The sequence below is a fragment of the Dendrobates tinctorius genome, unplaced genomic scaffold (genome assembly GCF_039654945.1).
Source record: "Dendrobates tinctorius isolate UK_male_01 unplaced genomic scaffold, ASM3965494v1 ptg000008l, whole genome shotgun sequence".
Taxonomy (NCBI): Eukaryota; Metazoa; Chordata; class Amphibia; order Anura; family Dendrobatidae; genus Dendrobates; species Dendrobates tinctorius.
The window spans coordinates 67,151,829-67,296,007 of NW_027361676.1; the positions used below are offsets into that span (position 1 = coordinate 67,151,829).

Consider the following 144,179-nt stretch of genomic DNA (forward strand, 5'->3'; position numbering starts at 1 on the left):
TGCCTGGGAGTTGGCTGTGTCCCTGACCTGGGGGCTGTGGCACTGAAGCGGGCACCTGTCTTTGCCAGAAACGTGAGTAAAAGAATTGGAACTGCACTCAGCTGTGTCATTGCCTTCTTCCTGCACCAACCTACTCAGCACTGCTACATATCTGTGCCTAACACTACACCATCTACTTCAACACTTACTACTATGGCCCTGGGACTACAGCTCTACCTGTGGAGAGCTATTCCATCTTTGCTGCCTTATAACATCTGTCCCAGAGGATCTGCACCACAGCGCCGGCTTAACACCTTCATTGCCGAGCACAACAGGTGGCGTCACGAATTATCTACCTATAAACTTTATTCAGCTTCATTCCACCTATTTTACATGGACACCCGAGTAATCCCCACACCTGCCCTGGGGGTGATCCATATACCTACACTGGCCATTCTACTCTCTCGTCATCCTTGGGAGCACATATTTTTTCCATAGAATGTAAATGTCTATCTGTCTCTTATCTACCGGAAGATTACGTTTTCTGGTGGACTGAAAAGGTTCAGCCCATGATCATAGGTAAAGACATGTTAAAAATATGCGAACACACAAGTTTGATGAGTGCTAGGGCCATTTGTAAATAAGGAGATGAAATCAAGCCTAAATAAGTCGCACTCATCCAAAACACGGCATGACTTTTGGCGTATAAATTGACTTTTGCTTTTTAACATGACTTTAACTGGTTAACTCTTTGTTGCCTACGATTGTAAATATAGTTTGAAGGGTGTTAAGGAAATCTGTAAAAGAAGTACAAATGCATTTAGGATACTAATCAACCACATCTACTCATGAGTGACCCATGACCTAAACACTCTTGTTAGACTCCATATCTTAGTAACTGCTGCACCAATTTATGGGACCCGGGATTGTCAATTGTCCAGAAACTCCTGGACAGTCAGTAAAAAAAAATTGGTTAGTTTTTTTGCCCTGTCTGTAAAAAGAAAAATGATGGTGTCTATGATATTTTTGAGGCTGAAGAAACGTATACAGATTATTTTGACTAATTATCATTATTTTACAGGTAACAGTGAATATAGCTGATGTCTTCATATCAGAATTATTGGCTGTAGACAAACATCCCAAGATTTACCATGGTTTTCCAATGTGTCCATAAAAAATATTGTCTGTCCTTGATTTTTTAATAACCTGCCCATAAAATATAAATACTTAAGTTGCCAACCTTGGTGGGACTTGGTGGATCCACTTTCCAGTCGATTCGTACTTATTGTCAATGATAATAAGAATATAGAGGACCAAAATTAATGAGAAAAGCCTACAGATTTGTAGACAGCATGTCATCTTTAGAAGTACAGATGTCCTATTAAGCCCTATGTAAAAAAAAAAAAATGACCACCATGAAATTACAATTTCGTCTATGGAACCCGAAAAGTGCAATAGGAATGTTGTGGCATTTCTCACAGAACTCCTTATTTTTCCAGGAGATTGGGGTACACTGTCTGTGATGTTCCGCATAATGTGAGTTTGGTTAAAGAGAGGCTTGTGTTGGAATATCTTTATGACCGCAGTAATATATATGCTAATTGTGAGGTTGTAAGAGATTAATCTGTTTATACAAGGCCTCCTCGAAGAAACCGTCAGTCAGAACTCGATTGCACAATGTGTTAATAAGCCTTATAAATGCCTTAACCATGACTGTGCTGGAACAAGAGATTTTAGAGCTGATGCTAAACTGTGTTGTCAGCGTGTGATTAATGTGAAGAATCCACACGCCAATTATAGTATGTGAGTGGTATGTGTCATGCAATATTCTGCATAATGTGAAGTGACTGATCTAAGTGTTGGGGTCAGAAAGGACCTGCTTACCGAAAACAAAGAAAGTTATGCTGCACTTATTCCTCACATGCTTTACAAGTGTTGGCAAACATACTCCTATTAAATTCACATTGCAAAATCGAGGACAGACCTAAAAGCCGGCAAAGCATGAAGACTGCGAAACAAGACAGCTGTTTTAAAGGTATTTTATTCATTTATACTTTGATTGAATGCGAACATAAGTTCTGCCACAATATCTTAGGATTGAAATGACATGCAGTAGTTGTACATGGTATTATGAAATATTAATTTATAAGGGTGAGCGACAACTGATTACAATTCTGCTTTAATGTAATAATTATGATGGACTGTAATAAATAACATTAAGACGATAACTCACATAGAAGAGGACAATTAGGCCTTAAAATAGTTAAGTGTGAAATTAAAATAATATACTTTGTATCTGACAAAACAACATTTAGATCATGACATAACCATATAGAGGAAGCTGCACGTTTTAACTTGCAATAGTATTTACGACAGCCCCCGTTGGCGATAGAAGACATTCTATCAAATATGCAGTTCTAGATTCCAAATCTCCTTGATAGATAAAGAGGGTCTTCTCAGTTAATCGATGTTCAGATGATCAGATCGGGACATCTGCTTTGCATGGATGCAGGTCGATATAATGTTCCGGGAATATTTTTATCCAGACAATTAACACTTTGTTGGTGATTTGTAGAAAGTGTGGAGCAAAACAAGAGTGACCCTCCAAGTATGAGGAAAAAAGAGCCAAACCAGCACATGAACATAGCCTCTCCAAACTCCCATCTGGGAACAATTTCTGGGATTGTCTCATCCCAAAATTCTTGGACTATATCATAAGCTATCCAAGAAACTGGAACTAGGGCAATAATTCCTGAGATCACAAGCAATGTCCCACCAACAAATGCTAGCTTCTTTTTGGTGTCGCTTTCTCCAGTCTTCAGACATTCCAAACATAGTGTAGAAACTATAAGACCAATGATCCCCAAACCATCAGAGAGGAACATTAAAATCCTCGCCATCTGAAGTGAGAATGGCAATGCCAAAAAGGAATCGAAATCTTTGCACTCCATACCACCTTCATCCTGCACCACACATGTCTGCCACAGTCCACTGTTCCAGATCTCCATCTCATTCAGATCAAGATTCAAATTTTTCCAGAGAGGTACAAATGTGCTGACACAGGTGAGGACACATCCCAGCAATGCAAAAAACATTGCACCATATTGCAATTTTAACTTGCGGGGGACGGCCATTAAATCCAGATTTTACGAGAATGAACAGGATGATGGAAAAAGCTTGTAGATAATGGGTGTTCCAGATCTTAATAGCGTGCTGGTATTGGAGTTACTGACGTTAAATATAAGCTGTTATATGTCATTTAATTCCATTGAAATTTCTGAATGAAGTTCTCAGTTACAGTTACTGGATTTCAGCCAATAAAGCACTAGCGCCTTACAGACAGAGTCCAGAGTGATCTCATCATTGATGAACAATGATTTGAAGGAGGGGTTTACGCCTCATGTTTGCTGTTATTTTTAACTGAATTAAAGTGAACAGCTTTGAGATATGAGTGATGAATTTCATAACTATTTTTAGATGTATTTTTCAAAGGCTTGAGCTCACTTATATCCTCTTACTAAACACAATAATACTTTGTATACTGAATAGAATAATATGCCCTACAGCAAATGGGAAACTTGATCTGTTGTATTTCAGTAAAATAGATATCCTCTAATTATGGTCTTTTCTTATGGAAACTTTGCTGAATATTAGTGTCCAGTCCATCATTGAGCTTGGACTCTGCTGCTTGGAAAGCGTGTATCTACAAGGAAAATAAATATTTGCATTCTTAGAGCCGGTGAGTATTTAATTTCATTATACATTCCTGTAAAGTATGTATATTTTGATCACACATTTTTTGGACACCTGTATTAATTTTTTATTTAGCATACTTATTATATAGGGCCATTAATTCCACAATATTTTCCAGACATCATCATCACTGTCCCCATTGGGACAATCTAAATTTAAAATCCCTATCATTATGTTTTTGGAGTGTGGGAGGAAACTGGATTACCCAGAGAAAAACCACACAAACTCAGGGAGAACATATAAACTCTAGCAGATGTTGTCCTTGGTGGGATTTGAACCCAGGATCCCAGCACTACTGCAGCAACAGTGCTAACCACTGAGCCACCACGCCATAAAACACTAAACTCAATTAATGCTGAACTTAACTGAAGGAAATTGCAATTTATATTTAATAAAAATGTAGCAAATGAGCAAATTCAAAGTCTAGCACATCACTTTTTTTCTCAAAATATGGAAGTAAAATGTTTATACTATGTTCACAAATTTAGAAGAAAATTAGAACTACCCTTAATTCTTTACAATCCTTGATAAGATATCTAGATGTAATTTTGCAAGAAAACTATTTTTTTACTTTTCATAACCAGACCTTCCCCCTAGAATCATAGAATCATAGAATCGTAGCGTTGGAAGGGACCTCCTGGGCCATCTGGTCTCCAACCCCCTGCTCAAAGCAGCATTCGCTAAATCATCCCAGTCAGATGTCTGTCCAGCCTCCGTTTGAAGACTTCCATTGAAGGAGAAATCACCACTTCTCGCGGCAGCCTGTTCCACTCATTGATCACTCTGTCAAAAAGTTTTTTCTAATATCTAATCTGCGTCTCCTCCCATTCAGTTTCATCCCATTGCTTCTAGTCTTTCCTTGTGCAAATGAGAATAAAGATTATCCTTCTACAATGTGACAGCCCTTTAGATATTTGTAGACAGCTATTAAGTCTCCTCTCAGTCTTCTTTTTTGCAAACTAAACATTCCCAAATCCTGCAACCTTTCCTCATAAGACAGGGTTTGCAGACCGGTCACCATTCTGGTCGCTCTTTTCTGAACTTGCTCCAGTTTGTTGATGTCTTTTTTAAAATGTGGTGCCCAAAACTGGACACAATATTCCAGATGAGGTCTGACTAAAGAGGAGTAGAGGGAAATAATGACTTCACGTGATCTAGACTGTATGCTTCTGTTAATACATCCTAGAATTGCATTTGCCTTTTTTGCTGCTGCATCACACTGTTGACTCATATTCAGTCTGTGATCTATTAGTATACTCAAGTCTTTTTCACATGCGCTGTTGCTTAGCCCTATTCCTCCCATTCTGTATATGCTTTTTTCATTTTTATTGCCCAGATGTAGTACTTTGCATTTTTCCCTGTTAAAAACCATTCTGTTAGTTGCTGCCCACTGCTCCAGTTTATTTATATCTTTTTGAATCCTCTCTCTCTCTCTCTCTTCTCTAGTATTAGCTATCCCTCCTAGCTTTGTGTCATCAGCAAATTTAATCAGTTTACCCTCAATTCCTTCATCTAAATCGTTGATAAAGATGTTGAACAATACAGGGCTCAGGACAGAGCCCTTTGGTACCCCACTTGAGACATTCTTCCAACTGGATGTACAGCCATTTACGACCACTCTTTGGGTCCGATCACTAAGCCAGTTATGAATCCACCTAACAGTTGCCTTGTCCATTCCATACTTAGTCATTTTTTCAATAAGGAGTGTAGGAGATACTTTGTCAAATGCTTTGCTGAAGTCAAGATATACTAAATCTACAGCATTTCCTTGATCCACCCAATCAGTGATTCCGTCATAGAAGGAAATTAAGTTAGTCTGACATGACTTATTAGTTACAAACCCATGCTGACTCTGTTTAATCACTTCATTCTTATCCAGGTACTGCCTACATGTTGTTTAATAATTTGTTCAAAGATCTTTCCTGGTATAGAAGTCAGACTCACCGGCCTATAGTTGCCTGGGTCCACCTTCTTCCCCTTTTTGAAGAAAGGAACAACATTTGCTCTTCTCCAGTCTTCTGGGACTTCTGTTCTCCAAGAATTTTCAAAGATTATGGAGAGGGGTTCAAAAATTTATTCTGCTATCTCCTTCAGTACTCTGGGGTGTAATTCATCTGGACCTGGAGACTTGAATTAATTTAAGTTAGCTAAGTGTTTCCTCATTATCTTTCTATTTATAGATATCCTGGATTCTTCTGTTCCCTTAATAGGACAGTGAAGAACAGTTGATGTTACATTTCCTTTCTGATAGAAAACAGATGCAAAATAGGAATTTAAAAGTTCGGCCTTCTCAACATCCTGTCTTACCACTTCATCATTTTCATCCTGTAAAAATCCTATAGCATCTTTGACTTTTCTTTTACTTTTGACATATTCCCAAAATCCTGTATTATTGCTTTTGACATCTCTTGTAAGCCTCAATTCATTGTCAGCTTTAGATAATCTGATTTGTGCCCTGCAGGTTCTGCAGACAGCATTATATTCTTCTTTAGATATGCCTCCCTCTTTCCATTTTATAAACATTTTTTTCTTCCTTTTTAGCATGTGCTTAAGTTCTGTGTTTGGTGTCAGCAGTCCCATATTCTGAGAAACATCATTGTAAGAGGTTCATTACTCCAGTTCTCTCACGATTTTACTTCCTGGTAGTAGAAGAACGTTACTACCTTTGACAGGGTAAATAATATCATAGCAGTGAAACTACCTTTCCTCTGTGCAACTGTTTACTGGTATCTTTGAAGATCCCAACTATCCTTGTCATTGTTCATAGGACAAGGAAGAGGATAATAGGAGTAGGTAAACTATTCTCACTGGTTAAGGTACTGATTGTGTAAATTGCACTCTCCTAATAGGGTAAAAACATCCAGTGTTATAAACCAGAATAATATATTCTCAGACTTTCACACAGTTCCTGAGCATTTTGAAATTTCGACCCTCACAGAATTAATTTATGAATTTTCAATCCATAGGTGCTTCACAGAACTTTATAACATTGGGACATGAAAACAAAAAAAAAATATATATATTTTTTTACAGTTAAATGTTGTTTTTGTCCCAAATTTGTCCTGAGGAAAAATAAACTTTTTGTTATGCAATTTCTGCCAAATACAGTTAATTCTCCATATGTGGTTGAAAGCTAATATTTGGTCATATGGAAAGGCTTGGTAATAAAGAGCGCTATTTGATTTTTGGAGCACAAATTTGGCTGAAATAGATTGTGGACTCCATGATGCTTTTTCAGAGACCTTGAGGTGCCAAGAAAGCAGAAATCAACCACAAGAGACCCCCTTCTGAAAACAATACCCCTCAAGGAATTTATCTAGGGTTGTGGTGTATATTTTGAGACCATGGGGCTTTATAGAAGTTAATAACATTGGCATGTGAAAACAAAAAATTACTTTTTTCCGCTAAACCGTTACTTTCGCCTCAATTTTTTTTATTCTTTCCATCCTCACATGGGGTAATAGTAGAATATAGCTTTTTGTTATCTAATTTCTTTTCAAATAATTTTTATTCAAGTTTAACCATTTATAAGGGAAGGGAAGGGGAATGGGAAAGGAATCAAAAGATAGAGATCTCCATTTTACAAATAGTAAAATCATACAATTACAAACAAGAATTATTTCCATCATATAACAGACTTCAAACACAAAATGGAAGACATAACAATTCCCTCATGACTTCAAAATAGGACACAACAATTCATCCATGACATCAAGGAAGGAGATAACAATTCCTTCATGACTTTAAAATAGGACATAACAAATCATTTATATTTGGTAATCCACACCTCCGACTTCAAATGATAGTGATTCAATGAACCTGCGTTGACAGCTATTTTTTCCTCCATTATACTATGGGTGCGTAGTGTGTTAACTATATCCAAGAAAATAGGAGCATCCGGCTTCTTCCACCACTGCGCTATAAAATTCTTTACCGAAAGGAATATGTGCGTCATCATGAATCTGATTGTCGGACTAATACCCTCTAGGTCTAGGGATAAAAGCACCATATGGGGGGTGGCATTGATAAAGGTTTTGAACAGTGAGTTGACATGCATCTTTACCTGTAACCAGAGTGTATGTAACTTAGGGCAGCTCCAATAAATATGAAATAAATTTCCATTGCAATGGCAGCCTCTCCAACACAATGGAGAAGTATCCACACTCATATGAGATAGTCTCATAGGTGTGTAGTACCACCGGAGCGCTACCTTCATATGAGTCTCGTGTAGTCCCATAGAAATTGTATATCTGTTGGAAATCCTAAAGGCATATTTCCACTGCTCCTCAGAAATGGGTGATCAAAGATCTAACTCCCATTTTTTCATTTAACTGGTCATTGAAAACACTGTATTTCTATTGAAACAATGATAAATATGCCTAAGAGTCCATCTACTTTCAAGAGCAGGATTGCCCACTGAGAGAATCACGTCTAAATTTAACTTTCTACTGCTTATTAACTTTTGAAGGTTATCTCTAATCAGCAAATAAGACATGAATTCACCTGAGGGCAAATGAAAGCTGTCCTTAAGAGAAGATTAAAGGTACTGTCACACTTAGCGATGTACCAGCGATCCCGACCAGCGATATGACGCGGTCTGGATCGCTGGTACATCGCTAAGTGGTCGCTAGTGAGCTGCCACACAGGCAGATCTCACTAGCGACATTGCTGGGGACGGGGGTCGCTACTTACCTGTCACACCAGGCGATCCTGCGTCCTCCCGCCCGGCTCCACGAGTCGCTCGTCATCACAGCAGGAAGCGCCGCAGGAAGCTGACGACGAGAAACAGTCCAGCCTGTTTTCGCGCGATCAGTGATAACCAGCGGGGGAGCGGGTCGTAGGTAAGTATCACACACAGAAATATCGCTAGCAATATCGCTATAACGTCACAAGTTATAGCGATATTGCTAGCGACATCTCATAGTGTGACATGCCCTTTAGACTTGATACATATGCAATCATAGAGATCTCCAATTTTCTTTATATTATGATTGGGCCAGGCATTTGGTATTGGGCAATCATATATGACTGTGATCGTTTTGAGAGGCAGGTTGTTAAGAATAGAAACTCTATTATCATTTTTCTTAAGTTTGGCAAACTTCCTCCACGCTTCAAAAATAGCATCATAAATAGGATGTCTATGCTTTTTCAGAGAAGAGACAAGAATATATTTAAAAAAATATCTCGTAATGAACTATAGTTAATTTGCGCCACTTCCAGATCCATCCATGCTGGATGATCCTTTTGGGTAAACCATTGGTGACTATGTTTAACTAGATACGCTTGTTGGTATGCCCAAATGTTTGGGACAGCCAAGCCCCCATGGATTTTTTGACGAAAAAGAGTGTTCCTGACTATTCGTGATCTCTTGTTCTCCCAAATGAATAGGTTAATCAGGTTTTGTATCTTATCTATCAGCTTTAAAGGGAATTTTAATGGAATGGCTCGGAAAATATACAATATTTTTGGCAAAATAATAGATTTAACTGTCAGTATCCTGCCCAGAAGTGTAAGCTCCAAAGAGTTAAAATGTGAGAAATCTTTGGAGATGTTAGCCTTGAGAGTTTTAATATTTACTGGCACTATAGAGCAAGTTGGAAGTAATGGAAATTCCTAAATAGGGTAAGCTTTTTTCTTCTAATTTGAAATTGGTTCTTTGCAGGGCCCATTCTACAGTGGGGAAAAAAAGTATTTAGTCAGTCAGCAATAGTGCAAGTTCCACCACTTAAAAAGATGAGAGGCGTCTGTAATTTACATCATAGGTAGACCTCAACTATGGGAGACAAACTGAGAAAAAAAACCCCCAGAAAATCACATTGTCTGTTTTTTTTTCATTTTATTTGCATATTATGGTGGAAAATAAGTATTTGGTCAGAAAAAAAATTTCATCTCAATACTTTGTGATATATCCTTTGTTGGCAATGACAGAGGTCAAACGTTTTCTGTAAGTCTTCACAAGGTTGCCACACACTGTTGTTGGTATGTTGGCCCATTCCTCCATGCAGATCTCCTCTAGAGCAGTGATGTTTTTGGCTTTTCGCTTGGCAACACGGACTTTCAACTCCCTCCAAAGGTTTTCTATAGGGTTGAGATCTGGAGACTGGCTAGGCCACTCCAGGACCTTGAAATGCTTCTTACGAAGCCACTCCTTCGTTGCCCTGGCGGTGTGCTTTGGATCATTGTCATGTTGAAAGACCCAGCCACGTTTCATCTTCAATGCCCTTGCTGATGGAAGGAGGTATGCACTCAAAATGTCACGATACATGGCCCCATTCATTCTTTCATGTACCCGGATCAGTCGTCCTGGCCCCTTTGCAGAGAAACAGCCCCAAAGCATGATGTTTCCACCACCATGCTTTACAGTAGGTATGGTGTTTGATGGATGCAACTCAGTATTCTTTTTCCTCCAAACACGACAAGTTGTGTTTCTACCAAACAGTTCCAGTTTGGCTTCATCAGACCATAGGACATTCTCCCAAAACTCCTCTGGATCATCCAAATGCTCTCTAGCAAACTTCAGACGGGCCCGGACATGTACAGGCTTAAGCAGTGGGACACGTCTGGCACTGCAGGATCTGAGTCCATGGTGGCGTAGTGTGTTACTTATGGTAGGCCTTGTTATATTGGTCCCAGCTCTCTGCAGTTCATTCACTAGGTCCCCCGCGTGGTTCTGGGATTTTTGCTCACCGTTCTTGTGATCATTCTGACCCCACGGGGTGGGATTTTGCGTGGAGCACCAGATCGAGGGAGATTATCAGTGGTCTTGTATGTCTTCCATTTTCTAATTATTGCTCCCACAGTTGATTTCTTCCCTCCAAGCTGGATGGCTATTGCAGATTCAGTCTTCCCAGCCTGGTGCAGGGCTACAATTTTGTTTCTGGTGTCCTTTGACAGCTCTTTGGTCTTCACCATAGTGGAGTTTGGAGTCAGACTGTTTGAGGGTGTGCACAGGTGTCTTTTTATACTGATAACAAGTTTAAACAGGTGCCATTACTACAGGTAATGAGTGAAGGAAAGAGGAGACTCTTAAAGAAGAAGTTACAGGTCTGTGAGAGCCAGAAATCTTGATTGCTTGTTTCTGACCAAATACTTATTTTCCACCATAATATGCAAATAAAATGAAAAAAAAACAGACAATGTGATTTTCTGGATTTTTTTTTCTCAGTTTGTCTCCCATAGTTGAGGTCTACCTATGATGTAAATTACAGACGCCTCTCATCTTTTTAAGTGGTGGAACTTGCACTATTGCTGACTGACTAAATACTTTTTTTCCCCACTGTACATCCTCCCGGGCCATGTTAAACGCCATAATTTTGGATTTGAGAGAATTAATCTTAACCCTTTTCTGCCATATGACATACTATCCCCTCCATGTGCCCTGGGGCGTGGTGAGCGCCACTGATCGCGGCCGGGTGTCAGCTGATTATCACAGCTGACACCCGGCACTATGTGTCGGGGGCGGTCACGGACTGCCCTTGACATGTTAACCCCTGGCACACTGCGATCAAACACGATCGCAGTGTACCGGGGGTTTAGGAAGGCATCAGGAGGGAGGGGGCTCCCTCCGTGCTTCCTTGAGACCCCCCACAGCAGTGCAATGAGCAGCGCTGCTGTGGGGGTCTCCTTCCCTGCAGGTCCCTGAATCCAAAATGGCACCGGGGACCTTCGGGGACCTGCAATGAGCCGGCTTCTTCAGTGCCTGCAAAGTGCAGGCATGAGGAAGCCTTCTGCAGAGCCTGTGACAGATCGCTGATCTGTCACAGTGATGTGACAGATCAACGACCTGTCACATGACAGTTATGTCCCCCCTGGGACATTGTAATAAAGTTAAAAAAAAAAAAGTGTAAAAATAATTTATAAAAAATCGCTAAATAAATTATAAAAAAAAATATATTCCCTAATAAATTCAATTTTTGGAAAAAAACCAAAAAAAAAACCAAAGTACACATATTTGGTATCGCCGCGTCCGTAACAACCTGCCCTATAAAACTGTCCCATTAGTTAACTCCTTTAGCGAACCCCTTAAAAAATAAAAATAAAAAACAAACCAATAAATAAAGCTTTATCATACCGCCGAACAAAAAGTGCAATGACGCGCAATCAAAAAGATGGATATAAATAACCATGGTACCGCTGAAAACGTCATCTTGTCCCACAAAAAATGAGCCACAATACAGCATCATCAGTGAAAAAATAAACAAGTTATAGCTCACAGAATAAAGCGATGCAAAAATAATTATTTTTTTATATAAAATTATTTTCATTGCATAAAAGCGCCAAAACATAAAAAAAGACATAAATGAGGTATCGCTGTAACCATACTGACCCAAAGAATAAAACCGCCTTATCAATTTTACCGCACGCGGAACTGTGCAAACGCACCCCCCCAAAAGAAATTCTTGAAATGCTGGTTTTTGTTCATTCTGCGTCCCAAAAATCGGAATAAAAAGCGATCAAAAATTGCCACGTGCCCGAAAATGGTACCAATAAAAACGTCAACTCGTCCCGCAAAAAACAAGACCTCACATGACTCAGTTGGTCAAAATATGGAAAAATTATAGCTCTCAAAATGTGGTGATAGCAAAAGCTATATTTACAATAAAAAGCGTCTTTTAGCGTGTGACACCTGCCAAATATAAAAGCCCGCTATAAATAGTAAATCAAACCCCCTTTATCACCCCCTTAGTTAGGGAAAAATAATAAAATTTAAAAAAAATGTATTTATTTCCATTTTCCCATTTGGGTTAGGGCTAGTGTTAGGGCTAGTGTTAGGGCTGAGATTAGGGTTAGGGGTGTGTTGGGGTTAGGGCTGGAGTTAGAATTGGGGGGTTTCCACTGTTTGGGCACATCAGGTGCTCTCCAAACGCAACATGGCGTCTGATCTCAATTCCAGCCAATTCTGCGTTGAAAAAGTCAAATGGTGCTCCTTCCCTTCCAAGCTCTGCCATGCGCCCAAACAGTGTTTTACCCCCACATATGGGGTATCAGCCTACTCAGGACAAATTGCAAAACAACTTTTGGGGTCCAACTTTTCCTGATACCCTTAGGAAAATAAAAAATTGGGGGCAAAAATATCATTTTTGTGGAAAAAAATATGATTTTTTTATTTTCACGCCTGGGCGTTATAAAACTTCTGTGAAGCACTTGGGGGTTCAAAGTACTCGTCACCACACAACTAGATAAGTTCCGTGCGGGGTCTAGTTTCCAAAAAGGGGTCACTTGTCGGGGTTTTCACTGTTTAGGTACATCAGGGGCTCTCCAAAGGCAACAAGACACCCGCAGACCATTCCATCAAAGTCTGCATTCCAAAACGTCACTACTTCCCTTCCGAGCCCCGACGTGCGCCCATATAGTAGTTTTCTCCCACATATGGGGTATCAGCATACTCAGGACAAATTGGACAACAACTTTTGGGTTCCAATTTCTCCTGTTACCCTTAGGAAAATAAAAAAATTGGGGACTAAAAGATCATGTTTGTGGAAAAAATATGATTTTTTTTTTTTTCACGCCTGGGCGTTATAAACTTCTGTGAAGCCCTTGGGGGTTCAAAGTGCTCACCACACATCCAGATAAGTTCCTTGGGGGGTCTAGTTTCCAAAATGGTGTCATTTGTGGGGGGTTTCCACTGTTTAGGTACATCAGGGGCTTTCCAAATGCGGCATGGCGTCCAATCCCAATTCCAGCCAAAAAGTCAAATGGCGCTGCTTCCCTTCCGAGCTCTGCCTTGTGCCCAAATAGTGGTTTACCCCCACATTTGGGGTATCAGCGTACTCATGCCATGATGACCTGTCCTGTGTGACGTGACCCGCAGGCCGGTAACTAAAACAACAAGACACGGGGAAAGGGGAAACAGTTACAATGGTGGGCACTGCGATAGGGAGCGGGGACGTGGAGACCTGCTGCACTCCCCTGCGTCAGTATCCCTAACACTCCAGGCGCCGATCAGGAACCTGTCGCCCTAGCACACCCTACACCTATCCCTTGCTAGGGAGCTGGGTGGTGCAGGCACTGGCCCCACCACTGTACTAATACACACTAAGTAAAAACACAAACAGGGAAACACCACTTAGCTTTACTCTGTTGCTCTTGCTCCCGGCAACAGAGTCCACCACCAACATGCAGCTTTACTCCTGAATAGCCGCCACCAAGCTCTGTCAGAGCTACAAGGAAATCCCTTCTGACTCCTTCCACACCAGGGCTAAGACAGTGCTGCAAGGAACGCTCTCCAGCTCCTTCCTCCATCAAGGATGGTTGAAATGAACACTATCACCAACACTGATTGCAACACCTGTGACTCTTTTAAAGCAGAGCCAGAGCAATCACATCTGCATTAATCATGTGCACTTAACTAAAGAAACCAAAGTGCAATGATGCTCACCTCCACCGGGGGCAAACTTAGAACAAAAGACACCACTGTGTAATAATCCCAACGGCCACTGGGGGGCAAAAAACAAACTTAAGCACAGCTTAAGAAAAAAAAGGTTACCTGTGCTTTTTATCAGTCATGATCCAGCATGGATCATGACAGTACCCTCCCCTTATTGAGGGGCCTCTGGACCCTCAAGACCGCTCCTCATCAGGGAACCACCTACAGCGGGGACGCCCAGACCCAGAGTTCACCCCAGCAACTACCTGCACGTCAGATTGATGACAAACGAGCCCGCTGGTGTTGGCAACTTATGTTTTGGAGTCACTACACATCTCCGAAGCGCTGACCTGGGGAACGAGTTGTGTATGTGTATGTTTGGTATGAGCTGGTAACACTCCACAACACACTTCCACTGGATGTTTTTTGGTGGCCACCCATACATGCTCGTTCACACACAGGTCCGGACCTGAACGTTTATTGCCACTCGTTCGTTTGTCACCATTTGATGAACTCCTTCTGGGATTGACAACAGAGGCGTCCCCCTGTGTCACCACACTCACACCCCCGCACTTCACCAAGGGGTACACCACCCTCCAACCCCTTCCACCACGAGGTCTGCGCCTCCCAGGGTTGGCCAATGGCGAGGGTTGAGACTTGCCCCTACTCTCCTGCAGCACATCTGCTGCTCTCACCGAAGAGGAAGGGGTCAGTTGCAGAGAGACGGCAGAGACAGTAGTCCCTAGACAGCAGCCCTCATACGACTGCCCCCAGCTGACCACTTCCCTCGCCCGCCAATCTATTACCGGGTTGTGTCTTTTCAGCCAAGGGAGGCCTAAACGATAGGTACTGGCATTCCCTCCAAGACGTAGCATGACAAGGACTCCTCATGATGTCCTATACGCAGATGGATATTCTCTACGACTTGGGTCAGGCTCCCCTGGCTCAGTGGAACAGTTTATGGCCTGGACGCATACAGGTAGGGCTAGCGCCCTACACCTCAGACCATGAGTCTGGACAAAGCGAGCATCCACCAGACTGACTCCTGCTCCGCTGTCCACAAGCACCGGTATCACCTCGGGTATCCCGCCAGCCAAGAACTCTGCTGACATGGTACCTTGGGAGGGCAAAATGGAGGAAAGGTATACTCCCTGGTCGCCTCCCTCCAAGCGACCAGGGGAATGCGGCTTCTCGGATGGCACAGATAATTTGGCATGCAATGGGCAAGCCTTCAGGACATGACCAGTCTGCCCACAGTACAAACATGCCGACACCGCTCCCCGAACCGTAGGCAGCTCTGAACACAAACTAGCTCCTCCTACTTGCATAGGTTCATCTGGAGACTTGGCATGAACTGGGCAGGCTCTCATAAAATGGCCAGGCTTCCCACAGGAAAAGCATACCCCCCACCACGATGAGCCGCAGACACCCCCTTTTTTGTATCAACAACACCGGGCTGTCTGGGTTCCTCCGTCCACACCGATGGGTCCTTCTCCCTAGCGAGGACATCAGGGGGCACTTTTTGTATATGTCTTTCCCTAAGGCGTCTATCCACCCCGATGGCAAGGGACATGGCGGCCTCCAGCGACCTGGGGGCGACGTACTGCACCAGAGTATCCTGCAAATTTGGAGACAAACCCTGCACAAATTGACTCCTAAGTGCAGGGTCATTCCACTGAGTGTTAGTGGCCGACCTCCTAAACTCTGAGCAGTACTCCTCAGCAACCCGGGCTCCCTGTTTACACTTACGAAGTTGGGATGCGCCAGGGCGAATCCATCAGGATCCCCATACACAAACTCCAAAGCCGCAAAAAACTCATCCACGGACACCAATGATGGAGAATCATCCGGTAGGGAGAAGGCCCAGGATTGGGGATCCCCTTTAAGAAGGGGCATAATGATTCCCACCCGTTGCTCTTCATTCCCTGATGAACGAGGGCGCAGCCTGAAATACAATTTGCAGGCTTACTGAAACACCAAGAATTGATCTCTCCCTCCAGAAAATCTGTCAGGGAAGGGTATCTTGGGTTCTGGCTGAGCCTGTTCCTGAACCAAGCCCCCAGAGCCCATCAACAGCCGCAGTGGCTGCACCAACCCACAGCGCAGTCCCCTAATCTCATTAGTAAGGATCTGCAGCATTTGGGCAAAGGGCTGACTGGGTCCATGGCTCACCAGAAAAAAAAAAGTTGTAGGGTGGTGATAATGTCACGATGACCCGTCTTGTGTGACGTGACCCGCAGGCCGGTAACTGAAACAAGACGCGGCACGTGAACCTGTCTTGTGTGACACAGCCCGCAGGCTGGTAACTAAAACAACAAGACACAGGAAAAGGGTAAACAGTTACAACAGTGAGCCCTGCGATAGGGAGCGGGGATATGGAGACCTCCTGCACTCCCCTGCGTCAGTGTCCCTAACGCTCCTAACGTTCCATATGCCGGCTCCGCACCGGGCACCGATCAGGAACCTGTCACCCTAGCACACCCTACACCTATCCCTTGCTAGGGAACTGGGTGGCGCAGGCACTGGCCCCACCGCTGTACTATGCACACTAAGGAAAAACACAAACAGGAATACACCACTTAGCTTTACTCTGTTGCTCTTGCTCCCGGCAACAGAGTCCACCACCAGCATGCAGCTTTCCTCCTGAATAGCTGCCACCAAGCTCTGTCAGAGCTACAAGGAAATCCCTTCTGACTCCTTCCACACCAGGGCTAAGACAGTGCTGCAAGGAACGCTCTCCAGCTCCTTCCTCCACCAAGGATGGTTGAAATGAACACTATCACCAATACTGATTGCAAAACCTGAGAATCTTTTATAACAGAGCCTGAACAATCACACCTGCGTTATAATCATGTGCACTTAACTAAAGAAACCAAAGTGCAATGATTCTCACCACCACCGGGGGCAAACTTGGAGCAAAAGACACCACTGTGCAATAATCCTAATGGCCACCGGGGGCAAAAAAACAAACTTAAGCACAGCTTAAGAAAAAAAAGGATACCTGTGCTTTTTATCAGTCATGATACAGCATGGATCATGACAGTCTCACCGACAATATATATTTGGGGGCTGTGTATTCCTTTGGGGTCTGCTCCGGGGCAGCTTAGATTTCACCTTTCTTGCTTTAGGCTGAGTTAGTTCTCCGGCTGTGCCGAGGCATCTAGGGCATCGTAGGTATGCTCCACGGCTACTGCTAGTTGTGTGGATAGGATCAGGGGTCTGCAATCCGCTTAGTTACCAATCACTCTGGTTTTCTGGGGCTTAGCTTGGTCCTGCTATCCTCCTCGGTGACCCATTCAAAACAGAATCACCAGCTTTACTGTAGACTCTAGGGTTCTCTAAAGAAGGAAAGAATTAAAAAAAAAAAAAGTGTCAGAATTTTTTTTTTGTATATTTATTCCTCTTTTTTTTTTCTGGGGCCGTAGGAGGATATTTTTTGTCTAAATGGAGACTAAGCTATTGTCTGATCATGTTGAGCAGCTCACTGCTGAAGTGCAGGGAATTTCTGCCTATCTCACTCAATCATCTGCTGTTGAACCAAAAATCCCTACTCCTGATGTGTTTTCTGGGGATCGGTCTTAAATTTTGAGTTTTAAGAATAATTGTAAACTATTTTTTGCTTTGAAACCTCACTCATCAGGGAGCTCTGTGCAGCAGGTTAAAATTGTCATCTCCCTGCTGCGTGGCAATCCCCAGGATTGGGCCTTTTCTTTAACACCCGGAGATCCTATTCTGGCTAATGTGGATGCGTTTTTTCAAGCCCTGGAGTTGTTGTATGATGAACCTAATGCTATTGATCAAGCTGAGAAAACCTTATTGGCATTGAACCAGGGTCAGGATTCTGCAGAGTTATATTGTCAAAAATTCTGAAAGAGGGCGGTCCTTACTAAATGGAATGATGTGCCCTAGCAGCTCTCTTTCGGAAGGGTTTGGCAGAAACCGTAAAAGATGTTATGGTGGTATTTCCTGTCCCCTCTGGTCTTGACAACTCTATGTCATTTGCAATTCAAATTGATCGGCATTTACGTGAACGTAAAATTACACGAGAGGCATTGCCGCCTTTCGAACGAACTTCTGAACCCATGCAATGCGTTAAGGTTTTGTCTAGGGCGCAACGTCAGGAGTTTAGAAGGCGTAATAAGTTGTATTTTTTCTGTGGGGACGCCTCTCATACTATTTCCGTCTGCCCTAAATGAGAAAAGAGTTTTGCTCACGCATTTGCGGTGGGCAGTGTACAGCCTAAGTTCCTTTTGGCGATTACCTTGATCTGCTCCTTGTCTACATTTTCCGCTAAGGCTTTTGTTGATTCAGGAGCAGCTTTGAATCTGATGGATTTTGACTTTGCCAAACGTTGTAGTTTTCCCATGATACCCCTGCGGACTCCTATCCCTTTGAGGGGTATTGATGCTACTCCTTTGGCGGAGAATAAACCCCAGTTTTGGACCCAGGTGATAATGCGGGTCGCCCCAGACCACCAAGAGAATTGTAAATTTTTGGTGTTGCACAATTTACATGATATTATTGTTCTAGGTTTTCCTTGGTTGCAAACTCAGAATCCTGTTTTGGACTGGAAATCTGTGTCTGTGGTGAGTTGGGGTTGTCAACTTGTTCTGAGTGACACTCCTGTTTTCTCCACCTATCCCCAGTCTCATGATATTCCTGACTATGTGGCTGATTTTTCTGATGTATTTAGTGACCGTAAGTCTGCGTCTTTGCCTTCTCATAGGAGTTATGACTGTGTAATTGAGTTGATGCCCAGGTGTAAATTTCCTAAGGGTCGACTTTTCAACTTATCGATACCCCAACATGATGCTATGCGATCTTATATCAAGGAGTCGTCGGAGAAGGGTCATATTAGACCATCCTCTTCACCTTTAGGTGCTGGTTTTTTTTGTGGCCAAGAAAGATGGCTCATTAAGGCCATGTATTGACTATCGTTCCCTTAACAAAATCATTGTTAAATATCAGTACCCGTTACCCCTGATTTCTGATTTATTTTGCAGAGTTAAAAGTGCCTGTTGGTTTACCAAGCTTGACCTCAGGGGGAGTATAATCTTATTCGCATCAAGCACGGGGATGAATGGAAGATGGCGTTTAATACCCCGGAGAGACATTTTGAGTACCTGGTGATGCCTTTTGGGCTCAATAATGCCCCTTCTGTCTTCCAATGTGAACGATATTTTCTGGGACATTGTGGATAAGTTTTTGATCATTTATCTGGATGATATTTTGATCTTTTCCAGTGATTGGGATTCTCATGTGGAACATGTCAGGGCTGTGTTCTGGATTTTGAGGGAAAATTCTCTGTATGTTAAGGGATTGAAGTGTCTCTATGGTGTAATTAAACAACATGTGTGTCAGTACCTGGATAAGATCGAAGTGATTAAACAGAGTCAGCATGGGTTTGTAACTAATAAGTCATGTCAGACTAACTTAATTTCCTTCTATGACGGAATCACTGATTGGGTGGATCAAGGAAATGCTGTAGATATAGTATATCTTGACTTCAGCAAAGCATTTGACAAAGTCTCCCATACAATCCTTATTGAAAAAATGACTAAGTATGGAATGGACAAGGCAACTGTTAGGTGGATTCATAACTGGCTTAGTGATCGGACCCAAAGAGTGGTCGTAAATGGCTGCACATCCAGTTGGAAGAATGTCTCAAGTGGGGTACCACAGGGCTCTGTCCTGGGCCCTGTATTGTTCAACATCTTTATCAACGATTTAGATGAAGGAATTGAGGGTAAACTGATTAAATTTGCTGATGACACAAAGCTAAGAGGGATAGCTAATACTAGAAAAGAGAGAGAGAGGATTCAAAAAGATCTAAATAAACTGGAGAAGTGGGCAGCAACTAACAGAATGGTTTTTAACAGAGAAAAATGCAAAGTACTACATCTGGGCAATAAAAATGAAAAAAGCATATACAGAATGGGAGGAATAGGGCTAAGCAACAGCACATGTGAAAAAGACTTGGGTATACTAATAGATCACAGACTGAATATGAGTCAACAGTGTGATGCAGTAGCAAAAAAGGCAAATGCAATTCTAGGATGTATTAACAGAAGCATACAGTCTAGATCACGTGAAGTCATTATTTCCCTCTACTCCTCTTTGGTCAGACCTCATCTGGAATATTGTGTCCAGTTTTGGGCACCACATTTTAAAAAAGACATCAACAAACTGGAGCAAGTTCAGAAAAGAGCGGCCAGAATGGTGACCGGTCTGCAAACCCTGTCTTATGAGGAAAGGTTGCAGGATTTGGGAATGTTTAGTTTGCAAAAGAGAAGACTGAGAGGAGACTTAATAGCTGTCTACAAATATCTAAAGGGCTGTCACATTGTAGAAGGATCAACTTTATTGTCACTTGCACAAGGAAAGACTGGAAGCAATGGGATGAAACTGAATGGGAGGAGACACAGATTAGATATTAGAAAAAACTTTTTGACAGTTAGAGTGATCAATGAGTGGAACAAGCTGCCATGAGAAGTGGTGAGTTCTCCTTCAATGGAAGTCTTCAAACAGAGGCTGGACAGACATCTGACTGAGATGATTTAGCGAATCCTGCTTTGAGCAGGGGGTTGGACCAGATGGCCCAGGAGGTCCCTTCCAACTCTACGATTCTATGATTCTATGTACAGAGGATTTCATTTTTGGGATTTATTTTGTCCCCATCTACTATTGAAATGGACCCAGCCAAGGTACAGGCCATTTATGATTGGGTTCAGCCCACTTTTTTGAAGGCTCTCCAGAAGTTTTTGGGTTTTGCTAATTTCTATCGTAAATTTATAAGTAACTTTTCGGGTATTGTTAAACCAGTGACTGATTTGACCAAAAAGGGCACTGATGTGGTGAATTGGTCTCCAGAGGCAGCCTTGGCATTTCAGGAGCTTAAGCGGAGATTCACTTCTGCTCCGGTTCTACGGCAACCTGATGTCTCACTCCCATTTCAGGTGGAGGTAGATGCTTCTGAGATTGGCGCAGGAGCCGTTTTGTACCAAAGAGATCAGGTGACTTCTAAGATGAATCCCTGTGCCTTCTTTTCTCGAAAATTTTCCGCATCTGAACGTAACTATGATGTGGGCAATCGGGAATTTTTGGCCATGAAATGGGCATTCGAAGAGTGGAGACATTGGTTGGAGGGAGCTAGACATCAAGTTGTGGTCCTCACCGACCACAAGAATTTGATTTATCTTGAATCAGCTAAACGCTTGAATCCTAGACAGGCGAGGTGGGCCTTGTTTTTCATGCGTTTTAATTTTGTGGTCTCTTTTCTCCGGGCACTAAGAATGTTAAGGCGGACGCCCTTTCTAGGAGTTTCTTTGTGGATTCTCTTGATGTGACCGAGCCTACTATCATTCTAAATGAGGGTGTAGTTCTTTCCGCCATCTCACCCGATTTGAGACATGCCCTGGAGGAATTTCAGGAGGACAAACTTGAATGTTGCCCTATGGGAAAATTGTATGTCCCTGACCAGTGGAGGAGAAGAGTAATGTCTGAAATTCATTGCTCCATGTTGGCTGGTCATCCAGGTATTTTTGGTACCAGAGATTTGGTGAGTCGGTCTTTTTGGTGGCCTGCCTTATCTTGTGATGTCAGGAATTTTGTGCAGTCCTGTGGGACTTTTTCTCGGTCCAAGCCCTGTTCTCGTTCTAGTGGTTTGTTGAAGCCCCTGCCGGTGCCCAGGAAGCCATGGACCCATATCTCAATGGCTTTTATTTCTGATCTTCCTGTCTCAGAGAATCACTGTTATCTGGGTGATCTGTGCTAGATTTTCTAAGATGGTCCATCTTGTACCACTCCCAAAGTTGCCATCTTCTTCTGAGTTGGTGCCCTTGTTTTTACAACAGGTGGTTCGTTTGCACGGGATTTCTGAGAACATTGTGTTGGACAGAGGAGTCCAGTTTGTTTCCAGATTTTGGAGAGTTTTTTGCTCCAAACTGGGAATTCAGTTATCTTTTTCCTCTGCATTTCATCCTCAGACCAATGGGTAGACTGAGAGAACAAACCAAACTTTGGAATCCTATTTGAGATGTTTCATATCTGCTGATCAGGTTGACTGGGTCTCATTTTTGCCCTTGGCCGAATTCGCGCTTTACAATAGGGCTAGTTCTACCACTTTGATGTCGCCTTTTTTCTGTAACTTTGGGTTTCATCCTTGATTTTCTTCAGGGAAGGTGGAATCTTCAGCCTGCCCAAGTGTGGATTCTGTGGTAGAGAGAATGCAGCAGATTTGGGACCAAGTAGTGGATAAGTTGTCCCACTCTCAGGAAAAGGCTCAACGGTTTTCCAACCGGCATAGGACCATTGGTCCCCGGTTTAAAGTGGGTGATATGGTTTGGTTGTCTTTAAAAAATATTCCTATGAAGGTTGCGTCTCCAAAATTCAAGGCAAGATTCATTGGACCTTATAAGATTTTTGAAATCCTTAACCCCGTTTCTTTCCGTTTGTCTCTTCCATTTGCATTTAAGATTCATAACATTTTTCATAAATCTTTGTTGAAGAAGTTTGTGGAGCCAGTAGTTCCCATGGTGGCACCTCCTGACCCTGTACTGGTTAAGGGTAATTTGGAGTATGAGGTAGAGAAGATATTGGATTCTCGTCTGGCTAAACAGAGAGTTCAGTACTTGGTCAAGTGGAAGGGTTATGGCCAGGAGGATAATTATTGGGTCTCTGCTTCTGACATTCATGCCGATTGATTGGTTCGTGCTTTTCATTGGGCCCATCCTGACCGGCCTGGTCGTGTGGATGAGGGTTCGGTGACCCCTCCTCAAGGGGGTTGTCCTGTTGTGAATTCTCTTTCTGGGCTCCCTCTGTTGGTTACTGAAGGTAGTGGAGCTGGTCAGATTGACAGAGTTGTTGCGAGTTCTTTTTCTGGGCTCCCTCTGGTGGTTACTGGAGGTAGCGGAGCTGGTCAGATTGACAGAGGCTTGCCACCTGATAATGAAGATGACGATTGGAGATCTGGGGTTTCTGACTGGTGTATTTAAGACAGCTGACTTCCGTCAATCCCTGCTGGTGATTTTCTTCCTGTGCCTTCTGAGGTCTGATGTCTGATGTCTCCTGCTCTGTTCCTGCCTGGTTCAGCTAAGTGGTTCATTTGCTAATCTTTTTGCCTTTGATCTGGTTTTGTCTAGCTCTGCTTTGTGTGGGTCAGCTTGCTCCTGCTGGGGCAGTGCTGGATCACCACCCATATGTTACTGCTTGTGTCAGTTTGTTCTGTCCCGTTATATTGGTCTCATTTTGCTTTGCTTTCAGTATATACCAGAGTGCTGATATAGTGGGGGCGAAGTCGTGTGACTTCAGTGTTTTTTGTGCATCAGACATGTTGGATTTTTCAGGGTTTTTGCGTGATTGCAGACAGTGTCTTTCCTTTCCTTTCCTGTCCTGTCTAGTCAGTTTGGACCCCATCATTTGCTCAGTCTATTTTTCTGCCTGCGTTTGTGTTTTCATCTTATCTCACCGACAATATATGTTTGGGGGCTGTCTATTCCTTTGGAGTCTGCTCCGGAGCAGCTTAGATTTCACCTTTCTTGCTTTAGGCTGAGTTAGTTCTCCGGCTGTGCCGAGGCATCTAGGACATTGTATGTACGCTCCACGGCTACTGCTAGTTGTGTGGATAGGATCAGGGGTCTGCAATCCGCTTAGTTACCAACCTCTCTGGTTTTCTGTGGCTTAGCTTGGTCCTGCTATCTTCCTCGGTGACCCATTCATAACAGGGTCCCAGTGGTAAGATCCACAATAAACAAAGTCATCCCCTATCCCCACATAATGCTCCATACAGTATTATGTGCCCCATATATTACTACATACAGTATAATGGGCACCATATATTACTTCATATAGTATAATGGGCCCCAAATATTATTTCATACATAATAATGGGTCCCTTATATTACTTCATACAGTATAATGGGCCCCATATATTACTTCATACAGTATAATGGGCCCCGTATATTACTTTATACAGTATAATGGGCACCATATACACCATATATTACTTCATACAGCATAATGGGCACCATATATTACTTCATACAGCATAATGGGCACCTTATATTACTTCATACATCATAATGGGCACCATATATTACTTCATACAGCATAATGGGCACCTTATATTACTTCATACATCATAATGGGCACCATATATTACTTCATTCAGTATAATGGGCCCCAAATAATTCTTCTCCCCAAACCCCTTTGCTCTGGTCTCAGTTGATTCTGATCCTCCGCACTGCTTGGCAAAGGGACATCATTAACTTTACGTATATAATTGTCCACTTGGACTGATAGTAATAGTGATTTGTTTGTACCCTGTTGTCTGGGGCTGGCCCACTTTATGGGGGTGCTCAGGGCATATGATTATACACCAGTAAAAAGTATGAGAGGCTCAATGTCACCAGTGCCACTTAGTTTCCTACCCCTCTTATTCTACTGGCACTGTGGGCACACTGACTGGTACTGAGGAAAAGAAAGAACAGAGAGAAAAAAGAAAAGAGAAAGAAAGAGGAGAAAGAAAGAACAGAGAAAGAAAGAAACAGAGAGAGAAAGAAAGAACAGAGAGAGAGAAAAAAAAGTCAGATTAGAGAGATAAAGAAACAGAGAGTGAAAGAAAGATTCTATAAAGATACTATAGCAGCCCGGCTCCCACTGTAGTGCCCACTTGAGCCTCCCGATGCAGGACATATATAGAAAAAACTTTTTGACAGAGTGATCAATGAGAGGAACAGGCTGCTACGAGAAGTGGTGAGTTCTCCTTCAATGGAAGTCTTCAAACAGAGGCTGGACAGACATCTGTCTGGGATGATTTAACGAATCCTGCTTTGAACAGGGGGTTGGACCAGATGGCCCAGGAGGTCCATTCCAACTCTACGATTCTATGATTCTATCATGATCCGCTCACATGGCCGGCATCCCCGAGTCCAAGGCGATCCTACTGTCTGCGCTGTTGAAGGAGGACACAATGAAGGATCTGAAGCATTCCCTGAAGTGCCTCCATGGTTCTGTCACAATCTCCTCCCGAAATTACCTAATTTCTGGTCAGCTTCTAGCATGTCACTTCCGGTGGAACATCACGTGCAAATTTTAAAGTGCTCCTCAGAGCTCCGCTGTGTACTCCTGTGTCCGCGGGAAAAGTAAGCTCCCAGCCGGGACAGAATCTCTCTCAAAATCGGGACTATCCCGCTGGGAGGTAGGAATGCTCCCTACCATATACCTTGTACACATATCGCTCAGCACGCATCATACACACACGGTTCCGTTTTTTATGCCTCGTACACACACGACTCTGCTCTGTACATCTCGCACACACACGGCTCCACTCAGTACACACACGGCTCCACTCTGTAAACCTCATACACATGCGGCTCTGCTCCGTACACCTTGTACACATGTGGCTCCACTTCATAAACCTTGCACATATGCGGCTTTGCTCCATACACCTCGTACACACGTGGTTCCGCTCCATAAACCTCGCACACATGTGGCTCCACTCCATACACATGCGGCTCCGCTCCGTACACACACGGCTCCGTACACCTCATACACATGCGGCTCCGCTCTGTACACCTCGCACACACGCGGCTCTGCTCTGTACACACACTGCTCCGCTCCGTACACAAACACAGCTCCACTCCGTACACATCTCTGCTCCGTACACCTCGTACACGTGCCGCTCCGTTCCGTACACCTCGTACACGTGCAGCTCCACTCCGTGCACCTCGTACATGCGCAGCTCCGTGCCGTTCACCTCGTACACACACACGGCTCCGCGGCTCCGCTCCGTACACCTCGTACACACGCGGCTCTACTCCGTACACCTCGCACACTCGCGGCTCTGCTCCGTACACCTCGTACACACACATGGCTCCGCTCCATACACCTCTGCTCCGTACACCCTGTAAACCCCCCCTGACCCCACACATAAACTTCCCTCATCCAGTACAATGAGAACCAGCACAGACAGCAGAGTCCTGCATAAACCAAGGGCCTGTGCGCACAGGACCTTTGATGAGGTCACAGGAGGGGAGGAGTCAGGGGTCGCATGATCAGGGGGCCCTGACTCCTTCCCTCGTCTGACCTCATCAATTACAAGCCTCTTGCATGACCGCAGCACCAGCATGCAGAGGCTAAATTGTAGGTGCTGCGGGTAGAGGAGCGCATAATGCCGCCCCCTGCTGCCTGCCGCTTGAGCAGCTGGCTCAACTTGCCTCATTATAGCTGCGCTCCTGCTCCTGGTAATATTAAAGTTCCTTCCTTTACTTCTAAATACAATGTTTTGATCACATTTTATTGCACGTAGGAAGTACAGCGATCCTGAACTTTGAAATAATTTTTATTTTTTAAATTGCTTCATTTTTGTTGGCAGGGGATTATCCAGGATACTCTCCAAGCGTGTGACAACAGAGCTTCTTTATTCAGGAACAAACAGGAACAATATATTATAAGCTTAATAGATCTGGAATAAATCATTTGTGTGTATCTGTGCAGCATCTACAACAGGCTGCTTCTCTCATACACAAACAGAGGGAAAACAGGAAATACAGTCACATGCTCTCCCTGTGTGAGCCTCTGGGAGTTTTTTTTTGTTCTAACTGTATGAACATACAAATCTAGCAACTGAACACTCATAGACAGGAATGGCGTTGTTTCACCAAACATATTCCAACACCCCCACTCAACAACTACTTATCCTGTTAGTCCCATTGCAGTTCTGAAGTCCACAAACTTGGCTCTTGATTATGACTTTGTCATAATGTCTGTCATCTGTTGAACTATAGCTACGGACATTAAAGTTTTGAATGTGGTTTGATTAGGCTGATCGCTGGTGAGCTGTCACATAGACAGCCCCTCCAGCGATCAGGACCAGCGAGCAAGCTGGTTTCTAATGTAAACATCGGGTATCCGCGCAGCTCCTGGATACCCACTGTTTACCTTGGAAACCAGTGTGTATGCTGGTTTCCAAGGTAAACAGCGGGTATCCAAGAGCCACGGCTTCTGGATACCCGATGTTTACATTAGAAACCAACGTCCAGCGTTGCTGATAGCTGGTCTCTCACTGCCACACGCAGTGATGTGTGCTGGCCAGCAGGAGACCAGTGATCAAAAAATGGCCCAGGCAGGGCCGGTCGCTGATCCCTGTCACACACACAGCGATCTCACTGGCGAGATCGCTGTGGCATCACTAAATCAGCAATCTTGCTAGCGAGATCGCTGTGTCTGACAGGGCCTTTAAACCAGTGAACTTTGCCTTCTGAGTCATATTTGCTTTTGAACACCCACTTACATCCGATAGTTCTTTTTCCTTGTGGTAGTTCAGTAAGCTCCCATGTATGGAGTTGGTGAAGGGACTCCATCTCCTCATTAGCGGTATTTATCCACTTCTGCTTCTCGTGAACAGGCAGTTTTTGCATCTCATCAATAAATGTGAGAAAATATCTCTTCTTGCTAGGAGTTTGAACACTCATTGGACCACATACCCACATACATCTGTATGTATCAGATCCAGAGGCTGTGCAGATCTAGTGGTGCTTATTTTAGGAAAGGATTTTCTGGACATTTTTGGAGCGCCCGATAGGGTCGTGGGGTACTCTAAACCGGGCTGGTCAGTTATTCGGGGGACGTCACGGCAGCAGTGACCTGGTCCATGGCCCTGGGCATCCAATGAAATGCAAGGGGGACAAAGTTTATAAGGAATTAAGTTGTGACTCCACCCATGGTGTTCGTCAATAGATGGCCAACGCTGCGATTCAGGTCCACTGGGGAGGTTGGTGATGCAGCAGAGATGTTACAGCTCTCCATGGGTAGAGCGAGGCCCCAGGGCAGTTATAGGGTTACTTTGATGATGGTGACTGTTGTAGTACAGGGCATGTGATGCAGTAAATAAATCTGAGGACACAGCAGGGTGCAGTCTTCACACTACTCATAGTTTCCAGATTACAATCACCAGCCGGGTGCTGTGTCCTCTGGGTCGGTGGTCCAGCCAGCTTTCTGTTAATTTGGGTGCACTTTTGCAGGACTCCCTTCTGGTGTACCATCGTAGGTTGTTCTTCTGCACTGGCTCTCGCCCTCCTGCCCTGCACCTCACACACAAGCCAGCAGCCTCGGGTTCTATCAGGCGACGTCCTCTTGATTTTCGTGACCCTATGTGGCTGCCTTTTTAGCGATTGTGCAAGGATTTGGTTGTCACACATACACATACTACAGCCTCCAGTTCGCTAGCGGAGTCCCAAAATTTCTCCACTGCGACCTAGTCCCTCCACCTGATTACAGTCGACGTGGATTCGAGTGTCACGGGTGGATTCTTCACTTCCGTGCCCTTAGGACCCCTTCTCTCTCTTCTCTTCTTCTGGGACGAGCTCCACACTTCTCCAGGCCCCAGCACCAACTGACAACTCTCTAACTGTCTCCTGTTTCCAAGAGAACTCTACTGCTGCATGTCCTACCCTTATCTACTTCCTCAACCCGCACCTTCTACCTAATTCCCCCTGGCCTGGAGTGATGTGGTGTTGGGTGCTAGTGTGTGGGTACCGGGTAGTGCCTCCATCTTACCCGAGAGCGGGGTACCACACCTCTGGCTGGGGTGCAGTACCTCTGTGGTGACTGGACTCTCAGGGGTGCCACATACCCCCCTTAAAACAGAGCACATCTGCGGGCTGTAACAGAGTAAAACAGATGTTAAAACATGCAAAAAATTTTCTGAAATGCTTTTCAACAAGTATAACAGTTAAACAGGTAACTCTTTCTTCCCTTTATGGGAGGTATTCTTTTCTTGAACGTTGCATATAAATACTAGAAATATAAAATATAGCTTTAATATAAATAGAAACTATACTAGAAATATAAAATATAGCTTTACTATAAATAAAAACTTTCTCTTTTAAGTTCATCAGGTTTCAGTGAGATCCTGAACTGGGGTGTTCTCACCGTCCTAAGTGCAATATGGGGTAACTGTCTTAAACCCCCAATATTGGCCCTGGGCGTGGCTACAGGGCATAGCTGGTCAACTCGTTGGACCACTTTTCGGCTATGACAGATGGTTTTTTCTCTTGGGCAATTGTAAGGTGTAGGGTGTCCCACTTGCACTCACAATGTGGGCTATAAAACCAACAAGGAGCACATTAAGTGCTTAAACGGAATCTGTCACCTACTTTTGGTGGGCTATTTAAATGAGGTCTGTCCGGTCCGGTGGGCGGTGTTTCCGATCTTTGCCACCTCCCCATCCTTGGCCGCCGTCCGCAGTTTTTTCATGAATAGGAGTAGGAGTAGCCTTACTGCGCATGCGCCGGTTAACTAGGCCCCGGAACACTGCAAAATACTTCCGGGTGGCGTGGATTCGGGTGTCACGGGTGGATTCTTCACTTCCCGTGCCCCTAGGTCCCCTTCTCTCTCTTCTCTTCTTCTGGGATGAGCTCCTCACTTTTCCAGTCCCCAGCACCAACTGACAACTCTCTAACTGTCACCTATTTCCATGATGACTCTACTCCTGGGTGTCCTACTTTTATCTACTTCCTCCACCCGCACCCTCTACCTAGTTTCCCCCCTGGCCTGGAGTGGTGTGGTGTTGGGTGCTAGTGTATGGGTAACGGGTAGTGCCTCCTCCATACCCGAGAGTGGGGTACCACACCTCTGGCTGGGGTGCAGTACCTCTGTGGTGACTGCACCCTCAGGCGTGCCACATTTTCCCTTTAAGACAGCTAGTGCACTTCATCATTTGACTACACTGGTTGATTTCAATATCATTTGCAAGATGAGCTAGCTTACTTACTGCTTCTTGGTCTCTGTGCCCAAGATATCTGTGCCATACATGGATGCAGTTCTTATGCAGATCTTGTCTAGCACTGTACACTCTTTCTTTGCATTTTAGCTGATAAAGTATATCTTGGATTTTTCCTTCTGCAAGAGTGTGACCCTTCTTTGAGATGATGCAGCTGTTATCTTTAAAAGTAATTACATTCCCCTTTTGCATGAGCTTCTTTACTGACAGAAGATTGCTTTCAAGGCTGGGAACATAGAGAACATCCTTTATTGGGATCTTTCTACTTTGTGCTGAGGAAACTGGACAGTGGAGTTAGCTGTCTCCTACTCCTTCTGAAATCATATAGTGACCATTAGCTATGATGACATTTTCTGACTTGCTTACATTAAAGTCAGTGAAGAAATCTTTGTTATTTGTCATATGACTGCTTGCACCAAAATCTATGCTGCATTTTTCTCTTCAATTCATCCACAAGTTTGCCTTTAACATACTCTAATGTCAACTCATCCAGCATAGAGATGGGCAGACACCTGGATGTTCGGGTCCAGCAGGTTCAGCCGAACAGTTACAAAAAGTTTGGGTTTGGGTACCAGAGCAGTACCCAGACCTGATCCCAAACAAAATGAATGGGGGGCCTGAACATCCAGTGTTTGCCACTCTGTCATGTGCGTGACAATGTGGCAAACACCGCCTCTGATTGGTGGTGAAATCATCTCCACAAGTCAGAGAGCCATGGCCCCAATGCTGTCAAAAGACAGTGTGAGCGCTCAGCTGTGATCAAAGGTATAAAGATTACCTCCAGTCACTGGCGTCAGCTGATGGGACTACACCTTCCATCATTCGACACCTGCTGCCACTAATAACAGTGATAGCAGGAGCGGCAGATTGGAGTATTCATCAGCCGGCACCTGCATGGGTTCCCCTGTATTTTTTATAACCAGCCAGGCAAAACTCACAGCTGGGGGCTGCAACCCTCTGCTGTCAGCTTCAGCAAGGTTGGTTATCAAGAATAGAGGGGTCCCCATGCTGTTTTTTTTAGTTTAAATAATTTTAAAAACATTGTGGAGTCCCCTCCATTTTTCACAACTAGCCTTGCTAAAGCAGACAGCTGGGGGTTAATATTCTCAGTCCGGTAAGAGGCCATGGATATTGACCTCCACTGCCTAAAAATAGCAGCCTGCAGCTGCTCAGAAAAGACACATCTATTGTGCCAATTCTGGCGCTTTGCCCGGTTCTTCCCACTTGCCCTACAGTGGTGGCAAGTGGGGTTTATATTTGTGGAGTTGATGTCACCTTTGTATTATTAGGTGCCATCAAGCCCACGGCTTAGTGATGGAGAAGCATCTATAAGACGCCTATCCATTACTAATCCTATAGTTGTATGGTAAATAAAGACACAGCAAGAATAAAGTCCTTTATCTAATATATAAAGCTCAAAGTGTGTATGTATGTATGTGTGTGTGCATGTGTGTATGTCCGGGAAAGGCATCCGCACCGTCGCAGCTACAGCCACAAAATTTGGCACAGTCACACGTCTGGACCCCGAGAGCGTCCTAAGCTGTGTTGTGAGGCGAAATTTTAACCCTGTGCGTTCCAATTCACCAAACAATTTTGCCCCAGTATACTGCATACTGGGGAAACAGTGTGTGCGTATCAAGCCCCGCCCCTCATAATGATGTCACAATGGTTGCCATGGCGACGCTGATGTCATCTTAGGTTGCAAGCCCCGCTGCTCATTATGATGTCTTAATGGTTGACTATGGGATGGAGGATGTGTGATGGGTATATGGGCACTGGACTATGGGATGGAGGATATGTATGACGGGTATATGGGCACGGGACTATGGGATGGACGATATGTATGACGGGTATATGGGCACGGGACTATGGGATGGAGGATGTGTGATGGGTGTATGGGCACTGGACTATGGGATGGAGGATATGTATGACGGGTATATGGGCACGGGACTATGGGATGGCGGATATGTATGATGGGTATATGGGCACTCTACTATGGGATGGCGAATATGTGTGATGGGTATATGGGCACTCGACTATGGGATGGCGAATATGTATGATGGGTATATGGGCACGGGCCTATGGGATGGAGGATGTGTAATGGGTATATGGGCACGCGACTATGGGATGGCGGATATGTATATGGGCACGGGACTATGGGATGGAGGATGTGTGATGGGTATATGGGCACTGGACTATGGGATGGAGGATATGTTTGATGGGTATATGGGCACAGGACTATGGGATGGCGGATATGTATGATGGGTATATGGGCACGGGACTATGGGATGGAGGATATGTATGATGGGTATATGGGCATGGGACTATGAGATGTAGGGTGTGTGATGGGTATATGGGCACTTGACTATGGGATGGCGGATATGTATGATGGGTATATGGGCACGGGACTATGGGATGGAGGATATGTATGATGGGTATATGGGCATGGGACTATGGGATGGAGGATATGTATGATGGGTATATGGGCACACCCTATGGGATGGAGGATGTGTGATGGGTATATGGGCTCGGGACTATGGTATGGCGGATATGTATATGGGCACGGGACTATGGGATGGAGGATGTGTGATGGGTATATGGGCACTGGACTATGGGATGGAGGATATGTATGACGGGTATATGGGCACGGGACTATGGGATGGCGGATATGTATGATGGGTATATGGGCACGGGACTATGGGATGGAGGATATGTATGATGGGTATATGGGCATGGGACTATGGGATGGAGGATATGTATGATGGGTATAAGGGCACGGGTATATGGGCACGGGACTATGGGATGGAGGATAATTATAATTTGCTATAACTAACCACAGTTAGTTACTATGCCCGGGCAGCGTCGGGCTCTTCAGCTAGTTAGAAATAAAACAAAACACACTTTTACTTTTTTATTTAAAAATAACAAACACAAACACCGTTATAGTCACCAAACACCTATTCCACCGAAGACCTTGTTCTCCCGTAATAAAACTAAAAAAAAAAAAAAAAAAAAAAAATAATATCCCTCACCTGTGCATCGTTCTGTCCCACGTCGTAATCCATGTCCGGGGGAAAAAGTTTTTTCATCCTTTACGATGCCAACATTCAACTGTCCAGGCTGAGAACCACTGGTGACTGAACTGTGACACATGCAGCTGCGAAGCCAAACAGCTGATCACCCAGAGCGATCCAGGAAGCCGGGTTCCCTCTGCAGCTTATTCGGTAAGCGCTATAGCTTGCCGAATAAGCCCTGACCCGATCAAATTCGCTCATCTCTTGTCTCAAGCAGCCTTATGCATCTAAGGGCTGACATATTGCCCATGTTTCTATGCAAACTAGCTTTAATTCAATGGGATTGGATGGAGGCATCTGTGAACAGCAATTTTCAAGTCTTGCCGCAGATTTTCAATGGGGTTTAGGTCTGCATTTTGACTGCCCATTCAAACACATGAATATGCTTTGTTCTAAACCATTCTATTGGAGCTCTGGCGGTATGTTTAGGGTTGTTATCCTGCTGGAAGGTGAACCTATGCCATCTTTCCATCAACTCTGACCAGCTTCCCTGTCCCTGCTGAAGAAACGCCACAGTATGATGCTGCCACTACCATATTTGATGGTGGCGATGGTGTTTTCAGGGTAAATTGCAGTCAGTTCTTCGCTACACATAATGTTTTGCGTTTAGCTTAAAAAGGTCTGCATTGGTCTCATCTGACCAAAGCACCTTCTTCCACATGCTAGCTGTGTCCCCCTACAAGGATTTTTGCAAATTGCAAATGGAACCTCATATGGCTTGTTATCAAAAATGGCTTTCTTCTTGAAACTCTTCCATAGTGGCCAGATTTGTGGAGTATATGACTTGGACAGATTCTCGCACCTGGGCTGTGGATCTAAGAAGCTCCTCCAGACGGACCGTGGACCATTTTTCTGCTTCTTTAGTTATTTCCTTACTTGGAATATGAGTTTAAGTGGACATCCATGTCTTGGTAGGTTTGCAGTGGTGCCATACTCATTCCATTTTTGGATGACAGATTGAACATCTCAACAAAAAACTATTCAGAACATGAGCTATGTTTAATAATTAACCCCTTTACCCCCAAGGGTGGTTTGCACGTTCATGATGGGCCAATTTTTACAATTTTGACCACTGTCCCTTTATGAGGTAATAACTCTGGAACGCTTCCGTGGATCCTGGTGATTCTGACACTGCTTTCTCGTGACATATTGTACTTCATGTTAGTGGTAAAAATTCATTCATATAACTTGCATTTATTTGTGAAAAAACGGAAATTTGGCGAAAATTTTGAACATTTCGCAATTTTCCAACTTTGAATTTTTATGCTCTTAAATCATAGAGATATGGCACACAAAAAACTTAATAAGTAACATTTCCCACATGTTTACTTTACATCAGCGATTTCTCATTTTTACAACACCATTTTATTTTTAGGGACCACATCACATTTGAAGTCACTTTGAGGGGTCTGTATGATAGAAAATACCCAAAAGTGACACCATCCTAAAAACTGCACCCCTCAAGGTACTCAAAACCAGATTCAAGAAGTTTATTAACCCTTCCGGTGCTTCACAGGAATTTGTTGAATGTTTAAAAAAAATAAACTTACAAATTACTTAAAAATTACTTCAGGTCCAATTTTTTTTATTTTATCAAGAGTAACAGGAGAAATTGGACTGCAAAAGTTATTGTGCAATTTGTCCTGAGTATGCTGATACCTGATATGTGGAGGGGGAACCACTGTTTCGGCGCATGGCAGAGCTCAGAAGGGAAGGAGCGCCGTTTGACTTTTTCACTGCAAAATTGGCTGGAATTCACATCGGATGCCATGTCACGTTTGGAGAGCTCCTGATGTGCCTAAACAGTGGAAACCCCCCACAAGTGATCCCATTTTGGAAACTAGACCCCCCAAGGAACTTATCTAGATATGTGGTGAGAACTTTGAACCCCCAAGGGCTTCACAGAAGTTTATAACGTACAGTCGTACAATTAAAAAATCATATTTTTTCCAAAAAAATTATCTTTTCACCCCCAATTTTTATTTTCCCAAGGGTAGCAGAACCCCAAAAGTTATTGTGCAATTTGTCCTGAGTACGCTGATACCCCAAATGTGGGGGTAAACCACTATTTGGGCACATGGCAGAGCTCGGAAGAGAAGCAGCGCCATTTGACTTTTTTGGCTGGAATTGAGATAGGATGCCATGTCGCATTTGGAAAGCCCCTGATGTGCCAAAACAGTGGAAGCCCCCCACAAATGACACCATTTTGGAAACTAGACCCCCCAAGGAACTTATCTAGATGTGTGGTGAGCACTTTGAACCTCCAAGTGCTTCACAGAAGTTTATAACGCCTGCGCGTGAAAATAAAAAAATCATATTTTTTCCACAAACATGATCATTTAGTCCCCAATTTTTTTATTTTCCCAAGGGTAACAGGAGAAATTGGACCCTAAAAGTTGTTATCCAATTTGTCCTGATAACGCTGATATCCATATGTGGGAGAAAGCTACTCTATGGGCACACGTCGGTGCTCGGAAGGGAAGTAGTGACGCTTTGGAATGCAGAATTTGATGGAATGGTCTGCGGGTGTCATGTCGCGTTTGGCGAGCCTCTGATGTGCCTAATCTGTTGAATCCCCCACAAGTGACCCCATTTTGGAAACTAGACCCCCAAGAAACTTATTTAGATGTGTGGTAAGCTCTTTGAACCCCCAAGTGCTTCACAGAAATTTATAATGTAGAGCCATAAAAATAAAAAAATCATATTTTTTCCACAAAAATGATATTTTTGCCCCCAATTTTTTTATTTTCCCAAGCGTAACAGGAGAAATTGGACCCTAAAAGTTGTTGTACAATTTGTCCTGAGTAGGCTGATACCCCATATGTGGGGGTAAACCACTGTTTGGTCGCATGGCAGAGCTGGGAAGGGAAGGAGCACAGTTAGACTTTTTTATCGCAGAATTGGCTGGAATTGAGATCAGGCGCCATGTTGCATTTGGAGAGCACCTGATGTGCCTAAACAGTGGAAACCCCCCAATTCTAACTACAACCCTAATCTCAGCCCTAACCCTAGCCCTAACTCTAACCCTAGCCCTAACCCTAATGGTAAAATGGAAATAAATACATTTTTTTATTTTATTATTTTTCCCTAACTAAGGAGGTGATAAAGGGGGGTTTGATTTACTATTTATAGCGGGTTTTTATGTTTGGCAGCTGTCATATGCTAAAAGACGCTTTTTATTGTAAAAATAGTTTTTGCATCCCCACATTTTCAGAGCTATAATTTTTCCGTATTTTGACCCAGCGAGTCATGTGAGGTCTTATTTTTTGCGGGTTGCCATTTTTATTGGTACCATTTTCTGGCACGTGCCATTTTTTGATTGCTTTTTATTCCGATTTTTGGGACGCAGAATGAGCAAAAACCAGCATTTCATGAATTTCTTTTGGGGGGTGCATTTACACCGTTCCGCATGTGGTAAAATTGATAAAGCGATTTTATTCTTTTGGTCAGTACGATTACAGCGATACCTCATTTATGTCTGTTTTGGCGCTTTTATACAATAAAAACAATTTTCTATAAAAAATAATAGCAACATAATAAATAATAATATGCATCGCTTTATTCTGCGAGCTATAACTTTTTTATTTTTTTGCTGATGATGCTGTGTGGTGGCTCGTTTTTTGAGAGACAAGATGACGTTTTCAGCGGTACCATGGTTATTTATATCTGTCTTTTTGATTGCGCGTTATTGCACTTTTTGTTCGGCGGTATGATGATAAAGCATTATTTTTTGCTTTGTTTTTTATTTTTATTTTTTAAGGGGTTCACTAAAGGGGTTAACTAGTGGGACAGTTTTATAGGGCGGGTTGTTACGGACGCGGCGATACTAAATATGTGTACTTTTATTGTCTTTTTTATTTCCAAAAAATGAATTTATTAGGGAATATCTTTTATTTATTAAGCGATTTTTTTAATTATTTTTATACTTTTTTTTTTTTTTTACTTTATCACTTTGTCCCAGGGGGGTCATCACTGTCTTGTGTCAGATCGCTGATCTGACACTTCACACAGCGCTGTATCAGATCAGCGATCTGACAGGCGCTGCAGCAGTCTTCCTCATGCCTGCGCTCTGCAGGCACTGAGGAAGCCGCCTCCCTGCAGGCCCCCGAAGGCCCCTGTGGCCATCTTGGATCCGGGGGCCGGCAGGGAAGGAGGCCCCTAGAGCAGCGCAGCACATCGCGCTGCGCTGGGGGTCTCAGGGAAGCACGGAGGGAACCCCCTCCCTGCCAATGCTTCCCTGATCCTCGGTACACTGCGATCATGTTTGATCGCAGTGTGCCAGGGGTTAACGTGCCAGGGACGGACCGTGACCACCGCTGACACATAGGGCCGGGTGTCAGCTGTGATAATCAGCTGACACCCGGCCGCGATCAGCAGCTCTCCCCCGGGGGGCGCCACTGTTCGCTATGACGTACTATCCCGTCCTTGGGAATTAAGTCCCAGGACACATGGATGGGATAGTACGTCATATGTCATAAAGGGGTTATTATTAATAACTTTATCATGCTTTACTCTTCTTCACAACTTTTTCTCTGAATCGTCTGGTGTGTTCTTTGGATTTCCTTATGCTGATTGATCCCTAATGTTCTAAAGCAAACCTCGGAGATCCTCACAGAACAGCTGTAGCTATAATGAGAATGTTACACAAAGGTGGACTCAATTTACTAATTATGTGACTTCTGGAACCAGTTGGTCACACAGGATTTTATTTAGGGGTATCAGACTACAAGGTGGCTGAATACAAATGCACTTCACAATTTTCAGATTATTTTTTAAATAAAAAGAAAGCCATATATAATTTCATTCACACATTGCAAATACTTTCTATATTGTGTTGGTATATCGCATTCAATCATACAATCCCAATAAAATACATTTAAGTTTGTGGATATAACATGAAAAAAATGTGGAAAAGTTCATAGGGTATGAATAATTTTTCAAGGCACTGCATGACATATTTAATTCTATTGAAATCTCTTAATTAAGTTCTCATTTACAGTTACTGGATTTCAGCCAAGAAACAGTGAGTGATCTCATCATTGACTAACAATGATTTGAAAGAGGGGTTTAAGTATATTTAGGCAAGCTTATTTATATCTTTTTACTAAACGCAAGAATACTTTGTATACTGAATAAAATAATGTGCCCTTCAGCAGATGGGAAACTCAAACTATTTTGTGTTTCAGTAAAATGGATATCCTCTCTGAAAATTAAGGTATTTTCCAATGGAAATGGAAACTTCACTGAATATGTCCAGACCATCATTGAGCTTGGACTTACTTCTTGGAAAGCGTGTACCTACAATGAAAAATAATATTCGATTCTTAGGCTTGGATGAATATTTAATTTCTGTCACTAACCACTACTCACGGTGTCCTAGGGACACTGAGAATAACAGCTCTGCCGCCCTATGGGATTGAGGGATGACTGTGCTTTTATGATTGTGAGTGACAGCTCTACAGCCCAATCTGAGGCTGAAGTGTTAAGATGGCTGAGCTGTTAATCACAATACTATCTGGCTGGGTCTGAGGGATCTCCTCCAGGTGTTATCTATGCTGGGTAATTACAAGGCTATTTAGCACTCTGACAATTGTCAGATCTTTGACAATTTTAGCTTTGCTCAAGTGGTGTGTTTGTCTGCTCTGTGCTATGAGTTATATACTGATCACTGTTGTTGACCTTGGGAATACATTTTGACCATCCGTTTGACTTACCCCTTTGTCTTGATCCGCTATCTTCCTGATGCTCTGTCCTCAGACTGTTACCTAACTACTAATTCTATTCTAGTGGGCTCCCAAAAAATGACCTCCTGCTTGCGCATGTGGAGAGGCCCGCGGGGCCTGGGAGTACTCGGTACCGGGCCCGTCGACTTCAATGGGGGATGGTGTCACGGCGATGGCGACCCGGTCCGTGGCCCAGAGGCGTCCAGTAATAAAATAGGGGAAAGTTGTGTGGTATTTATGTGGTAAAAGTGAAGTTAAAGTTTACAGATGGTTAAATACGTAACGCCACCTGTGGTATTCTGGTCAGAGGTGACCAGCACTGCGGTGTTGTTCCTCTGAGACTGTTGGTGTGTCGCAGCTGAGGTGAAAATAGCTCTCCACATGTAGAGCAATAGTCCCAGGGCAAAGATGTTAAATTAATAGTCAAAATGGCTGTGAACATTGGGGTGCAGAGAAATGAGAGAAAGACAGAGAGGTGCAGTTTCTTTACCTTTTACTTGAAAGTGGTTGTAATCCGGAGTACCACATACAGGTGTTAGGTGTCTGGTTTCTGCGCCTGCTCTGCAGGAATCCAGAGCCTCACATTCTGCGGTCTCCTACTGTCTATCTACTGCAGAGAAGATTACTTTGCAGCAGACCCCTCCAGAGACTAAGTTCCTCTGTGCTCCTACTAGGCATGCTCATGAGGCGATCTCCCATTGGAGATCGGGAGTCATGTGCCCAGATCCTGCTCCAGATCTCATTGGTCCATCTCGGAGATCTGGAAGGTCCTGCACGGCTATAAAAAGTGCGCATGACCGTTCGGCCATGCGCTAGTATAGACTTTTCAAGCTAAATGTGTGAATGGTGACGGATGTATGACTCTGGTGACTGACTCATTTGAAACCCCTTCCCTCTGATATTATGCATGTGGATAGGGAATTAGTGCAGCAGTCAGCACCAGTCAGTGGCAAGCCTTAGGCCACTGTGCACTCCGCACCTCTACTCTAGTGTCCGACATTGCGCCTGCCTCATAGCTTTGGCGACTAGCGGCCATGCCCTATGCCGCGCTGTAGTTGCAGCCCTCCTTGGCGTCCGCAGCAGCGACGCCGCACACACGGTAGGTCTAGACGGACGCAGCTCCTCTGCCTTGGGTCCTGCTCCTGTGACCAGATACCGTGTGTGCATTTCCCTGTGGTCTGTGACACTAACAGGCTCAGCGTTTTCGTATGTTTATGGTGCAGCGCCTCTGTGTGTGAGCAGAGCCCGCTTTGCGCACTTTGGGTGAAGTGTAACCCGTGCGCATTATACCGCCATATTGCTTGTCTGTCATTACCTAGCAGCGGTGTAACATCTACTGCACGGTGGACCCAGAGCGGCGAACGCACGTTATTATTTAGTTTTATTTAGTGCGTTCCGCCGTTCCTAACAACAGGTGATGGAATGAGTCTGGCTCGCCTGGAGGCATTCAGGGGATCCACCTTGCCAGGTGGGGATTTAGGACCTTCCTTCTGCACTTTGTGTGTGAGTCTCCACTGTTTATAACTATGCTGCGACCCTCAATTGAGTGATGATTTCACTAACCTGCATGGCTGTCAGCATGAGCCTATTCCATGGGTACCGTCCTTTTCACCGTTGGCCCCGGGCCCCTTCTCTGCTGTCGTGCCCTCAGGTATTCAATGTCGCACAGGAATTTACAATTCCCTGTACTTTCAGATCCGGCGGCAGGACATACAGCTCCTGTCCACCCAGGACTCTGACGTCCCTTTTCTCCCTATTAGCGCTTCGTCAGGGGTCTGCTATATGCAGTATTTCTCTAGTCACCTTCCACGACAGCAGTATCGGAGGATGTCTCCCCGCCCTAATAGGGGACAGGAAAGGCACAAGAGGTTAAATAACCCTCCCCTTCCTATTACCTCCAGTGTTTTTCCTGTCCCCTATGGGGGCATGAGAGGTCCGATGGTGCTGCCGTGGCCGGCTACCGGAGCACCCCATCTCTTACCTGGGCCAGGCGGCCGACGGTCGGGGACTTCGATTCCTCCCTCCTGGATCTGGCCGCTCCCGTCTCCGCCTGCCGGTGCGACTCCGGACCCCGTGCCTGCCTTTCCTGCACACCCTCTGCGGATTAAAGCAAGGCAGTGACGTGCAGTCGGGGTCTTCTTGGAGCTCCCCAGCGTCCTCCTCTCCACGATGGCGGCGCATCCGCGCACCAGAAGTGACGCGGCGCCGTACTTCCGGTTTTGGGGCGGGCAACATGGCGGCCTCCAGGGAACGCAAGCGGCGCCTCTGGGAAGGTGAGAGTCGCAACGCTGTCCACCCACCTGCCTGACGCTGTCCACCCGCCTGACGCTGCCCACCCGCCTGACACGGTCCACACGCTGTTCACCCTCCCACCCGCCCATTTAACTAAATGATAGGCACTGATTGTGGGATCAGGGGATACAGGGGCGGCACCGGGCAGTGGCTGGGAGTTCGAGGAGGCGGGGTGGCGTCTCCAGGATGACCACGGACGGCTGGGAAGTAGCTGTAAGGAGGGGTAATCGTGATGTGGACCAGGGGAGGAGGAGCACCGAAAACGCTGTGGAGCCTCGGCTACTTAAGACCCTAGCAGAGGGCGTCCAGGTAAGGCCATTTCTGCACTAGTGACTGTGACAGACTGACCATGGACGGTGATAAGCCCTCTCGTTCTGCTTCTGCGGAGCCCAGCGTGCACCCTCCTACTGTAAGTAGCAAGACCTGTCCCCCTTTATTCTGTCCAAATGGAGAGGTGACTTAGTATGCCTTCTCTCTCTATTTAAGGGAGACAAGGCCCCTGACCCCATAAAGAAATCAAGCCGCATGTGCGGGACCAAACTCTTCTCGACATACAGGAAAAAACTATGTCAGCCCTGCACGGATGAAGTAATCCGTGCAGAACAACCCTCCCTTCTGGACAGTATTCGTCATCAAGCAAGAAATGCAATCTTCTATGATGACGAGTGCCCAGACCCCGACACCACAACCCCCTCCTACTAGGAAAAGGAAAGCGCCCCCGGCAGAGTCGGACTCAGACTTGGGTGAAATTGATGCCTCTGACTCAGAGGACGCATGGGGAAATGAGAGTTCCACTTCTACCCCCAGGCCCGATAACAAAAAATATTACTTTTCATCGGAAGACATGGGGGACTTAGCATGGTAAGGGGCACCATGGGATTAGAGGAGACAGAGGTGGAAAACTCAGTCCAAGATGAAATGTTTGGGGGATTAAAACCCAAAGACCAGAAGGGATTCCCCATCCATGAGAACATCCGAAATTTAGTTATGCAAGAATGGGCCCTTCCTGAAAAAAGGATCACTACCCCATCAGACATGAGGAACAGATTTCCTTTGGAGGGGGATTGCTCCCTATGGGAGATCCCCAAAGTAGATGTGCAGGTATCCAGAGTGACGAAAAGGACGGCTCTTCCCTTCGAAGACTCGTCTCAACTCAAGGATCCTATGGATCGTAAAACAGAAAGCCTACTTAGGAAATCATGGGATGCCTCCACAACCCTGCTCAAGGCTAATATAGCCTCTACGTGTGTAGCGAGGTCCTTATTTCGCTGGCTGTGTACACTGGAGGACCACCTCTCTCAAGGAACCTCCAGAGAAGAGATCCTTGATTACCTACCGCTATTGCAAAAAGCAACAGGGTTTCTAGCCGACTCCTCTGCGGAGTCCTTTCGGGTAGCAGCGAAATCAGCAGTCCTCTCCAACTCAGCCAGAAGGACACTGTGGCTGAAATCGTGGGAAGGAGACATCACGTCTGTGCGATTCCCTTCCAGGGGAAGTACATATTTGGCCCAGCCCTGGATGATATCCTGGAGAAAGCCATGGATAAAACGAAGTCGCTACCGGAAGAGTGGAAACCTAGAAGACGGTTTTTTCGTTCCCCCCGCGACCAGCCCTCCCAGAGAGAGATCAAAGGGAAGGGTAAAACGGTCAGGTGGAACTATCCGAAGGGAGGAAGAGGCAGAAATATTCTTGCCTCCCGGTCCCAGCAACAACAAAACCCCACAGAGAAGCAATGACGGCATTCCGGTCGGGGGCCGACTCTCGAGTTTCATAGAGCAATGGCAGTCCATAACATCAAACCAGTGGGTTCTTCGCACTATTCACGACGGACTGAGATTGGAATTCGAGAGTCCTCCCCCTCAATGCCTGAGAATAACCTCCCTGCAGAGGCACCTCCAAAGATCCTTGCTATCAGATATAAAGACACTCCTACAAGCAAGAGCAATCTCCCCGGTTCCACAACGAGAAATAGGCAAAGCCACTACTCTCGCCTCTTCGTAGTGATAAAACCCTCAGGGAAACACAGGGTCATTATAAACTTAAAACCGTTGAACCAAGTGGTAAAATACAGGCGGTTCCAGATGGAGTTGGTCAGGACTGCAATCCATCTTATAGGACAGAATTGAGTGATGGCTACAATAGACCTAAGGGACGCTTATTATCACATCCCGATCCATCCAGACCACAGAAGATTCCTCAGGTTTGCGGTATCTCAGGGGTCCCAGGTCAGACACTACCAATTCAATGTCCTGCCATTTGGGGTATCATCAGCCCCTCTGGTGTTTACCAAGGTGATGGCGGAGGCAATAATCTTCATTCGCCAACAGGGGATCTGTATCCTCCCATATCTGGACGACCTTCTGATAGTAGCTCCATCCGGGCCTCGCTTGAACCAGGATGTAGACAAATGTCTACAGATTCTGAAATCCTTGGGTTGGATCCCCAACCTAGAGAAGTCAAACCTTCATCCCTCAACGAGGAAAAACTTCCTTGGGGTTCTCCTGGACTCAGGAGAGAGGACATCCTTTTTACCCAGGGAACGACAACTCGACCTGGTCCAGAGGATTTCCACATTCAGGGACCAAAGGGCACTGACCCTGAGAGACTCAATGTCCATGCTGGGATCACTGACAGCATGTATCCAAGCTGTCTCCTGGGCCCAAGCCCATACTCGGGCCCTGCAGTCCTACGTTCTTCGGTGTTCAAGAAGGCACCAAAATATATTGACCAGAAAAACTCCTCTGCCCAGACACGTGAAAGCCTCCCTTCTATGGTGGCTGAACCCCCAGAACCTTCAGCGGGGGGTCGGCTGGGATCAGCTACCCCTGAAGATCATCACCACGGATGCCAGTCAGCGAGGCTGGGGTGCGACAATGGAAAAATCACACTTCCAGGGGTTATGGGACCCAGAAGTCAGTTCTAGCTCCTCAAATACGAGAGAGCTAATAGCAGTAGAGGAAGCACTAAAAGCAGCAGTGGCCCTCGTCCAAAACCATCATGTACGCGTGTACTCAGACAATATGACGACGGTGTCTTACATCCGCTACCAGGGAGGCAAAAATTCTTTAACCTAAAGCGGGTGGCTGCGAGGATTTTCTCCTGGGCAGAAAAACACCTACTGTCCATATCAGCAGTGCATCTAAGGACAGTGGACAATGTGGAAGCGGACTTCCTCAGCAGGAGGGACGTTCATCCCGGGGAATGGAGCCTTGATTAGTCGGTATTTTCATCGCTGGTCTCAAGATGGGTATATCCCGAGGTGGACCTGTTCGCCAGTGGTCAAAATGCGAAGGTGGAAACATATTTCTCCCTCAGCCCCACCGATGGAGCATGGAAATTAGATGCCTTCTCCCACCCGTGGCACTTCAACCTAGCCTACGCCTTCCCTCCAATCCCCATGATAGCAAGGACACAACAGAAGGTACGGGCAGAACGAGTCACTACAATCTTGATAGCTCCCTTGTGGCTGGGGAGGAGCTGGTACGGAGCCCTGAAAGACAAGGCCCAGGATGGTCCAATACTCCTGCCCCAGAGGGATGATCTCCTTCGTCAGGGCCCTCTACTGCACCCAGATCTGCACAAACTGAACCTGGCGGCCTGGCTACTGAAGCCGGAATTCTAAAAGCTAAGGGCTTATCCGACAAGGTAATCCAAACCCTACAAAGAAGTAGAAAACCAGTGACTAACGCCATTTATGGGAAAGTTTGGAAGAAATTCTCGTCCTGGTGCTCCTCAAATCTTCCGGATCCCTTCTGTCCCAAGATTGCACAGATCTTAGAGTTCCTCCAGGATGGCCCAGATCTGGGCCTCACACCCAGTACCTTAAAGGTACAAGTGTCAGCCCTTAGCTCATTCTTCGATCAAGACTTGGCGAGCCATCGATGGATTAAACGGTTCATGACCTCGGCGTCTAGGATCCGTCCCAGACTCCGTAGCCAGATTCCCCCCTGGGACTTGAACCTGGTTCTCAAAAGCTTGACAACCAAACCGTTTCAACCTCTGGCTTCCACGACGTTGAAAAACTTGACACTAAAAACAGTGTTCCTGGTGGCAATCACTACTGCAAGACGCATAGGAGAGCTACAGGCCCTTTCGATACAGGAGCCATACTTAACCATCATGGAAGATAGCATCATCCTAAGATTAGACCCCTCTTTATGCCGAAGGTAGCCTCGAACTTTCATAGGAGCCAGGACATCGTATTACCCTACTTCTGTCCAAATCCCTCCAATGCGAAAGAAGAAGGGTTCCATACCCTCGATGTAAGCAGAATAGTCCTCTTCTACCTACAGCAGACGGAAAGTTGGAGAATTGATCAGAACCTATTCGTTCAGATTTCAGGCCGAAATAGAGGCAAGAAGGCGGCAAAATATACAATCGCCAATTGGATCAAGCAAGTGATCAGCCTCGCCTACTCGTCGCAGAACGTTTCCCCTCCTACATCATTAAAAGCACACTCTACCCGTTCCGTAGCAACTTCGTGGGCAGGAAGAGGGACACATCTACAGAGCAGATATGCAGAGCCGCCACCTGGTCGTCTGTCCACACATTCACCAGGCACTATAGACTAAATTTCAACAGGGATTTAACGTTTGGCAGACGTGTTCTGCAGGCTGTTGTCCCTCCCTAAGAAATTAGTTGTTGGTATTTCTCTGATACTGCTGTCGTGGAAGGTGACTAGAGAAAATAGAATTAGTCTTACTGGTAATTCGGTTTCTAGGAACCTTCCACGACAGCACTAATTTCCCTCCCTACCTGACGTCCTACCGGATGATTCCTGCACCTTGGTGGTAACTATACATGCTAGCGTGTACAGAAAAAACACTGGAGGTAATAGGAAGGGGAGGGTTATTTAACCTCTTGTGCATTTCCTGTCCCCTATTAGGGCGGGGAGACATCCTCCGATACTGCTGTCGTGGAAGGTTCCTAGAAACCAAATTAGGGGTAAGACTAATTCTATTTTTAGCTTCCCCAGAGTCTCTCCGTCTCTGCTCATGTCCTTTCCCTCTTGTAAGCTCAGCTCCCGCTCCTGAACTGACTGGACTTTCCAGAAAGATCTTTATACCTCACGTTTTTTAACTAACTTGTCATTTCTCCTCACAGCTCACAACTGCTCTCGTTTCCATGACAACCCCCTCAGCTCACTTCTAGCTGACTCACCAACCCGCTCTGCTGGCCAGAATTTATAAGGCATCTCCCTTTTCTGACCTGCAGCAGGAATTGTGATTTAACCTATGCTACATGGCATGGGGGTCCCTTTTCTGCCTCCAAGCATGACTTCACCTCTTAGAGGGAGGCGATGTCACTGTGACAACTGGACTCTGGGGTGTCACATTCCCCCCAGTTAAGTTTAGTACTCCTGGACTGAGGAAACATAACAAGAATTGTTAACAACAACAATTTATGAAAATCTACAAAGTCTTAAAAATGTAAAAATTATCAAAGACCAGACAAGAAAAAGAAAATAATAGCACAGTTACTGCAGTGACCAGTCCTTACGCTGCTGTCCAGGAATTATCTTTGTGCTTGTACCTTGAGTTTGGTTGGTGGAAACCGCCTTAGCCCACTTTGTGTGTCGTCCCTGGACGTGGCTACAGGGCACTCTGTAGATGGGCCTGGTTGTTCGGCCACGCCGACGGCTTATTTTCAAGGCCATGTTGGAGTAACTATTTACAATTAAAAGTTCTCACCACACATAGTCCTGTGGCCCAAGAGTCCTTTAACTGGTTATTTCGAATACTTAAAAAGGTTCTTACAGTAAGTCTCTGTAGGCTCTCATGCTTAATGATTACTACTATACATTCTTATCACTTTATTTACATTACGTAATCTCTGTAACGGGCGGGGATCTGACCTCTAGTACTACGAGTGGATCTACGCAGTATAGGTATTTCTGATGACCTGACCTGTTCTCTGATGTCTACTGTTGGTGCATTAGTCACTACGCTATAAGTATGTGAAAAATGAGGATGAATGAACTCATGTAGATCAACATCCAACACTGCGGAGACACCATCACATGTTTCTCAAGGCAGTGATTCTAGAGCAATGCCCCAATCCCTTATGGGAAATATGTAAAAACATGCAAAACATGTTCTACAGTCTTCTACTAGGCATTGCTCCTACTGGCCAGTTTCCTACTCCACACTGATGAGGGGCAATACCCCGAAACAGCTGTCTGTGGATGGATACCATGTTTTGGCATAGGTGGTTTCCTTCATTGGAGACTGCCCTTCCCGTGGTTGTTCCTTCCCGGGGAAAGACCTGGCTAGTCATTGCTTGCGTTGAGAAACATGTGATGGTGTCTTCGCGGCTTGTGCTTTACTACGCTATAAGTAGACTTGTGTAAGATAAGTATTCTAGACTGCCTTCTCTCTACTCCTAGACTCACCATGAGATTGTCAGATTCGCTGTTAGCAGGGGACAGATTTCCACATTCCTCTGCAGATGTGGTATCTGTTACTGGAGTCATTTCATTTAGAGTCTCTTCTTCATCTGGTGCAGTAGGCTGATGAAAGGTTAGTACTGGTACTACTATTGCCTGATTTACTTGTGTCCACGTCCGAGGAAATTCTCCAAGTATGGTTTGAATCTTTTCTTCCACCTCTACTATGGGTTGTGGAGTGTCTTGGACTTCTTTCTTGTCCTTCAATTGATCAGGGCACATCTTTAGATGATGTCTTGAGACTGCTTTGAAGGTTTCTCCATCTTTGCAGATGATACATACTTTGGTGTTATTAAAGTCTGAAGGTATCACGGTGTATGGCTCTGCTTCCCACTGGTCATCTAGTTTGTGAACTCTTCTTTTTCTTTAGAGTGCTTGTTCTCCTGGTGTCAAGGGAACTGCAGGGCCATGTTGATTGTAATTCCTTTCCTGTCACTGTCTTGCTTGAGACAAACTTTTCTACACACATTCTTGCACTTTGCGGTATTGTTGTTGCTGCTCTGTATCCCAGTCTGCATCTGGTGATATCGTGTCAGGTGTTAAGACTCCCATGTCTAAATCAATGGGTAACTTGCCAGGTCTTGCTCTCATCAGGTAGGCCGGAGTGAAATTGGTTGAATTTACCGGTATATGATTATATAGATCTACCAGATCTGGCAACTTCTCTGGCCACTGGTTTCGCTCTTCCAGAGGTAAGGTCTTCAATAAGTCAATTACCACCTGGTTCATCTTCTCACACATGCCATTTGTCTGTGGATGGTACGGCGTTGTTCTGATTTTCTTGCAACCGTACATGTTACAGATCTCCTGGAACACTTCTGCCTCAAAGACTGGACCTTGGTCCGTGAGCACTTGTTCAGGGTATCCGTGAGGTCGACAAAAGTGTTGCTGAAATGCCTTAGCTGCTGTCTTCGCTGTTTGGTCTTTAACAGGTACGACTACCAAGAACCTTGAGTAATGGTCCACGATGATCAAAGCATAGGTGTAGCCATTCCTACTTGGAGTTAACTTCATGTAATCCAAGGCTACCAGTTCAAGCGGCTGTTTTGTGATGATCAGCTGTAATGGGGCTCGCTGGCTGTTTTGGTCTTTTCTGCGCAGGTTGCATGGACCACATTCTCGGCACCACTTCTCAGTGGAACTCCTCATGCCAACCCAGTAGAATCTTTCACGAAGTAGGTCCTCCAACTTCTTCCAACCGAAGTGTCCTGCTCCATTGTGGTACGCCTCTAAGACCATTGGCGCATCCCTCTTCGGGACTACCACCTGCCAGACCAGTTCGTGTGTGTGTGGCGCCCCTGAGGCTCAGTCGCCACAGAGGTACTGCACCTCCTCCTGAGGTGTGGTATCCCACCATCCAGGTAAGGTGGAAACTCCTGACCACGTTCTAACACCTGCACCCCACACCACAAAGTAGTGTAGCAAAGCACCTTCGGCGGCTCCCTGCTTGGAGTGTAGCAAAGCACCCATTGGTGGCTCCCTGCTTGGAACACGAAACGTGCTGGGAGGTGGGTGGAGTTAGATTACATTTCTAGGAGCGGGAAGAGTTTAAGTTGGTCAGTCTGTAGTTGGTTGGAGAGAGAAGAAGATCCCTAGAGAGAGGGATAGATGGATGGAAGTGCTGCAGCAGATCCCAGTGATCTGGGTCTGCTGGCACGGGAACGGGAGAGAGAGCAACAAAGACTGAAAGCCTGACTCTCCATAGAAAGAAAGGATTAGTACGGAACGTGAGGAGTAAAAGAGAACAGAGGATGTGGGTGAGAAGAGAACCCTTCCTAGAAGTTCTAAGCGCAAGGCCGGGGCCCGGTCCCCGAGGTTGTACGGATACTAATGGTCCTGCAGCAGACACCGGAGGAATAGAAGAAGTGACCACTTTATTCCCACACAAGACTTGGGGGCACAACAGCAACTGGATAGTGAGCCGGGACTTAGTAGCAAGGAGTCCCCGAAGCAGGCTACAGCTGTCTGCCGTACAAGTAGAGTTCATAGGAACATCAGACGAGAGGAACTCCAGTGTAACTCAGTACTAGGAGTATTTCATCTAAAGGCGCTATAAGAGGAGACGTTCAGAAAGGCGCAAGTTGGCGGAGTGTTGGAAAGGAGTATTCCATCTGGCCTGGGGGTTGACTGAGTCCCAGACCCGGAGGACATAGCATGGAAGCAGGCACCTGTTTGTACAACAGACTGTGAGAAAGCTTTGGTACTACATGCTCTGGTGTCCTCCACTTATTCATGTGTCAACCTGCCCAGCACTGCTACATCCCCTGCGCCTGACACTACACCATCTAAGTGTCACCATATCTGCTCTGCCCTGGGACAACAGCCCTGCCTGTGGAGGGCTATACCATCACTGCTGCACCACACCATCTATCCCAGAGGATATGTATGCAGCGTCACCCTAACATCTACATTGCCGAACACCACAGGTGGCGTCACGACTTATTCATTGACACTGAACATTTACAATGGGCGCCCAGTGCCACGGGCCGGGTCACAGCTACCGTAACAACTCCCACTGAGATCCTCTGGGCCCGTTACCGAGTACCCCACAGCCCTGGGTGTGAGGGCGACCCATGTGCGCGAGTTGATGTTCCTCTGACACAGTTTACCCTCGTAGATAAACAGCTTGCCTCTCTCCTTCCATAGTTGCTGTGCTTCCTGTGGGTCATCTGGACCAGGGTGTTTATCAGCTTGTGCCAGCCACTCCATTACTAGGCGAACAGCTGAGTCACTATCTTGTGTCTCTGCTCACTCATGATGGGGTAATGGATTCAATGTTACCTCCCGTATGACAAAGCGCTTATTCCTCACTCCTTGGGAGCGCTGGGCTGCAATTGGATGGTGGAAGGCTGGTAGCTTGATTTCTTCGAGTTCTTTTGGATCTTCTCCCCCGTCTGGTGAATTGGGCCTCCTGGACAACGCATCCGCATTAGCGTTCTTATGTCTTGCTCTGTACTTGATGGTGAACTCGTAGTTGGACAGCAGGGCCATCCATCGCTGCTCAAGTGCCCCGAGCTTTGCCGTTTCAAGGTGAGTTAGCGGATTATTGTCCATGAAGATGGTGAACTTTGCGGAAGCCAAGTAGTGCTTGAAGCCCTCTGTTACGGCTCAGACTATGGCGAGGAACTCCAGCTTAAAGGAACTGTAGTTGTCGGGGTTCCTCTCAGTGGGATGAAGCTTCCTGCTGGCGTAGGCAATCACTCTCTCTCTCTCTGCCTTTCTGCACTTGTGACAGCACTCCTCCCAATCCCACGTTGCTGGCGTCAGTGTAAAGTATGGTTAGTGTTAGTACGGTTGGTCATAGTCAGGGTAGGCCAGGACCTCATCTCCTGTGAGGGCCAGTTTCAACTTGGTGAAGGACTTTTCTATCCTTTTGTTCCACTCGAATGGAAGATTTTTGTTCTTGGCCTTCTTGTGTTGGCCCACTAGAAGATCTTGCAGCAGTGCTGCTATCTTGGTGAAGTCCTTGATAAATCTTCGGTAGTAGCCTACTAACCCAAGAAATTGCCTCACTTCATGGATAGTGCTGGGTCTTTGCCAGTCCCGGATAACGGTGACTTTGTCAGGATCGAGTGCCACACCTTCCGCGCTCACCACATGGCCTAGGTACTGCACCTTGGGTTTCAAAAGGTGACATTTGGACGGTTTTATTTTCAGGCCAAAGTTTGACAGGGCTTCGAATATCTCGGCTAGGTGCTTCAAATGGTCTTCGTAGGTTGTGGAGAAGACGATGATGTCATCCAGGTACAGCAGAACAGTATCAAAGTTTTTATGTCCAAGGCAGCATACCATTAACTGCTGAAATGTTCCTGGCTCATTGCTGAGCCCGAACGGCATGTAATTAAACTCGCAGAGGCCCATTGGTGTTGTAAATGCCGTCTTCTCTTTGTCTGCCTCTGCCACAGGAATCTGCCAATACCCACTGGTGAGATCTAAGGTAGAGAAATAATTAGCAGTTCTCAGTGCAGCTAGTGATTCCTCAATTCTAGGCAATGGGCACGCGTCTTTAGGTGTAATGCTGTTAATCCGCTTGTAGTCTACACACATTCTCATAGTACCGTCTTTCTTCTCAACGAGGATTAATGGAGCTGCCCAGGGGCTACAACTATCTCTGATTACCCCAGCCGCCTTCATCTCTTGTAACATACTCTTGGCACATTGGTGTTGTGCTGGGGGTACAGGCCGGTGTCTCTCTTTAATGGGTGGATGATCTCCGGTGGGGATTTGATGTAGAACCCCTTTTGCCTGCCCAAAATCTAGAGGATGCTTGCGGAAGACCCGTTCAAATTCTCGAGCCACCTGGTTAGCCTCATGCTTTTGGTGCGAAGGGGTGGAGTCAGTGCCTTTATGTAGCTGCTGACACCAATCCTCCTGCTGCCTTTCAGAGCCATTCCCTTCCACCTTGTCAGACGGAAGCAAGTGTTCTAGTGTCTCGATTGCATTGTTACTGACAGTGAACAATTTAGCAAGGGTGGCATACCGGGGTAATTGGACCTCTCTCTCCCCACAATTTAAGATACGTATTGGTACTCTCCCCTTGCGGACATCAACTACCCCTCTGGCTGTCAGGATAGTGGGCCTACTATCAGAATACATGGGTTCTACCAAGGCTTGGTAATCTTGACCTCTTACGCCTATTGCTGCCCGACACCAAATTGACATTTCACTTCTGGGAGGTACTGCAATGGGGAAAGGATCACTTAGGCTACTTTCACACATCAGGTTTTCGGCGCCAGGCGCGATCCGGCGTCGTGCCGGACGCCGGATCCGGCAAATATTTCGTAAAACCGGATGTGACGGATCCGTTTTTCTGCCGGATCCGTCTTGTTCTTGACAGACAAAACCGGATCCGTCTCATCCGGTTAATCCGGTTTTTGTTCCGTTTTTTGACGAATTACGCCGGATCCGGTTTTTAAAATCGCCCCTTGTGGCCTTCCGAACGGGATTGGCTACTGAAAAACTATATATAGCGTGTTCCTACAGCCCTTCTTTGACAGGTTGGAGAGGAGAAAGTGCAGGTTGGAGAGAAGAGCAAGTTACTGGCGAAGATGGATGTTGTGATTGGAAATATTTTGAAGAATTTGGCGGATTTTACAGCGGAGGCGAATCGTTTGAGGGTGATTGTTCTGGAGAAGGAGAGAGCGAGACAGCAGCGCATCAGGCATCGTAGACGACATTTGTGGATCCACCCCATCACAGCCAAGAGAATGACGCGTGGGGTCTATTCTACACTCTGCATGGACCTTAGACGAAACCCGGATAAATTTTTTGGATATGTTCGGATGAAAATGGAGAATTTTGATTACTTGGTGGAGCGCATTGCACACCTCATAAGAAAAGCGGACACCTATTGCCGCTTCTCTGTTTCACCCGCAGAGCGTCTGACTTTAAGGTAAGCCACATTTATTGGATGTGCTCGCATCAGAGCACACTTTCACTGCAATCTTGTTGGTGGTAGTTTGCATCGCCAAGTGTTATAGCTGAGTTTTGGTATGTAATGCTGCGATTTTAAACTAATTGATTGTTTTTTAATTCCCCACAGATTTCTTGCAACTGGAGAATCCCTTTCGTCACTGCATTTCCAGTACAGACTCGGGATTTCCACCATATCTGGAATAGTGAAGTACACATGCCGTGCACTGAGGGACTCCTTAGCTGAAGAGTTTTTACCAGAGCCCACAACAGAGAGGTGGATTGAAATTTCAGAAAAGTTTCAACAGATATGTCAGTTTCCGAACTGCTTGGGCGCTGTGGACGGGAAACATATCCGCATTGTAAAGCCAGCCGGATCGGGATCGGAATATTTCAATTACAAGAAATATTTTTCAATTGTCCTCATGGCCATCGCTGACGCGGAATACAAATTTATTGCTGTTGATATTGGGGCCTATGGCAGCTCCAATGACTCTCAAGTTTTCAAACTGTCTGCCATGAGCCGTAAACTGTATGGAAACACCTTCCAGTTCCCACCCCCTAGACCGCTGCCGCAAACATCTGGTCCACCTATGCCATTTGTCTGTGTAGGGGATGAAGCCTTCCAGCTGTCAGAACACCTTTTGAAACCGTACTGTAGCAGAGGATTGACAAGAACAAAACGCATTTTTAATTACCGCCTCACAAGGGCAAGAAAAATGGATGAATGTACCTTTGGTATTCTGACAGCCAAATGGCGGGTCCTATTGACTGCGATCAACCTCAAGACAGAAACTGTGGACGAGGTGATCAAAGCTTGCGTGGTACTCTACAATTTTGTTATCTGCAAGGAACCCATTTCCATTGAGGACACCTCTGAAGAAACCACCTTGCAAGATTACCATGACATTACCACTAGAAGTTCTGTGACGGTTTCAGTAATGAGGGACAATTTTGCACTATACTTTATGTCACCTCAAGGCAGAGTACACTGGCAGGATGACAGAGTGTGAAAGATTTGTGCCCTTAACCAAACTTGTGTACCTTCTGTACCAACAGTATATACCTTTGCCAACCAAAGTTGGCTATCTTGTCATGGTCTTACTATTTTTACCTTTAGGCCACAGGTGTGTACCTGGTTGTGTTTTATGCAAAGTATTTCACCTTGTAACAAAAGTTGTGTACATTGTTAGGAAATCACCAACAATAAACACAACTTTTTAGGTGAAATACTTTGCTTCAAACACAATTAGGAACACAACTGTGGCAAAAAGCTAAAATTTACGCACAGTTATATACCTGTTTTTGAATACCTTTTTACCTTTGAAATACCCTGCATTTAACCCTTTTTTTTAAACATAGTTCGCCGCAGAAAGAAATGACAGACAACCATTGTGAAACGATAATTTAACTTTTATTTAAAATATTTTTTTTTTGTAAAATGTTTTTAATGTGCAAAAAACTTTTTTAATAAAGGTTTTAAAACCAATAAGCATTTTTATTAAAAAACACATTATAAATCTGTGTAGTGTGGGGTGGAAATACTGCTGGAGGGGCTGCGGGACACTTCGACACTGGGAGTGTGGAGAGAGGACTGGGATCGTGGTGGGGAAGGAACAGTTAGAGGTGAAGGTGTGGAAAAAGCTACAGAATGGGTGGACATGTGGGAGGCAGAAGAGGTGGTGGGCGGTGGAGTGGAGGGTTGGGCACGGACTGTAGGATCAGATGATGTTGATGGCAAGTTGTATGGGGAAGGAGTTTGGTACGGGGAAGGAATTTGGTACGGGGCAGGTTGCTGGAAGTGGGGAGATGTCTGGTACTGGGGAGGTTGCTGGTACTGGGGAGGTTGCTGGTACTGGTGAGGTTGCTGGTATGTAATAGGAGGGGGAGGATGGAAAGTGGCTGGAGGGGGTGCAGGTGGAGGAACTACTGGGGTGGGAGGAGGAGGTTGGGAGGTAACTTGCTGGAGAGCACCGTGGCATGAATGCATTACATGCATCTGCTGGGTAGGAGAAAGCGTTTCCATGCGCTCCACAACAGACCTGAAAAAGGTGTGGTTTGGCGAAGATCTTGCTTCTGAATGCATGGTTTGCAGAAGTGTCTTCACCTCCAGAATGCTGGAGTTGATCTGCTGAAAGCCTGCGGAGATTTGCTCTGACAAGACTTTTAGACAGTTCTGGAAAGATGCATTCAGATGCAAAAACTCTGGCGCATAAGTCTTTTCCTGACCCCTCTGCCGCTGCCGCCCAGTACCCGCAGGTGTACTAGAGGTGGCAGGGGCAGAAGGGTGGGGTAAAGGGAAAGCGATCTCCTCACCAGCAGCTTCATGTAATGTAGGCGGCCACGATGCTCCTGTGCTGGTGGATGGGACAGATGGGTCGAATGTGTGGGAAGGCTGGGAAGGTGCAGATGTACCGGGGCGGTCGAAGTGTCCCTCGGTGCCGGTCTCCTCAGGGATCGCCTCAGAAGGGTCCAATCATGCAGGCTCCCGAGTGCTGCTCACCGTGCTGTGGAATAAAGAGAAAAAAAAACAATTAAAATAGTGACATGGTATGGCCCTGGCTGAAAAAAAAAGTTACATCTAAACTTTTTTTTTCACATGTGGTGTGTAATATTTACCTTCTGGTGACCATTGTTTCCCGGAGGAACGACAGGGCTTGTGCGTACTTGTACTTGCTCCTGCGTCCTCCAGATCCACTCGGGGCCCGCATCTCTTTATTGAACTCCTTCTTGAAACGATCCCTCACAGACCGCCACCGCTTCACAATTCTGTCCCCTGAAACGATAAAGGAGTGGTTAGTATACAACATCAGTGTTTCCCAAACTCCAGTCCTCATGGTCCCCAGGGGTCATGTTTTCAGGATTTCCATAGTAAATGGAAATCCTGAACACATGATCCGTGGGGACCACGAGGACTGGAGTTCGGGAAACACTGGTTTACATCAAGCAACCGGTACTGTATATACTTACGCTCTTTAATCTGGGCCCGAGCATCGAGGTCCTCCCAGCGGTCCACAAGGAGCGAACAGATTTCCTCCCAGAGTCGTCGGGTAACGATCAGGTCAGCATGGCGGCGGTCAGCCATATTCCATAGCGGCTCCCTTTCTCTGACGAGATCGATGAGGTGGTCCACATCAATCCCTCCATCCTCACCGTCAGAGTCGGGAGCACGCTGTGAAGGCTGTTAAAGAAAAAGACAAAAATAACATAATTAGCCTCCACAAAATAAATGAAATAAAATGTGGAAAAAAACAAAGCAAAAATATTATACTTCCACGCTGGTGACCGCCGCATCGCTGTCGCCGATGACCCTGGGAGGCACTGCGAGGACCTCTTGGCCGAGCACCAGATTGGGAAGACTAGAGAAGAAAAGAAAAAATGTTTTGTCTTTGGATGTAGGCATTTGTTTGCTGTGTGTGGTCTGCAGAACATTGTTTTCTATGTAAAAAACTTACCAATTGTGAGCCCACTCCAGGTGTCTGTCCACCCCTTCCTTCTTCTTCTGGGAGCTCCTCTTCAGCTTGTGATTCCTGTTTTGAAATAAAAGGCAATGAATAGACATATATTACAGAGATGATGGATTTTGGAAATAAAAACTTACCGTCAAACGCTGACGATGCGAGGGAGGGCTCCTAGAAGAAGATGAGCTGTCATGTTCCTGGCCAGACTCCATGGCTGTGGGTAGTGCTGCTGCTGTTGCTGCTGCCAGTGCTGCCATTGCTGCTGCTGCTGCGGAATCTCTTGGGCGGCTGTTGAATAAAGAGAAACAAAGGGCCAATGAATATCTTGATATTCCATGGCCCTAGTTTGGAGGAATGGGGGATTTGATAATTACCATCTCTCATCTGCTGCTGGACTCCCCTCCCGTTGTTCAGCATGCTGCTCCAATTGGGGTGGTGGTGGTGCTGATGGTGCTGCTGCAGATGTCTCCTGCCTTCTCCTGCGCCTGGTTCCTGTCTTGGGTGGCATGTTGGGTGTGGCTGAGGGTCCCACTGTCATGCTTTTATATATGTGTCTTGTGGGCAGAGCTACTGAGCATGCTCAGACCCAAAAAACCGGATCCGGCGCATTGCGGCGCTCATAGGCTTTCATTGTGTGAAAAAGCCGGACACGCCGCATACGGCGTGTCCGGCTTTTTTGCCGGAGACAAAAAACGTTACAGTAGCCGTTTTTTCCAGACGCCGGATCGCGACACATTGCCGGATCCGGCGAAAACCGGATGAAACGCATGGCCATCCGGCTCGATCCGGCTCTAATGCAAGTCAATGGGGGGGAAACCGGATCCGGCATTGCATTTCGCCGGACCCGGTTTTTGTCAAAAGCGACGGATCGCGCCTGGCGGCGAAAACCTGATGTGTGAAAGAGGCCTTACTCTGACACTGCCGACATCTCGACCAGACAGCTCTACCTGTTGTCTCTGCATCAGGGCTCTGATCTCCTTTTGCAGGACCCGTTGCTGACTGGAGCTCATAGGAACATCAGACAATTTTCAATTACATTAGTGCCTAAAGTGATCATAGGATGGCATTCTCATTTGTCAATATCAACCTTGCGATTGCAATTCTACTCGGCCAATCTTGATGGTGACCTCTTTATATCCCATCTGAGGCAAGGGCTGACCATTGCTGGCAAGAATGGCAAGGTCTTTATCTGGGCTATGAGTAATGTCTGAATCAGCCCAGTACTGCTTAAAAAGAACATATGGTATCGTTGTCACCTGGGAACCGGTGTCCAGTAAAGCATTTTAATCGGAAAATCGTCAATCACAACAGGCAAGACTGGTTGTCCTCCTACGTACTTGTCTCGCCAATTTGGTGGGCCTGGTCGTCTTACTCCTGAGGGTTGGCCTTTTGCCCCAGGGGTTGCTTGTTTAAATGACAGTATCTTGCTAGGTGTCCTGCCTTGTTGCAGTGGCGACAGATGGGCTGTCCGTCCTCGTCGTAATGATCGCTGTCTCTCCCTCTGTTCGGTGGGATCCTCTTCTGCTGTCGCCACGGGACGTCTTCTGGACTGGAGGCCAGCTGGATCTTCTTTGGAATCACTTGCAGGGACTGCACAGTTTTTGTGAGTGTAGCCACACTTTTAGTTAGTTCCTTGACTTGGAGACGTATGTCTACAGCAGAATCATCATCTTGGGACGGCTTGTCAGTCTCAATAGAGGTCTTTGGAAAGGATGCTGTCTCCTGCTGGTATGTAACTGCAGGATGCTTAGAGGGCTCTGTGCTGCTAGGATTTGGTTCACATAGCACCCGTATGGCTCTATCCTTAAAGTGTGCAAGGCCAATTCAGGATTTTGTAGGGCCATTATGCGCAGCTGTGTCCTTTGGTTGTTAGACTGGAGTCCCTCTATGAACTGCTCTGTTAATAATCTATCTTCATCTTGCACGCTCTCAGGATCAACCTGCTTTACAGCCCGTAGTGCCTCCTGAAGATTAAGGGCATAGTCCCGTATACTGTCCTGCACTCTCTGTTTGCACCCAAAAAATCTCATTTTTATCTCTGTTGCAGTGCGGGTATCAAAAGTGTTCTTCAGTCTTGCTAAGATTTGTTTGACAGTTCTTTTATCAGTGTCCGGCCAGGACTTTACTTTCCTCAGAGCCGCACCAGTTAACTGGCCAATGAGGATACTAACTTTTTGGCTTTCTGACAGGGCACTTTGAACAAACTACATAGTCTTTCTTTAAAATCGCTCAGGGTGTGCGACTCCCCTGAGTACTGTGGTAACGAGGCTGCTCCTGGTATATATGGCATTGATAGCGGCATTATGGAGGCTGCGACCGCTGCTGAATCTTCACCCGCGTTGGGCATTTTCTTCCTGTTTTTCACTTGCTCACAATAGAGCGCAGCTCCAGCTTCACTGGCATGCCCCTCTCTGCTCGCACGCACTGTATGATGCAGTTTTGGCGGTTACTTAAAAGCTCAGTAAAGTCTTTAGCACTCAATTTAATAAAGTCTATGGCACACAGTACCGAACTTTGCCAGGTTCCTTGCACCCAACTTTGCTAGGCTCGCTAAATCCTGTTCGTGACGCCAGTTGGAGCGCCCCGCGGGGCCTGGGGCTACTCGGTACCGGGGGGGGACGGTGTCACGGCGGCGGCAACCCGGTCCGTGGCCCAGAGGCGTCCAGTAATAAAATAGGGGAAAGTTGTGTGGTATTTATGTGGTAAAAATGAAGTTAAAGTTTATGGATGGTTAAATACGTGATGCCACCTGTGGTATTCTGGTCAGAGGTGACCAGCGCTGCGGTGTTGTTCCCCTGAGACTGTTGGTGTGTCGCAGCTGAGGTGAAAATAGCTCTCCACAGGTAGAGCAGTAGTCTCAGGGCAAAGATGTTAAATTATTAGTCAAAATGGCTGTGAACGTTGGGGTGCAGAGAAATGAGAGAAAGACACAGAGAGGTGCAGTTTCATTACCTTTTACTTGAAAGTGGTTGTAATCCGGAGTACCACATACAGGTGATCAAGGCCGGACAGGGACTAAAATTCAGCCCTGGCATTTGAAGATACACAGGCCCACTAGTCACATGGTGACTATATAATATCTTTGTACACTTGTAGGTTACAAGAAGTGAGAGGAGACTAACACGACTATATAACATGTAGTCACAGCTGTGCCCAGTATTTCAGCTCAGTCCTATTTATTGCTTTTAGGTACAGTACTCCTCCCAAAGCTCTGTCCCCTTTTGTACGCACGGTGACAGAATTCCTGGCAGAACTGCTATCCATTGGGCAACCAGATACCCTGGTCACAGCCGCCCCTATCATACCTCCCAACTTTTGAAGAAGGGAAAGAGGGAGAAAGACAGCGGCGCGTGCAGCGCGCCGCTGCAAATTTTAGGCCATGCCCCGGCCACATCCATTTCACAACTAGTCACACCCATGTCTACGTCCAACCGCAGTCATTTAGCACTGCTGATCACACTGACTGGTACTGAGGGCACAGTGGCTGGCATTATGGGCATAGTGACAGGCACTAAGGAAGAGAGAAAACAGAGAGAGAGAGAGAGAAAAAAGAAAACAGAGAAAGGAGAGCGAGAGAGAAAGAGGGGAAAGAAAGAACAGAGAGAGACAGAGAAAGAACAGAGAGAGAAAGAAAGAAGTAAAGAAAAGAAAGAAAGAACAGAGAGAAAGAAAGAGAGGAAAGAAAAAGAAAGAAAGAGGGGAAAGAAAGAACAGAGAGAGAGAGAAAGAAAAAGGAAATATTAGAGAGAGAAAATGAGGGAAAGACAGAACAGAGAATGAGAAAGAAAGAACAGAGAGAGAAAGAAATAAAGAAAGATTCTATAAAGATACTATAGCAGCCCGGCTCCCATTGTAGTGCCCACCTGAGCCTCCCGGTGCAGGACATATCATGATCCACTCACATGGCCGGCATCCCCGATTCCAAGGCGATCCTGCTGTCTGCGCTGTCGGAGGAGGACATGGTGATGGAACTGAAGCATTCCTAGTTCCGTCACAATCTCCTCATGAAATTATCTCATTTCCGGTCAGCTTCCAGCATATCACTTCCTGTGGAACGTCATGTGTGAGTTTTAAAATGCTCCTCGGGGCTCCGCCATGTACTCCTGTGTCCGTGGGAAAAGCCCGCTTTGTATGCTTCGTACACACTTGGCTCCACTCCGTACATCCCATACACATATGGCTCCACTCCGTACACACGCGGCTCTGCTCCGTGCACCTCATACACACACAGCTCTGCTACATCTATCCTGTAAACCCCTCCTGACCCCACACAAATCAGGCACATTGCGGCCCCCCAGCCAACCTCAGCTCAGGGCCTCAGGCAGATTGCAGCCCCCCAGCCAGCCTCAGCTCAGGGCCTCAGGCAGATTGCAGCCCCCCAGCCAGCCTCAGGTCAGGGCCTCAGGCAGATTGCGGCCCCCCAGCCTGCCTCAGCTCAGGGCCTCAGGCAGATTGCGACCCCCCCAGCCAGCCTCAGCTCAGCCTCAGTACCTCAGGCAGATGGTGCCCGCCGCCCGACCTCCCCACCCCCAGGCCCTCTTTATAACTAAACTCACCCCCACTCCGGCCAACTTACTGGAGTCTGGACCTGTCCTGAAGCTTGCCCTGAACCAGCACATGGGAGTAGGAGACTCGCAGCAGCCGCTCCTGGATTCCTGCTGCCGTCCTGGACGCCGTCGCTGATGATAGGACGCGACACAGTGAGACGTGAGTAGGCGCTGCCTGCCCTGCAGGCAACCATTGATGGCACAGAGCACTCTCTCCGGCTCCGCCCTCAAAGAACGCTCCGCGACGTGCAGTTTCACGCCGCCGCGCGTTCTTCACCCCTAGGGTGCCAGTGCCACCCCAAAATCTGCAGCGTGAGCTGCGCACCTTTGAAACCGCCGCCGTGCCTGCAAATTTAAAGGGCCGACGGCGGGTAAAAAAGGCCGGTGGCCGCTGCATTAGCCTGCGGCCCACAACGGGCTAATAAATAGTGGCCCACCGGGAAAATGCCCAGTTGGGCAGATTACCAATCCGGGCCTGCAGGTGATGGAATGAGTCCAGCTCGCCTTGAGGCATTCAGGGGATCCACCTTGCCAGGTGGGGATTTAGGACCTTCCTTCTGCGCTTTGTGTGTGGGTCTCCGCTGTTCATAACTATGCTGCAACTCTCTATTGCGTGATGATTTCACTAACCTGCACGGCTGTCAGCATGAGCCTATTCCATGGGTACCGTCCTTTTCACCGTCGGCCCCGGGCTCCTTATCTGCTGTTGTGCCCTCAGGTATTCAATGTCGCACAGGAATTTACAATTCCCTGTACTTTCAGATCCGGCAGCAGGACATACAGCTCCTGTCCACCCAGGACTCTGACGTCCCTTTTCTCCCTATTAGCGCTTCACTCAGGGGTCTGCTATATGCAGTATTTTAGCTTCCCCAGAGTCTCTCCATCTCTGCTCGTGTCCTTTCCCTCTTGTCTGCTCAGCTCCCTCTCCTGAACTGACTGGACATTCCAGAAAGATCTTTTTACCTCACGTTTTTTAACTAACTTGTCATTTCACCTCACAGCTCACAGCTGCTCTCGTTTCCATGACAACCCCCTCAGCTCACTTCTAGCTGACTCACCAACCCCCTCTGCTGGCCAGAATTTATAAGGCATCTCCCTTTTCTGACCTGCAGCAGGAATTGTGATTTAATCTATGCTACCTGGCATGGGGGTCCCTTTTCTGCCTCCAAGCATAACTTCACCTCTTAGAGGGAGGCGATGTCACTGTGACAACCGGACTCTGGGGTGTCACACATGCACTGTGTGACTCCACTTACCGTCCCATCACATACGGCCTCCTACTTGCTACTGCGCAAGTCGTTGTCATCACTGGGAGTTTTCTCAGAGATGCCGGTCATATGATGAGTGAGTACTTCCGGTGTGGGCCACACACAGCATGCGCCTTTATGCTGGCTATTTACAGCGCAATATATAAAATTGCTTTTTCAACAGGGATCTGACCAGCTGATGTCCTGTTTGCTAACATGAACATGAGTCTGGAGCTGTCCCCTGGGAATTGCTTTGATCTGTACACTTGCATTTTGTGATGGGTGAGTGCTATCCTGTATGATGTATATCTTGCACATGCAACTTACTGTTTATCGTTTTCCACCTTGTTAGTAAGTTATAAATAATGATTCTTAGAGAATTAATAAGTGAGTCCTGATCTCAGCCCAAGCACTTTATTATTCCCCATAACTAGTAGGGGTTCTTATGAGTGATGTACTCAACTTAAAAATTCTCTTGGCATGAACTATCCATATATTGGATTCATGTATTGTTACTGATAACCCTCTGTGCCTAGTCCTTTTATTCCCAGGGTGGCCATTTTAATTTCTTTTTTTTTCTCCTCAATTGTTGTTAATTGTTATACATGTCACTGACTTTTAAGCATTTAATAAAATATCGTTATCATGTTTACCGATGAAGTCAGCACTCCAATTTTTGGTTTTATCTAACCACTTTTGTCTGTTCCCTTTGTTTATTACTAGTCCTCTTGGTACTGACCCCTGACCTCTCGACAATCCTGCCTCACGGTAAGTCAGTGAGTAGTAACTGAAATCACAATTTCATTATACGCTGCTATAAAATATATAGAGTTTTTAACATTCAATTTTTGGACACATGTATTTATCATTTATTTAGCTTACATCTATAGCACCAATAATTCCAAAGCCATTGCAGCCATCAACATCATTGCCCCCAATGGGGCTCACAATTTAAATTCGCTATGATTATGTCTTCAGAATGAGGGAAGAAACCTGAGTAACAGATGGAAACCCACACAAAATTGGAGGAGAGCATAAAAACTCCTTTCAGATGTTGTCCTTGGTGGGATTTGAACCCAGGACCTCAGTGTTGCATCAGTGATCCAAATGGGTCGCCCTCCCAGGGCTGTGGGGTACTCGGTACCGGGCCGGTGTCGGCGGGATGTGTCACAGCAGTGGGGACCCGATCCGTGGCCCTGGGCACCCAATTAATAGGGGGAGTTTGAATGGTGGAATGTAGTTAATGGAATAGTTCGTGACGCCACCTGTGGTGTTCGGCAAGTGAGATGTTAAGCCGATGCTGCTTGCAGATCCTCTGGGGCTGGTGGTGCGTTGCAGCCAAGATGGTGAAGCTCCCCAAAGGTGAAGCTGTAGCCCCAGGGCAGTGTAGATGTGGAGTTAGAGGAGAGGCACAAGCAGTGTAGAAGCTGGTACCCAGATGTAGCAGTGCCGGGTGTGTTGACGCAAGAATCAATGGAGGACACCAGGGCTTGTAGTTCCAAAGCTTTACTCACAGTCTGTAGTACACACAGGTGCCTGCCTCCGTACCATGTCCTCTGGGTCAGAGGCTCAATCAACCTCCAGGTCAGATGGAATGCTCCCTTCCAACGCTCTGCCAACAAGTACCTTTCTGAACGTCTCCTCTTATAGCGCCTTTAAGTATGAAGATCATCTAGTACTGAGTTACACTGGAGTTCCTCCTGACAGATGTTCCCAAGAACTCTACTTGTACGGCAGACAGCTGTAGCCTGCTTCGGGGACTCCTCACTCCTGAGTCTCGGCTCACTATCCAAGTTGCTGTTGTGCCCCCAAGTCTTAGATGGGAGTAGTGCATTTACAGCCCACTACTCCACCGATGTCTGCTGCAGGACCATTAGCATCCATACAACCTCGGGGACCGGGCCCGGCCTTGCGCTTAGAAGTTCTAGGCAGGGTTCTCTCCTAACCCATGTCCTCTGTTCCCTTTTACTCCTTCGTTCCGTACTAATCTCTCTCTCTGATGGAAGATCAGGTTTCAGTTCAATGTCTTTCTCCTTCTTTCCTTTCCCGTGCCAGCAGACCCAGGTCACTGAGGTCTGCTGCAGCACCCTCTTCCTCCATCCCTCTCTCAGGGATCTTTGCTATAAAAGGGAAACCGAGGAGGAAAAACAAGACAACAAGCTAAGTCTCAGAAAACCAGAGAAGTTGGTAACTATGCAGATTGCAGATCCCTGATCTTAACCGCACAACTAGCAGCAGTCGTGGAGTGTTCCTACGTTGGTCCTAGACACCTCATCACAACCAGAGAACTACATAAGCCTAAAGCAGGAAAAGAGGAAAACTAACTGCCCCAGAGCAGACCCCAGAGGAAAGACAGCCCCCCACATGTATTTACGGTGAAACAAGATGAAAATACAAACAAAGGTAGGAAAATAGGCTGAGCAAACGATGGGGCCCGGCTAACTAAAAAGGACAGAAAAGGAAAGACACTGTCTGCAATCTGCCAAAAAAAACCTACAAAAATATTGTCCAACACTTCTGATAGCAAAATAAACCCTGAAGTCACTAGACTTCTAAACCTATATCAGCACTCTGAAATATTCTGAGACAGAGCAAAAAAGAGGTTAATCTAATAAGGGACAAAAAGCAGATTGGCAAATACTGATTAATAGGAGTGGAATTTCAGCATAGCCCCAGCAGGGGCAGGCTGATTATACAACAAACTGAATTGACCAACAAGCACAAGTGTGAACATTAGCAAAAAACAAACTTAACTTGAGAAGACTGGAAGAGAGCTGAAGTCCAGGACCTGAGAAGCAGACTGAATCACCAGCACCCGGATAGGGCGTCGGCTGTCTTATATCCAGTCTGATACTCCAGAGATCCAATCGTTATCTTCCTCATCAGGTGGCAGATCACTACCACTTAAACCAACCGCACTACCTCCTGTCACCACCAGAGGGAGAGCGGAAGGGGAACTCTCAACTGGTGGAGCAGAAAATGAGTTCATGACAGATCTTCTTTCCTCACTCCTCTCTGAGTGGATTCCTCTCCCAGACTGACATGTAATCCTAAACATTCCCGCTCTTTTATGTATTCTCAACTCCACCCGCCTCCCAGCACATTTCATGTTCCAAGCAGGGAGCCACCAAAGGTGCTCTGCTACACTCCAAGCAGGGAGCCGCAATGTGGCTTTGCTGAACTACTGTGTTGTGTGGGGTGCAGTGTTGGAGCGTGGTCAGGAGCCTCCAACTTACCTGGATGGTGGGGCACCACACCTCAGGAGGAGGTGCAGAACCTCTGTGGCGACTGAGCCTCAGGGGCGCCACACAAACACTAACACTTTTCTACATATTTTCAAAAGTTGTAAGGTTTACTTATTAAATAAGCCATTTTGACCTCCTCAATTCAAATCTGACAATGAAAATTTTTAGTTGGCTCTTGTTTCTATGATAGCAAAGAGTTTTCCTTTACTGTTACACAAAATTAATGCTTTCAAGTTCCTGTACTTTGAAACATTATTATTCGTGATAAGCGAGCACCAAAATGCTTGGGTACTCGTTACTCAAGTCGAGTAAAGTTTAATGCTCAGGTTCTTGCCTCGAGTAACTAGTTTAATGGCCGTCCCCCCGGATGTCTGGAGAGGGTCTATAAGTTCCTGAAAATAATGGAAACAGCTCTGAAATGGCATGGGAACAGCATGGGGAAGACTCCTTGAAGCATCTCTGAATTCCAGGTCGCTGCTGGGAACAATGTTGTGAGAGTATTACACCACTTTTACGGACTGACAATAAAACGTACAAAACCACAGTTAAAATGGATTTGACTGGAAAAATGTTAGGAAACATTCTTTCTAGGATAATGACTTGTATATAAGCCAAAATAAATAACAGGAAAAAATTATCCTCCACACCTAGAGCTATAGTTTACAAGTAGTGCTTTTGCTGCATTTTTGCACATTTGTATCGCTTTCAATGGTGAAAAAAACAATTTATAGAGGGACAACAGGTGACCCCCACTAATTTTAGAGGGCCAGTAGGCATCTTGTGGACAGATGAGACCAAGATAGAGTTTTTTTTTGGTAAAACACATCGTTTTAATGTTTACTGTAAATGGAATGAGGATTACAAATAAAAGAAGTAGTTACAGTCAAACATGGTGGAGGTTCAAAAAAATTTAGGGGTTTATTTGCTGCCTATAGCTCTGGGTGCATTGACTGTTGTGCAAGGTATCGGGAAATGTAAAGATTCCCAAAAGAATTTGGGTTACAACGTAGTGTCTGGTGTCTGAAAACTGGGTTTGCATCCTAGGTCATGGTTCTTGCAGCAGGACAATGACTCCAAACATACTTAAAGAGGCACCCAGAAATATTTGGAAACAAAGCACTGGAGAGTTCAGAAGTTGTAATTCCAGCTCCAGTAGCGTAAAGTGTCGGATCACTACATACAGATGCTAGAGAGAAACTGTGAATGGACAGATTAAATCAGTTAATTTTGCCTGCTTTGATGAATTCCTGAGTACAGAACACCGTAAAAAACATGAATCAGTCTGAGTCCATGGAAAAAAGCAGCAGCAAGGCTTAGAATTTATAAGGCAATAATCCCTGACTAAATGCCTATCATACTCTATACCTACTCCAACACCTCACTGTAGAAGAATTGCAGACAAGAGAGGTATAATTGTAGAATATAGAAGGGATTTGAACTGGCCCTGAAAATATATGTTCTTGTGTGTGTGGCATCAGCAAACTTTGAAGGAACGCAAGTAACACTGGCAGCTTTGATGAATTTCTGAGTAAAGATCACCATCAAAAACATGACTCAGTCAAAGAGTCCATGGAAATAAACTGCAGCAAGGCTTAGAATTTTTAAGGCAATAATCCCTGACTAGTCTGTCATACACTATACCTTCTGACACACCTCACTGTACATGAAGTGCAGATAAGAGCGGTATTATTATAACAAAATAGAATCTATTTGAATTAGCCCTGAAAAAAGTGAATAGCTTAATGTAGCAGCATCAAGAACTGTTATTTCATCAACCGAGCTGGGAAATATAGTGAGTGGAGCGTTTCGCATCTACTCAGCCTGATATTGAGAATATCAGGATCTTTTGTACTTACTGTACAAACTATCATTTTCTCACTGTAAAATCTTGTATACAGTGTGAGAACTTCCTATGCCATGACCACCTGACAGCCCACAGCAAGGCACTGGATCATATACTAAAAGAACCCACCGGCTCTTTTTGTTTAAAAAAATGTTCGCTCAACTGCATTTTTTCCCATTACTAAGGAGTAGGTTTCCTAGACTGGTAAAGAGTATACACTAAGTGCAAGGGATACCAAAAATTAGAAGGAGGCATCCCAATATCCCTTTGAAGAGACATAGTGGAGGGCCTCAGAAACTATTTTTTCCCATTATTAAGGAGTGAATATCCTAGACTGGTAAAGCCCATGCACTAAGTGTATGGGCTGAAAAATATTTACTTCTGGGGGGTATACATGTATATAAAAGAATGTTCAAGGTAGGCCTATAAAAATTGTTAATGCTGGTATCAGTAGCATGATCACCTTTTTGATATAGTGGTGAGGAGAAAGACACTAAAAACACGCAATCCTTAAGCATATTCCCTTGTTTGGGTGGGAAGGGATGCATGGGAATATACTAAAAAATACAAAAAAACACTGCATTTGAGTTTATGTTCTGCTGCTACCATCTGGTGGTGTCGAGAAGTCTGGACCAAACTAGCCCTTTTCATTGTGATGAGTCAGCCTGTCAGCAATTTCAGTTGAAAGGCAGATACGCCTAATTGGTTATAATAATTCTATAACTAGGCTCTTCTGGTACTGCAAAATATTATTAGACTTTTCCACCACAGGAAGTAGAGATGGAAAGTTCTCCTTGTTACGTGGGTCTAGAAGGGTGACCAACCAGTAATTAGTGTTGGTCAAAATACATACAAGCATAGGTCACTGGAAAGCCAGCAGAACATAATCTCAGCCTGTCCCCACCAAGAGGACAACTGTCTGTTGTCCTCATCCTCCCTCTCCTCATCATCTTCAGGCCATTCAAGCTGAACAGATGTGATGAAGGTGGTGTTTGTAGCACCATCTGTAGTGCAGGCAACCAGCTTCTGGTCCTCCTATTCCTCCTCCTCATTATCACCCAATCCATGTTGAGAAATTGAGATGAGGCTGGGCTGTGTAGTATCATGCTATATAGTTTCTTGCTCCATCTCAAATTGCTCTGCCTGAAAAGTCTCCTTTTTAATTATTTGCAGCTAGCGGTTCAGTAGACAGAGAAGCGGGATGGTGGTACTGATTTTGGCATCATCGCCGCTCACCATCTTGGTCGAGTCCTCAAAGTTTTAGAGAACCTCTCAGATGTCAGACATCTATGCCCACTCATCAACTCTTATGTGCAGAGGTTGACTGGAATACCAACGAGCATGGTGTAGCTGGCATTCAACTACTGCCTTCTGCTGCTCACAAAGCCTTGGCAACATATGTAATGTTGAGTTTCAACACGTGGTGACATTGCACACCAGTCAGTGAGCTTGAAGTTGCAAACACTGCTGCAGCACTGCCAAGGCAGTGGCAGCTATAGCTGACTTGTGGAAGGGGGCACACATGCGGTGTACTTTCACAAGTAGCTCAGGCAGATCTTGGTAGGTTTTGAGAAAGAGCTGAACCACTGAGTATGTAGGCCAGACTGTCAGGTTTCTAACCCAGCAGCTCCTGTGCACCAGATGGCAGCTCTTCCCTCTGAGCTATTCAGCTTGCTGGACAGTTCCGTGCTAATCCAAATACTTGTACCTATGTTGTTTCTGATGGTCAGATCAGGGAAATGCTGTAGCTATAGTATATCTTGACTTCAGCAAAGCATTTGACAAAGTATCTCATACCATCCTTATTGAAAAAATGGCTAAGTATGGAATGGACAAAGCAACTGTTAGGTGGATTCATAACTGGCTTAGTGATCAGTCCCAAAAAGTGGTCAGAAATGACTGCACATCCAGTTGGAAGAATGTGGGGTACCACAGGGCTCTGTTCTGGGCACTGTATTGTTCAACATCTTTATCAATGATTTAGATGAAGGAATTGTGGGTACACTGATTAAGTTTGCTGATGACACAAAGTTAGGAGGGATAGCTAATACTAGAGGAGAGAGAGGATTCAAAGAGATATAAATAAACTGGAGCAGTGGGCAGCAACTAACAGAATGGTTTTTAACAGGAAAAAATGCAAAGTATTACATCTGGGCAATAAAAAAGAAAAAAGCATATACAGAATGGGAGGAATAGGGATAAGCAACAGCACATGTGAAAAAGACTTGGGTATACTAATAGATCATAAACTAAACATGAATCAACAGTGTGATGCAGTAGCAAAAAAGGCAAATACAATTCTGGGATGTGTTAACAGAAGCATACAGTCTAGATCACGTGAAATTATTATCCCCCACTACTCCTGTTTGGTCAGACCTCATCTGGAATACTGTGGCCAGAATAGTAACCGGTCTGCAAACCATGTCCTATGAGGAACAGTTACAGGATTTTGGAATGATTAGCTTGCAAAAAAGAAGACGGAGAGGAGACTTAATAGCTGTCTACAAATATCTCAAGGGCTGTCACATTGTAGAAGGTTCATCTTTATTCTCATTTGTAAAAGGAAAAACTAGAAGCAATGGGATGAAACTGAATCGGAGGAGACACAGATTAGATATTAGAAAAAACTTTTTGATAGTTAGGGTGATCAATGAGTGGAACAGGCTGCCACAAAAGGTGGCGAGTTCTCCTTCCATGGAAGTCTTCAAACATAGGCTGGACAGACATCTGTCTGGGATTATTTAGTGAATCCTGCTTTGAGCAGGGAGTTGGACCAGTTGACCCAGGAGGTCCCTTCCAACTCTACCATTCTATGATTCTATGATTCCCAAATCCTGTTTAATTAAACTGATAGGACTTGATTTGTAAAGGCACAGCTTACAGTGCAAGTCAGACCAATGAGAATCATGAGTTCAAAGGAACTGGCCAAGGAGCTCAGAGACAGAATTATGGCAAGCCACACATCTGGCCAAGGTTAAAGAATTTCTGCAGTACTCAAGGTTCCTAAGAGCACAGTGGCCTTCATAATCCTTAAATGGAAGATGTTTGAGATCACTGGAAGTCTTCCTAGACCTGGCCATCCAGCCAAACTGAGCAATTGTGGGAGAAGAGCCTTGGTAAAGAAGAAGCAAAAGATCACTGTGGCTGAGCTCCACAGATGCAGTAGGGAGATGCAAGAAAGTTCCACAAAGTCAACTATCACTACAGCCCTCCACCAGTCGGGCCTTTATGGAAGAGTGGCCCGACGGAAGCCTCTCCTCAGTGCAAGACATATGAAATCCCACATAGAGTTTGATAAAAAACACATGAAGGACTCCCAGATTACAAGAAATAAAGGGCCCGTCACACTAAGCGATATTGCTAGCAATATCGCTATAACGTCGCTGGTTTTGTGACGTAGCAGCGATATTGCTATGTGTGATACTTACCTCCGATCGGCTCCCCCGCTGGTTATTGCTGATCGCGAGCGAACGGCCTGGGCCGTTTCTCGTCGTCAGCTTCCTGCTGGGCTTCCTGCTGTGGCAACGAGCAACGTGTGGACGCGGGCGGGAGGACATCTTCATCTCCTCGTCTGACAGGTAAGTAGCGACCGCCGACCGCTGCTATGTCGTTAGTGAGATCTGCCTGTTTGGCAGCTCACTAGCGACCACTTAGCGATGCACCAGGTCATATCGTTATCGGGATCGCTGGTGCATCGCTAAGTGTGACAGTACTTTAAGATTCTCTGGTCTGATGAGACAATGATAAAACTTTTTGGTGATAATTCTAAGAGGCATGTGTGGAGAAAACCAGGCACTGCTCATCACCTGCCCAATACAATCCCAACAGTGAGACATGGTGATGGCAGCATCATGCTATGGGGGTGTTTTCAGCTGCAGGGACAGGACGACTCGTTGAAATTGCAGGAAACATGAATGCTGCCAAGTACAGAGATATCCTGGATGAAAACCTCTTCCAGAGTGCTCTGGACCTCAGACTTGGCCGAAGGTTCACATTCCAACAAGACAATGACCCAAAGCACACAGCTAAAATAACAAAGGAGTGGCTTCAGAACAATTCTGTGACCATTCTTGACTGGCCCAGCCAGAGCCCTGACCTAAACCCAATTGAGCATCTCTGGAGAGACCTGAAAATGGCTGTTCACCATCCAACCTGACAGAACTGGAGAGGATCTGAAAGAAAGAATGACAGAGGATCCCGAAATCGAGGTGTGAAAATCTTGTTGCATCATTCCCAAGAAGACTCATGGCTGTACTAGCTCAAAAATGTGCTTATACTCCATACTGAGCAAAGGGTCTGAATACTTATGACCTTGTGATATTTGTTTTTTTTTAATTAATTTGCAAACATTTCTACATTTCTGTTTTTTTCAGTCAAGATGGGGTGCAGTGTGTACATTAATGAGATAAAAAATGAACTTTTTTGAATTTACCAAATGGCTGCAATGAAATAAAGAGTGAAAAATGAAAAAGTGTCTGAATACATTCCGTACCCACAGTAATACCAACGTTTGAAGTTAGCAGCATAGTCAGAAGATCTGTTTGCGCTGCTAATGTCTGGAAGGTTTGGTGGTCAGGGCTTCAATTGCACTATTGTTTGAAAGATTCGAGTACAATTGGTTGCTACAAGCCGTCACACTGCACCTTCTTTGAGCCAGCTGTCAGCTTGATAGCCAGTTCAGAGAATTGCTAGAGAAAAGGTCATAATGCTGAGGCTACGGCACACATGCCCACAGAGAGAGCTCTGAGTGCCACCACTGGCACGCGTGACATAGGTTTGCCACCACTGTCCTTTGTGACATGTATGCCTCAGCCACAGCATCTCCTATATGATGTATATACAGCAGTTCCAGTGTCTGCTATGTCATGTATATGCTCTTTCCCCAGTGTGTCCTAAGTAATGTATATGCTCCAACCCCAGCATCTCTTCTTATGTGTTGTGTATACAACAGTCACGGTGTCTCTTTTGGTATTTATACAGCGAACATCCAACTGCTTGAGTTTTATAAATGTAACATGATCAGTGATGAATTTCCAACTGTGAGAAGACATGCAGTGTAATATACTGTATATCTTTGTTTGGTACAGCCTTCCGCTGCAAGTTCTTTACAGAACTTTTCATAGTTGACTGCTCTCCAGACCAACCTGGAAAAACATTTGCGAGTAGCAACATCATCCATACCACTTAAGATCACAGCCGCACCAAAGAGAAACAGCTCCAGCCATCACATTAGGAGTGAGTTAATTGTTTGACCAAATATAGAAAAGTAATTTTCAAGTTGATCATTTTATGCGGCTCCCCAATGATGGTATAAATGTCCAAATGGCCCTTTGCATAAAAAAGGTACCTCACCCCTGCTCTACAGCTTCCATTGTGCCTCCTGCAGCACCAACCTCATCTCTCTGTGTTGCTTTTTAACCACATACACACGTGGTCAAAATTGTTAGTACCCCTCGTTTAATGACAAGAAAACCCAAAATGGTTGCAGAAATAACTTGACTCTGACAAAAGTAATAATAAATAAAAAATCTATGAAAATGAACAAATGAAAATCAGACATTGCATTTCAACCATGCTTCCACAGAATTTGTAAAAAAGTTTAATTCATGAAATAGGCATAGACAGAAATGATGGTACCCCTGAAAATAATGTGACAAAAGGGACATGTTAAATCAAGGTGTGTCCACTAGTTAGCATCACAGATGTCTACAATCTTGGAATCAGTGAGTGGGCCTGTTTAGAGGGCGGCAGATACTCACTGTGCTGTTTGGTGACATGGTGTGTATCACACTCAACTTGGACCAGAGGAAGCAAAGGAAAGAGTTGTCTCAGGAGATTAGAAAGAAAATGATAGACAAACATGTTAAAGGTAAAAGTTATAAGACCATCTCCAAGCAGTTTGATGCTCCTGTGAATACAGTTACACACATTATTCAGAAATTTAAGCTCCATGGGACTGTAGCCAACCTCCCTGGACATGGCCCCAGGAGGAAAATTGATGACAAATCAAAGAGCTAAATAATACGAATGGTAACAAAACAGCCCAGAAAAACTTCTAAACAGATTAAAAGTGAACTTCAAGCTCAAGGAACATCAGTGTCAGATCGCACCATCAGTCATTGTATGAGCCAAAGTGGACTTCCTGGGAGACGACCAAGGAGGACACCTGTTATGAATGAGTCACCGAGGAGGAAAACAAAAACAAGCTAAGCCACAGAAAACCAGAGAGGTTGGTAACTAAGCGGATTGCAGACCACTGATCCTATCCACTAGGAATTGTTAGAGAAAGAAAAAAAAAAAGTGTCAGAACTTTTTTTTTTTATTATGTATTTTTTCCTCTTTTTCTCTTTGGCGATAGGAGGATTTTTTTCCTAATGGAGATTAAGCAGCTGTCTGATCGTGTGGAGCAGCTTGCTGCTGAAGTACAGGGAATTTCCACCTACCTTATTCAGTCACATGCTGCTGAACCCAAGATTCCTACTCCTGATGTATTTTCTGGGGATCGGTCTAAATTTCTGAAATTTAAGAATAATCGTAAATTATTTCTTGCTTTGGAGCCTAACTCATCGGGGAGCTCTGTGCAGCAGGTTAAAATTGTCATCTCCTTGCTGCGCGGCGATCCCCAAGATTGGGCCTTTTCTCTGACACCTGAAAATCCTATTCTGACTAATGTGGATGCATTTTTTTCAGGCCTTGGGGTTGTTGTATGATGAACCTAATGCCGTTGATCAAGCTGAGAGAACCCTGTTGGCATTAAACCAGGGTCAGGATCCTGCAGAGTTGTACTGTCAAAAATTCCAAAAGTGGGCGGTCCTTACTACATGGAATGATAGTGCATTGGCAGCTCTCTTTCGGAAAGGTTTGTCAGAGACCGTAAAAGATGTTATGGTGGGATTTCCTGTTCCCTCTGGTCTGGATGGCTGTATGTCATTAGCCATTCAAGTTGATTGGCATTTACGTGAACGTAAAACTACACGGGAGGCACTGCCACCTTTTGAACAAATGTCTGAACCTATGCAATGTGATGGGGTTTTGTCTAGGGCGCAACGTCGGGAGTTTAGAAGGCGTAATAAGCTGTGTTTTTTCTGTGGAGACGCATCTCATACTATTTCTGTCTGCCCTAAACGAGAGAAACGTTTTGCACACACATTTGCTGTGGGCAGTATACAACCTAAGTTTCTTTTGGCAATTACTCTGATCTGCTCCTTGTCCACATTTTCCACATTTCCATTTTTGCGGATTCAGGAGCAGCTCTGAATCTGATGGATTTGGACTTTGCTAAACGTTGTGGTTTGTCCATGACGCCTCTGCAGACGCCCATTCCTTTGAGGGGTATTGATGCCACTCCTTTGGCGGAGAATAAACCTCAGTTTTGGACCCAGGTGATAATGCGAGTTGCCCCAGACCACCAAGAAAATTGTAAATTTTTGGTGCTGCATAATTTGCATGATACTATTGTCCTGGGGTTCCCCTGGTTGCAAACTCATAACCCAGTTTTGGATTGGAAATCTGTGTCTGTGGTGAGTTGGGGTTGTCAGTGTGTTCTTAGGGACGCTCCTGTTTTCTCCACCTCTCCTCAGTCTCATGATATTCCTGATTATCTGGCTGATTTCTCTGATGTTTTTAGTGAGAGTAAGTCTGCGTCTTTGCCTCCTCATAGGAGTTATGACTGTGCAATTGAGTTGATGCCTGGGTGTAAATTTCCCAGGTGCTATGCTATGCGATCCTATATTAAGGAGTCGTTGGAGAAGGGTCATATTAGATCATCCTCGTCACCGTTAGGCGCTGTTTTTTTTTGTGGCCAAGAAAGATGGTTCATTAAGACCGTGTATTGATTATCGTTCCTTTAACAAGATGACGATAAAATATCAGTACCCGTTACCTCTGATGTCTGATTTATTCTCCAGAGTTAAGAGTGCCTGCTGGTTTACTAAGCTTGACCTCAGGGGGCGTATAATCTTATTCGCATCAAGCACGGAGATGAACGGAAGACGGCGTTTAATACTCCGGAGGGACATTTTGAGTACCTGGTGATGCCTATTGGGCTCTCTAATGCCCCTTCTGTCTTCCAATCCTTTATGAAATATATTTTCCGAGACTTTGTGGATAAGTTTTTGATCATCTATCTGGATGATATTTTGATCTTTTCTAGTGATTGGGATTCCCATGTGGAACATGTCCGGACTGTGTTCCTGATTTTGAGGGAGAATTCCCTGTTTATTAAGGGATCGAAGTGCCTCTTTGGTGTACAGAGGATTTCATTTTTGGGATTTATCTTGTCTCCATTGACTATTGAAATGGACCCGGCCAAGGTACAGGCCATTTATGATTGGGTTCAGCCCACTTCTTTGAAGGCTCTCCTGAAGTTTTTGGGTTTTGCTAATTTCTATCGTAAATTTATAGCTAATTTTTCTGGTATTGCCAAACCACTGACTGATCTGACCAAGAAGGGCGCTGATGTGCTGAATTGGTCTCCAGAGGCTGTTTTGGCATTTCAGGAGCTGAAGCGGAGGTTCACTTCTGCTCCAGTTTTACGGCAACCTGATGTCTCACTTCCATTTCAAGTGGATGTGGACGCTTCTGAGATTGGTGCAGGAGCTGTTTTGTCCCAAAAAGATCCAGTGACTTCTAAAATGAATCCCTGTGCCTTCTTTTCCCGAAAGTTCTCCACATCTGAACGCAACTATGATGTGGGGAATCGGGAATTGTTGGCCATGAAGTGGGCATTCGAGGAGTGGAGACATTGGTTGGAGGGAGCTAGACATCAATTTGTGGTCCTCACCGATCACAAGAATCTGATTTATCTGGAGTCGGCCAAACGCTTGAATCCTAGACAGGCTAGATTGGTCTTGTTTTTCACGCGTTATAATTTTGTGGTCTCTTTTCTTTCGGGCACTAAGAATGTTAAGGCAGATGCCCTTTCTAGGGGTTTCTTTGCTGATTCTCTTAATGTGACCGAGCCTACTACTATCCTAGGTGAGGGGGTAGTTCTTTCTGCCATTTCACCCGATTTGAGACTCGCCCTGGAGGAATTTCAGGATAAACCTGAGCGTTGCCCTATGGGAAGATTGTATGTTCCTGACCAGTGGAGAAAGAGAGTGATGTCTGAAGTCCATTGCTCCGCATTGGCTGGTCATCCGGGTATTTTTGGTACCAGAGATTTGGTGAGTCGGTCGTCTTGGTGGCCTGCCTTATCTCGTGATGTCAGGAATTTTGTCAAAATGTCCCTCCGAAGTATTAAACGCCGTCTTCCATTCATCCCCATGCTTGATGCGAATAAGATTATTACGCCCCCCTGAGGTCAAGCTTAGTAAACCAGCAGGCACCTTTAACTCTGGAGAATAAATCAGAAATCAGGGGTAACGGATACTGATATTTAACCGTAATCTTGTTAAGAGAACGATAGTCAATACAAGGCCTTAATGAACCATCTTTCTTAGCCACAAAAAAACCCCCAGCACCTAAGGGTGAAGAGGATGGTCTAATATGACCCTTCTCCAATGACTCCTTAATGTAAGATCGCATAGCCTCGTGTTCAAGTACAGATAAGTTGAAAAGCCGACCCTTGGAAAATTTACACCCAGGCCTCAACTCAATTGCACAGTCATAACTCCTATGAGGAGGCAGGGACGTAGACTTACTCTCACTAAATACATCATAAAAATCAGCCAAATGGGAACATCATGAGACTGGGTTGAGGTGGAGAAAACAGGAGTGTCACCAAGAGCACACCGACAGCCCCAACTCACCACAGACACAGATTTCCAATCCAAAACTGGATTATGGATTTGCAACCAGAGAAAACCCAGAACAATAGTATCATGCAAATTATGCAGTACCAAAAATCTACAATTTTCTTGGTGGTCTGGGGCGACCCGCATTATCACCAGGGTCCAAAACTGAGGTTTATTCTGCGCCAAAGGAGTAGCATCAATACCCCTCAAAGGAATAGGCGTCCGCAGAGGTATCATGGGAAAACCACAACGTTTAGCAAAATCCAAATCCATCAGATTCAAAGCCGCTCCTGAATCCACAAAAGCCTTGGCGGAAAATGTGGATAAGGAGCAGATCAGAGTAATTGCCAAAAGAAACTTAGGTTGTATACTGCCCACAGCAAATGTGTGTGCAAAACGTTTCTCTCGTTTAGGGCAGACAGAAATAGTATGAGAGGTGTCTCCACAGAAAAAACACAGCTTATTACGCCTTCTATACTCCTGACGTTGCACCCTAGACAAAACTCTATCACATTGCATAGGTTCAGACATTTGTTAAAAAGGTGGCAACACCTCTCGTGTAGTTTTACGTTCACGTAAATGCCGATCAACTTGAATGGCTAATGACATAGAATCGTCAAGACCAGAGGGAACAGGAAATCCCACCATAATATCCTTTACGGTTTCTGATAAACCCTTGCGAAAGAGCTGCCAAGGCACCATCATTCCATGTAGTAAGGACCGCCTACTTTTGGAATTTTTGACAGTATAACTCTGCAGAATCCTGACCCTGGTTCAATGCCAATAGGGCTTTCTCAGCTTGATCAATAGCATTAGGTTCATCATACAACAACCCCAAGGCTTGAAAAAATGCTTCCACATTAGTCAGAATAGGATTTTCAGGTGTCAAAAAAAATGCCCAATCCTGGGAATCGCCGCGCAGCAAGGAGATGACAATTTTAACCTGCTGCACAGAGCTCCCCGATGAGTTAGGCTTCAAGGCAAGAAATAATTTACAATTATTCTTAAAATTCAAAAATTTAGACCGATCCCCAGAAAACACATCGGGAGTAGGGATTTTTGGTTCAACAGCATGTGATTGAGTGAGATAGGTGGAAATTCCCCGCACTTCAGCAGCGAGCTGCTCCACACGATAAGACAATTGTTAAATCTCCATTAAGGAAAAAATCCTCCTACGGCCCCAGAGAAAAAGAGGAAAAAATACATATAAAAAAAAACAATTCTGACACTTTTTTAAACAATTCTTTCCTGCTTTTGAGTACCCTAGAATCTGCGGTATGGCTGGTGATTCTAATATGAATGAGTCACCGAGGAGGAAAATCAAAAACAAGCTAAGCCACAGAAAACCAGAGAGGTTGGTAACTAAGTGGATTGCAGACCCCTGATCCTATCCACACAACTAGCAGTAGCCGTGGAGCGTACCTACGATGATCCTAGATGCCTCATCACAGCCGGAGAACTAAATAAGCCTAAAGCAAGAAATCTAAACTGCCCCAGAGCAGACCCCAAAGCAATAGACAGCCCTCAAACATGTATTGTCGGTGAGAAAAGATAAAAACACAAACACAGATAGAAAAAAAGGCTGAGCAAACGATGGGGCCCAAACTAACTAGAAAGGACAGGAAAGGAGAGACGCTGTCTGCAATCACGCACAAAACCCTGCCAAAAAATGTCCAACACTTTCTGGTAACAAAAACCCTGAAGTCACTAGACTTCAATTCCCTATATCAGCACTCTGGTATATTCTGAAGACAGAGCAAAAAGAGACCAATCTGATCAGGGACAAAAAGTAAACTGGCATAAACAGAGACATAAGAATGGAAATTCAGCACAGCCCCAGCAAGGGCTGACTGACCACAAAAACTGAGTAAACCAGACCAAATCTCATGTGAAAAAATAGCAGAGCACACTTAGCTTGAGAAGGCAGGAACAGAACTGGAAACCAGAACTTCAGGGCAGGAAAATCACCAGCAAAGAATTAGGGAGTCGGCTGTCTTAAATCCAGTCGGAGACTCCTGATGTCCAATCACAGTCCTCCTCCTCAGGTGGCAGGTCTCTGCCATTTAGATCAGCTTCATTACCTACTGTCACCACCAGAGGGAGCCAGGATGGAGAACTCACGACTCCTCTGTCAACACAGCCAGCTCCATCACCCTCACTACTGTAGAAGCCAGAGGTAAACCAGAAAATGAGTTCACAACAGACACCATTGTTGAGAAAAAATCAGATAAAAGCCAGACTGGAATTTGCCAAACTACATGTTGACAAGCCACAAGCTTCTGGGAGAATGTCCTATGGAGAGATGAGACAAAAATTGAACTTTTTGGCAAGGCACATCAGCTCTATGTTCACAGATGGAAAAATGAAGCATATCAAGAAAAGAGCACTGTCCCTACTGTGAAACATGGAGGAGGCTCTGTTATGTTCTGGGGCTGCTTTGCTGCATCTGGCACAGGGTGTTTAGAATCTGTGCAGGATACAATTAAATCTCAAGACTATCAAGGGATTCTAAAGAATTGTGCTGCCCAGTGTCAGAAAGCTTGGTCTCAGTCGCAGGTCATGGGTCTTGCAACAGGATAATCAACCAAAACACACAGCTAAAAACACCCAAGAATGGCTAAGAGGAAAACATTGGACTATTCTGAAGTTGCCTTCTATGAGTCCTGACCTAAATCCTATTGAAGCAAAACCAAAAAAAGACAATGTGTGCATATACCCTAATGAAAATAAGTAAAAAAGCAAGTGCATTAAATAATTAACATAGGGCATTTAGTATACACTGTTTTTTGATAAAAAAAAAGCATAAAGCTGTCCCACCATGACAAGGTATACCCAATTGTGACAGTAACTACACTTGCTAATGTTAAAACCTACCTAGTGTGAACAGTGGCAGAGAGTCACCAGGTCCCAAAGGACACCCAGCTTTGGAAGGACTATATATGAACTGCCCAGCTCAGTGACAAGTGGGCCACACCCTATTTGTACTGAATACAAAAATACTGAAGAAAAAAACTGAAAACTGAGCTGGAGTATGACTTGAAAACATGCATGATGTAAAGGCATTTTCACACTGGCCATAGAAATGTTAGGAACGGCGGAACGCACTAAATAAAAATAATAATAAAGTGTGTTCGCCGCTCGGGGTTCACCGTGCAGTAGGTGTTACAACCGCTGCTGAGTAATGGCAGATGAGCAATATGGCGATATAATGCGCATGGGTTCAAATTCACCCGAAGTGCACAGAGCGGGCTCTGTTCACACACAAAGGCGCCGCAACAAAAGCATACAAAAGGCTGAGCCTATTAGAGTCACAGGCCTCAGGTAAATGCACACATGGTGTAAGGTCACAGGAGCAGGAACTAAGACAGAGGGGCTGCATCAGTCTAGTCCTACCGTGTGTGCGGCGTCGCTACGGCGAACGCCAAGAAGGGCTGCAACTGCAGCACGGCACAGGACACTGCCGCTGGACGACACAGCTACAAAGCAGGCACTATGTCGGACGCTAGTGCAGAGGTGCGGTGTGCACAGTGGCCTAAGGCTTGCCACAGACTGGCGCTGACTGCTGAACTAATTCCCTAATCACAAGCGTAATATCAGAGGGAAGGGGTTTCATAATAAGTTAGTCACCAGAATCATACATCCGTCACCATTCACACATCGCAGTATAGTCTATACTAGCGCATGGCGTAATGGCCATGCGCGCTTTTTATAGCAGCCGGGACCTTCCGGAATCTTCCAGATCTCCGAGATGGACCAATGAGATCTGGAGCAGGAGCTGAGCACATGACTCCCGATCTCCAATGGGAAACCGTCTCATGAGCATGTTCAGTAGGAGGACAGAGGGACTTAGCCCCTGGAGAGATTTGCTGCAAGGCAATCTCCTCTGCTGTAGATAAAGAGCAAGAGACCACAGAATGTAAGGGTCTGGATTCCTGCAGAGCAGACGCAGGAACCTGACTCCTAACATAGAAACAAGTAAAACAAAAAAAAGACAATGTGTACATATACCCTAATGAAAATAAATAAGTAAAAAATCAAGTGCATTAAATAATTAACATAGGGTATTTAGTAAACTAAATCTTATTGAGCATCTTTGAACAGAGCTGAAATATGTCATCTGGAAAAGGCAACCTTCAAACACGAGAAAAACTGGAGCAGTTTGCTCTTGAGGACTGGGCCAAAATACCTTTCAAGAGTTGCAGAAATCTCATTGACAGTTACATGAATCGTTTACAGTGATTGCCTCAAAAGGTTGTGCAACAAAATATTAAGTTAAAGGTACCATCATTTCTGTCCAGGCCTATTTCATGAGTTTTATTTTTTTAAATTTTGTGAAAGCATGGTTGAAAAGCAATATCTGACTTTCATTTGTTCATTTTCATAGATTTTTTATTTATTACTAGATGGTGGGCCGATTCTAACGCATCGGGTATTCTAGAATATGTATGTAGATTATTTATGAAGATTTAATAATAATTCAATAATGCACCCCCCAATCCTGATATGCATGGTCCTCTCACCCCCCAATCCTGATATGCATGATCCCCTCACCCCCCTATCCTGGTATGCATGATCCCCTCACCCCCCTATTCTGGTATGCATGGTCCCCTCACCCCCCAATCCTGATATGTATGGTCCCCCTCACCCTCCAGTCCTGGAATGCATGGTCCTCTCACCCCCCAATCCTGGTATGCATGATCCTCTCACCCCCCCAATCCTCGTATGCATGGTCCCTCTCACCCCCCTTTCCTGGTATGCATGGTCCCGTCACCCCCCTCTCCTGGTATGCATGGTCCCGTAACCCCCCTTTCCTGGTATGCATGGTCCTGTCACCCCCCTTTCCTGGTATGCATGGTCCCGTCACCCCCCTTTCCTGGTATGCATAGTCCCGTCACCCCCCTTTGCTGGTATGTATGGTCACCCTCACCTCCCTTTCCTGGTATGCATGGTGCATGGTCACCCTCACCCCCCTTTCCTGGTACGCATGGTCCCCCTCATCCTCCCTTTGCTGGTATGTATGGTCACCCTCACCCCCCTTTCCTGGTATGCATGGTCCCCTCACCCCCCTTTGCTGGTATGTATGGTCACCCTCACCCCCCTATCCTGTAATGCATGGTCCCCCTCACCCCCCTTTCCTGGTATGCATGATTATCCTCACCCACTTTTCCTGTTATGCATGGTCCCGTCACCCCCTTTCCTGGTATACCTGGTCCCGTCACCCCCCTTTCTTGGTATGCATAATCCCATCACCCCCCTTTCCTGGTATGCATAGTCCCATCACCCCCCTTTGCTAGTATGTATGGTCACCCTCACCTCCCTTCCCTGGTATGTATGGTCCCCCTCACCCCCCTTTCCTGATATGCATGGTCCCCCTCACCCCCCCTTTGCTGGTATGTATGGTCACCCTCACCCCCCTTTGCTGGTATGTATGGTCACCCTCACCCCCCTTTCCTGGCATGCATGGTCCCCCTCACCCCCCTTTCCTGATATATATGGTCCCCCTCACCCCCCTTTTCTGGTATGTATGGTCACCCTCATCCCCCTTTGCTGGTATGTATGGTCACCTGTTATGATTGAGTCACCGTAGGAGGCAGACACAAAAATAGAAGCTACGTCCAGAAAACCAGAGAAGTTGGCAACCATCAGATTGCAGACCCCTGAACCTATCAACACAACTAGCAGTAGCCGTGGGGGGTTCCTACGGTGCCCTAGACCCCTCGATCACAGCCGGAGAGCTAAATAGCCTAAAGACAGAAAAGGAAATCTAAACTGCCCCAGAGCAGACCCCAAAGTAAAAGGCAGCCCCCAACATATAATGACAGTGAAGCAAGATGAAAAAACACTCACACAGATAGAAAGATAGGCTGAGCAAATGATGGGGCCCAAGCTAACTAAACAGAACAGGAAAGGAAGGTTGCTGTCTGCAATCTGCCAAAACCCTATCAAAGACATAAGCCAACAAGCTGATATGGAAAAAGACCCTGAAGCAGCTAGGCTTCAAAAACTAAATCAGCACTCAGGTATTTTCAGAAGACAGAGCTAAAGGAATTCAGCTCACCCCAGCAGGGAATGGCAGAAGTCCAGAAAAACAAAGCAAAACAAAGTCAAAGCACAAATGCAAAAGGCCGAGCAGAAAACTTAGCTTTAGAAGAGCAGGAATTCAGACTGGTCTCCAAGGATCCCACAGAGAAATCACCCGCAGGGCAGAAGGGCGTTGGCAGCCTTATATCCAGTCAGTAACTCCACTCAGCCAGTCATCATCATTAGGCTCAGGTGTTTGATAATCAGGCTCACTACCTTTCTTTACCAGAAGAGGGAGTTCATCGGGCCTCAGTAGTGAAGGGGAAAATGAACTCACAACAGTCACCCTCACCCCCCTTTCCTGGCATGCATGGTCCCCCTCACCCCCTTTTCCTGATATACATGGTCCCCTCACCCCCCTATCCTGTTATGCATGGTCCCCCTCACACCCCTTTCCTGATATGCATGGTTATCCTTACCCCCCTTTCCTGTTATGCATGGTCCCCATCACCCCCCTTTCCTGGTATGCATGGTCCCCTCACCCCCCCTTTCCTGGTATGCATGGCCCCCTCACCCCTAGGAAACTGCATACATACAAAATAAAAATTATGCTCACCCATCTTTCCTGTGGTCCAACACTGTCCCATTCTGTCGGAGGCTGGGGGAGCCGGGAGGAGTGTGGCATTGGCGCCAGAGTACGCGCATGCCCATACCACGCTGTCCGGCGCCATTTTCCTGAAAACACACTGCAAATGTGTTATCAGGAAAATGGCGCCAGATAGCGCTATGCGCGTGCGCGATTCTCATGCACACTCCTGCCCCGGCATCTTCCGATCCCAGTAAGGCTCATCGCGAAGGACCGAAGATGACGTCACTCTCGCGAGAGCGCAACGTCATCAACGGCCTTTGGCTCAATGCCTTACTGGGACTGGAAGATGCCAGGCGCGTGGTGAGAGGAAGGAAAGAGTCCGGGGGCCGTCCGAAGGTGAGTATATCACTATTTTTTATTTTAGTTCTATTTTTTACAGATTTATGGTACCCAGGGTTCGGAGGAGTCTCCTCTCCTTCGGACCCTGGCTACCATCGGCACATTAGGCCGCGACCAATCAGCGAGGTGGGATTTCCGTTACAGACAGACAGACAGAATTAGATAATTATATAGTAGATGGTTATTTCTGTAACCATTGTGGCTTTTTCTGTCATTAAACGACGGGTACCAACAATTTTGACCACGTATGTATCTAGAATGATGGCTTCGAGAATCCACCTCACCAGGTTAGGCCAGTCTCACATGTCCAGATAATTCCAGTACCGGAGAAAATGGTCCCGTAGCTGTCCGTGTGGATACGTAGCTCATCCGTATGTCATCCGTTTGCTGTCCGAGTGGTGTCTGTGTGCTGTCCGTGTGAATACATACAGTATCACACACAAAGGTTTTGAGGTCCAAATGAGGGGTTAAGGCATTAATTAAAGGCTTGGAACTGGCAAAGGTGTCATCCATTATTGATTATGGCTTAAAACAGTACCAAAAATGTTTTCGACAATGACATATCATCTTAGGGGTGTGCGTTAGGACTCTTTAGGCATCACAAATATGTCAATTGACAATGAGGCATTGTGGTTGGCATGGCTTGTGTCATGTTGCTTTGGGGTATGCCAACATATGCTTGATGAGGAACCACGGCTGCAAAAGAGGCTATGGGTTCACCCTCTACTATTCCTACATGGGGCATATGGTCATTTTAAAAAATCGTATAATGAACGTTGCAGATACCCATTGGAGTTTGTTGCTTTTTGTCATCTTTCCATTACCGGATTTGACAACATACTTCAGTTTTTACGTCCTCCTTACCTTCTCAGACAAGACACCTGCATGCGACTAAACATTTCTCCTGAGGAGCGTTTGCTAGTAACCTTGAGGTAATTTTTTTGCACAACACATTATATTCTGCCCATTAACAAGCAGACCACCTTTGTGGCTGAAGTGGTTAATTTTCTATTGTGTAAGTTTTCAGTTCACTAGGTTAGACAATTACCATAATCATAACTGACAGAAATGTCTTTGTTAACCAATGCGTTAGAAATAAAGGACACCATACACTTGGTATATGTGTTATTACAAACAATAAAATAGTAGGCACCACAAACCAACTCGTAACATGCCCACTTTGTGAACTTTATACGTGACACCTGTGCGCTTCATTCATGGGTGGGGTTTCTATTGGCCGATACCTATATTTGCTGCTGTTCTGTGCTGTATAACCTTCACTATGTAATAATTGTTTGATTTATCATCATATTCCACAATTGATGGTGATGTTTATATATCAAAACTATGGTTTTGTTTGCAGATTCCTAGCTACTGGCCACTCATATTCTTCACTTCATTTTGAGTTCCTCCTTGGCATGTCAACCATATCCGGGATTGTGCGCACAACCTGTTGTCTGATTTGGGATAAGATGAAGAGCCGCTTCATGCCTCAGCAACCACACAACACTGGTTGCGGATTGCCCAGGGTTTCATGGAAGCCACAGAGTTCCCAAATTGCATTGGTGCCCTCCCTGGATGGTAAACACATTCGTGTCAAGAAGCTGCCAAACTCTGGGTCTTGTTATTTTAATTACAAAAAACATTTTTCCGTAGTGCTGCTGGCTGTAGCTGACAGCAACTACTCTTTTGTTCTTGCTGACATTGGGGTATATGGGAGTGCCTCTGATTCTCGCATCTTTAGAGCTTCAAGGTTAGCTAGGCTACTTGCTGACGTTAATTTAAATCTGCCCCAATCGTGTGCTTCCTGGAGCGTCGGGCCCACCTGCACCATTTATCATTGTTGCTGATGAGGGTTTTTGCTCTCTCAAGGCATGCTCTTCGACCATTTCCACATCGAAGTTTGGACAAGCGGATGCAAATTTTTAACACTCGACTGATGAAAGCCCTGGTTGAGTATGCTTTTGGAATCTTGACATCAAGATGGCGTATCTTTGAAACACAAATCCAGATGCATCCAGAAAATGTACAGGCAGTCATAAAGGCTGCCGTTATTTTGCATAATTTCTGGCGACAACAAGAAGCATCCTTGAAAGATGTTGGAGAGAGTGGTTAATGTGGCATTTTCTTGTCTACAAAAGCTCTGGTGATGTCAAGGGCAGAATGTTGTGTATTTGATCTGTATTGCAATGTCTGACTCCATAGGCAAATTGCACTGACACATTGGACACAGCTGTGGATTTTTATGTCTCCATCATAGAGAGAGAATAAAAAGGTTATTTTCATTCTATTAAATTGCTTAAAAAAAAGAAAAACACTTAAAATAATGTAATTCTTAATGAGTTTTTTTTAAATAATAAACATCACAAATCAGCAAATAACATTGACATATTTGGTGTCCCTTTAATCGTAACAACCGGCACAACACAGTGATCAGATTATTTACGGGGAATGGCATAAAAAAAGTCATGATTGATATTTTTTTGCCAATTAAACCCATAAAAATGTAATAATAGTGCAATGCTTACGCCGTGTTCTTACACGTAGCGTAAATGCTGTGTTCTTTTCTACTGCTTTTTTCTGCAGGTGTCTGCACCAGCTGATGCAATAAGAATCTTCTCTGATTATTGCTTGTTTGCTGCATTTATTTTTTGCATGATCCCCCATATTTGATGCATTTTTGGTGCAGATGTGAAGCTGCATTTAATGCTTATTTACTAATACAGAAAAGTTTTGATTTTGCTTTTAAGAATGTAAATTGTCTCTTCAGAGAGGAAGAGGACTAGAACTCTAGTGCCACCTATTGGAAGTAGCAATCCTAAAAGTCAATGTCGACCCTTTAACGAGCCTTGTTACATGACTTAGGATAAAAGCCAAAACCAGAATCTCAATTTGCAGACACTGTGTTTCGGGGTACTGCCCCTTAGAATCATAGAATCATAGAATCATAGAGTTGGAAGGGACCTCCTGGGCCATCTGGTCCAACCCCCTGCTCAAAGCAGGATTCGCTAAATCATCCCAGTCAGATGTCTGTCCAGCCTCTGTTTGAAGACTTCCATTGAAGGAGAACTCACCACTTCTCGTGGCAGCTTGTTCCACTCATTGATCACTCTAACTGTCAAAAAGTTTTTTCTAATATCTAATCTGTGTCTCCTCCCATTCAGTTTCATCCCATTGCTTCTAGTCTTTCCTTGTGCAAATGAGAATAAAGTTGATCCTTCTACAATGTGACAGCCCTTTAGATATTTGTAGACAGCTATTAAGTCTCCTCTCAGTCTTCTCTTTTGCAAACTAAACATTCCCAAATCCTGCAACCTTTCCTCATAAGACAGGGTTTGCAGACCGGTCACCATTCTGGTCGCTCTTTTCTGAACTTGCTCCTTGTCAGTTGAAAGTGTGAGATCTGGTTTGGCAGTGTGAGAGGCGTATCTACTTATCCCCCCATAGAAGAGGCTACACACGAAAGGCGCGTTGTGGCGTCAGGACAGCTTGCAGGTCAGATACAATTTTCCCTTTAATGTTTTTCTGCACAATAATGTTTTGATTGGACAAAATCTCCATTTATCGAAAAGCCGCTATGCACTAATTGCACTTTGCAGGCATATTTAATAGGTATGTATTGTTGCACTTTGCAGATGGGTCTATTATCTGGCATTTGCCAAGATTCTTTCTAAAAACTATGCTGCTATGCACTATTGCACTTTGCAAAGATGATAAGAATTGCTTATGTGAATTGTGGCGATATACGCTGCTGCATAAGTGCAAAAGAGATTTTGTGAGATATTATTCTCCTGTATATATTTTTTGTGTGGATATTTGTATGCATAATGAGATTGAGGGAACATTAATATTTAGTAGGCTGAATATTCTGCCACTTATATCTATTTCAATAGAGAAAAAACTCTTCTTTGTCCCTGTATTATCTCTTTGCAACATCATAAATATAGGTTAAATTGTACCCATATATGATCTGTGACTAGCAGTCGCTTTTGCATATGTATCTCCATTATGTGATTTTAATTATTTGTTTGAATAAAGATGGATAATGATTTATTATTACTAGGCGTATACTTCCATTTTTTGTAGGTTTTTGTTCACCTCACATTTGAAGTGGCTTTGAGGTGTCTGTATGATAGATAATAAAGTGACACCATTATAAAAACTGCACCTCTCAAGGTGCTCAAAACCACATTCAAGAAGTTTATTAACCCCTCTGGTGATTCACAGGAATTTTCGGAATGTCAAAAAATAATGAACATTTAACTTTTCTCCACAAAAAATTTACAAATTTCACAAGGGTAACAGGAAAAAATGGACCCAAGAATTTGGATTAGCAAATTGGGCCTCCTGGCTGAAGCTGAAATTAAGCTTCAAGCTCCACTGGCGTAGACACTCCCCCCACTCATCATACAGCACCACTATCCTAGCCAATGTCATAAAAAAGCATTAGTGGAAATGTGATGATTTACTAAACTGTGAAGGAATTTTGCAAACTTTGAGTAAAAATGCTCGGGAAATCGAACACGAATCCAAATGTGCTATGTTCATGCCAAATTTGAGATTGGCGAACGTTTTCCAAAGAAGTTCGCTCATCTCTGCGTACAACCTGGCATCTCCAAAAATAGGTCCCGGTTCCGCTGCAACCACTTCTGTACCAGATGCAGCAAATCAGACATTTGGGAGTGAGGTTTATGACTGTAATACGCCCAGTGGTGGACCCTTTTAGCTTGAACAGACATAGTCACCCCTGAGCATGCCAGTATCTCAGTTTTTAGTTTGGCACATTCCTGGCATCTTGTATGGCAAGGTTATAATAAGCCTTCTGGGGTTCGCCAGTTAGATATGGGGCCAAGCACCTACTCCCACTGCTCCAGCAGCAGCTTTTCAATCACAGTCAAAAAAGCTTCCACAAAATTGCCCAAGGTCATTTTTTTCATTGCTTGTCTTATCACCTTCTGGACATACTGTATGTTTTGTGAAACTGAGGATGAATGAACTCATGGAGATCAACATCCAACACTGCGGAGACACCATCACATGTTTCTCAACGCAGTGATTCTAGGGCAATGCCCCCACCCTTATGGGAAATATGTAAATATATGCAAAACACAAGCCACGGAGACACCATCACATGTTTCTCAACGCAAGCAATGACTAGCCAGGTGTTTCCCCGGGAGGGAACAACCACGGGAAGGGCAGTCTCCAATGAAGGAAATCACCTATGCCAAAACATGGTATCCGTCCACAGACAGCTGTTTCGAGGTATTGCCCCTCATCAGTGTGGAGTAGGAATCTGGCCAGTAGGAGCAATGCCTAGTAGAAAACTGTGAAAATGAGGATGTGATGGTGTCTCCGCGGCTTGTGTTTTGCATATATTTACATATTTCCCATAAGGGTGGGGGCATTGCCCTAGAATCACTGCGTTGAGAAACATGTGATGGTGTCTCCGCAGTGTTGGATGTTGATCTCCATGAGTTCATTCATCCTCGTTTTCACAGTCTTCTACTAGGCATTGCTCCTACTGGCCAGATTCCTACTCCACACTGATGAGGGCAATACCCCGAAACAGCTGTCTGTGGATGGATACCATGTTTTGGCATAGGTGGTTTCCTTCATTGGAGACTGCCCTTCCCGTGGTTGTTCCCTCCCGGGGAAACACCTGGCTAGTCATTGCTTGCGTTGAGAAACATGTGATGGTGTCTCCGTGGCTTGTGTTTTGCATATATTTACATATTTCCCATAAGGGTGGAGGCATTGCCCTAGAATCACTGTGTTGAGAAACATGTGATGGTGTCTCTGCAGTGTTGGATGTTGATCTCCATGAGTTCATTCATCCTCATTTTCACAGTCTTCTACTAGGCATTGCTCCTACTGGCCAGATTCCTACTCCACACTGAAGAGGGGCAATACCCCGAAACAGCTGTCTGTGGATGGATACCATGTTTTGGCATAGGTGGTTTCCTTCATTGGAGACTGCCCTTCCCGTGGTTGTTCCCTCCCGGGGAAAGACCTGGCTAGTCATTGCTTGCGTTGAGAAACATGTGATGGTGTCTCCGCGGCTTGTGTTTTGCATATACTGCATGTTTTGTCACCTGGACTTGGGTGAGGGGCTGTCGACCTCCCATGAACTCCCTCTACGAGCAAGTCAATCTGCTGCAGCTGATGTTGTCAGAACTGGTCTTGTTGCTGCTAGTGTTGAGCATTCCGATACCGCAAGTATCGGGTATCGGCCGATACTTGCTGTATCGGAATTCCGATACCGACTTCCGATATTTTTTCAATATCGGAATTCGGCATCGGAATCGGAAGTTCAGTTGATTGACGGCCTGACGTCATCATGATGCGCGGTGTGTGCGCATCATGATGCGCCGTCATTTCGGGCCTTCCGGGGGTCTCTGCCGGCCTGCCAGGGGGCTGTGCCGGCCTGCCGGGGGGCTGTGTGGACTGCCCGGGGTCTCTGCCGGTCTGCCGGGGGGCTGTGCCGGCCTGCCGGTGGTCTGTGCACCCTGTGGGGGTCTGTACCGGCCTGCCGGGGGGCTGTGCCGGCCTGCCGGGGGGCTGTGCTGATGTCCGGGGGTCTGTGCAAGCATCGTCCGATGGGACTACAAGTCCCATCGGGCGATGCCTGCTACCATGACAGTGATTGACACATTAGCCAATGATGGGACAGTAGTAGTCCCATCATCCGGCTAATGTGTTAAATGTTAAAAAAAAAAAAAAAAAAAAAATACTACATACATACTACATGCATGCTACATACATACTACATGCATGCTACATACATACTACATACATACTACATACATACTACATATATACTACATGCTACATACATACTACATGCATGCTACATACATACTACATACATACTACATACATGCTACATACATACTGCATGCTACATACATACTACATACATACTACATGCTACATACATACCACATACATACTACATACATGCTACATATATACTACATGCATGCTACATACATACTACATATATACTACATGCATGCTACATACATACTACATACATACTACATACATACTACATATATACTACATGCTACATACATACTACATGCATGCTACATACATACTACATACATACTACATACATGCTACATACATACTGCATGCTACATGCATGCTACATACATACTACATGCTACATACATACCACATACATACTACATACATGCTACATATATACTACATGCATGCTACATACATACTACATATATACTACATGCATGCTACATACATACTACATACATACCACATATATACTACATACATACAATACATACATAGACATACAGTACATATAACATAGAGTAACATACTTACCAATACTTGTCACATTGTTCCCCGAAGCCATTGTCTTTCCGGAATAAATATTAACATAACAAACCACAAAAATACTCACCCACGATCCGAAGCAGTCCACGAGTGTGTCCCACGACGATCTTGGGTAGAGAACTGCAGCATCAGATGATGCTGCCGTTCTCTACGGGCTGCAGGAATCCAATGACGGAAGGTAGGTATCCTTCCGCACTGTATTCCTCCGCCACTTAAAAAAAAAAAAAGTCCCTAGTCTCACTTTATGCCATTGCTGTGTGGGAATTTCCCACACAGCAATGGCATAAAGTGAGACTAGGGACTTTTTTTTTTTTTAAGTGGCGGAGGAATACAGTGCGGAAGGATACCTACCTTCCGTCATTGGATTCCTGCAGCCCGTAGAGAACGGCAGCATCATCTGATGCTGCAGTTCTCTACCCAAGATCGTCGTGGGACACACTCGTGGACTGCTTCGGATCGTGGGTGAGTATTTTTGTGGTTTGTTATGTTAATATTTATTCCGGAAAGACAATGGCTTCGGGGAACAATGTGACAAGTATTGGTAAGTATGTTACTCTATGTTATATGTACTGTATGTCTATGTATGTATTGTATGAATGTATTGTATGTATGTAGTATATATGTAGTATGTATGTAGCATGTAGTATGTATGTAGCATGCATGTAGTATATATGTAGTATGTATGTAGCATGTAGTATGTATGTAGCATGCATGTAGTATGTATGTAGCATGCATGTAGTATGTATATGGTATGTATGTAGCATGTAGTATGTATGTAGCATGCATGTAGTATATATGTGTTATGTATGTGGTATGTATGTAGCATGCATGTAGCATGCATGTAGTATGTATGTAGTATATATGTAGTATGTATGTAGCATGTAGTATGTATGTAGTATGTATGTAGTATGTATGTAGCCTGTAGTATGCATGTAGTATGTATGTAGTATGTATGTAGTATATATGTAGTATGTATGTAGCATGTAGTATGTATGTAGTATGTATGTAGTATGCATGTAGCATGTAGTATATATGTAGTATGTATGTAGCATGTAGTATGTATGTAGCATGCATGTAGTATATATGTAGTATGTATGTAGTATATATGTAGTATCTATGTAGTATGTATGTAGCATGCAGTATGTATGTAGCATGCATGTAGTATATATGTAGTATGTATGTAGTATGAATGTAGCATGTATGTAGTATGTAGTATGAATGTAGCATGTATGTAGTATGCATGTTGTATGTATGTAGCATGTAATTTTTTTTTTTTTTTTACATTTAACACATTAGCCGGATGATGGGACTACTACTGTCCCATCATTGGCTAATGTGTCAATCACTGTCATGGTAGCAGGCATCGCCCGATGAGACTTGTAGTCCCATCGGACGATGCCTGCACAGACCCCCGGAGCCTGCACAGACCACCGGCAGGCCGGCACAGCCCCCCGGAGCCTGCACAGCCCCCCGGCAGGCCGGCACAGCCCCCCGGCAGGCCGGCACAGCCCCCCGGAGCCTGCACAGACCACCGGCAGGCCGGCACAGACCACCGGAGCCTGCACAGACCCCCTGGCAGGCCGGCACAGCCCCCCGAAAGGCCCGTACAGACCCCAGAGAGGCTGTACAAGGGCAGGAAAGGGTTTTTCTTATTCCGATACCGGAAGTCCCATAGACTTGAATGGGACTTCCGGTATCGGAATCGGCGATACCGATACTTTTTTTAAAGATCGGCCGATACCATCCGATACGATACTTTGAAGTATCGGACGGTATCGCTCAACTCTAGTTGCTGCTGTTGCTGCATCTGTTGTATAAACTACTTACTGGTCTCTTGTTTCGTCGGCTGTTGCTGCTGTAACTGTTGCTGGTGCTGCTCGTTCTGTTGCTGCTGTGCTTGCACCAGAAGTTTAATATGGTCTTCCATTCTGCTTGATGTTGCTTGCTGGTTTGTGGCCTCTTTCACCCATGACATGCAGTACCTCTTGTAGCAGTCACACTTGTTTGTTAGGAATGCCGCCTGCACTTCTAACACCACCTGTGGTAGATCAGCTCACTCAGTTGCACATGGAAGGTAGACACAGGTTCACTCTCTCTTGAAATCTTGCACTGATATATTAGACATGTGGCATAAATCAACATGAAATGAAAATAAACACGGCCTACAGGCAAAACAGTAAAAAAAAAATGGTATACAGTCTCTGCAGCTGCAGGGATCTGCCCCTCTCAGGATAAAACAGCCAGGTTCACTACAGTTAACATAAACAAAACCACTTCTCTGGAGCTGCAGGCTCCAAACCTACTGAAAACTGAATGCCTCGGGAGGCCGTCCATTTAAGCCCCAGATCACACCCTGGGGTGGATATAAGGTGGACAACCTCCCACCCGCTCTGTGGTTGTCCACAAAAACCCAGCCCTTAAAATGGCCGATTAACCCCTCTCAACACTAGAGTGCTGCAGCAAACTTCTGAATTTGAGTTCACAAATTCACTGAAGCTAATTGCCTCAGTGAAATGTATCTCCCCTCTACTTTGCCAGTGACTTTGTCACAATACTTAGAACTGGTCGGCAATGTATTATTATGAAATATTATTACCCATAAATATTTATCTACATAGAATCATAGAATGTTTGAAAGGACCTCCAGGGTTATCGGACCAACCCTCTGCTCAATGCAAGATTCACTAAAGCATCTCAGCAATGTAGCATCCAGATCCTGCCAAGCCAAAAGCAACAAATGTTATTAGTAGGGTATTGAAGAAAACTAAAAACATAATTTATTTAACCCCTTTCCAACATGTGCCATACATGTATGGCGCTGTCATGATCCATGCTGGATCATGTCAGATAAAAGCACTGGTAACCTTTTTTTTTCTCTCTAAGCTTTGTGTTTAGAGATAGTTTTGCCCCTGGTGGCCAGTATGGTCATTGCACTGGTGTTTTTAGTTCTAGTTTGCCCCCGGTGGTGGTTAGTGTAATTGCACGGGGATCACTAACAGGTGTGTTTGCTCAATAAAGGTGTGTCAGTTGTGCTCACTCACGTTGGTGATATTATTGGTCTTTTCCTACCAGCCTGGGTGAAGGAAGGAGCTGGAGGAGAGTCCACGGCAGCTCAGTTAGAGTCCTGGAGTGGCAGCTATGGTGTCAGCGAGAAGTTCTTGTAAAGCATGGTGGAGTGGCAGCTATGGTGTCAGTGAAGAATTCTTGCAAAGCTTGGTGGAGTGGCAGCTATGGTGTAGAGCTGCATTCAGTTGCTGGAAAGCTGCACTCAGGTGCTTGACTCTGTTACTGGACAGTTGCACTCAGGTGCTGGACTCTGTTGCTCCAAGGCGGCACTCGGGTGCTGGACGCTGTTCCTGTAAAGCTGCACCCAGGTGTTGGACACGGTCAGAGGAAGATGCACTCAGGTGTTGGACTCTGTTGCTGGGAGCATTAGCAACAGAGCAAAGCTAAGTGTTTCCCTGTTTGTCACTTTTCCTTATGTTTGTGTTAGTGCAGTGGTGGGATTAGTTTCTGCACCGTCCATTACACTAGTAAGGGATAGGTGCAGGGCGGGCTAGGGTTCTTAGGATCCTAAGCAGCGCCCGATGTGAAACCGGCATAGGGAACGCTAGGAGTGTGAGGGACTCTGACTCAGGGGAGTGCAGGAGGCCTCCAAGTCCCCGTTCCCTATCGCAGGGCCCACCGTTGTAACTGTTTCCCTTTCCCCTTTCCCCTGTGTCTTGTTGTTTTAGTTACCGGCCTGAGGGTCGTGTCACACAGGACAGGACACGTGACATTATCACCAACCCTACTTTTTCTCTGGTGAGCCTTTGGCCATGTTCAGACATGTAGGCAATTGCTGCTGGGCCTCACTTGGGTGAGTGAGGAGCTGCATGGTGTGTTGAAGCAGTTCCAGCAGCAGTAATCGGGGTCTGGGCTTCCCTCTGGCTCAACCAGAAAATCAAATTGCGTCTCTGGCAAAGAAGCCCCCTAGAGTCCCTGCTGGGGAGCGGGACTTGCTCATACAGGTGGACGTACCCAGGCAGGTGGGTGGAGTTGGTGGCCCCATGGTGCTGTCTGGGGTTCCCCGAGGTGAAGGGGTGCATCCCTGTAGTGAGCAGACGGGTGATATGGTCCGCGGGGCTCACACCAGATCTTCCATACCATCGAAGAAGCCGCCACCTCCTGGTCGTGTGGAGGAAGGCGACCAGGGAGTGTATTTTTCCTCCATATCCCAGGCCCCTCCTTCTCCGGTGTGAGCAGCAGGTGCACTGCGGGGGAGTAGGGGCAAGTCTCTACCCTCGCCATTAGCCAACCCTGGGAGGCGCAGACCTCGTGGTGGAAAGGGTTGGGGGGTGGTGTACCACTTTGTGGAGTGCAGGGGTGTGAGTGTGGTGACACAGGGGGACTCCTTTGTTGTCAATCCCAGCAAGAGTTCATTGAATATTGATAAACGAATGTGTGGCAATAAACGTTCAGGTCTGGACCTGTGTGAACGAGTGTGTATGGGTACCACCAAAAAACATCTAGTGGAAATGTGTTGTGGAGTCTTACCAGCTCATACCAAACATACACATATATAACTCATTCCCCAGGTCGGCGCTTTGGAGATGTGTGGTGCCTCCAGAACATTTATTGCCAATACCAGCGGTGGGTTTGTCATAAACCTGAAGTGCAGGTGGTTGCTGGGGTGAACTCTGGATCTGGGCATCCCCTCTGTAGGTAGTTCCTGATGTGGAGCGGTTTTGAGGGTCCTGAGGCCCCTCATTAAGGGGAGGGTACTGTCATGATCCATGCTGGATCATGTCAGATAAAAGCACTGGTAACCTTTTTCTTTTTTCCCTCTAAGCTTTGTGCTTAGAGATAGTTTTGCCCCCGGTGGCCAGTATGGTCATTGCACTGGTGTTTTTAGTTCTAGTTTGCCCCCGGTGGTGGTTAGTGTAATTGCACGGGAATCACTAACAGGTGTGTTTGCTCAATAAAGGTGTGTCAGTTGTGCTCACTCACATTGGTGATATTATTGGTCTTTTCCTACCAGCCTGGGTGAAGGAAGGAGCTGGAGGAGAGTCCAGGGCAGCTCAGTCAGAGTCCTGGAGTGCCAGCTATGGTGTCAAAGAGGAGTTCTTGTAAAGCATGATGGAGTGGCAGCTATGGTGTAAGTGAAGAATACTTGCAAAGCTTGGTGGAGTGGCAGCTATGGTGTAGAGCTGCACTCAGTTGCTGGACTCTGTTGCTGGAAAGCTGCACTCAGGAGCTGGACTCTGTTGCTGCACAGTTGCACTCAGGTGCTGGACTCTGTTGCTGGACAGCTGCACTCAGGTGCTGGACTCTGTTGCTCCAAGGCGGCACTCGGGTGCTGGACGCTGTTGCTGTAAAGCTGCACCCAGGTGTTGGACACGGTCGGGGGAAGATGCACTTAGGTGTTGGACTCTGTTGCTGGGAGCATTGGCAACAGAGCAAAGCTAAGTGTTACCCTGTTTGTCACTTTTCCTTATGTTTGTGTTAGTGCAGTGGTGGGATTAATTTCTGCACCGTCAATTACACTAGTAAGAGATAGGTGCAGGGCGAGCTAGGGTTCTTAGGTTCCTGAGCGGCGCCCGGTGCAAAACTGGAATAGGGAACGTTAGGAGTGTGAGGGACTCTGACTCAGGGGAGTGCAGAAGGTCTCCAAGTCCCCGTTCCCTATCGCAGGGCCCACCGTTGTAACTGTTTCCCTTTCCCCTGTGTCTTGTTGTATTAATTACCGGCCTGCGGGTCATGTCACACAGGACAATTACACGCGCCATGTCCTGTTGTTTTAGTTACCGGCCTGCGGGTCGTGTCACACAGGACGGGGCACGTGACAGGCGCAAGTTGGAAGCAGGTATATGGCATGGACTCCCCCAGCAGAAGACATGCCCGCTGATACGCACATAGGGGAAGTGGCACCATTGCTAGGCTCTGGCACATTGCTTAGTTCTCTTTATTATTATTCTATTTATTTCTTTTTAGCGGCGGAATGATGCTATCTAATTTATGTTCATCAAATATCAATCCAAGGAAAAAAAGAAGCATCCGGCACTGTCCCTGGGAAAGAAATACCCGCAAAGCTGCTTATAACCGCTGTCAGTGTGACACCTATAACCCTTATTGAACGGGTGCTCTATCCATATAAAGAAAAAACATGAAAAGTCATAGTGGAAAAAGACAGTAGGATGGCACTCACCGTTCACTTGAAATGATTCACTTTATTTCATATTGACAAAGCATAGGCATCGGCACGGGAGAAATGTAAAAAGACAGACGAATTTATGTTCATATTCTGGCCTTACTATATTTCTTTTTGCACATGACACATTATAGTATAAAATTACAGCCAGTATATACACTGCTCAAAAAAATAAAAAAATAAAGGGAACACCTAAACAACACAATGTAACTCCAAGTGAATCACACTTCTGTGAATTCTACCTGTCCAGTTATGAAGCAACACCTATTGTGAATCAATTTCTCCTGCTATTGTGCAAATGGAACAGACAACAGGTATAAATTAGTAAGACAAGCCCTATAAAGACGTGCTTCTGCAGAGGGTGACCACAGTCCGTTTCTCTATTCTGATCCTTTTTTGCAGTTGTTTTTGTCTTTTTTTTGCATTTTGCTACTGTTCTCACCCCTACTGTACAGTAATATGAGATGGTGTCTACAATGCACAGAAATTGCTCAGGTAGTGCAGCTCATCCTGAATGGCACATCAATGCAAGCTGTGGCAAGAAGGGTTGCTGTGTCTGTCAGCACAGTGTCCAGAGCATGGAGCAGATACCAGTAGACACGCCAGTACACCAGGAGACTAGAGATGAGCGAATATTTCAATGTTTGGTTTGGATTGCGATCGCCAATTTTGCAATATTCACCAATTTATTTGTCGAATATTCACCGAACATAGCCCAGCACCATTGGAGTCAATGATAGGCAAAAACAAACACATACACAACATCTTGGGCCCAAAAGCTGCCAAAACACATCAAATTAGGGGCAGACACCAGGAAAGTGGCCTCAATTCACCCACAGTACAAATTTTAGAATGGCAGCAATCAGCCATGCATGAGGTATCAGGGTCTGGGCCAGCATTTACAGCTTTGAATTGAACTTCAAATTAAGACTAGGTGGGGGAGGGATCAGTATAGGACTGCTGTGCTGTGAACTCTTGATACCACATACAACTGCTCAACCTGCTTTGATGCTCAGTCACACTCAGGTGGCACAAATATCAGTTTAGAAGATTACTATTGTCAGAAAAATTTAAGGAACATGGGCAGTTGACTCAACGGAAGTGGAGGCCTGCCAGTCTCGGAGGCCTACTGCTACAGGCAACACACAAGAAGGAGACTCAACCAGGAGTGTACACATTTCAACACTTTCACATACATCACTTTCAATAGAGTAGAACTAGTAAAAAGGGCACTGACACCTCTTCCACTAAAGTCAACCCAGCAGATGGAGACCCAACCAGGAGTGTATACATTTCCAAAAATTTGTGGCAGACCCCACTGAAGTGACATCAATTTCATGAGAGTAGAAATAGTATAATAGGGACCGACACGTCAGAAGTCTTCCAATTTAAAATAATTAGGGGCAGACACCACCAAAGTGACATCAAATTCACCACAGTACAAACAGTATAATGGGCAGCGACATCTCTTCTACTAAAGCCAACCTAGTAGATGTAGACCCAATCAGGAGTGTTCACATTTCCAACAATTAGTTGCAGACACAATCAAAGTGGCATCAATTTCACCAGAGTAGAAATAGTATAATGGGAAGCAACATCTCTTCCACTACAGCCAACCCAGCAGATGGAGAGACCCAATCAGGACTCTCCACATTACAAAAAATAATAATAATAATGATAAATTTTATTTCTATAGCGCCGACATATTCCGCAGCAATTTACATTTCAGAGGGGATTTGTACAGACAATAGACATTACAGCATAACAATAATCACATAGATTATAACAAATACCAAGAGGAAAGAGGGCCCTGCTCACAAGCTTACAGTCTATGAGGAAAGAGGTAGATACGAAAGGTGGGTGGTAACAGTTGCCCTGATTGTATGGACCAGCCATAATGTTAAGTGTGTAACAGTACAAACACAGAGGGCTAATGGATGAATCATGGAATCGTAGAGTTGGAAGGGACCTCCTGGGCCATCTGGTCTAACCCCCTGCTCAAAGCAGGATTCCCTAAATCATCCCAGACAGATATCTGTCCAGCCTCTGATTGAAGACTTCTATTGAAGGAGAACTCACCGCCTCTCGTGGCAGCCTGTTCCTCTCTTTGATCACTCTACCTGTCAAAAAGTTTTTTCTAACATCTAATCTGTGTCTCCTCCCATTCAGTTTCATCCCATTGCTTCTAGTCTTTCCTTGTGCAAATGAGGATAAAGATGATCCTTCTGCAATGTGACAGCTCTTGAGATATTTGTAGACAGTTATTAAGTCTCCTCTCAGTCTTCTCTTTTGCAGGCTAAACATTCCCAAATCCTGCAACCTTTCCTCATAAGACAGGGTTTGCAGAGCGGTCACCATTCTGGTCACTCTTTTCTGAACTTGCTCCAGTTTGTTGATGTCTTTTTTAAAATGTGGCACCCAAAACTGGACACAGTATTCCAGATGAGGTCTGATCAAAGAGGAGTAGAGGGCAATAATGACTTCACGTGATCTAGACTGTATGCTTCTGTTAATACATCCTAGAATTGCATTTGCCTTTTCTGCTGCTGCATCACACTGTTGACTCATATTCAGTCTGTGATCTATTAGTATACCCAAGTCTTTTTCACATGTGCAGTTGCTTAGCCCTATTCCTCCCATTCTGTATATGCTTTTTTCATTTTTATTGCCCAGATGTAGTACTTTGCATTTTTCCCTGTTAAAAACCATTCTGTTAGTTGCTGGCCACTGCTCCAGTTTATTTATATTTTTTTGAATCTTCTCTCTCTCTTCTCTAGTATTAGCTATCCCTCCTAGCTTTTTGTCATCAGCAAATTTAATCAGTTTACCCTCAATTCCTTCATCTAAATCATTGATAAAGATGTTGACCAATACAGGGCCCAGGACAGAGCCCTGTGATACCCCACTTGAGACATTCTTCCAACTGGATGTGCAGCCATTTACGACCACTCTTTGGGTCCGATCACTAAGCCAGTTATGAATCCACCTAACAGTTGCCTTGTCCATTCCATACTTAGTCATTTTTTCAATAAGAATTGTGTGAGATACTTTGTCAAATGCTTTGCTGAAGTCAAGATATACTACATCTACAGCATTTCCCTGATCCACCCAATCAGTGATTCTGTCATAGAAGGAAATTAAGTTAGTCTAACATGACTTATTAATTACAAACCCATGCTGACTCTGTTTAATCACTTCATTCTTATCCAGGTACTGACATACATGTTGTTTAATAATTTGTTCAAAGATCTTTCCTGTTATAGAAGTCAGACTCACCGGCCTATAGTTGCCTGGGTCTACCTTCTTTCCCTTTTTGAAGATAGGAACAACATTTGCTCTTCTCCAGTCTTCTGGGACTTCTCCTGTTCTCCACAAATTTTCAAAGATTATGGAGAGCGGTTCAAAAATTTCTTCTGCTATCTCCTTCAATACTCTGGGGTGTAATTTATCTGGACCTGGAGACTTGAATTTATTTAGGTTAGCTAAGTGTTTCCTCACTATATTTCTGTTTATAGTTATCCTGGATTCTTCTATTCCCTTAATAGGACAGTGAAGAAAAGTTGATGTTACATTTCCTTTCTGAGAGAAAACAGATGCAAAATAGGAATTTAAAAGTTCGGCCTTCTCAACATCCTGTTTTACCATTTCATCATTTTCATCCTGTAAAAATCCTATAGCATCTTTGACTTTTCTTTTACTTTTGACATATCCCCAAAATCCTTTATTATTGCTTTTGACGTCTCTTGCAAGCCTCAATTCTTTGTCAGCTGTAGTAATCTGATTCGTGCCCTGCAGGTTTTGCAGACAGCATTATATTCTTCTTTAGATATGCCTCCCTCTTTCCATTTTATAAACATTTCTTTCTTCCTTTTTAGCATGTGCTTAAGTTCTGTGTTCATCCATCCTGGTTTCCTTAAATGCTTCCTACTCTTCCCTCTTTTCGGAATACGGTAGTTAACGATTGTGCTTTGAGAATTTCATTTTTCAAGATTTCCCATCCTTCCTGGACTTTTTTGTCCTTAAGGATATCCAGCCATTGGATCCCTCCAATTCTCTTTCTGAATCCCTGAAAATCTGCCTTTCTGAAATCTAACCTTAACGTCTGAGTGTTCACAGGTCTTCTTCCTCTAGTTATCCAAAATTCTAAAATAGCATGGTCGCTACCTCCTAGGGTCCCAGCCACTTTTACCTCCTCAACCATTTCCTCCCTGTTTATAAGGATTACATCTAAGGTAGCAGTTCCCCTTGTTTTCTCCCCTACCTTTTGTAAGATAAAGTTGTCAGCAAGAGAGGATAAGAATTTGCTTGACCTATTAGGGGGGTGGGGTTAGAATAGTTAATAATTTAAGAAAGAATAGAGGTACAGAGAGATACATAAAGTGCATGTATACTAATGCCAGAAGTCTCGCCAACAAAATGGAGGAATTGGAGTTAATGTTGTTGGAACATAATTATGACATGGTGGGGATATCTGAGACATGGCTGGATGAGAGCCATGACTGGGCTGTTAATTTACAGGGCTATAGTCTGTTCCGAAATGACCGTACAAATAAGCAAGGGGGAGGCGTGTGTTTATATGTAAAATCATCCTTAAAACCCATCCTTCGTGATAATATATATGAATCTAATGAAAATGTAGAGTCCCTGTGGGTAGAGATAAGGGGAGGGGGGAAAAATAATAAATTACTGATAGGGGTTTGTTATAAATCTCCAAAAATAATGGAAGCTACAGAGAATATCCTCATAAAGCAAATAGATGAAGCAGCGACTCAAGGAGAAGTCATTATTATGGGGGACTTCAACTACCCTGAAATACATTGGGGAACCGAAACCTGCAGTTCCAGCAAAGGTAATAGGTTTTTGACTACTATGAGAGACCATTACCTTTCACAACTGGTTCAGGACCCAACAAGAGGGGGGGCACTGCTAGACCTAATATTAACCAACAGGCCAGTCCGCATATCAAATGTAAGGGTTGAGGGTCACTTGGGTAATAGTGATCACAAATTAATAAGTTTTCATGTATCCTTTAATAAGATGTGTAGTAGAGGGGTTACAAGGACACTAAACTTCAGGAAGGCAAATTTCCAACGGATGAGAAATGATCTTGGTGCAATTAACTGGGACGATATCCTGAGACATAAAAATACACAAAGAAAATGGGAGACGTTTATTAGCATCCTGAATAGGACCTGTGCACAATATATACCGTATGGGAATAAACATGCGAGAAATAGGAGGAAACCACTATGGCTAAATAGAGCTGTAAGGGGAGCAATAAGGGACAAAAAGAAAGCATTTAGAGAATTAAAGCAAGTAGGTAGTGATGAGGCATTAAATAAATACAGAAGATTAAATAAATTCTGTAAAAAGCAAATCAAGACAGCAAAGATTGAGACAGAGAGACTCATTGCCAGAGAAAGTAAAAATAATCCCAAAATATTCTTTAACTACATAAATTGTAAGAAGCTAAAAAATGATAGTGTTGGTCCCCTTAAAAATAGTCTGGGTGAAATGGTGGATGAGGATGAGGAAAAAGCCAATATGCTAAATGACTTTTTTTCAACAGTATTTACACAAGAAAATCCCATGACGGATAACATGATCAGGGATAAAAATTCTCCATTAAATGTCACCTGCTTAACCCAGCAGGAAGTACGGCGGCGTCTACAAATCACTAAAATTGACAAATCCCCGGGCCCGGATGGGATACACCCCCGAGTACTGCAGGAATTAAGCACAGTCATAGATAGACCACTATTTTTAATCTTTAAAGATTCCATAATAACAGGGTCTGTACCACAGGACTGGCGTATAGCAAATGTGGTGCCAATATTCAAAAAGGGGACAAAAACTGAACTTGGAAATTATAGGCCAGTAAGTTTAACCTCAACTGTGGGTAAAATCCTGGAGGGTTTTCTAAGAGATACTATACTGGAGTATCTGGAGAAGAATAACCTTATGACCCAATATCAACATGGGTTTACAAGAGACCGTTACAAGAGACCGTTCCTGTCAGACTAATCTGATAAGCTTTTATGAAGAGGTAAGTTCCGGACTGGACCAAGGGAATGCAGTGGACGTGGTGTACATGGACTTTTCAAAAGCTTTTGATACGGTGCCACACAAAAGGTTGATACATAAAATGAGAACAATGGGGATAGGGGAAAATATGTGTAGGTGGGTTAAGAGCTGGCTCAGGGATAGGAAACAAAGGGTGGTTATTAATGGAGCACACTCGGACTGGGTCACGGTTAGCAGTGGGGTACCACAGGGGTCAGTTTTGGGCCCGCTTCTTTTTAACATATTTATTAATGACCTTGTAGGGGGCATAGAGAGTAGAATTTCAATATTTGCAGATGACACTAAACTCTGCAGGGTAATCAATACAGAGGAGGACAATTTTATATTACAGGAGGATTTATGTAAACTAGAAGCTTGGGCTGATAAATGGCAAATGAGCTTTAATGGGGATAAATGTAAGGTCATGCACTTGGGTAGAACGAACAAGTTGTATAATTATGTGCTTAATTGTAAAACACTGGGCAAAACAGTCACTGAAAAAGACCTGGGTGTATGGGTGGACGACAAACTCACATTTAGTGGCCAGAGTCAAGCAGCTGCTGCAAAGGCAAATAAAATAATGGGATGCATTAAAAGAGGCATAGATGCTCATGAGGAGAACATAATTTTACCTCTATATAAGTCACTAGTGCGACCACACTTAGAATACTGTGTACAGTTCTGGTCTCCGGTGTATAAGAAAGACATAGCTGAACTGGAGCGGGTGCAGAGAAGAGCGACCAAGGTTATTAGGGAACTAGGGGGTCTGCAATACCAAGACAGGTTATTACACTTGGGGTTATTTAGTTTGGAGAATCGAAGGCTTAGGGGTGATCTTATTACAATGTATAAATATATGTGGGGACAATACAAAGACCTTTCTAATGATCTTTTAACTCTTAGACCTGTGACGGGGACAAGGGGGCATCCTCTACATCTGGAGGAAAGAAGGTTTAAGCATACTCACAGACGCAGATTCTTTACTGTAAGAGCAGTGAGACTATGGAACTCTCTGCCATATGATGTTGTAATGAGTGATTCACTACTAAAATTTAAGAAGGGACTGGATGCCTTTCTTGAAAAGTATAATATTACAGGGTATATACACTAGTCTCATTAATATTGCGTTGATCCAGGGAGCTAGTCTGATTGCCGTATATGGAGTCAGGAAGGAATTTTTTTCCCCAATGTGAAGCTTACTGTTGCCACATGGGTTTTTTTTGCCTTCCTCTGGATCAACATGTCAGGGCAAGTTAGGATAGGATATGTGTTGAACTAGCTGGACTTAAAGTCTCCCTTCAACCTTAATTACTATGTTACTATGTTACTATGTTACTATTAGTTTTGCCTGAGAGAGATTCCCAACAAATGTCTGGATAGTTGAAATCTCCCATGACAACTATGTCATATTTTTTGGAGAACTCGGCCATTTGATGCATAAAGAGTTCATCCATATCTTCAGCTTGCACAGGCGGCCTGTAGTAAATGCCTACAATGGTGTCCTTTCCATTGTTCTGTCCTTGTATTCTTACCCAAACAGTTTCCACAGAACTCCCAGTCTCTGAAGCTTCAATCTCTGTGCAGATATACGTGTTTCTAACATGCAATACGACACCTCCTCCTCGTTTATCAAGTCTGTTTCTTGCAAATAAGTTGTATCCTTCTAGCCTTGTATTCCAATCATGTGTATTGTCCCACCAAGTTTCTGTGATTCCAATGACATCATATTTCTTTTCCTGCGTTAGTAGTTCCAATTCTCCTTGTTTGTTGCCCATGCTTTGTGCATTAGTATAGAAACATTTTAGTTTGTGATTGGTTTCTCTTTCTCCAATATTTTTGTTATTTAGATTCTTTTGTCTTTGTTCTTCCTTTCCACTTCTAATAGCAGAGTTCTCAATAGCATTTGTCAGGTGTATGGCTTTTTCTGGCCTTTTGCTAATCTTCCTGCATTGTTCAAGTTTAAAGCTCTCCTTATAAGTGTAGGAAGGCGACTTCCGAATACATGTTTTCCAGTCTTCGTAAGGTGCACCCCGTCTCTAGCAAGTAGTCCATCGTATAGGTAATTCACTCCGTGATCCAGAAATCCAAATCCTTGCTGACGGCACCATCGACGTAGCCAGTTGTTCACCTGCAGAATCTTATTCCACCTCCTTGTTCCATGGCCATCCACTGGGAGGAAAGAAGAGAAGACCACCTGCGCTCCCAGTTCTTTCGCTTTCTTACCTAAGTTTTCAAAGTCACTGCAGATGGTTTCCAGGTCGTTTCTTGCGGTGTCATTTGTCCCCACATGTATTAGCAGGAATGGGTAGTCATCAGTAGGTCTGAAGAGTCCTAATATCCTGTCAGACACATCTTTAATTTTTGCACCTGGAAGACAGCACATTTCTCTTGAGTTTATATCCGGTCTGCAGACAATAAAGCAGACTATGTAATATATGTATACATGTGTGTGTGTGTGTGTATATATATATATATATATATATATACAGCTCTGGCAAAAATTAAGAGACTGCTTTCACACTTTCAAATGTTCATCTTGTCTGATTTTTCTCTTTATAGGTACATTTTTTAATAAAATGTAAATTTTTCTTTTAGTCTACAAACTTCTGTCAACATGTCTCCAAATTTCCAAGCAATAAATTTTTTTTTTTTTTCTGAAAAGAAGAAATGGTCAAAATTAAAAAAACAATGCTTTCAGGCCTCAAATAATGCAAAGAAAACAAGTTCATAATCATTTAGAAACAACAATAGTAATGTTTTAACTCAGGAAGAGTTCAGAAATCAACATTTTGTGGAATAACCATGATTTTTAGTCACAGCTGTCATGCGTCTTGGCATGCATTCCAACAGTCTTTCACACTCCTTTTGGCGCAAAAATGTAAGCAGTTCTCCTTTGTTTGATGGCTTGTGACTATCCATTATCCTCTTGATTACGTTCCAGAGGTTTTCAATGGGGTTCAGGTCTGGAGAATGGGCTTCCTATGACAGGATTTCGATGTGGTGGTCTCTTAATTTTTGCCAGAGCTGTATATATAGCTTTTTCACCATAAAAGGTGGAGCCCATACACATTTCTTGCACAGGGGCCCCAAGCTGTCAGTGTTCGCCCCTGGAGATGATCCCTCTGGAGAACAACCGCCGCATCATCAGGACCATGCCCAGGCACTATAGGGAGATCATACAGGTACATGGAGGAAACACCCACTACTGAGCATCATTTAATTGTCTTGAGGCATTTCCAATAAAGTTGTAAAATCCTGTAATTTGATTTTCCACTTTGATTTTGAGTATCATTCCAATTCCAGATCTCTGTGAGATATTTCTTTTGATTTACATTGATCATTTTTGTGTTTTATTGTTCTCAACACATTCTGTTATGTAATGAATATAGATTTGCAACTAGAATATTTCATTCAGTGATATCTAGGATGTGGAATTTTAGTGTTCCCTTTATTTTTTTGAACAGTGTATTTTCAAAGGGTAGACTACCATGGTTCATTGCCAAATAAAAAGCTGTATTTAGCTACTTTTCTTTAATTATGTGTACCTTGACACTCTTTGGTGCCACCTGCCACTAGCCTTCCACCATAATTCACCTGCCCTACCAGTTTTAGACATTTTGTAGCACATTAATTCAATAAAGATTGTTGCCTTTTATTCAGTCCTGTGTGCTTTTCACTTATATGCTCTGACTTTTATATTTGCAGGATTATAGAATGCTGTCACATGGGGCTGCTGAAAGGTGGTGGCCATTATAATAATAATAAATTTTATTTCTACAGCGCCAACATATTCCGCAGCACTTTACATTTCAGAGGGGATTTGTACAGACAATAGACATTACAGCATAACAATAATCACATACAGTAGATTATAACAAATACCAAGAGGAATGAGGGCCCTGCTCGCAAGCTTACAGTCTATGAGGAAAGAGGTAGACACGAAAGGTGGGTGGTAACAGTTGCCCTGATTGTATGGACCAGCCATAATGTTAAGTGTGTAACAGTACAGATGCAGAGGGCTAATGGATGCATAAAGCATGTGGGAACATGATGCGGGAAATCTGGTTATGGTAAAACTTTTGGCTGTGCCACACAGGGATAGATTAGGTTAATGTGTTGAGGCGATAGGCCAGTCTGAATAAATGTGTTTTCAGGGAACGCTTAAAATTGTGGGGATTGGGGACTAATCGTATTGACCTGGGAAGTGCATTCCAAAGAATTGGCGCAGCACGTGTAAAGTCTTGGAGACGGGAGTGGGAGGTTCTGACTATTGAGGATACCAACCTCAGGTCATCAGCAGAACGGAGGGCGCGGGTAGGGTGGTATACTGAAACAAGGCAGGAGATGTAGGGTGGTGCTGAGCCATGGAGGGCTTTGTGGGTGAGGGTAATAAGTTTATACTGAATTCTGGAGTGGATGGGTAGCCAGTGTAATGACTGGCACAAGGTAGAGGCATCGGTGTAACAATTGGTGAGGAATATGATCCTGGCTGCAGCATTCAAGAGAGATTGGAGAGGGGAGAGTTTGGTAAGAGGGAGACCGATTAGAAGAGAGTTACAATAGTCGAGACGAGAATGAATAAGAGAAACAGTAAGAGTTTTTGCAGAGTCAAAAGTAAGAAAAGGTCGAATTCTAGAAATGTTTTTGAGGTGCAGATGACAAGAGCGAGCCAGTGATCGAATGTGGGGGGCAAAGGAAAGCTCGGAATCAAGTATGACCCCAAGACAGCGGGCCTGTTGCTGGGGAGTAATAGTGGAGCCACCAACAGAAATAGCAATGTCGGGTATAGGTACATTAGTAGAGGGAGGAAACACCAGGAGTTCAGTTTTTGACAGGTTCAGGTTCAGGTTCAGGCCATTGGTTATGTTGGAAAAAAACTGGTGACAGAGTCCCTGTGATGAATCCACACCTCACCACACTGCCTGATATCACTATTACGTTGGAGGTATCATGCTGTACGGTCCTCACACTTGCATCATTCTGACATTCTGCACCCCCTGGGGACAGGAAAGGTCTGCTTGGCACAGTTTTACAGAGACACCCCCTGTCCACATGGGCCCAGGGAGGCATGGGGAGTGAGAGAAGGTGGCGCACGCAGCTGCTGACGTGGCACCACATATGCTCACAACCCTGACAGGCTGAGAGGCTTCATTTACCAGCAAAAAAAGAGCGCAGCCAGCCTGTTAGGACTGCCTCCAGTTTCTCATTAGATACAAGCCCAGTCTGTTAACAGGATTATCTGGTAGCATGCCTAGTGTGCGCTCCTTTGCTCCTTTGTTCTTAAAGGGGCAGCACGTGCAAATAGTAAAATGCCCCCAGGGAATTGCTGGGAGACATTCAGTGTCAGAGTACAATTGCAAGATGGATCCCTCTTATATAAAAGACTCCCTCTCTGTAGAGAGTTGGCGTAGCAACAATATTCATTAGTGTGTAGTTTCTCCTACTAGTGAGTTATGAGGTCATCTGGTCCTAGTGTGGTCAGAGTCCTTAACCCGAATCCCTGGTCCTGGTGTGGCTAATGTCCTGAACCTACCCTCCTAGTCCGTGTGTGGCCAGTGCTTGAATCTACTCCCCTGGTCCCGATGCTGACACTTCTTGAACCTTGCTCCCTGGTCTGGGTGCATTCAGTCCTGTTCCCAGAGTCCCCTGGTCCCGGTGTGGCCAGTCCTGTTCCTGAAGTCCCTTGGTCCTGGTGTGGCCAGTCCTGTTCTTGAAGGGCCCTGGTTCCAGGGTAAATAGAACCAGAACATTGTCCCCCAATCCGTGTGGAGCCAGTCCCTGATTCAGTATCTGCACTGGAGCGCCTGAACTTAGCCCTAGTCAGTGCCAGTGAACCTGAGCTGCAGTATTGGGATCTGCCTAAAAGTGGTGCCTGGCGGTTACTTACAGCCCAGTATGTTTCCACCATCAGGAACTCCAGTGAACATCAGGTAGCTGTTGGGCATAACACACTCGGCCCATTCCAGAGATCTCAAAAATGTAAACGGTGTGTGGGTAGGATGTACAACGACTCCATATTCTCCTTATAGCTCCTTATGAAATCATACCTGACAGGAGGAAGTTTGAATAAAATATTCTCAAAGCTAGGGCTCCACAGGTGGTCATCCTGTATGAGCCTGGATGCTAGCTGATGGGGCTGGACCACCTGCTGAGCCACGTGTCCTGTTATAACTACAAATGTTGAAGGATAATTTTAAGCTGCCATTAAAGCCCCCCATATTATTCACACCTCCCCCTTTAGAAGGCACTAGGGTGCAGCACTTTCCGGTGTTCCCTCGTGCACTCATCCACAACCTCCCCTTGTTGGGATAACCAACTCTGGCCCAGAGTCAACTTGGCTGAGCACAGAACGGAGGCCAAAGTCACTGATGTTTGTCTGTACCACAAATGGCCATGTGAAGTTGGTGGCTCACTATACCGAGAAGCTGGTAAGAGCAGTCTTCAGCACATTGGTCAAGCCTGCCTGGTGTATTCACCTGAGCACCTGCGCAGATGCTCTAGGTGATCTTCCCAGGTGGGACTGAAGATGGCAATGCTGTTCAGGTGCTCTGCCACATACCGTTCAAGTCCCTTGAGCAGCGTGTTGACCATCCACTGAAAAGTGGCAGAGGCATTCTTCAAGCAGAATGGCATAATGTGGACTCATATGGTCTGAAAGGGATGATAAAGTCAGACCATTATCATGCCTTGTGGGTCAGGGGAATCTGCCAATATCCCCAGCTCACATCCATTATGGTCAGGTACTTGGCCTCAGCAATTTGAGTGAGCAAGTCATCGATGCCCAGCATCGGGTAAACATTGGTGACCATGAAAGCATTGAGCCCCCTGTAGTTCACGCGGAACCGAATTGTCCAGTCCTTCTTTGGAACGAGGACGAGTGAAGTCCAAGCGCTGCTGGATGTTTGGATGACTGCCATCTTCAGCATCTTATTAATCTTCAGGCACATGTGCTGCTGCACCTCCAGAGAGACCCGATATGCTGAACGCCATATTGAGGGATGATCCCTCATCCCTAACTTTGCCACAGTCCTCATCCCATCTCTAACACACCTTTTCAACCTTTCACTTACAAATGGTGTCTTTCCCTCATCCTTCAAACATGCCTCAATCACACCCATCCTCAAAAAGCCCTCCCTTAACCAATCCTCTGTGTCTAACTATCACCCAATATCTCTTCTCCCTTACGCCTCAAAACTACTGGAACAGCATGCATATCTTGAACTGTCCTCCCACCTCTCCTCCTGTTCCCTCTTTGACCGGTTACAATCTGGCTTCCGACCGCATCACTCAACTGAAACTGCCCTAACTAAAGTCACTAACGACTTACTAACCTCCAAGAGCAAGCGACACTACTCTGTCCCCCTTCCCCTGCATTCGACACCGTAGACCATTCCCTCCTGCTACAGACTCTCTCATCTCTTGGCATCACAGACCTGACCCTATCCTGGATCTCATCATACCTAACAGACCGAACATTTAGTGTCTCCCTCTCACACACCCCCTCCTCACCTCGCCCCCTGTCTGTCGTTGTTCCCCAAGGCTCTGTCCTAGGACCCCTACTATTCTCCATCTATACCTTCAGCTTGGGACAGCTCATAGAATCCCACGGTTTGCAGTATCACCTCTATGCCGATGACACGCAGATCTACCTATCTGGACCCGACCTCGCCTCCTTACTGAATGAAATCCCACAATGTCTGTCTGCTATCTCAGCCTTCTTCTCTGCTCGCTTTCTCAAACTGAACATGGACAAAACAGAATTCATCATCTTTCCCCATCTCACTCAACCCCTCCACCAGACCTATCCATCAATGTCAACGGCTGCTCTCTTTCCCCAGTCCCCTACGCTCGGTGCCTTGGGGTGATCCTCGACTCTGCGCTCTCTTTCAAACTACATATTCAAGCCCTCGCCTCCTCCTGCCGCCTCAAACTCAAAAATATTTCCCGGATCCGCTCATTCCTCAACCACGAAACCACAAAAACACTAGTGCATGCTCTTATCATTTCCCGCCTTGACTACTGCAACCTCCTACTCTCTGGCCTCCTCTCTAGCACTCTGGCTCCGCTCCAGTCCATCCTACACTCTGCTGCCCGACTAATCCACCTGTCTCCCCGCTATTCCCCAGCCTCCCCCCTATGCCAGGCCCTTCACTGGCTTCCTGTCGCCCAGAGGCTCCAATTCAAAACCATGACAAACAAAGCCATCCACAACCTGTCTCCTCCATACATCTGTGACATGGTCTCTAGGTACCTACCCGCACGCAACCTTCGATCATCTCAAGATCTCCTTCTCTACTCCCCTCTTATCTCTTCTTCCCACAACCGCATACAAGACTTCTCCCGTGCTTCCCCCATACTCTGGCACTCCCTGCCGCAACACATCAGACTCTCACCATCAACGGAAACCTTCAAGAAGAACCTGAAGACTCACCTGTTCCGACAAGCCTACAGCCTGCAATGATCCTCGGTCTACTGAACCACAGCACGACCTGCTCTACCCTCTCCTACTGTATCCTCACCCATCCCTGTAGACTGTGAGCCCTCGTGGGCAGGGTCCCCTCTCCTTATGTACTTGTGTGTCCCTTGTCTTACACATGTTTACGATACTTGTCTATATTTCCCCTTTTCACGTGTAAAGCGCCATGGAATAAATGGCGCTATATAAATGCATAATAATAATAATGATCCCCAGTATACACATGATGGACAGTCATCTATGTCCTTCTGGGCTTGTTGCTGAAGAAATCCAGCAAGAGGGGTGTAGGGGTGCCCACAGCTAGTATCGTTGATTCAATAAGAGCTGGTGGTAAACCTCCACATCCTTGATAGTCCCACCCACCCTAGCCTGTGTGAGCATATCCAGGAGGGTCTCCACCTCTCCCTCTTCTGGCCAATTGCATACGGGGAGGGTGCAGGCCTCCCACTCATGATGTGCCTTCATCATGTTCATGTTGAAGGCCTTCCGCCTTCCCTGGGCATTGTCCAGGGTGACTAGGTGCATTACAGCATTGAGTTGCTGGTGCACGAGGTATGGGCCTTCCCTGGCTGCCTGAAGCTTGTCCTGTGGTACAGGAACCAGTACTCACACCTTTTGACCTACCTGGTAGGTCCTCTCACAAGCATTCTGGTCATACCATTGCTTCTGGTTGGCCTGGGCTCGAATCATATTATTGTGCACCATCTGCCAAGGCCTGCTGTTGTGAATTCTCTTGATCGGACTGATCGGAGATTGGTTCGTGCTTTTCACCGGGCCCATCCTGATCGGCCTGGTGGCGTGGATGAGGGTTCAGTGACCCCCTCCTCAAGGGGGGTACTGTTGTGAATTCTCTTGATCGGACTTCTGAGTTGGGGCTCCCTCTGGTGGTTATTGCGGGTAGTGGAGCTGGCTGGGTTGATAGAAGTCTGCCACCTGACGACGACAATTGGAAATCAGTGGATACTGATTGGGAAGATATAAGTGAGCAGGCTTCCCTCAGTTGTTGCTGGTGATTAGTTCTTCCTGTGCATTTTGAGGTCTGCTGTCTCCTGCCTGATCCTGCATTTTTCAGTTAAGTTTTTCATTTGCTAATCCTTTGCATCTGATCTGGTTTTGCCTCTTTCTGCTTTGCTGTGAGGGTTCAGCGTGCTTCTTGCTGGGGCTGTTGCAGCTTGTGTCAGTTTGTTCAGTCCCCTGTTATATTAGTCTCTTTTGCTTTGCTGCCATTTTCACCAGAATGCTGATATAGTGGGGGAGAGGTTGTGAGACCTCAGTGTTTTTGTACATCAGACGAGTTGGATTTTTTAGGGTTTTTGCATGATTGCAGACAGTGTCTTTCCTTTCCTATCCTATCTAGACAGTTTGGGCCCCATTATTTGCTCAGTCTATTTTCTGTCTGTGTTTGTGACTCATCTTGTCTCACCCACAATATATGTTTGGGTGTTTGGGGGCTATCTATTTCTTTGGGGTTCTACTCCGGGGAGTTTAGATTTCACCTTTCTTGCTTTAGGCTTAGTTAGTTCTCCGGCTGTGCTGAGGCGTCTAGGGCATCGTAGGTACTCCCCATGGCTACTGCTTGTTGTGTTCTTAGGATTAGGGGTCTGCAATCCGATAAGTTACCAACCTTTCTGGTTTCCTGGTGGCCTAGCCTATTCCTGCCATCCTCCTCGGTGACCTATTCATAACAGCCTGCATCTTGTTATGGAAGCACACAACATACTCACTGACTGACACTCCAGGGGTGGCTAAGTCCCCTCTCATACTTCTTTCACTAGAAAGAGGCAAACCAGCACACATTGCCCATACAGGAGCTCAAAGCGGGAGAACCCTGTTGAGGCCCGTGGAACCTCCAGGTACGCAAATAGCAGGTGTGGGAGGTAACACTTTCAGTCGCACCCATGGATCTACCAACATCTTAAGCATCTGCTTCAGGGTGCCATTGAACAATTCTCACAAACCGTTAGTCTGTGGGTGGTACTGGCTGGTCACCAGATGTTGCACCTGTATTTGCTTACAGAGGGACTCCATCAGCTGCAACATGAACTGGGTCCCCTGGTCGATGAGAATTGCCTGGGGAAAACCCACTAGGGAGAAAATTTCCAATAAGGCGATGGCTACCTTGTTGGGCCAAATGGATGACAAAGCTACTGCTTTCAGGTACAGGGTGGCATTGTCTACTACCATCAGTACAAAATTTTTTCCCAGAGCTGCTGGGCGTGTACATCACAAATCAGTCCAATCAGATTCACAGCCATCCTCTGGAAAGGCTCTTCCATAATGGACAGAGTTACCAGTGGGGATTTGAGGCATCACCCTGCCTTACACGCCCTCTGACTGGTGTTGAAAGGCTCCCATTCTTGACCAGTAGAAATGCTGGTCTAGCTTGACCTTTGTCTTAGTGATCCCTAGATGTCCAGCCATTGGAATCTGGTGTGCAATCCGCAGCAACTCCACCCTGAATGGATAGGATACCACTAACTGCCATGCCTCTGATGAACCCTGCTGGACTGTTACGTGGTACAGCCGTCCTTGGTCCCTGACTACCCGCTCAAGGTCTGAGTCCGAGGAAGGCTGTGCCACCTGCTCCTTGAGAGCTTTCAGGTTGTCATCAGTTTCCAACTCACAACCCAGTAGGACTGCCATCAGTTCCTCGTTAGATATAATCCCGGTCCATTAACGGGATTATGTCAGGCCATAAACCAGCTACGGTAGCATATGAAGTTAAAACTGAGAACATGGGCATGTGGATTCGTGGCTCAAGATAAAAGAGCAGCCCAAGGTTAAATTATATATTTAATTGCCTTAAGGTCACACTAGACACTACACTATATACACACAATGGTTATACATATACTATGGTCAGATATGCAAATACAGGTGAGGTACAGAAGATATAAGCAGATGAGTCATGTGAATTAGTGGTTTGATGTTGGACCTTGTGTGCTGGGCCGCAGAAGGCATGGGCTGAAAGTTGGTTCCTGTTCCTTCCAGCACGCTACTTGACATGGCCCCCCACTTTAGAAGTGAACAGCAAGCATGACAAATTAGAGAGAAAACACATAACTTTACAAAAGCCTTTTAATGCCTTGGTCGGTCACACCCTTCCGCCCCTGGGATAGACGTTATCCCCCTTCCATGGGTGTTTGTAGCTAAAACTCCCAAAGCCTATGGAGAATCATAATTTCTCAACTGAAGGTCATAGGAGGGTCGTTTTGGCGCAATCGGATCCGAATGGGCTCCTGTTACGCTTGGACACCAAGACCCTTATCAATGAGTCACTTCGAACACCTGCCTTCATCCCTAGAAGCATAGCCCCTGTCCCCTGTGTACCGTACGTCTACAACGGAAGTCAGAGCTAACAGAAACATACTTTTTCAACAGCCTGGTCATCTTTCTCTGCTCCCTTGGCTCAGATCTCTTAGCTCTGGTCTTATATCTATGGTACAGACTACCCAGCTTTGGATACTTGCCCCTGATTCTGATTAAAAGCTTCTTCTCTTAGTTTGGGTTCAGCTCTGGACACTCAGTTCCCCATCTGGATCTGGTCTTTCAAATCTTTACTTGGATCTGGTCACTTGATTCTTCGCTCGGGTCTTGTCCCTCATAATGGAGGCTATAAGCCAACCTCACTGCACCGCACATGCGCACTACTACAGGTTCAGGAGCCAACTTCTCCCCTTCACTGCTGTCCATGGCCTTTTATGATTATTAATCATGGTGACCTTGACCTAGTGTCTCCTCCAATCTCTTCCCTAAGGCAACATATAATTCACTCTTTAGTTCGAACTGATGTAATTGCCTCTGCTTTCCCTTTTTACTATGATCCCTGACCAGCATATGGTGATGTTCGCTTGCAGACACTATGTTAGGCATTAACTGTATGAGTCGTCTCACTTGTCTATCTTCTTACATCAGTATGCTAGTATGACTAAAAAACGGAGGTTCCTGGAAGGAATAAGATAAATTTTCTCCAGGGTACCACACTGTCAGTACCACAGCCAGGCACCTTCACAACACTATTAACCTGATGATTAACCCCATAGCTGCAGGTTAATAGTGTTATCTGATCTGACCTAGGTTACTGATTGTGAAAGTGTAAGCTTTGTGTTAACAAGCTAACTGAATTGTTTTTATTTCTAAGACTTCCTGGTGTCTTTTGTCCAACTCTGATTCCACTAGAGCTTTGTTTTCATTTCTGTTGTGAAGTTCTGTTGTTTCCTATGTTGGTTCTATGTTTTATTGTAAATTAATCTATTTGCATTGCTGATGATGTACAATTTGGCAGTAAATATTTCTTCTAGATATCATATTAAATTAGCTATATGGAAGAATATACAATTCCAGAAATTTATCTTGCAAAAATATTGTTTTTTCCAGGCAAGTTAAGGAAAAAGGCAGAATCAATTCCCTTGAAAATAAAGGGGGAGAAAGAAAAGCAAATACCCTAAAAATAAGGCAGAAAAGGGCAATGTAAAGGCACACTAAGATGGGATGATAATTCTTCAGAATCTAACGTTAGCAGCAAGACATGAGCAGATCTTGGAGAATCGAATTTGAGTCGAATTTCCCGAAATCTGTGGTTCCATTGAAATTCAAACAATCTGTGATTTGATTCACAATGATCGTATAAAAAAATGCCCTGTAGCACCATTTCACACATGCTGCAAACTCAGTGAGTGGTCTAAGTGCCACTGTGTGAGCTTCCCCATAAAGTATTGCAGCAATCTGATCACATGGCATAGCACAGCTTTTCAGGAGAGCTATCACAGGTAGTATAAAAGATAGGTGCCGACGAAGGTATGCCATTTTATGTCTATACGGAGTAGGGATAGTGGCCCAGAGGACACAGCATAGGATAGAAAGTGGTTCAGGGGAAATCTTTAACGCACGCTCCTCGTATATATAACCCAGACAATACTACTTATTAGCAGCTTTCAGCACTTGTACTGTGTACACAGAAAGCTGAAAATCAGTGGGGGGCAGGCTTATAAAAAAGTCATGAATATGATAAAACTACCTGTCAGCAAGTTTATTAGTCTTCTATTGATAATCAGCTGCAGATAATATAGTAGTGTCTCTACATCATGTTGATCTCAGTGTCGGGGTAGCTATTTTGGGAGGGCTAAATTAACCCTTCATGGTTGAGCCAGTGATATCCAAATTATTCCAGTGTTGCTAGCAACTCAAATGACCACACGGAGACTGGGGTCTCTGTACGGGAGGATCGAGGCAGATCACTAAGCCCCTTTATTTTAGTCACATCTTTTATAATCTTTTGCTTAATTATGCAAGGTTCTCAACTACCAATAAAATCATTTCATTTTATAAGCCCATAATATTGCAAGAAAACCGGAAACTACATATATGTCCGTACCTAAATAGCGTAGAAAGTAGTATAATGGCATATTCTTCAGAGTTTTACAACCCCCGCCTCCCTTATCTTATACAGATGGAAACAGTTTGGTTTCATGACAGCCCATGCCAATTACAAAAATTTATCTTACAACAACAAAACTAAGAAACGAAACCTTACAGAGAAATGAAGAAGTGAAACTTAAGTGAAACTTAAGCTCTGATTTTAGTATTAACCCTTCACATTCCCCCTAGATAAATTTTTTAACACATATGCAGCATCAGAGGTGCTATCTCAAGCTAACAGCTTGAGGGGTACTGGTCTTCACATGACTGATGCCGTGTTACCAATCATGGCTGTCGCAGCGCACCCGTCCCCCTGTATACTACAGTTCACGAATAACAATTTTTGATGACGGTGGTGGGGAACTTTTGTAGGTAGCCATGTGCTTGGCTTCAACATCTTCATCAAGTAGCCTTTTGAGATTGGTGCAGAGAAGAGCCGGGGCAACGACACCTTTGGTATCATCATTAGCTGGCTTAGTGCAGAATTTCCTAATACATACAGAAATACACCAAAGAACAAGTTTTAGTATCACATATACAACAAGGATACAGGCAGCAATGTGTAACAAGCTCTGTAAGATCCCAGCTATCCAGCCCCCAATTCCCTTAAATCAACTGGCTGGATTGAGAATGGAGAAGGTGTCTGACCACCTACTGTCCTTATTACGATCATTATCTTTATCGTATTGATCTCTGAGTCTTTGAATATCTTCTAACTTTAACTTTTAACTTCTACCAATAATAATATGGAAAATGCGAAAAACCAAAACATCATGTCCCTTCATTTGCTATTGGCTTGTTGGGTGATGAGGAGGACTTGATAGAGACCGTCATACAAGGGTTCTAGTCCGTGCTTCCTGACATGCCTCTTCAAGACTACCAAATGACCAGGCTTCAGGTTATGACAAGTGCTGGTTTCTGCTGAATCTGGAAAAGAAAAGAAAACTAGAACATAGGTGTTAGCAAGATTTTTACTAAGCAGAATAACATATTGAACAACACGGTCAGTTTCTTCTGATAACTGCTGAGGCTGGAAATTTGCAACTGGGGGCCTAGTACCAAATAATATCTCATATGGGGACAGGCCATGTTTTGCAATTGGGGTAGTACGGATATGGTATAGTACAATGGGTAGGAGCTCTGACCATGGAGCCGTAGTCTCCTGCATCATTTTGGTCAATTGTCCCTTCAGTGTGCCATTCAGCCTCTCAACTTTCACACTGGTTTGTGGGTGGTACGGAGTATGGAGGGCTACAGTGGATCCAAGCATTGTCAGAACTTCCTGGTACACATGAGAAGAAAAGGCTGGACCTTGATCACTTTCAACAATTTCTGGAACCCCACATCTGCATATAACTTCCATCACCAGTTTCTTCGCTGTGGTCTTTGCAGTCATGTTGGTAACAGGGAATGCTACCGGCCAACTGGAGAACCGGGGCCCAGTAGAATTTTTGCACCAGTGCGAGGGCCTGATTCTTTCCTCGATGTGTAGGCCCATGTGGCAATAGCAGGGTACATCCGCTTAGGGAGACACACAAGTCGCTCCTTTTTCCAGAGACCATTATCCATACGTGCCCCTCAGTCTTCCTTTGCTTCACCTCTTCCTTTGGAGACATTCTCTGCATCGTCATTAAGCGGTCTCGCAGGGTCCGACAGAAAACTTCAGTCTGTTGTAGATCCTCAGGTTCTTGTAGGGTCAGTACTTCTTGTAACTGTTTACGCTGAGAGCGTGTGGTCACCATAGTTGGTATGGTTGGTTCAACGGGTAAGAGAGCGGCGGCTTTTGCTTGCATATCCGCAAATGTGTTGCCAACAGTCTGTGGACTGTTCCTAGGACCGTGCGCGTTAACTTTGATAATGGCCACCTGAGTAGGTAATTTGATTGAGTCCATGAGGGTTTTAACAGCTTCAGCATTTTTCACTGGGGTTCCGGCAGTAGTAATAAACCCTCGATTGGCCCATAGAGCCCCAAAATCATGAGCAATACCAAATGCATACCGTGAGTCCGTGTATATATTAGCCCGTCTGTTCTTGGCCAAAGTACATGCAGTAGACAGAGCCTGGAGTTCTGCTTCTTGTGCTGACTGTGAGGGTGGGAGTGCAGCTGCGTGCACTACAGTGTCCTCTGTGGTAACAGCATATCCCGTGTGGAATCTACCAAACTCGTCAGCATATCTTGGACCATCCGTGTATAACACCAGATCAGGATTTGGGAGTGAATTCTCACTGACATTTGATGGAGTAGCTGTTTCTTCAGTCAAAAGTTGGGAACAATCATATTGGAGGTAATCCTCATCACTGCCATCCTTCCTTATAGTTCATTATACCGTCTTTCAAGGCGTTGTAAAGGGGTTGCATTATGCGGGATGCATCCGGTATCCACTGACAACAATAAGTGCATAGGAAAACGCTGGAGTTCAGTTTCATCTTTTGGTAAAGGAAGGGAGTTGACAGCTATTTTTCTTTCTTCTGCGAGGTGTCTGGCACCCTGAAGGAGACAGTGACCCAAGAATATCACTTGACCAAGGCAGAACTGAAGTCCCGAGGCCGAAACCCGACAGTTCAGTGCTGCTAGATACTTAAGGAGGCTAACAATGGCAGAAATGGCAAAAGACACTAGCTCATATTTTTTTTTGCAACCAGGTTTGGACTGTTTTGGGCCCCTTGTGACATAACTGTCCATGTTAACTGTCGTCCCTGCTAAGTGAATGCAAATAGAAACTGGCAGTCATTGTGTAACGGAATGCTAAAGAAGGCATTGGTAAGATCAATAACTGTAAACCAAGCAGCATCCTGGGGTATTTGGGACAAAAGAGCATGAGGATTAGGCACCAGGTTTGAGAAACACTTTTACTGGTTCTACAGGCATTTTCCCTATATCATTTGGCCCTTTTGACCAGATTTTAGATAGTATCTCTGAGAGGTATGGGGTGAGTCATTGATCCTCAGGCAATATTGGGGATGGATCTGAGCCTATCAGGGCCATCATAACTGTGGGAAAGGCATGCAAAATACAGATTTCCTCACTGTCTTCATCTACATAGGGATTATATAACAAAAAAAAAACCATCTGACCATCATCTTGGAATTGTATTCCGGAGCGGAACTGTGATAATGAATCTGCCCCTAGTAAATTTACTGGACATGTGGGAGAGATCACGAACTGAGCAGTAACGAGAATTAGCAGGGAGGGGCTGAGGAGCCGGATTCCCACTAGCTGAAGTCGAGGAAGGGGGGGCGAGAGTTTGCTGTGTGGGCTGAAGGGCACACTGTGTGCTCGCAGCTGCGGTGGGGGCTAGAGGCTGCTGTTTGCTCTTTTTTTTTTTTTTTTCTCCTGAACAGAGCAGGTTAAAGTGTTCTGAAAACTTATTTTTTTTTCTCTGGAGCTTGTAAATGGAAGGGGTGGCTACTCATAACCACTAGCAATAACGGGGACTAAGGCTGCCGGAAGATGATAATAGGTGCCGTTAGCAAAGGTGGGGGCTGCGACTCTCGGTCTCCTTGTACAATTGTCATCTAGCAGGGAGACCTCTTCTTTCAAATCATCACTTTTAACTATTTCCCTGACACATTAATATCAATCTTAGTTCCTTCGTAACCAATCACTTCCTCACAGCACAGTCACTTTCTTGAACCACAATACATTCCGTCTTTGCCATAATAATAGACAATTTTTCCTTCTTCAACATAACAGTAACAGAAACAATCAGAATTCACTTGCTGTTCAATTTCCACGTAACCTTCATTATACAATTCATGTGCCAAGCCACGGAATTCCTCAGTGCCTTTAAGTAATCCATCATCAGTCAACCTTTTAACTCCTTCATCCCATAGCATAGGCTGCAACCTCCCGCCCTTAGGAAATCCCAGAATCAAAAATATTTTTCCTGCATTCCTGACACATTTCTTTCCTCGACTTTGAATCATAAGACTAACAGTATCTGATCCTTCACACAATTCCAAACTTTTCTTTTTCTTCCACAGAAACATAATTCTCTCCTTTAGAGCTAAATATCCTGACAAATTGTGCACAATACTGGAGCAGCCGTCTCCGTTTGTTCCACAGGGTCAACCCCCTCTGGGAAGCCCAAAATTCGCAGTACTCAGTGAAAGGAGGAGGGCGTCTCAGACTATCCCTCCGGACACCTCTGGTTATATATATCTATCTATATATACCTGAGTTACGTATCCTACCCATCTTCGATCACATGACCACGCCCAATTACTAATAATGATCAGGAATTCAGGATATTTTGACTATAAAGAGAGTCACAATCACTGGTCAATCCGGGGTGTCCGTCCCTTATGAGGTACGGTTCGAGCACTGGGCCCCCAACGGGACTACACCTCTATATGATTCCACCCATGAATCACCCCACCAGGGGACAAACCTCAGATCCTCTTTGCAGCAACAAGCACAGGAAAACCACACCAACGGTCAGTCTGAACAGTATAACTGCCAACTTACCGTGGTTGTGGGGGGGTGATCAGTCCCAATTTTCCAGCACCTGTGTCCGCTCCGAGGGTCCTTTGTCTTGTTGTCCTCCGGGGGCAGAGGTGTCCCTATACAGGGGCCCCACGTTGGGCACCAATGTCGGGGTAGCTATTTTGGGAGGGCTAAATTAACCCTTCACGGTTGAGCCAGTGATATCCAAATTATTCCAGTGTTGCTAGCAACTCAAATGACCACACGGAGACTGGGGTCTCTGTACGGGAGGATCGAGGCAGATCACTAAGCCCCTTTATTTTAGTCACATCTTTTATAATCTTTTGCTTAATTATGCAAGGTTCTCAACTACCAATAAAATCATTTCATTTTATAATAGAAAGTAGTATAATGGCATATTCTTCAGAGTTTTACAACCCCCGCCTCCCTTATCTTATACAGATGGGAACAGTTTGGTTTCATGACAGCCCATGCCAATTACAAAAATTTATCTTACAACAACAAAACTAAGAAACGAAACCTTACAGAGAAATGGAGAAGTGAAACTTAAGTGAAACTTAAGCTCTGATTTTAGTATTAACCCTTCACATCAGTTAAGATGGCAAAACCCCGGTGACAGATTCCCTTTAACCCCTTCAGCCCCAAGCCTGTTTCACCTTCACGACCAAACCAAATTTTACAATTCTGTCCACTTTCATTTTATTTGGCAATAACTCTGTAATGCTTCAACATGTCTCAATGATTCTGAGATAGTTTTTTTCGTGACACATTGTACTTTGTTAGTCATAATTTCAGGCTGAGATTTTTTGCATTTATTTATTGGCAAAAATTTAGAACATTTTGCAGTTTTCAAACTCTCAATTTTTATATCCTTAAACTAGTTAGTCATGATGTACAAAATAATTAATAAATATAATTTCCCATATGTCTACTTTACATCAGCATAATTTTTTATGGTACAAAGGTAGAAAGGTTAAAAGATGATCAGATATTTTTCATTTTTTCAACAAAATTTACAAAACCATTTTTTGTATGGACCACATCTTGTTTGAAGTGCCTATGAGGAGCCAATGTGACAGAAAATACCAAAAGTGACTACATTTTAAAAAATGCACCCCACAAAGTGCTCAAAATCACATTCAAGAAGTTTAGTAATCCTTTATGCACTTCACAGGAATTAAAGCAATGTGGAAAGAAAAAAATAACATTTTCATTTTTCACATCAAAATGCTAATTTAGCCCCACATTTAGCATTTTTTTACAAATGTACAGGTCCCTGATGTGCTAAAGCAGAAGAACCCTCTATAAGTGACCCCATCTTACAACCTGCACCCCTTTGGTGAATACATCTAGTAATGCAGTGAAGATACATATATCACTGATGTGTTTCAGAATTTTATACAATTGGGTGGTGAAAAACTAATAATTACATTTTTATCACAAAAAATAGTTTTAGCCACAGATTTTCAATTTTCACAAGGTAAATGGTAAAAAAGGACCCATAATTTGTTTCACGATTTCTCCTGAATGTCGCAATACCCCATATAAGGCTATACAGTACTATTTGAAACCACGATAGGGCTCGGAAAGGAACCAAAGTACTATTTGACTTTTGCAGCGCTGATGTTTTTAGAATATTTTGTGGACTCCATTTGCAGAGCCTCTGATGTGCCTAAACAGTGGAAACCCCCTTCAAGTGACCCCTTATTGGAATTTATACCCCTCTGGGAATTCATCTGTGGGTGTAGTGATGATTTTGACTCTGTCACGGATGTGGTTTGTGGAACCACTGTGCCACGGGCCGCAGAGAGCCTGGAGGGGTGTGACTAATTGATCACCTGACTGTTCACTAAGCGATCGGCTGTGCTCACGGGGGGAGCGTGGACGATTGTAGTCGGGTGTCAGCAGTCGGGCGTTAGGAAAAAGTAAAAAAAATTTTAAATAATTGCAAAAATATAAAGAAAATAATAATAAAAAATCAATATATTTTCTATCTCTAAATAAATATTGTAATGAAAAAAAAAATATATAAGTACGCATATTTGGTATTGCCGCGTCCGTAATGACCCGACCTATTAAACTGTCCCTTTAGTTAACCCCTTTAGTGAACACCATAAAAAAGCAAAAAAAAATGCTGTACCATCAAAGTGCTGAACAAAAAGTGGACTAACACACGATCAAAAATACGGATATAAATAAACATGGTACCGTTGAAAGCGTCATCTTGTCCCGCAAAAAGCAAGCTGCCATACAGCTTCATCAGTGGAAAAATAAAAAAGTTATAGCTCTCAAAATAAAGTGATGCAAAAACAATTATTTTTTCTATAAAATAGTTTTTATTGTATAAAAGCGTCAAAACACTAAAAAATATAAATGAGTTATTGCTGTAATCGTACTGACCCGAAGAATATAACTGCCTTATCAATTTTACCACACACGGAACTGTATTAAATCCCCCCAAAAAAGAAATTAATGAATTGCAGGTTTTTGCTCATTCTGTCTCCCAAAAATCAGAATACAAAGTAATCAAAACATATCATGTGCCCGAAAATGGTACCAATAAAAACATCAGCTTGTCCTTCAAAAAACAAGACCTCTCATTACTCTGTGGGCCAAAATATGGAGAAATTATAGCTCTCAAAATGTGGTGATGCAAAAACTATTTTTTGCAATAAAAAGCATCTTTACCGTGTGACAGCAGTCAAATGTAAAAACATTTGTTTTCAACCTGACGGTTGCAAGGTGCGACCGTCCACGCTGAGAACCACTGGTGAGTGAGCTGCTGGGGAGCGCAGCATCAGTAACCAGAGGTGACATCATAGAGGTTACCTCTGGTCACCGGGCTCTGTTCTCAGCCGGGCTGAGCTGCGGTGAGATCCATTGAGATCCCCGCTAGCACCGTGAGTACTCATGGCTTCCGGTACTAGCAGGGATCTCACTGAAGTCACCGCATTTACATTCAGTCACTGGGCTCTATTCCCGGCTGGGCTGAGCTGCGTTGAGATCCAGGGTCACTTATAAAATTCACATACTAGGAAAGAGTAGATTAGTTCCAAAAAGAGGGCACTTCTTGGCCATTGCCACTGTTAAGGCACATCTAGATAAGTACCTTGGGGGGGTCTAGTTTCCAAAATGGGGTCACTTGTGGGAGGTTTCCACTGTTTAGGCACATCAGGTGCTCTGCAAATGGAACATGACGCCCGCAGACCATTCCATCAAAGTCTGCATTCCAAAATGTCACTGCTTCCCTTCCGAGCCCCGACGTGTGCCCAAACAGTAGTTTTCTCCCACATATGAGGTACCAGCGGTACTCAGAGCAAATTGTACAACTTTTGGGGTCCAATTTCTCCTGTTACTCTTGGGAAAATAAAAAATTGGGGACTAAAAGATCATGTTTGCGGAAAAAATATGATTTTTTATTTTCACGCCCGGGTGTTATAAACTTTAGTGAAACACCTAGGAGTTCAAAGTTCTCACCACACATCTAGATAAGTTCTTTGGGGGTTCTAGTTTCCAAAATGGTGTCATTTGTGGGGGTGTTTTCACTGTTTAGGCACATCAGGGGCTCTCCAAACGCGACATGGCGTCTGATCTCAATTCCAGCCAATGCATTTGCATTGAAAATTCAAATGGCACTTCTTACCTTCCGAGCTCTGCCATGTGCCCAAACAGTGGTTCCCCCCCACATATGAGATATCAGCAAACTCAGGACAAATTGCACAATAACTTTTGGGATCCAGTTTCTCCTGTTATCCTTGGGAAAATAAAAAAAAATTGGATCCAAAGTTTTTTGTGAAAAAAGTTAAATGATCATTTTTTAAAAACATTTCAAAAATTCCTTGAAGCACCAGAAGGGTTAATAAACTTCTTGAATGTGGTCTTGAGCACTTTGAGGGGTGCAGTTTTTAGATTGGTGTCACTTATGGGTATTTTCTATCATATAGACCCCTCAAAGTGACTTCAAATGTGAAGTGGTCCCTAAAAAATGGTGTTGTAAAAATGAGAAATCGCTGTTTAACTTTTAACCCTTATAACTTCCTAACGGGAAAAAATTTGGTTCCAAAATTGTGCTGATGTAAAGTAGACGTGTGGGAAATGTTACTTATTAAATATTTTGTGTGAAATATCTGTGTGATTTAAGGGCATGAAAATACAAATTTGGAAAAATGCAAAATTTGAAATTTTTTTGCTAAATTTCCATTTTTTTCACAAATAATTGCAAGTCATATGAAATAAATTTTACCACTATCATGAAGTACAATATGTCACGAGAGAGCACTGTCAGAATCACCAAGATCCATGGAAGCGTTCCAGAGTTATTACCTCATAAAGGGACAGTGGTCAGAATTGTAAACATTGGCCTGGTCATTAACATGCAAACCACCCTCGAGGGTAAAAGGTTTAGTTTCAAACATCACCCGTATATGCTAAAATCGAAAAAAGTTTATTAGAGCAATACAAGGCATAAATCAATATAACTTTTTACGTTTACAAATAAAAAGACAAATATAAAAATGGGCTCAGGTGTTAAGGACAGCGCATCACCAGAAATATATCAGAGTAAGAGACTAGTGAGCTCCTCTATCATTCTTAGGTCATGATTTTCATAACATATATACATAAAGTATTTAGTGCAATTAGATCGTAAATGAAAAGACAATCACTGTAGAACCAACTATCTATATTATTATGTGCACATGTGACAAACACAATTGCTACCTCTTTTATCTAGATATACCAGTGTACGAGGGTATTACCCAGAAGACTATCCACTAATAGAAGAAGAGTACACATATGGCTAAAGTACCGCAAAACAAAATGTAAAGAAAGAAAGGGCACGCATACCCATATTGTTCCCTGTCTGATAAGATGTACTAGCAGCAACAGCTGGTCCATTGCTCAAATCAGGGTCTCTGCTTTTATATCATATTTCTCTCAGACTGTCAAATACCTGCTGACAGATTCTTATTAACCTTTCCAGTCAGATAACTCTACTAACCTGCAAATACAGTTGTGGCCAAAAGTATTGACACCCCTGCAATTCTGTCAGATAATACTCAGTTTCTTCCTGAAAATGATTGCAAACACAAATTCTTTGGTATTAGTATCTTCATTTAATTTGTCCTAAATGAAAAAACACAAAAGAGAATGAAGCAAAAAGCAAAACATTGCTCATTTCACACAAAACTCCAAAAATAGGCTAGACAAAAGTATTGGCACCCTCAGCCTAATACTTGGTTGCACAACCTTTAGCCAAAATAACTGCGACCAACCACTTCCGGTAACCATCAATGAGTTTCTTACAATGCTCTGCTGGAATTATAGACCTTTCTTCTTTGGCAAACTGCTGCAGGTCCCTGATATTTGAAGGGTGCCTTCTCGAAACTGCCATTTTTAGATCTCTCCACAGGTGTTCTATGGGATTCAGGTCTGGACTCATTGCTGGCCACCTTAGAAGTCTCCAGTGCTTTCTCTCAAACCATTTTCTAGTGCTTTTTGAAGTGTGTTTTGGGTCATTGTCCTGCTGGAAGACCCATGACCTCTGAGGGAGACCCAGCTTTCTCACACTGGGCCCTACATTATGCTGCAAAATTTGTTGGTGGTCTTCAGACTTCATAATGCCATGCACACGGTCAAGCAGTCCAGTGCCAGAGGCAGCAAAGCAACCCCAAAACATCAGGGAACCTCCGCCATGTTTGACTGTAGGGACCGTGTTCTTTTCTTTGAATGCCTCTTTTTTTCTCCTGTAAACTCTATGTTGATGCCTTTGCCCAAAAAGCTCTACTTTTGTCTCATCTGACCAGAGAACATTCTTCCAAAATGTTTTAGGCTTTTTCAGGTAAGTTTTGGCAAACTCCAGCCTGGCTTTTTTATGTCTCGGGGTAAGAAGTGAGGTCTTCCTGGGTCTCCTACCATACAGTCCCTTTTCATTCAGATGCCGACGGACAGTATGGGTTGACGCTGTTGTACCCTCGGACTGCAGGGCAGCTTGAACTTGTTTGGATGTTAGTCGAGGTTCTTTATCTAGCATCCGCACAATCTTGCTTTGAAATCTCTTGTCAGTTTTTCTTTTCCGTCCACATCTAGGGAGGTTAGCCACAGTGCCATGGGCTTTAAACTTCTTGATGACACTGCGCACGATAGACACAGGAACATTCAGGTCTTTGGAGATGGACTTGTAGCCTTGAGATTGCTCATGCTTCCTCACAATTTGGTTTCTCAAGTCCTCAGACAGTTCCTTGGTCTTCTTTCTTTTCTCCATGCTCAATGTGATACACACAAGGACACAGGACAGAGGTTGAGTCAACTTTAATCCATGTCAACTGGCTGCAAGTGTGATTTAGTTATTGCAAACACCTGTTAGGTGCCACAGGTAAGTTACAGGTGCTGTTAATTACACAAATTAGAGAAGCATCACATGATTTTTCAAACAGTGCCAATACTTTTGTCCACCCTCTTTTTTATGTTTGGTGTGGAATTATATCCAATTTGGCTTTAGGACAATTCTTTTTGTGTTTTTTCATTTAAGACAAATTAAATGAAGATAATAATACCAAAGAATTTGTGTTTGCAATCATTTTCAGGAAGAAACTGAGTATTATCTGACAGAATTGCAGAGGTGTCAAAACTTTTGGCCACAACTGTATATGGTTAAATTGCAGAGTAATAGCATTATGAAGGAGACCGACAGCAGTACAATTTTCTTTATTGTTGCCGGCAGCCACTGACTTTCAGTCATGCAATTGCAATATTGCCAGCATGGCTACAGTCACCCCTCACAGCACTGTGTGCAGTGGCTGTAAGCATGACCTGGCACTTTTGACTGACAACCAGATCTCCAGTACATGCAGTACATGAATTCAGAGGTGGCTGTCACGCAAACTGCAGGGGCGTGCTTAACACTATACTGTGAGCGGTATTTATGGAGTAAGGTCAGTTCTGTTCCCGTATTTATGTATTGTGCTTGGTTCTGTTCCTGTACCCAGGGGCTTAACTACCACGGTTGCAGCAGTCGCCACTGCAACCATGCCCAGGTGGAATCAGGGGCCCGGCTGGCATATCTCCCAGCCGTCCTGATTCTCGCGGGACAGTACCCTTTTTGACCCCCCCACCCGCGTCCTGCCCGGGAGTCTATTTTTACCGCACTGCACTGAGCCACCACGTCCCCCATGCACACCATTCTCACCCTCCTGCAGTGACCCACCACACTGACTGCAACCCCTCACAGCCTGCAATGATGTCGCTAGGCTGTTTCCTCTAATGTGCACGCAGGATCTGTGATGAGGTCACAGGAGGGGAGGAGTCAGGGATCACATGATCAGGGCCGCGATGTCTGCAGGACTCTGCTCTGCTGGTTGTCATGGTGGTGCTGGATGAGGTAAAGTTTGTGTGGGGTCAGGAGGGGATTACAGTGTGGAAGTAGCAGAGCTGTGTGTGTACAATTTTGGATGGAGCAGAGCTGTGTGTAGGAGGTGTACGGAGTGGAGCCATGTGTGTACAATTTTGGAAGGAGGGGAGCCGTGTGTGTATGAGGTGGGCGGAGCAGAGCCGTGTGTGTACGAGGTGGATGGAGCTGAGCCGTGTACAAAGTGGACAGAGCGGAGCCGCGTGTGTACGAGGTGGACGGAGCGGAGCCGTGTGTGTACGAGGTGGACGGAGCGGAGCCGCGTGTGTACGAGGTGGACGGAGCGGAGCCGCGTGTGTACGAGGTGGACGGAGCGGAGCCGCGTGTGTACGAGGTGGACTGAGCGGAGCCGCGTGTGTACGAGGTGGATGGAGCGGAGTCGCGTGTGTACGAGGTGGACGGAGCGGAGCCGCATGTATACGAGGTGTACAGAGCGGAGATGTGCATGTATTTTGGCATGGGGACCCCATTTGAAAGTTCGCACCGGGGCCCATAACTTTGTAGTTACACCACTGCCTGTACCTACGTATGTAGCAAGCTCCGTTTTGTTCACGTATCTATGCACCATTTCCGTGTCACAAACAGTACGGCAAATTGACCAAATTGTAATTTATCGCTTATAGACTTATTACGAAATGCAGTTGTTTCTCTCCACTGCTAAAAGTCCAAACTACATAATAAACAGCATAAACCACATCCAGTCCTTTGTATTAGTTTCCTTTGTGTATAATGTATATTTCAATCTTTTTTATTAACCTCACAATGTATTCTTAGAATCAATATTCAAAGTGAGGGAATCAATATTTATAATACTCACCATAGTGAATAAAGGACACAGACTTCAGTGCAACCAGCCCAATTGTTGCACGTAATAGCAGGCATGTGGAAGCAGAGAGGCAAAGATACTGTCTAACAATCTGAAGTCTGCACCTGTGGCGACGTTTTGGGGGCATGCCCCCTTCCTCAAGCACGCAATCCAGGTGTTCTTCCTTCATTAAAATGGCGCACACCATGTGATATCCTCCTCCAGGTACTAAAATATATAAAAACATCAAAATGTCACTTTTTCAAATAATCACTAGACATTTTCTAATACAATCATATGTTCCATTTTCTCTACTAATTGCATTTTACTTATACAGGTGCGCAACATACATTCCCCAATGCACTCAGTGAGCGCTGCCTTACAATATATATATATATATATGTATGTGTGTTGTGTGTACATAGATATATAGATAGATATCGTAAAAGCTGGCAGATGCCGCATACAGTAAAGAATAGAATAGGTTAGAATAGATAGAATAAATATATACACGTAGAATAGGTGTATATACAGTGCCTTGCAAAAGTATTCGGCTCCCTGGAACTTTTCAACCTTTTCCCACATATCATGCTTCAAACATAAAGATACCAAATGTACATTTTTGGTGAAGAATCAACAACAAGCAGAACACAATTGTGAAGTTGAACGAAATTTATTGGGTATTTTACATTTTTGTGGAAATTCAAAAACTGAAAAGTGGGGCGTGCAATATTATTCGGCCCCTTTAACGTAATACTTTGTTGCGCCACCTTTTGCTGCGATTACAGCTGCAAGTTGCTTGGGGTATGGCTCTATCAGTTTTGTACATCGAGAGACTGCAATTCTTGCCCATTCTTCCTTGGCAAACAGCTCGAGCTCAGTGAGGTTTGATGGAGATCGTTTGTGAACAGCAGTTTTCAGCTCTTTCCACAGATTCTCAATTGGATTCAGGTCTGGACTTTGACTTGGCCATTCTAACACCTGGATACTTTTATTTGTGAACCATTCAGTTGTAGATTTTGCTTTATGTTTAAGTTCCAGGGAGCCGAATACTTTTGCAAGGCACTGTACAGCTATGGCCAAAAGTATTGACACCCCTGCAATTCTGTCAGATAATACTCAGTTTCTTCCTGAAAATGGTTGCAAACACAAATTCTTTGGTATTATTATCTTCATTTAATTTGTCTTAAATGAAAAAACACAAAAAGAATTGTCCTAAAGCCAAATTGGATATAATTCCACACCAAACATAAAAAAGAGGGTGGACAAAAGTATTGGCACTGTTTGAAAAATCATGTGATGCTTCTCTAATTTGTGTAATTAACAGCACCTGTAACTTACCTGTGGCACCTAACAGGTGTTGCCAATAACTAAATCACACTTGCAACCAGTTGACATGGATTAAAGTTGACTCAACCTCTGTCCTGTGTCCTTGTGTGTACCACATTGAGCATGGAGAAAAGAAAGGAGACCAAAGAACTGTCTGAGGACTTGAGAAATCAAATTGTGAGGAAACATGAGCAATCTCCAGGCTACAAGTCCATCTCCAAAGACCTGAATGTTCCTGTGTCTACCGTGCGCAGTGTCATCAAGAAGTTTAAAGCCCATGGCACTGTGGCTAACCTCCCTAGATGTGGACAAAAAAGGAAATTTGACAAGAGATTTCAATGCAAGATTGTGTGGATGTTGGATAAAGAACCTCGACTAACATCCAAACAAGTTCAAGCTGCCCTGCAGTCCGAGGGTACATGAGTGTCAACCCGTACTATTCGTCGGCGTCTGAAAGAAAAGGGACTGTATGGTAGGAGACCCAGGAAGATCCCACTTCTTACCCTGAGACATAAAAAAGCAAGGCTGGAGTTTGCCAAAACTTACCTGAAAAAGCCTAAAACGTTTTGGAAGAATGTTCTCTGGTCAGATGAGACAAAAGTAGAGCTTTTTGGGCAAAGGCATCAACATGGAGTTTAGAGGATAAAAAAAGAGGCATTCAAAGAAAAGAACACGGTCCCTACAGTCAAACATGGCGGAGGTTCCCTGATGTTTTGGGGTTGCTTTGCTGCCTCTGGCACTGGACTGCTTGACCGTGTGCATGGCATTATTAAGTCTGAAGACTACCAACAAATTTTGCAGCATAATGTAGGGCCCAGTGTGAGAAAGCTGGGTCTCCCTCAGAGGTCATGGGTCTTCCAGCAGGACAATGACACAAAACACACTTCAAAAAGCACTAGAAAATGGTTTAAGAAAAAGCACTGGAGACTTCTAAGGTGGCCAGCAATGAGTCCAGACCTGAATCCCATAGAACACCTGTGGAGAGATCTAAAAATGGCAGTTTCGAGAAGGCACCCTTCTAATATCAGGGACCTGGAGCAGTTTGCCAAAGAAGAATGGTCTAAAATTCCAGCAGAGCATTGTAAGAAACTCATTGATGGTTACCGGAAGCGGTTGGTCGCAGTTATTTTGGCTAAAGATTGTGCAACCAAGTATTAGGCTGAGGGTGCCAATACTATTGTCTGGCCCATTTTTGGAGTTTTGTGTGAAATGATCAATGTTTTGCTTTTTACTTCATTCTCTTGTGTTTTTTAATGTAAGACAAATTAAATAAAGATAATAATACCAAAGCATTTGTGTTTGCAATCATTTTCAGGAAGAAACTGAGTAGTATCTGACAGAATTGCAGGGGTGTCAATACTTTTGGCCACAACTGTATATACACCTATTCTACGTGTGTATATTTATTCTATCTATTCTAACCTATTCTATTCCTTACTGTATGCGGCATCTGCTGGCTATTATATCTATCTATATATCTATCTATGTACATATATACATTATATATATATGCATATATATATATATATATATATATAGAAGCCCCTTTTGTTTTTAAACGATGTGTACAGTTTTTTTTTACAATGCTATTTTAACATGAGTTTTTACATGGAGAGAACTGCTCTATGTAAAACCTCATGTTAAAATCGCATTGCATACAGATTGCATACGCATGTCATACAGAAAAATCACATGGAAATCGCATTACACTCGCATGACACTCGCACTCCTCCAAATTTTTTATCCTGAAATCAGACCATTTTTTTTTTGCAGAAGGGGATGAGCCCTAAATCGAAATCCTGAATTCAAGGTTTGTTTCTGTTGTAAATTAAAGTGCAATTCCTGTGTTTTGAGATGCAACATTGTTTTTAAAGATAATGCTCCCTAATTCTCAGACTTACACAAATGTTTACTTACCAAAGTGTACGCATTGTTTAAAAGAAGGTGACAGGGGTAGCAAGGAATTAAGGTCATCAGAGGTTTTGCCCACTTGATTGCTCCAATAGTCTAAAGGCCCTTTTACATTTAGCGATGCACCAGCGATCCCGACCATGATATGACCCGGTCAGGATTGCTGGTGCATTGCTAAATGATCGCTAGTGAGCTGCCACACAGGCAGATCTCACAGCGATGCAGCAGTGATACAGCGGACGATACTTACCTGTCAGACGCGGCGATCCTGACGTCCTCCCGCCCGTGTCCACATGTCGCTCGTCAGCGCCACAGGAAGCCCAGCAGGAAGCGCCCAACAAGAAATGGAGCTGCGCGATCATCGACAGACAGCGGAGGAGCCGGTCGGAGGTAAGTATCACACTTAGCGATATCGCTAGCGATATCGCTGCTACGTCACCAAATCGGTGATGCTTTAGCGATATTGCTAGCGATATCGCTATGTGTAAAGGCCCCTTAACTTTAGAAACGTACACATGCCACCTGAATACAATGGCTAATTGAAAGTGCTAACTTGTGGGAAGTGATTGTATCTATATTTTATGGTCCAATCTTAGTTTGTAATGGTACAAGGCTATTTTTATCTTCACCTTTAAAATAAAATTTCTCTTTTTATTTTTGGAATATCTGTTTTAATTGTCATCTCAATCACAAAACAATAATGTACCTTCTGACAGTGACACCATCAGTTAAAGTCAGAGTTATGCTCAGTCTACCTCCTCAGCTGCCATAACAATTAATATTGTACATAGAGGATTTTCCAATTACACTTGTTTCTATTCTGCCCAAAAGTTCCCTAAACCACGGCAACCTGGGTGCTAAGGAACATACTGCACCGGAAAAACTTCTTCCAGTTTATATTTTGGAACACTCAGCCTTTGTTCATGCAAGACATGGTGCTGTAGGAGATGGACAACACAATTCTAATTTCAATCTGTTTTGCAGATTCTGTGACCCGAGGTGTCATGCTAGGTGATGGATAGTAGTGAACAATAATAGGAATAGGGAAGGGGGAGCCCAAACACTAGGGAAGGGGGGATTTGAGACCCCTAGGCAGATCTTAAATCACCTTGTCTGCTCTAAGCATCCCTATATAGGTTCTGCACCTACCGCTGAGCAGGAACCTAATCTCTGTCTGACCCTAGTGATAGGCCCTACATAGGGAGAGGACAAGGTAGTTGTGAGTCAGTCCCCACTAAACTAAAGACAGAGAGGGAAGACAGATGTGGGGAAAACACTTAGCTAGCAATCCTCCAAAGGTCCTCAGGGAAAGACACTAGCTGACTGCTAGAACCTCCATCAAGAATGAGGCAAGTATGAGCTAATACCCGCATCATGCTGCAGCAATTGAATGTATTTAAACCTTCAGTCCAGGTGTGTTTTAGCAGCAGAAGGTTGAGGTAACTATTGGGTCCTAGAGGGAGAAGGATATTCCTCCATATCAGAAATGCAAAAATCAAGACGGTGCTTGAGTTAAGCACAAAGACCTTCTACAGCTGGATCCAGGATGACTGTCTGTCCATGGTAGTAGAACTCTGAACAAGGGCAAACCTCAGAGTGGCAATTAGTGAGTTGGCAAGTAGCACTTGCCATTTTGCACACAGAGGCACATGTCAGCCTAATTATAGAAGATGATGATAATGATTCTTCTTATGATAAAACCTGGGAACCAGAAAGGGTGACAAGGAATTAAGGTCATTGAAGGAGAAGTTGCTGGCATCAGCAAAACACAGCACAGGTGACGTACATCAAAAACATCCTCTAGGGTCTAATCAGTTTTTCCTTGATCATCTCTTGGTGGAGACAGCTCAACAGTGCCTGAAAGGCCTGGTCACGGAGATGATGAGTCATACATGAGGGCTTCTCGTGTGTGGAAATTCTTTTCCACGTTGCTGGAGGACCAGTCTTTTGCGTTTTGTACAATGGGCTGTTGGAAAATAAGCCAGGTACATCCTAGCACACATCCCTCTATCAGCATATGAAACAGCATCAATCACCAGCTCATGTAAAAAGCAAACTGACAAGCAAAATGAGCAAGGCTAAAGCTGCAGTGCACTTCAATCGTCTAATTAACTGGAAATTTTACCCCCATATGTACAAGTTCACCACAATTGATGCTAAACTACCTGTATTGTATTGCATTTTGTGAGAGAACAGCATGCACTCAGGCTCAGTGGAAGATACCTAGCAACCATTATTTATTGTATGAAAAAGCTGTTCCTGCCAGGTTTCTAAACAAAATGCAACATTTTTTAACCAAGATATACATGGGGAATTTTTTTTAAGTTATCAATTTTTTTTCCAAAATTGTTCAGAAACTTTTAAGTCAGTGAAATTGGAGTTAGCAGGGAAATGTGTTCCCTAATCGGTGAAGCTTTTGCACAGCTAATGGTTGCCAAATGTATGTCTGACTGAAAGAACTCTTTCTCCCTGCAAATTCAACATTTTCACATGCATGAAGCCCATGCAAAGGTGAGGTTATCAAGAGAAAAAAAAGGCAGAAAGGGCAGAGTTATTGAAAATTATCAAACCAAAATTCTAAGACTAACTGCAATCTTTTTTTACCAAAATATTTTTTTTTCCAAAACTGTTCACATATTTATGGAGCACTGGAATTTACATATTAGCAGGAAAATCTGATTTCCCTATTTAGTAATGGTTTTGGACAGTGCATGTATTATATGACCAGGTGACCACTATGCCCTCCAATGCCTCCATGCAAATTCAACACTTCTACAAATGCAGCCCCTGCACAAAACAGGTCAGAAATGACTAAATTGTTTTAGATAATTAAACCAAATTTATTTCAAATTGGTTACATTTATTTTTTGTCTAAATATTTTTCTTTTTTTAAAAAATTATTAAGTGGAATTTGCATATTAGCAGGAAATCTGATTTCCATAATTGGCAAAATATTTGTATAGTGTATAGTTGCCAACCGCTTTTATGACCAGGTGACAACTATGTGCTCGCTGAAGAGTCAATACTTCCTTGAACATTCAGCTTTGCTGCTGATGGTTGAAAAATCTTTTTCTCCCTGTATTCTATAAAACACAACCTGTTCTCACATTCCCTAATATGTGCTCAGTGTGCTATTAGGTAGAATCCCAGGCAAAAGGTCACTGGTTTGAATCGAGGAGCTGCTATGAAGATTTCCAAAGAAAAGAGAAACAGCATCATCCAGGTCATCAATAGTGGTCTAATATGAGTGCCATATGAGTTGGAAAAATGCAAAATGAAGTGTCACGGAGTGACTGACCCAGTGTGACAGGATCCAACGGTTGTTCGGTCACCAAACGGCACAACACACCAGGGAACACCAGGGAAACAGTAACAACGGTGGGCCCTGTGAAAAGGGAACGGGGGAACAGACACCACCTGAACTCTCCTGAGGATGTGCCCTGATCTAACTATCGTCCCTATATGGGTTCTTTCACCCCGTTGACGAGCAGTATACCTAATCCCTCATTTGCCCTGCTCTTATCCCTAAGTAGGGAACTGACAGGTGAGAGCACTGGTCCCACTGCTGTACTAATACAACACACAGGGGGAAGTGACAGACAAGGGACAAGGTAACAAAAATACAACACTTAGCTTATATGCACCACTGCAAAGCTCCACACCACAGACACCACAGATATCAACAGCAACAGGACTCTTAACACCAAACATGACAGGCACCAGAGAGCTGCTTCTGCTAGGCTGGTCACCAAATATGGCCTGTATCACCAACAGTCAGCTGATGCAACAGGTGATCTTTTTAAGGATGTGGGAGTGGTCACCAACAACATCAGCTGACCCAGCAGCACTGCAGTAACAACAGCAGGCCAGCAGGGGAAAAAAACTGACATTAACCCCCGATGGCCTGAAAGGAAAAAAAAGTTTTAATCTGAGAAGCCAATCTGCCACCGATCCAAAAATGGATCATGAAAGTACCCTCCTTTCAATAAGAGGCCTCTGGACCCTGAACACCGGATCTCACCAGAAAACAACCTACAGTGAGGATACCTCAATCCACCTGAGTTCACCTCTGTAGTCACCTGACCCTCAGGTATATGGTAAATGCAGCCCGATGGAGATGACAACAATGCAGGGTCTGGAGGCACCACAAATCTCCAGAGTGGCAACCTGGGGAATGAGTTGTGTACATGCATAACTGAGGGTATCTCCAACTGGAAAGTCCCCGGGTTGAGAATGGCCGACACCTGATATGGCATGATCACCCTGGAAGACCAAACCCCAGTAGCACTCTTCCACTGGATGTTTTTGATGGACACCCCCACATACTCATCCACACACAGGTCCGGCCTTGAACGTTTATTGCCATGCACATGTTTGCCATCAGATAGTGAACTTTTTGAGAACTCGATAACAGAGGCGTCCCCCTGTGTCACCACACTCACACCCCCTCTATGCTCAGAGTGAACCACCACCTTCCCCTTACCCCTCTTCCTAAGAGGACTCTGACACTCAGGGTTAGCATGTGGTGAGGGTTGACACTTGCCCCTACTCCCTGGCAGCACCTCTGCTGCCCCCACCAGAGAAGAAGGGGACGGTTGTAGAAAGACAGCAGAGACAGTAATAATAATAATAATAATAATCTTTATTTTTATATAGCGCTAACATATTCCGCAGCGCTTAACAGTTTGCACACATTTTCATCACTGTCCCCGATGAGGCTCACAGTCTAAATTCCCTATCAGTATGTCTTTGGAGTGTGGGAGGAAACCGGAGTACCCGGAGGAAACCCACGCAAACACGGGGAGAACATACAAACTCCTTGCAGACAGTAGCCCCCTCACACTACTGATTCCAGCTAACTACTTCCCTGGACCACCAATCTTTGACGGGGTTGTGATTTTTCAACCAAGGGAGGCCTAAAACGATGAGTGTTGGTATTCCCTCAAGATGTAGCACGATGGGGACTCTTCATGATGAGTCGCTATATGCAGGTGTCTATCATCTATGACTTGGGAAACCCTCCCCTGGCTGAGTGGGACAGAGTCAATGGCCTACACGCATGGGGGTTTTGCTAGCATCCTACACCTCAGGCAATGGGTCTGGACAAAGTGGGCATCCACCAAATTGACACCTGCTCCACTGTCCACAAGCACTGGTATACTCTCATTTACCCCACCAACCACCACTGTAGCAGACAAGGTAAACTGAGGGGAAAAAATGGAGGAAATATACACTCCCTGGTGCCCTCCCTCCACACAACCAGGGGGACGCCGTTATTAGATGGCACTACCTTGGCGCGAGCTGGGCAGACCCCGATAAAATGACCAGTCTTCCCACAGAAAAAAACATGCCCCCACACCACAGCAAACTACAGGCAACCCCGTTTGGGAGCCAACTCCTCCCGCTTGCATGGGTTTGCCCGCATGCTTAGGTGTGTCCTCCTCCCTATTAAGGACTACAAGGGGAACATTTGGTGTATGCCTCTCCTTCAAACGTCTATCAACCTGCATGGCAAAGGACATGGCAGCCTCCAACAACCTGGAAGCGGTGTACTGCACAAGAGTATCCTGAAACCTTGGGGACAGACCCTGAATAAAATGTTTCCTAAGGGTAGGGTCATTCCACTGCATATCAGTGGCCCACCTCCTGAACTCTGAGCAGTACTCCTCAGCTGGCCGGTCCCCCAGCTTGATTTTACGCAGTCAGGATTCCACCAGGGAGACGCCATCAGGTTCCCTATACACAAGCACCAATGCCGCAAAAAACTCATCCACCAACAGTAAAACCCATCAGCAGGGAGAAAGCCCAGTGTTGGGGACCACTCTTGTGAAGGGAGACTATAGTCCCCTCATGCTATTCCTCACTCCCTGATGAATGAGCGTGGAGCCTGAAGTACAACTTGCAGGCTTCTTTAAATACCAAAAATGTATCTCTCTCCAGAGAACTGGTCAGGGAGAGATATCTTGGGTTCTGGTAGAGTCTGCAACTGAGCCGAGGCCCAGATCCCCAAACATCTCAACACACCAGAGAAAAGCAGGTAAACAATAACAACAGTGGGCCCTGTCAAAAGGGAACGAAGGAATGGACACCTCCTTAACTCTCCTGAGGATGTGCCCTGATCTCACTATCATCCCTAAACGGGTTCTTTCACCCCATCACTGAGCAGGATATCTAATCCTTCACTTACCCTGCTCTTATCCCTAAATAGGGAACTTTCAGATGAGAGCACTGCTCCCACCACTGCACTATTACAACACACAGGGGGAAGTGACAGACACCAAAGGCACAAGGTAACAAAAATACAACACTTAGCTTATATGCACCACTGCAAAGCTCCACACTGAAGATATCAACAGCAACAAGACTCTTAACACCAAACATGACAGGCACCAGAGAGTTGCTTCTGCTAGGCTGGTCTCCAGAAAGGACCTGTATCACCAACAGTCAGCTGATGCAACAGGTGATCTTTTAAAGGATGTGGGAGTGGTCACCAGCATCATCAGCTGACCCAGCAACACTGCAGTAGCACGAGCAGGCCAGTGGGGGAAAAACCTGGCATTAACCCCCGATGGCCTGAATGGAAAAAATGTTAATCTGAGAAGCCAAAAATGGATCATGACATGAAGTCTGTCCATTCATTCAAAAGCCAACAGGTGGACATCCAGGTAAAATATCGCAGTCAACAAGCTGGCTCATCACAAGGTGTCTCAGTTCTGGAGTGACAAAACAATGCAATGGAGGTGGCTCGTATGATTCGTAATAGTGAGATCAGAGCCGACTGTGCAAATAGTGTGCAAAGCACATTACACAAGTCTTGAATGGTGACCCCCAAATGGTGAAGAAGCCCCAACTTCAATATCATCATAAGAAACAAAATGGACAGTAGAAGATTGGAAACGGTTGACTTGGAGCGATGAGATGAAAGTCATCGAACTAGGCTCTGATTAGTGCAAATGGGTCTGGATGGAACAAGAGAAAAAGGGGTTAATGGATCAAGAAATTGAAGGAGCTGTGTAGCTCGATAGAGGAAGCTTGATGATATGATGTTGTTTCATAGCCAAAGGTGTTGGATACTTGACCAGGATTTATGGTGGTCTCAATGCTGTGATATATGTGAAAATCCTATAAGATGAGTTTCTTTGTACACTCAAATACTATGGGTAACAATAGAACTACATACTGTTCCAGCAGGACAACTACCTAACGCATATGTCAAGATTGGCAAATAAAGGGTTCAATGAGGTGCTGGATTAGCCTCCACAGTCCCCAGACTTCAATCCAATTGAACACTTGAGGGTACTGTTGAAGAAAAAATTGCATACGTACCCAAGGGAGTTGACCTGTATGCTCTAATTTTGGGAATGTGTTGAAGAGTGGAGTCAGTTTTAAGGGGAGTTCTGTACTAATACCTCAGGGGCTATGCAAATGTAATGTCTTATAGATACTTATCCATTAGTAACCCCAGAAATATTTCCCCACTTGCCACCGCCACAGGGGAGGTAAGAAAAGTCAAGCAAAGCGCTAAAATTGGTGCATATAATAGATGCGCTTTTTCTGGCGCGACTGTAGGCTGCTATTTTAAGTCTGGGGTGGGCCAATATCCATGGACCCTTTCCAGCCTGAGAATACCAGTCTTCAGCTGTCTGCTTTAGCTTGGCTGGTTGTCAAAAATGGGGGGGATCCCACACTATTTTTTTAATTACTTATTTAAATAACTTAAAACCACATGGGAACCCCTGTATTCTTGATAAACAGCCATAATAAAGCTGACAACTGAGAATTGCAGCCTTCAGTTTTGCCATGCTGGTTATCAAAAATAGAACAGACACCATTATTTGTTTATTTATAGCACAGTTGCCAGCACCTGCTCTCGCTGTTATCAAAGATAGCAGGCATAGGCTCATGAGAGTAGTACTCCCATCAGTCGATGCCTGTGACTGAAGGTAAACTTTTTACTGTTGGTCAGAGCTGCTGACTCACGCGGTCATCTCACTGCATGGGAACCGCAGCTCTTTGACCCATGGTAAAAATATTACTGTCGATCAGAGCAAGTGTTTTTCTCGCTGCCATGCAGATGACAGCGTGTTAAACATCGGCTTTTTGGGCCCCCCATTCATGGATATGGTGTCTGGGTTTGGGTAGTGTTCAGGTACCTGAACCAAACTTTTTAAATATTCGGCCGAACCTGTCGGATCCGAACATCCAAGGGTTCGTCCATTTCTACATGTGACACTTAGGTTTCACACTAGTGTTGAGCATTCCGATACCGCAAATATCGGGTATCGGCCGATATTCGTGGTATCGGAATTCCGATACTGAGTTCCGATACTTTTTGCATATCGAATACCGGAATCGGAAGTTCCCATAATGCCATGAGCCAATTTGATTTGATTCAGCCAATGACAATCCTCAGAAGTGTGGGCACATCTTGTTAGGCATGTAGGCATGTAAACTAATGGCATGGCTGTGATTGGCTGCTGAAATGATGTCATGATGCACTATAAAAGCCTCCGCCGCCATTTCGGGTTCACTCTGCTGTAAATTCAGTTAGGGACAGGCTGCTGTTCAAGAATCTGAGGGACAGTTAGAGATAGCGATTTTCCAAATAATGTTGTGCTTTACCCAGGCTACATTATCAATCAGTGTAGCTTTCTTTTGCCTTGCAGCGCTGTTCACAGCTGTCTGCAAGGTCTGTGTGAGTGTAGCTCATGCTGTGTAGTGTGTCCTGCAGCCACGTCTGGTTGTAGGCCGCTCAGCGTGCGTCACTGCCTCATACATATTTTTCTTTTATTGCTGCTAATTTTTCATTAATTCTCCTATTAGTGTGCATCCATCTGCAGCCATATACATTGGTTGCAAACACTATAGGAGTAGACAGCGGAGCCTTTCTGCAGCCTTCCAGTGCTAGTGCCCAGTTATCTGCACTGTTCACGGCTGTCTGAGAGGTCTCTGTGTGTGAGTGCAGCTCATGCTGTAGTGTGTCCTGCAGCCACGTCGGGTTGTAGGCCGCTCAGCGTGCGTCACTGCCTCATACATATTTTTCTTTTCTTGCAGCTCATTTTTCATTAATTCTCCTATTAGTGTGCATCCATCCATATCCATATACATTTCTGGCTTGTGCCCTGCAGCCGCAGCCAGATTAGTATTACCCTATTTTTTGGAGCCTCATCTATTGCATTGTAGGCTACCTTCCTGCATTGTAATAGCTCCAAAAAGTTTGTGATACTATCGCTTTCACATCTTTGGTCACATCCTTTTTGTTTTTTTCAAAAAACAAAACAAAATAAAGTTCACCAAACACTCCACTTGACAGTTGTGTAGGCCACATTAGCTCATATTAAAGTGTAGTCCACACACTTTATAAAATTAGTGTTTCTTATACCTGTTAGCAGCTGTTCAGGAATAAGCACACTAAGCCCCCCCTTTGTACTTTTCTGCCTATCTTTATCAGTCTACCAAGATGAAGAAGGCAGGGAGTAAGGCACGTGGTCGTGGGTGTGGAGTTGCAGCAGGGAGAGGACGTGGGGATTCTGCAGGGAGAGGACGTGGGAATTCTGTGCCTGCTGCGGGCACCAGTGAGTAAGCATCCCCCAGTTTTACCAGGCAACAGTCCTTTATGCGCAGCTTTGTAGGACCTCGCCGTACCCCACTGCTGCGGGACGAACAAATTGAAGCCGTTGTCGGATGGATGGCAGCTAACGCATCAACTTCAATGACTTCCACATCCTCTCAGGGCCAGAGCACTGAAGAGCAACCATCTATCTCTTCACCACCTGCCAAATCGCCCAGGCAGTCAGAGAGCCCTGTACAGGAGCCATCTCAGTCTCTACTTCTGTTCTCTGAATCTGTTGGCTTGGAAAGAGGGGGCTAGCCAAGCAGCATTCCAGAATGTGAAGAAGAGGGAGTATGCAGTGATGCGCAACTGCTTTGTCCCTCTGAATCTGAAGAGGCGGGTGAGCCAGTGCCTATGGTCAGCACACCTCAGTACGCATCAGATGATGAGACTGAGGTGCCACTTTCTGGTGCGTGCGGTGCTGGCAAGACTACCCAGGAGAAGCAGGTGTTTGAAGAGGGGAGTGTAGATGATGAGGTCCTTGACCCATCATGGCGTGAGGAACAGGAAGGTGGTGGGAGCAACTCTGAGGAAGAGATTCCCCGAACGGCCAAAACAGGAGGGAGAGAGAGGGGGCAGACTTGGTTGCCTGTAGCCTCCACTTCGGCACCCGTTAGGAGTATTCCTCCTCCAAAAGCCAAAACGGGCGCTCCCAAGACTTGCAGTGCGTGGTCCTTTTTTGACACAGTTGCAGATGACATTTGCTTTGTCAAATGCAAGCTGTGTCACCAGAAAGTCAAAAGAGGGAAAAGTGTCAGCAACCTCAATACCACAAATATGTGGAAACATGTGCGGACCAAGCACGTGGTGGAGTTACAAAGACACACTGAAGACGTAGGCCAACCTACAGCACCACCTACCACCTCTTCAGCTCGTGTTGTAGCCTCTTCCTCCAGATCACACACAGCTGGTTCGGCTTCCTCACAGGATCACCATGGAAGAACCTCTGGCACTGTTGTCCAGAGACCCAGTGACATTCCACCCACAGCACCATGTTCCCATTCATCCTCACACTCCCTGGCCACTCTACAGCCATCGGTAGCACAGGCATGGGAGAAAAGGCGGCCATACTCGGCAAACCATCCCCGAGGACAGGCTCTGAATGCTGGCATTGCCAAACTACTGGCCCTTGAAATGCTCTCATTCAGGCTGGTGGAGACAGACACCTTCAGGAACTTCATGGCATTGGCAGTCCCACAATACACCGTGCCCAGCCGCTTTTATTTCAGCAGGCAAGCCGTCCCTGCCC

General features: G+C 44.7%; 1 protein-coding gene and 1 long non-coding RNA gene across 3 annotated transcripts; one reads left to right on the plus strand and one right to left on the minus strand.

The window, feature by feature from the left end:
- The first annotated feature begins 1,669 nt into the window (after positions 1-1,669).
- On the plus strand, positions 1,670-86,292 carry LOC141092109 (uncharacterized). 2 transcript variants are annotated; one of them, XR_012232684.1, is made up of 5 exons: positions 1,670-2,014; positions 3,634-3,718; positions 62,265-62,362; positions 62,804-62,848; positions 85,275-86,292. It is a non-coding gene; the product is annotated as an uncharacterized lncRNA (long non-coding RNA). The 2 variants fall into 2 exon arrangements; XR_012232685.1 differs by lacking the exon at positions 62,265-62,362.
- On the minus strand, positions 2,005-3,624 carry LOC141092102 (putative claudin-24). Its single transcript, XM_073578004.1, has one exon. It carries the CDS (start codon positions 3,111-3,113, stop codon positions 2,451-2,453), a length of 663 nt encoding a protein of 220 aa, XP_073434105.1. The 5' UTR covers positions 3,114-3,624; the 3' UTR covers positions 2,005-2,450.
- Positions 86,293-144,179: the final 57,887 nt, after the last annotated feature.

Coding starts and splice junctions, on each gene's coding strand:
- LOC141092102 (XM_073578004.1), bottom strand. CDS start 3,113: ATGGCCGTCCCCCGCAAGTTAAAATTGCAATATGGTGCAATGTTTTTT.